Source organism: Zingiber officinale, chromosome 5B, assembly GCF_018446385.1.
Source record: "Zingiber officinale cultivar Zhangliang chromosome 5B, Zo_v1.1, whole genome shotgun sequence".
Taxonomy (NCBI): Eukaryota; Viridiplantae; Streptophyta; class Magnoliopsida; order Zingiberales; family Zingiberaceae; genus Zingiber; species Zingiber officinale.
Window position 1 is genome coordinate 116,152,512 of NC_055995.1, and position 118,218 is coordinate 116,270,729.

Here is a 118,218-nt window from a genome sequence, read left to right on the forward strand (position 1 = left end):
AGTTGAAATCATAATTAAGTCATAACCATTCTCTGACAACCTCAAACTTCCACAATCCAAAAGCCTGGCACCATGTGTTACAGGGTTAGTGCTCAGCTTATCCTTTGGGTTCTCTGCAACTGCAACAGAAAAAGAAAGGAAAATTTATTGCAGCCCCTCTGCTAATGTTATTTATAGCTCTCCTTCCCTGGTGCATTTTCATCTCATCAAGAACAAGGAGATGATGAATGTGAGGCTTCTAGGAGTGGTTTTGGTCCTGGTGTTGGTTACTGTAAATCTCAATGTAGAGGCAGAAGAATTAGGGTTTGTGGAGACAAGAGGGCTACATTTTGTTGCCAATGGCAGCATTTTCTTCGCCAATGGCTACAATGCCTACTGGCTGATGACCATGGCCTCAGACCCTTCCCAGAGGCCTAAGGTCTCCTCTGCCCTGAGTGATGCATCCAGCCATGGCCTCACAGTGGCCAGGACCTGGGCTTTCAATGATGGAGGGGGCAGCAATGCCTTGCAGACTTCACCTGGAGCCTACAATGAGCAAACCTTTCAGGTTCCGTCTTGTATATAATCCTTCTTCTCTAAGTATCAAAAATAAAAATTAAATTTTGAAGATTCCATGTATGAAGGGATTGGATTTTGTGGTGTCTGAGGCTAGAAAATTTGGGACCAGGATGATACTGAGCTTGGCGAACAACTACGACAACTTCGGAGGGAAGAAGCAGTATGTGGAGTGGGGGAGGTTGCAGGGCCAGATCATTGCGTCTGAGGATGAGTTCTTCACCAACCCAGTCGTCAAAGATTTCTACAAGAACCATGTCAAGGTAATTCAACTCCAAACATGGGTCAATGACAACGATCGATAATCTATTAGCTGAAACAATTTGCAGGCTGTGCTGACCAGAGTGAACACCATCACTGGAGTGGCATACAAAGATGATCCCACAATCTTTGCATGGGAGCTCATGAATGAACCCAGATGCCCCTCAGACTTATCAGGGAAGAACATACAGGTATTAAATCATATTCTGATAGAATGCAGTATAATTCATCAACCCTTGTAAAAAAAAAACTTGTTTTTGATTCACAAAATGTATTTAATTTATAGGAATGGATAGCAGAGATGGCTGCATACTTGAAATCTATAGATGAGAATCATTCGGTGGAAGCAGGTCTTGAGGGGTTTTATGGGAAGATATCATCAAACCAGAAGCAGGATAATCCAAGGTTTCAAGTGGGAACTGATTTCATTGCCAATAACCAGATTCCACAGATAGATTTTGCAACCATTCACTCGTATCCAGATCAATGGTAATGGTGATTGATGAACAAGGAAAAGATAAATTTTTCCTAAGTTAATTAATTAACTTTCTTATACTCACTGAGACAATTCGCCGAACAGGTTATCGACGCCGGACGAACAATCCCAGCTAGCGTTCCTCAACAACTGGCTGGACGCCCACATCGACGACGCCAGAAATGTGCTCCGGAAGCCACTTCTGGTGGCGGAGTTCGGGAAATCCACCAAAGACCCCGGTTTCAGCACCGACCAGAGGGACGCCGTCTTCCGAGCGGTCTACTCCAAGATCTACGCGTCGGCCAGAACTGGCGGCGCCACCGCGGGGAGCTTGTTCTGGCAGCTCATGGCGCAGGGGATGGAGTCGTACGGCGACGGGTACGAGATCGTGCTCGGGGAGTCCGCGCCGACCACGACGCGGCTGATCGCCGCGCAATCGCGCCAGCTCCGGCTCCTGAGCGGAGCCCCAGCCGGCAGGGGAGGAGTCCCGGAGAAGAGAAAGATCGGAGGGCGGAACTGATGCGGAAGATTTGGATTTCTCGAGTTTGGTGCGATGATTTTGTTTATCCAGGAGAAGAAGAAGAAACATTAATAAATTTGGAAATTTTGCATCGAACCACCCCAAGTTCGAAAATTTTCACCTATGCATTTTACTCTTTTTATTTATTTATTTTTTCCTCCATGACTATAGTACAACTATGATTTATGATAAAGGATGCCAGTCGCTAGACTCTCGCGACATTTTATTATCGTAGGCAAAAGCCATAAACAAATATGTATATATTTGCATTCGTGTAGTAGTTTTTCGAAAGAGGGTGACAAGGAATACTTCTATATAATTGTCCCATCTTTGATCGTAGCATTCTTCACCACGATCGTGATCCCCGATCGTATATAGAAGCCCTCCGAGGGCCTTTCAGCTTCTTGGACACCCTGTTAAAAAAAATCAAAGTGTTATCTAATTAGTTAACAACAAAGTATTTCGAGTTTAGTGCATACATCTTTGTTTGCAATAACCACATTCTTCCCGATCCTCGCATTCATGTCGATGATGCAGTTCCTAGGATCACAAAAGATCAGACCCATGTTCTATGCTTGTCGTGAAAATCTGAACCTTATCATCTCACCTGATCTTGGTGTTGCGTCCAATGCCTATGGGGACTCTATCGCTTGCGAGTAGACAAGCGATTTCGGATTCGGTTTCGTAGGTATCAGCACCCATCATCATCGTATCCTGGATATCAATTAGTTAGCACAAGTTATATTTTCGATTGAAACTTCATGTCCAAACCTTCAACTCTGAGCTATAATCTAGCCGCGAACGCACTCCGACTATCGAACGATCGACTCTACATTCGCGTAAGAAGCACCCATGTGAGATAATTGCATCCACAATCTGTGCATATCGGTTCCTTCTTTCAGTATACTGAAAATTGAGTAAAAAAGTGTAATGTGTTTTAGAGTGAAAACTTACCTTGCACTTTTCTATTTTCGTTGGGGGTAGAAATCGCGGCGATGTGTAGAAAGGCGTCATAGGATCGTAAAATTGAAACTTCGGAGGCTGCGTATGAGGCAAAACCATTTCGTAATCTTCTTTAGCAAAGAGACAAGCTAATGTTTCAGTCGGCTTTGCTCAGCTAATACCAACCTGTTCTGTCAATGCCAAATTTGCATCGAAGAAGGATTTGATCGTACCGATATCCTCCCAGTAGTCATTGAATATATATCCCTGCCATGTCATCCATCAATTAGCATCTCTTGCAAAACTTCGATAAAAGTCTCAAGAGTAGGGATTCACTATCACCTGAACATTGTGCTCCTTTACAGCAGAAGGAAGAATTTCTGAACCGAAGTCATTTGATTTCGGATAATTCCACCTAAAGAGAAGACCGAGCAATTAGACATCGAAGATACGACAAGACGTTGACAGAATTTGACCGCTTCTCTTACCTTAGAAGATTTAGTAGAACATCTCGTCGAAACACATACACTCCCATCGACGCAATGTATGGATATCGCATAGAATCTTGGTGAGACATTCGGAGAAAAGTTCCACCATTCTTCTACAATCCATGATTATTCCTGATAACTTCCTAACAAATTGCTTGAAAGAAATCCAACTAGATGGTAGATTATTACCATAGCTTCGAGGTCGGCATCTTTAGGTTTCTCACAAAATTGGGTGATTCGACCGGACTTGTCCATCCTCACTAGTCCGTAATCTGATGCTCGGCTTTTAGATTACAAATACCGCAACAGTGGTGATTAAAGACAGAAATTTGTACAAAAACACGGTTTACATCATTCCGACAAAGACGCATAACAAGATAAGGCTTATGCCATTTCATTTGAGTAAGAAGAAAAAAATCAACATCATCGCTAATAGGTAAGAAGCATAGTCTTATGGAAAACAATGACGACTTGAATTTTGTTGAAACAATGAAATATGACAAAGACCCGACGATGATGCCTCATCTCAACTTCTTGACAATGACAAAACGCAGAATCCTTGGTGGATCAATGCAATTTTAAGCAAAAATTTATTTTGTTCCAAACTGTTTGTCATGACAAGGAAATGTAGTGAAAAATCTCCAATATCGCATTGAATAAGACATGCATGCTACACTCTCAAACAGGAGAAATTCATATTGATTATAGAATATGAATATTGTGGCTATTATTGAACCACATGCGAGCGATTTCAGATACTTAGATAACAAATCAGCAAATAAAAGGTTGAATGACAATTATTTTGAAAAGTTATAATTTTGATCTATACTATAATACAAGAAACTAATATCATGTACCTTTGACCCACAGGCACACACGAGATCGTGATGTCAGCATCAGTATCAATATGTTTCTGCCAAATTCGATACGTAAATCATACGGGCAAAAAGAAGGAAAGATTGTTGTGGGAGTTCTGATATATACCTGAACAAGATCCATATAATCCATACGGTAAAGTTGGTCACCGGATAAAATTAGTATGTGTTCAATATTCTTGTTCTTGTTATCCTGAAAAAAGGGATATCAGAGTTAAGTATATGACAAATACAGTAATTTGAAAAATAAGAACTTTTTGCTCGATGTGTGCCCGCCTCAAAAACCCAAGTGAATTGCCTGACAGCATCTGCCGTGCCCTGAAACCAACCGGTTCCAATGTCTTCAGGGGTTTGTGTAGCTGCTAAAACCTGTTTATAATCTTTTGGTGAGTCAAAATAACTAGAAGATATCTAACAAAGTGTTAGACTGAGTGTACACGGCATCTAACAAACCTCAACGAATCCATCACCGAAGCTGATTCCATTCCCGAAGTTATATGTTCGAGAAATGTGTCGATTTAGTGAAGCTGAATTGAATTGTGTCATTATGAATATCTTGTTTATCCTGCTGTTGATGCAATTGCTCATCGGGATGTCAATAAGTCTATAGCATCCACCAACCGAAACCTGTAGAATAACATATCTATCAATATGTATGCTTTGATGATCTTAAGCACACGGAGCTACTTGACAAAAACAATCAATCAATTGTCGTAAACTAGAAATAAACAATACAAACATACAGCACCCCTGCAATTGTTGATGATCAGTTAGAACAGCAAATTATCACCGAAACACTCCTGAAACTTATCATCAAAGTAAGAACAGCAAATCGATCCTTACTGCAGGTGTGGCTCTTGTGCCAGTGAGAGGAAACAGCTGACTGCCAGTCCCACCCCCTAAGATTATAGAAGCAACACTCTTTGGATCTGCCAATCGGTTTCCGAACATCGGTCCATGGAAAACCTAAAGGTTTGTGACTGAATATTAGCAAACCCTAAAAGATCACAGTGAGCTGAGACTACTGTCAAATTCAAAGAAGAACAGAAACCACAAAAATTCTAAACCCAAAAAATGTTTAATCCCTACTTTAAACCCTCCATTTCAGCGCTCACCATGGTCTCCTGGTTGACATCTGAAGTGAGAACGGCGAATGCAACCCCTCCGGCGTTGAGCCGTAAGCCGGTCTTCTTCAGGGTTTGCGCCGCTTTGGGGGATTGTTTAGTTCTCGGACCCGCTCCAAACCCTTCGCCCCAAATCACGCTTTCCCCATTCCCGACACTTCGCCGCTTCACTCGGCCGAAACAAGCACTCGCCTTCAACCCCACGCCGCATGCATCCATTGCTGCTGCTGCTGCTCGAACAATAAAACGGCAAGAACGACTCCAAGTTGCGATTTTTAAACTTCGGGATGGGAGAAAAGGTGAACTAGAAAAAGAATCGCACCTTGTGAAGAAGACTGTGGATCGAGGGAACCGGGAAGTGGACGAACTGCTTCGAGAGGTTTGAACTTTCACAAAAGCCGTGAATATAGTTACGGCGTTCGGCATGTGACTCTGGTCACGTTATAATCACGGAATTGGCCGCCGTGGCTTCGTCTTCCTTTTTGTTTGTTTTGGGAATTCCCAAGAAATGAAAAAACTCCTAAAATTCATGCAAAAATTCGACCTTTGTGACGCATTTGGGAGAAAAATGCTTTTTTTTAATCCAAAAATTACTTTTTTTTGACAAAATACTTAATCTGCACAACTCTAATCCCCAAAAACCTTGTCTTTGCCTGGAACTTATGGAAATATAAGGATTATAAACACTCGTATAACTGATGATACTTCTTCTCAGTGGGCATTAAATATTTCTGTACTCCACCGCAACGATAAGATTATGGAGGATTTAAATATCTAAATAAAGATCCAAAAAAGAAAACTTTCGAAAAAGGACGTAATCCAGACGTCCGTAATCTGGCGTAAATCTTTCTCGATACGAGCGTATTTAGAATGTGTTTGTTAATGATATACTGGGGTTTGGGTCGGACAACTGGCGCCGGAGTAGAAGAGAGGTGACGGTGACGGTGACGGTGACGCTTCGCCGGAAGTGTACGGCGTCAGTTGCGTCCAGGAGATGCGAGGCGGTGGGGCAGGGGACCACGTGGCGGGACGGTGGTGGATGCGGTGTGATCTTGGCGGTCGTCGTGGCTCGCGGCGGGGAGTGCTGCGGGACGTTTCTTAGCCGTACACGTGGAGTGGACCCCATTTTAACTGAGCGAGGGAAATGAAATCACATGATCAGCACGCTCTGTAATTAGATAAAAATAAAATATTTGTATAATATTAACATAAAAAAGTAATATTACGGTTGAAAGCTTATTCACCCAGAAGTTTGGTTTGTCCCATTTTTATTTTTATTTTTTAAAAAATATGTGTTTTTTGTTTTTCAGAAAATAATTTTTTTGTATTTTTCATTTTTTTAGAAAACGCTCTCTCATTTTCTTAAAAATGAATGTGGAAAACGTAAACCAAACACGTTTTCTATTTTCTCATAAAATGAAAATAAAAAACAACATGAAAAATATAAATCAAACGCCCTCTTAATTTTTAACTTGATAAATATTTATTTGCTTTCGTAAATTTAAATAATTCATTGAATAAGTTTAAAAATATATTGGTTAAATTTCTTAGGTTTATAAATATAATTTGTGAATTATTCATGAACAATGTTAACAACTAAAATTTATGAATTATATACATTAATAAATTTTAATCAAACTTATTTCAAAATTACTAAATAATCAAATAAGTTTATGAGTATAACAATTGAAGAACTCGATAACATTTGAAATAATCAAACTCAAACTCAAACTCAGCTCAATAAACTCAAGTTCGTAAAAATTTAAACAATTGTTCAACAACTTAGTTCATTCTAAGTTCAACTTCACTAAGCTTGATTACCTTTCCAAAAAACTTGATCAACACAAGCTTGACTCAATTTACCTCGTTTAAAACCCTAACTAATTAAACAAAATAGTTAACCATAGACAAACTTATATTTTTATTTGGGAAATCAAAAGGGCAGTACCGGACATTCCTCCTAAAGAACATTAAAATAACGCCCGGATATATTTCTTATTTTGAAAAAAAATCTTATTCCACCATTATTGTAGCAATTATAGACAAAGACAAATCTAAGATAGGACTGTCCTAAGCACTTGCTCAGCCAAAAAAAAACTTCCATATGTGTTTAATAGTTTACAACTTGACACCAATGAGAATCTGTGTTCTATCTTTTTCTCTTTGTTCATAATATTTTGATGCTTATCCCACCCCTTTCACACCTAAAGTGATCGGCCCCTAATTATAAACTAGTTGTTGTAATGTGTTACAATGAAGTAGCTCAATATTTTCTTTACTAACTTTATCAAAATGGGTTAAACTTAATTAAAATATCTTCAATTTGGTTAAAATCACTTCAACACTATTATAAAATCTATTATATGACTGCTAAAATAGTGCAACAGCTATAGTCAGGACGGAGATAAGGTGGGGTGGCCGCCGCAAATTATTAGGCAAAAGCCAAAACAAGCAATTTTTTTTATTAGAATCATAAAAAGGACACTTAGTTTTTTTTTCATTTATTATCAAAACAGAATTTCATCCCACTTGCCACTTCAGTCTATTTTTACTTCGAAAAATACTTATTTTTGAAGATGCTATAAAAAAATTTTAAAAAAATTGAAATTAATAATATTATAAATGATCCATATTTAGAAAAATTAGCAGAAGTCATTGTAAATAATTTTTATTTTATTAAAGAAAAAATTAATGACCTATTTTGATCATTTTACCTCGGACCTCCTGAATGTTAAAGATCGGGATTGGATGGATCTAAAGAGTAACAAGAGGGATATTTTAAAAGAGTAATGATATGCACAAGGAAAAATTTCAAGGAAATATTTAAAAATAGACATATAAATTCATGACCCATCATTTTATTTTTTTGTAAGTCTCATCATTTTATGTGTTTATCATTAAATATTTCCTTAAAATTGTATATCATTTTTCATTTAAAAATATACTAAGTTATTGGAGTATTATGAAAATTAGGTATGCGGGATAAGAAATCCTGAAATTTGCATGTTCAATTCAGTATAAAAAAAGGCCGAATTTTAAGTAAATACAGAGTACGTAGCCAACCTTTCTTAATACATTAAGTCGTATCTAATTTCTATACAAACCCCTATTTCACACCCAGCATTAATCACGTACTCGTCCGAACTTTGTCATGCCACCAGAGCAAAATCTCACAGTAAAACAGACGGCTATCTGAAATCTTGAGAATCCCGACGCCGAGCACCTGAACTTTTTTTTCATGAAAATCCAAACTCTTTTCGTGAAATCTCCCTGTTGGCCAAGGCTTCGACTACGGCGGCGCCTCCATTCTCTTCCTAATTTAGCTCAAAGCTTCTTCTTTAGATCCTTACTCCATGGCTCGATTAAATTTAGAATACAAGAGAGTCAAAATGAATAGCATGAAAATAATGATATTCAAATTTAAACTTCAACAATACATATGGACCTATGGTATTCAAATTCGATTCAAAATTTATTCAAAATAAAATTCGAACTTGAATTTGATTTGAATGGTTCAAACTTAAAATTTTGATTCCAATTATTCCTACTTTAATTAACACCATAGTGCTACATTTCAAAAATTAACTTAACTATGATGTTAATAAAATTCAAATATTATTCAAACCGAACCAACTTGTTTCATTTGCACCCTTAGTTTTCACCATTCTATGCGACCGAACCGAAGCAACAACAAATTCTCCGCGTGCAACTGAATGATCGCCTATAGGGGCGCGCCAAAATTTGCAAGTATTCTGCAAATCTTTCTATTTCACACGCAACCCTTTTGAACGTACTGGTCTGAAGTACCATTCCAGTTTCCAGCAAGTGAAAATTCGAAGCTTTCTAAAATAACCAAAACCTCTCTAGCACGAACATCGATGACCCTCCTGTAGCAGTTCCTATTACCTCAGCGAATTCCTGTTCAGACTGATTTTTTTTCGTTCAAAATAATTCTATCATAAAACCGGTGGCATCTAAAATTTATTTACACTAAAGCAATTCATATATATATATATATATATATATATATAACTTTTATGTTTTTTTTTAATCTAGCTTGTAATATTTTAAACTGTCGAAGTGTCAGTTTCAATCCGTCGATAGCGACTCGGCACGAACTCACAACGGCCGTACAGACAGCTCCTTCCCTTCCCTTCCTCACTGCGACGGTCACTTTGGTTCCTTGCCGTGCTCTCTGCAGTTCAAATAAAAATAAATAAATACATAAATAAATATTAAAACAACTTTTTATGATTCCTAATTATTATTATTATTATATTATTATTTCATTTTTATAATTTGATATTTTAATAATTTTACTTTTGACCGTTCTATAAATTAAAGCCTCTGGCCGACGGAGACCCTCACTCCGCTCGCTTTCTTCGCTCCCAACGAAGCAATCTCCACCTTCTGCATTTCCTCTCGATTGATTCTGGGCCGTCCGATCGGTTTGCAGGGGAGAGTGGAAAATGGAAAGGGACGCGATCCAGGCCGAGAAGTTGGCCGCGATGCGGCGCTTCGGCCGACTCCGCCAGATCGGCACGCTGCTGCGCTGCCTCGAGGTCGCCGCCGTCGCCCTCTTCCTCGTCTCCTGGTCCTCCGCCCGCGCACCCGCCGCCGCCCGCCTCTCCGCCGACTTCCTCCGCCGCCTCGGCCCCATCCTCCTCAGTCCCCGCTGCGTCTTCCTACTCGGCAACGCCATCGTCATCCTCCTCTTCGCCGAATCCCGCCGCCCGTCCCCCTCCTCCTCCTCCTCCTCCTCCTCCTCCGATGTATACGGAGAGTTCCTCCAGATCCGCGGAGGCGGCGACGGCCATTTCACCTGCTCCCTCGCCCCGTCGCCGGAAGAAGTGATCTACGAGGACAAGGCGGTGTGCATCGAAACACCAGCGTGCGGGAGGAGCCGGTCGGCGAGAATGGCGCGGAGGCGAGAAGCAAATCCCGAGCAACGGCGTGCCGACACGAACTCAGAGCTCGCGGAGGAGGACGAGAAGGAGGTGGAGGCGGCCGAGGCGGAGGAGTTCCGGCGAGCGGTGGAGGCGTTCATCGCGAAGCAAACCAGATTCCTCCGCGAGGAATGTCAAAGCACGTGTTCCGCAGGAACACCAGAACACGCTGTGGTTCTTCAATAAATTCAAGAAAGGCAGAAATGCCTTATTTCTCATTTAAAAGAAGGATTATATTTCAATTTAATAATTCATTTAAAATAGTTAAATTCTAATCTTAAACAAATTCTCATTTTAAATATAAATGATAAATCTCGAACAAATAATATGCAAAATGATATATTTTAAGGTAAAATGTTGCAAATAATATAAGATCGAAATGATTATAGGCATTCAAATAATAAGAATTTATTTACATTTATTTGATATTTTAAAATAAATAAATTCAAACACCATTGAGAAACTTGAAAGGACAATGATGCCACTAAAAATGGTAAGAGTGTCCGTGAGACATGTATCCATCCATAGATGAATTCTAAATCTATTTTAAGACTATTTTTTACTCAATTTTCGCACATTCACTTGAAATCAGATGGAATTACGGTTTCATCCTTCGTCTCCAACTCTTATAGCAACCTTCGGTGAACTTCTAGAACCACCACAAGTAACTCGTGGCAGGGACTCGCTCCCGCGATTTGACTACAAGTTACAACCTAGATGGCGATCTCAAGCCGATCTTCAGTCCGATTGTGAATTGCAATCGTGAGCTCATGAACAAGTCATCACGAGCTTGGGACGTGGCTATGAATCACGACACTCGTAATTGGGTTCCGTTTCTGTGTCATGTCTAGTCTAGTGTATCTTGTTTGATATCCTCTCGAGTCTTGAATGTCAAACACGAAAATCAAAATCAAAAACAAAAATTGTAAAAATTGGGGAAACAAAAAACAAAAAAACTGTCTATCCCGTCCCTTGTCTCTTTCATCAAGCTTTTTGAACTCATTATTCCATTTTATCTTGTCAAGTACTTGACATACACCCTTCTAATCCCCCAGTTTACAAATAGATCGATAAATAATCACCATTGTTATCCATTTGGATTATTAATTGAGAATCTGATTCTCCCAGTCAGTGTCCACTACTTTAATTTCATAGACATACAACATATGTTCTCTTGGTACCCATCAAACTCATAAGAGACATCACTTATCCTTTTTTCATGAAACTTTTAACTGTGCTAATATCCTGCAGAAAGCGAAATAACAATATTTTATATATATATATATATATACACACACAGAGATCAAGAATCCTGTTCTCCTAGTCAGTGCCCACTAGCTTTAGCCTTTAGTGGGAAACATTCATGCATGCATCGATGTTCGAGGCGATGTTTGGGTTGAAAACAGAGGAGCATGCTTCAGGGTTTAGGGAAAGGAATCCTTGGGCTGCAGAGATCAGCTAGAGCGAGCGAGCGGTGGCCGCTAACTCATGGCAACCTTGCCGATCGAGGAGTTTTAGGCGACGACCACAACTCACGGCGCCGTGCCACTGTGAGTTTAATTTGTGGCCTCACTAGGAACTTGCAAACACAAGTTTTTGGATCGGATTGGTGGGGAAAGGCCAATAAATAAATTGAACGTTCGTGAATAAATTTAGTGTTTGATTTAATAAGAGTTTGTTTACGTTCGTTTAATATTGATCCGGTGATAAGAACAGGGGACCCCATTCGGTGAGGTCAACGCCACGTGGAAGTCAAAGTGGAAGGAGGCCCGTCCGGAGATGGGAGGTTCGAACGACCGACTGGCCGTTCGGTGGAGTCAACGTCCGAAGAGGGCTGGGTCTGACCGGCCGGCCGACCGGTGTCGGGCTGATGGTTAAAGGCGCCCTGTAGGAAGTCAGGGTTCCGGCGCTCAGTGGAAAAGATTGCGGGGCCGAGCGGACTGCACGCTCGGCCAAAGCCATAAGGTAACATACGGCTAATGGTCTCCATAAAGCACGTGATTAAGAATCTCCCAAGTAGACCACCGTATACATCTGGACGGCTGTCGCGGAAGTTGGCCGGCCGGACGCCAGATCTGGATTGAAGGGGAAGAGGACAAGGGACATCTTTGTCTGATAGCGAGTATGTTCCGCATGTAAGTCATACTCCAAATCTTATGACAGAAGATTCTGCTGTCCCATCGAGGACATGCCTGGACTGTAGCAGTATGGATCAGGTAAGCTCACTGACAAACCCTTACTGGGGTATGGCCCATGGACAACGTGTATACCTCGGTATGTGTACACTCGCTTTTTTGCTGCTCTATATAAAGGTCCTCACCCTTCGCCTGAGGTACATTTTTCTACGAGTCTCGGAGCCACTTTCTTTCTATTGAGCTTCGCCTGACTTGAGCGTCGGAGGGTCGCCGCCGGGAACCCCTTCCCGGCCCGACTTCTGTGCAGGTTCGCCGGAGCTTCGGGCCACCATCGAAGAGCCACGTCAGCGTCCTTTGGTTCGGCGATTCGGACAGGATCAATTTGGCGCCGTCTGTGGGAACGCTCCTGCATCCGATCGGAAACAATGGACGAGACTGGACGACAACATATGGTGACGCTTTCGAACGAGGAACTCGACGCTCTGATCGAGATAAGGGCCGCCAAGCTCGTAGAGCAAAAACAGAAAGCCACAGCCGAGCGGCCGGAGCAGCAAGCAACATCAGCGTCTGGTGGCCGAGCGGAAGCACCACCGGCCACCGTTGCATTTCATCGAGCCTTATTCCGCACCCCTGAAGCTGCAGCAGCTCAAAAGGACCGGGGATCTTCTTCGGATGAAATGCCTAGACGAGAAGACAGAAAAGGGAAAGCCCCCCGAGCGGACGCATCGTCCGAGCGGATCAATTGCCAATTTTCAGAGGCTATTCTACGAGATCCCCTGCCAAAGCACTACGTGCCTCCGACGATCGGCGACTATAATGGAACAACCGACCCGGATGATCATCTGGGTAAGTTCGATAACACAGCTACTCTCCATCAATACACAGATGGAGTAAAGTGCCGAGTTTTCCTCACCACTCTCTCGGGATCGGCTCAACGGTGGTTTCGGAGGTTGCCGGACGGATCCATTACAAGCTTCAAGGACTTCCGAACGGCCTTCCTCCACCATTTTGCAAGCAGCCGACGCTACCAGAAAACGAGCGTGAGCCTGTTCGCCATCAAGCAAGAAGCCCGTGAATCGCTCCGAGCTTACATCCAGCGGTTCAACCAAGTGGCGATGGACATTCCGACGGTCACCTCGGAAACCATGATGAATGCCTTCACACAAGGCCTAGTGGATGGGGATTTCTTCCGATCGCTCATCCGAAAGCCGCCCCAAGACTATGATCACATGCTACATCGGACGAACGAATACATCAACGTGGAAGAGGCACAAGCGGCTAGGAAAAAAGAAACTCCAACCGAGAGGGCTCCTCCGGCCGAGCGGAAACCACACGCCACACATCAGCCGCCCAGAGGACCAAGGGCCGAAGCAATCCGATCCCCCCACATCAGGTCCCATGTGCAAGAGGTAGCTGCCGCCCAGCCCAAGCCAAGGAAGAAATGGACCCCGATGTTCTGTTCCTTCCACCGGACGGATGCGCACAACACAAGGGATTGTCGAAGTCTTCCCTTCGTGGCTCATCCTGTGTCCCGGAATGCCGGACGACGGTCTCCCTCAGTCGACAGGCGACAGAGAACTCATGAAGCCGATCGGACGCGAGCCAATAGGCCACAGCAGCAACAGACACCCGATCGGCATCGTTCCCCAAGGCCGGAGAATCGCCGAAAGTCACGAGAACGATCTCGACCGTCCGCTCGAGAAGAAGAAAATAGAAGCAATACTTCCCGAGGCGAGATCAACATTATTGCTGGCGGGCCGACCGGAGGGGACTCCAACCGAGCAAGAAAAGCGAGCGCCCGGCAGCTCCAGATCCATGCGGTCGGCTGCAGCCAAGAGCGGGCGAGCGGGCCTGAAATCAGTTTTGGGCCCGGCGGTAATAGCAAATTATACAATCCACCGCGTTTTTATTGACACAGGGAGCTCTGTCAATATCATATTCAAGAAAGCCTTCGATCAACTACAAATTGATCGAGCCGAGCTGTTGCCCATGACAACCCCGCTCTACGGGTTTACGGGCAATGAAGTTCTGCCGGTAGGACAGATCCGACTGGTTATCTCTCTAGGAGAAGAGTCGCTCAGGAGGACGCGGACAGCAAATTTCGTGGTGGTGAACTCGCCCTCATCCTACAACGTAATTTTGGGACGACCGGCGCTTAGCGAGTTCCGAGCGGCCGTCTCCACCTTTCACCAGAAGATCAAGTTCCCCGTCGAGGACAAAGTGGGAGAAGTACGGGGGTTTCAACTAGCAGCTCGGCGATGTTACGTCAAGATGGTCCGAGCCGAAGCCAGTTCCGCTCGGAAGGCGCCCCGGATCGAGGTAAACACCATAACAGAAAAGCCTCCCACTTTAATTTATGAAGAAAAGGAAGAAGTGCAGATTCATCCCACTCGGTCGGAGGGCACAACCTTTATTGCGTCCGATATGGAGACCAACCAGAACGAGGAGGTGATCCAATGCCTCCAAAGAAACCATGATGTCTTCGTCTGGTCGACACATGAGCTGCCCGGAATTTCACCAAGTATAGCGCAGCATGAGCTCCACGTCCGACCGGACGCTCGGCCAGTGAAGCAGAGAAAAAGGGATTTCAGCGCTGAGCAGAACGCCATCATCCGGGCGGAAGTTGAGAAGCTCTTGGAAGCCGGCCATATACGCGAGGTCCAGTTCCCTAGCTGGTTGGCTAATGTGGTGCTGGTCTCCAAGCCGGGCGGCAAGTGGAGAGTCTGCATAGATTTTCGGGATCTAAACAAAGCTTGCCCGAAAGATTTTTATCCCCTGCCTCGGATTGATCAATTGGTGGACTCCACGGCCGGCTGCGAGTTGATATGCATGCTCGACGCCTATCAGGGGTATCATCAAGTGCCGCTCGCCCGGCAAGACCAAGAAAAAGTTAGCTTCGTGACGGCCGACGGCACATACTGCTATAATGTGATGCCGTTCGGGTTGAAGAATGTCGGGGCCACCTATCAACGCTTGATGAACAAAGTGTTCAAGGAGCAGATCGGGCGGAATCTGGAAGTGTATGTGGACGACATTCTCATCAAATCCGTCTGAGCGGCCGATCTCTTCAAAGACATGGAGGAAACCTTCCGAACGCTGCGCAAATATGGAGTCAACCTAAATCCCCAGAAGTGCCTGTTCGGAGCAAAAGGAGGGCGTTTCTTGGGGTACATAGTGACCGAGCGGGGTATTGAAGCAAATCCCAGTAAAGTAAAAGCCCTACAAGACATGCCGCCCCCAGGAAATCTGAGGGAGGTGCAGCGTCTGACCGGTCGGATAACGACATTGTCCAGATTTATCTCCAAAACCGCCGACCGAAGCCTACCATTCTTCAAGATCCTGCGCAAGGCTACTAAGTTATAGTGGGATGAAGAATGCGACCGAGCATTCGAAGGATTGAAGACATATCTTAATTCTCTGCCTGTACTTGCCAAGCCGATCGGGGGTGAGTCACTTTATATTTATCTGTCTTCAACTGAGCATGCTGTAGGCTCAGCACTTGTGAGGTCGAGCGGCGATGAGCAGCCGGTGTATTTTCTGAGCCACATTTTAAAAGATACTGAATCTCGTTACACCGGGCTCGAGAAGTTGGCCTTTGCTCTGGTTCTAGCCGCTCGGCGCCTTCGACCATATTTCTTGGCTCACACCATCATTGTCCGGACGAACAGTCCACTAGGAAGAGTACTGTTGAATCTAGAAGCGTCCGGACGGCTCATCAAATGGACTACAGAATTGAGCGAATTCGATATTCAATACCAACCCCGCTCGGCAATCAAGGCACAATCTTTGGCAGATTTTATCACCGAAGTGCAAAGGCCAGAGCCAGAAGCCATGTGGAAGATATTTGTGGACGGATCGTCCACTCGGCTCGGGAGCGGTATTGGTGTATTATTGCTATCTCCGCAAGAAGAAAAGATGCATTTATCCGTCCGGCTGAATTATAAAGCTACAAACAATGAGGCAGAGTATGAGGCCCTCATAGCTGGCTTGCAGGCAACACGACATGTGGGAGCCGGTCGGGTAACGCTTCATTCGGATTCGCAGTTGGCCGCTCAGCAGCTCTCTGGTGCCTTCGAGATCAATAGTGCTCGGCTCAAGCTCTACGCTGAAGCCTTCGAGAAGCTCAAAGACGATTTTAGAGAAGTTATTGTCCAGAAGATACCCAGAGCGGAAAATCAAGCAGCTGATGAGTTAGCCAAACTTGCGAGTTCAATAACGCCGGTCACAATTCAGCAGCCAATCGAAAAAGTACTGTTGGTGGCGCACGTCGACCGGATGGAAGGCCTCACATTTCCAAGCGACTGGCGGACACCCATCATAGAATTCCTCCGCTCGGGCGCCACGCCATCCGATGAGTATGAAGCCCAGCTGCTTGTTGGTGCAACCTTAGGTCAAGGTTGACCTGGTTGACCCGACTCGAGTTAACCTGACTCGAGTTGTATTTTGATGTTTGACAAGAACAGAAGAGTTGTATTTTGATGGGAGATTGTTGGTGCAACCTTAGGTCAAGGTTGACCTGGTTGACCTGACTCAAGTTGTATCTCTTCCTCACGAGACTGTGATTTGAGCTTTGCTGAGCTCTTTGTTTCTGAAGCTTCGTGTGAGCTTCCCCGGCTGGTCAGCTGCTGCTGTTCTTCCGTGAAGTTGCTGCTTCGTCAACGGAAACCAGTCGAAGGCAAGCAAGGTGTTTTACATTCATATTGTCTGTATTTCTTGCTGTATCTCTGTACTTCATTCTTGCTGTTGCAAGAGATATTGTGGTGAGGTTTCTCCACCCAGAAGGAGTTCTTATTAGCCGGTTTTCCGAGGACTCATCCACCGACGGATTGATAGGCTTCGTCCACCTTACGGACACGCCGAGGAGTAGGAGTTTATCTCCGAACCTCGTTACATCGACGAGTTTGAGGTTTGATCTTTCCGCTTTCGTTTCTATTCGTTTTATTTCCGCTGCGCTAACTCTAATTGTAGAAAGAAACGAGAATTTGGGGTCGGCTATTCACACCCCCCCTCTCTAGCCGCGTACAAAGGATCCCAACAAGTGGTATCAGAGCAAGGTTGCTCTTCGCCGGATTAACACCCGAGGGAGCACAAGCTAGAGATGGATCAACTCGGAGAAGACATCACCATTCCACCCTTCTACGATCGCGACGACTTCGCGTATTGGAAGGTAAGGATGAAGTATTTCCTTATGACTAACATTGAAAATTGGACTTGCGTACAATTAGGTTTCACTCTTCCGATGGATAAAGAAGGAAGATCTCTTGAGAAGAAGAAGTGGACGAAGGAGCAAATCCACCAATCCACAATCAACGACGAGGTAATGAAAATATTTGAATTCTCATTACCTAACGATATATTGTGTAAGATAGGTGGTTACAACAATGCCAAGGAATTGTGGAACAACTTGGCCAAGTTCCATGAGGGGAGCTTCACTTCAAGCCATGAAGAGGAGTTAAGTGAGCCAAGTAGCTCACATCATGGAGGCATGGATTTAGAAGTTGAGGGCCACTCAACATCTAAAGAAGAAGAGGAGGAGAGTTCTTCTTCAAGAATGGAGCAAGAGGAAGAAGTTTCTACCTCCAGAAGGGATGAAGAAGAAAGTCTTCATCCATCCTCAACCCTAAGTAACTCAAGCATTTCAATTTCAAATAAATTACATATAATGTGCTTTGAGTGTAGGGAGTATGGACATTACAAGAGTAAGTATCCAAAGAGGGTTAGGAAGACTCCACCGGCGCCAAAGATCAAGGAAGCCGGAGTCCCGATACGCAAGAGCAAGGAGCACGTGGTGTGCTTCCAATGCAAGCGAAGGGGACATTATCGGAGCCAATGTCCGAGAGGGAGGCAACCTCACAAGGACAAGAGACCGAGCACATCGATAGGGGGAGCTAAGGCAAACCCTAAGGTAATCTCTAAGGCACATTATTGCAATACTAGTAAGATGCATGCTAGTAGTTTGATTGCAATTGACAATAATGATAAGCATGATAATTATAGAAATCGATACACATGCTTAGGTGCCAAACATGTGAGCCTAGATAAGGATAACACTAGGAAAGCCAACCCTAGGATCAACTCATCTAAGGTTAAGGATAACCTAGGTAGAAATCCCAAATCATCTAGACATATGCCTAGGAATACCTCAAAGACAAATGACAAGTTAAAACTTGAGGTATTAGAGAAGGAAAATCAAGTCTTGAGGTCAAGACTTGATACTTTGTAAAGGCTCTTAAGAACTTGGAGAAGTCATCTCTAGGGTTTAAGGGTCAAAAACCAAAGTCCAAGGACAAGAAATGTTTGGGTCACAAATCTAAGTCCCAAATGGTCAAGCCCACTTATCACAATGTTCCATTCGATTATGGAACAAAATCTAGGGCTAGGAAGACCATCACCAAGGTCACAAGGGGAGTCACCCCTAGAGTTGATCTTGATGAGTCCCAAATGACCAAGGCTTTAAAGTCTAGGAGGGTCATTAGGAGGGTTGCTAGGGAAGTCATCCCGAGTGAATATTTAGTGAACCCAATGAGCTCCAATAGGTATTGGGTTCCTAGGAGCGTGATTCCATCACGCTAGATGGATTAGAGTGTGCCAACCTTATTTGGATAAATAGTTAATCTATTCATAGCAAAAGGTGGCATTTGAGGAATTTTCAAGGGGTAATCAAGCCTTGAAAATGAAATTAACAATTATTCCTAAGGTGATTAGAATGTGCCAATCAAATTTGAGGAGTTTTCTAGAGTCAATCTAGTTGGCACGTAGTGATCTAAACATCTTTGGTATATGATTTGAGGTCTATCACACTTAGGAATATAGAATTTATGGCAAAATGATCAAAATTATCAAAAATGACAACTAAGGCTAGAATTAGGTATTTTCTATACCTTTATGTGATATTTACCATATATTGTTTGCCATATGCCATGTCATGACATCATATTTATTTTATGGTCATTTGAAATGTCATGATAATGCTTAGGTTAGTTATATGTCATGCTTTATTTAAGTTTCATACTTTATGCCATGACATCATGACATTGGCACATGTTTTCATTTATGATATCATTTTATGCCATGTCATCATTTCTTGCATTTATAATCAATGAAATTGATCTAAGGATAAACAACACAATTTGATATGGAGATCAAGTTGTTGTTTTAGAAAATACATGAAAACTTAGCCTAAGATAACCTAAACCCATATCTCACATCAAAATTGACTTGGATGTGTTTGATACACCTTAGATGTGTGTGAGATATTAGGATGATGAGTTAGGATCAAGGTGCATAGTTCTTGTACCTAGATGAGCCTAATTCAAAAATTGGGGATCATAGGGAAAGCTTATGTACAAGTCATGTACATATAGCCCAAAGATTGTGGTCCCAAATTAAAGGGTTTAAAATCATTTCAAAATTGATTTGAAAAACCTTGATGAAGCTTTTCTAGTGATAGCATTCATCATTGAGCAAATTGATACAAAGTTGAGGTAAACTTGAACTATTTCAAAGTTTTTGAACTTTGTATCAAGATTTGAAAATGGAACTTATTTTCATAGAAAACTATTTTTCCATGATATTATATGTTATGAGGAATGTATCCTCAAAATTTCACAATTTTTAGAATTTTCTGTGATTTTCTAGAGGTTTCTGAATTTCGGGAGAAGAAAAATTCAGAAATCGGAAATCAGAGGTCGTGGACCGATCAGGAGGTTGCCTGATCGGTCCAGGTCTGTGTGGATCGGTCACTGGACCGATCCAGAAGGAGCCTGATCGTGCCAGTTTCGACTGTGCTGTCTGAAATTTCTGAAATTTCAGCAATGAAGTTGGTGTTTTGGATTTCTAAAGGTTTGAAACTCTCCAAGACATTGTTGATGCAATGGTCAAGGGGGAGTTGACCTTTAGGGGGAGTTTTACCTATTAGTCAAGGGGAAGTTGACTTTTAGGGGGAGTTTTTACTCCTAACAGACTTAGGTGATATGAGATTATCACTAAGTTATTTGTTGACTCTAGTGTCAAGGGGGAAATTAAGAGTTTCAATGAAAGGTATGAGACTTTCATTAGGAAGAAACTCTTGACCTTGATTCACTCCTTTTGATGTGTGTCAAAAAGGAGAATGGAGGATGTCTAGAGAATGTTCAAGAAAGAACATTGGAGTTAGTGGGAGAGTTTGTTGATCACGACGAGTGAAGTTGTGAACAACGATAACTTACTCTTCAGGGGGAGAGTTTGTTGATGTGTGCCAATAGGGGGAGAATGAAGGGTTTAAGTTAGGCCTTCATTATCTAAGAAGGAGGTTGCCTTCTTAGAAGGAGAATGTAAGGTTGTAACTTATGTTTCATTACCTCATGGCATGAGGAAAGTTGAGGCTATTGGATTAGCCTAACTTAAAGGTATTGTCAAACATCAAAAAGGGGGAGATTGTTGGTGCAACCTTAGGTCAAGGTTGACCTGGTTGACCCGACTCGAGTTGACCTGACTCGAGTTATATTTTGATGTTTGACAAGAACAGAAGAGTTGTATTTTGATGGGAGATTGTTGGTGCAACCTTAGGTCAAGGTTGACCTGGTTGACCCGACTCGAGTTGACCTGACTCGAGTTGTATTTTGATGTTTGACAAGAACAGAAGAGTTGTATTTTGATGGGAGATTGTTGGTGCAACCTTAGGTCAAGGTTGACCTGGTTGACCTGACTCAAGTTGTATCTTGATGTTTGACAAGAACAGAAACTTGGGAGGTTGTGGGTGCAACCCTTGGTCAAGGTTGACCTGGTTTACCCGAGGTGAGTTGACCTGACTCGGAAAAGTCCAAGCAGGGAGCTTGGCACGGGAAAAGTCCAAGCAGGAAGCTTAGCATAGGAAAAATCCAAGCAGGGAGACTTGGCACGGAGAAGTCCAAGTATGGGAACTTGGCAAGTGGAAGTCGGAGAGGGCTTGGTAGCTCGTTCTCCGGACTAGGTCAGAGAGGGCTCGGTAGCTCGTTCTCTGGACCGGATGGAAGTCGGAGAGAGCTCGGTAGCTGATTCTCCGAACTGTGGTCAGAGAGGGCTCGGTAGCTCGTTCTCTGGACCGGATGTGGAAAGTCCTGGTGAGTGAAGCCAGGCAGACGTAAAAGTCCTAGTAAGTGAAGCTAGGCAGTTTGGAAGTCCTGGTGAGTGAAGCCAGACAGATTGGAAATCCTGGTGAGCGAAGCCAGGTGAAAAATCCTAGTGAGTGAAGCTAGGTGAAAGTCCTGGTGAGTGAAGCCGGGCAAGGGAAAATCCAGATGGATCAAGGGTGATCGGACATCTGGTGTTGAGAAGGTCAAGTAGGTCAAGAGAGTGACCGGATACTTGACACGAAGAGAAAAGTCCAAGTGGGTCAAAGGGATTGACCGGACACTTGGTGGGGAGTCTTAGCAGGTCAAGGGAGTGACCGGATGCTAAGCATGATGTACCAACAGGTCAAGGTTGACCGGGTATTGGTTTGGACTTGGTTTGGGCAAAAATCGAGCTCTGGATCGATCAGTGGATCGATCCAGTGATACACTGGGTTATCTGATCGGTCTGGTGACCGATCAGTAACCAAACAGTATGCTACTGTATGTTATCTGATCGGTCACCAGACCGAGCGAACAGAAGGCAAAGAGAAAAGGAGGGTCCACATGCACCCTGATCGGTCCACAGACCGATCAGGAGACGATCAGAGAACTTGGGCGAGTTCTCTGTGAAGAGTGCTGATCGGTCTGGGGACCGATCAGCACAGGTCCTGATCGGTCCCCAAGACCGATCAGAGAGGATCTGGACCGATCAGGCTGAAGCCTGATCGGTCCACGCACTAGCCGTTGCGACACAACGGCTAGATTCTGTGTCTTCTTTGTCTTCTTCGCAGGTGCAGGTATAAGACCTAAAAAGTAGACGAAGGAGAAAATAACTCTCTTACTCACGAGACTGTGATTTGAGCTTTGCTGAGCTCTTTGTTTCTGAAGCTTCGTGTGAGCTTCCCCGGCTGGTCAGCTGCTGCTGTTCTCCCGTGAAGTTGCTGCTTCGTCAACGGAAACCAGTCGAAGGCAAGCAAGGTGTTTTACATTCATATTGTCTGTATTTCTTGCTGTATTTCTGTACTTCATTCTTGCTGTTGCAAGAGATATTGTGGTGAGGTTTCTCCACCCAGAAGGAGTTCTTATTAGCCGGTTTTCCGGGGACTCATCCACCGACGGATTGATAGGCTTCATCCACCTTACGGACACGCCGAGGAGTAGGAGTTTATCTCCGAACCTCGTTACATCGACGAGTTTGAGGTTTGATCTTTCCGCTTTCGTTTCTATTCGTTTTATTTCCGCTGCGCTAACTCTAATTGTAGAAAGAAACGAGAATTTGGGGTCGGCTATTCACACCCCCCCTTTCTAGCCGCGTACAAAGGATCCCAACACTGCTAAGGAGGAGAGCCGGTCGGTTCACACTCATCGGCGATCAGCTTTACAAAAAAGCTTTCTCACGCCCGCTATTGAAATGTGTGAACTCGGAAGACGCGGCGTACATCCTCCAAGAAGTTCATCAAGGATCATGCGGAGGACATCCGGGCGGACGATCGCTGGCTAAGAAGATCCTGCTGGCCGGATACTTTTGGCCAACACTGCAAGTGGATGCCGCTCGGACAGTAGCGACGTGCCTTTCATGCCAGAGGTATCACAAATTCTCTCACCGACCGGCGGAAGAAATGAAGACATCTACAGTGTCTTGTCCATTCGACCAATGGGGAATGGATATCGTGGGACCTTTCCCCATGGCGACCGGGCAGCGAAAGTTCTTGATTGTCGCAGTCGACTACTTCTCTAAGTGGGTGGAAGCCGAGCCGCTGGCCAAGATCACCGAGCAGATGGTCAAGAAGTTTATATGACGACACATCATCTGCCGGTTCGGCATCTCTCGTCGACTTGTGTCCGACAATGGGCGGCAATTCACAGGGAAGTTACTTGAAGATTGGTGCAAGAGCTATGGAATTGAGCAACACTTCACGTCCGTGGCCTATCCCCAAAGAAACGGTCAAGCCGAAGTAGCCAATCGGGAAATTCTTCGAATTCTGCGCGCTCGGCTCGACCACTTGGGAGGAAGCTGGGTGGACGAAGTGTCGGGCGTCCTATGGGCTCTCCGAACGACTCCAAAAGAAGGAACGGGCGTTACGCCGTTCCATCTGGTGTACGGCGGCGAAGCGGTGATTCCTGTCGAAGTCGGCGTCGAGTCCGCCTGGATCCAGCATTACGATGATGATAACGCCGAGCGGAGGAACATGGAGCTGGATTTGGTTGATGAGGAGCGAGCCACGGCGTCCATCCGGCTGCTGGCGTACCGTCAATGAATGAAGCAAAACTACAACCGGCGCACCATTCCCAGATCATTCCAGGTCGGCGATCTTGTCTGGAAGAAAGTCAAGCCGGTCGGCGACGTCGGCAAGCTGGAGGCACCGTGGGCGGGCCCCTTCAAGGTTATTGAAAAGCTCCGCTCAGGAGCCTATTATTTGAAGGATGAAGACGGGCGGCAGCTGGATCGACCGTGGAGTGCGAATCATCTCCAGCCTTATCGAGCGGGGTGAAAGGTGCACGAATGTAAATCATTTTTGTATATGTTAGTCGCCCATGTCCTTGTAATGCAGGAAGCAAAATTAATTCAAAGGATGGCCTATGGGTCCATCGAGCGGTAGCCTCAAAATTAGCCTTGAAGACCGTCGAGCTCCGACGTTAAATATCGAGAGACGAGCCGGCGTCTATAAACGTCCGAGCGGAAGACCGTCGAGCTCCGACGTTAAATATCAAGAGACGAGCCGGCGTCTATAAACGTCCGAACGGAAGATCGTCGAGCTCCGACGCGAAAAATCGAGACGAGCCGGCGTCTATAAACGCTCGAGCGGAAGACCGCCGAGCTCGACGTTAAACATCGAGAGACGAGCCGGCGTCTATAAACGCTCCGAGCGGAAGACCGTCGAGCTCCGACGTTAAATATCGAGAGCGAGCCGGCGTCTATAAACGCTCCGAGCGGAAGACCGTCGAGCTCCGACGTTAAATATCGAGACGAGCCGGCGTCTATGAACGTCCGAGCGGAAGACCGCCGAGCTCGGAGCGTTAAATATCGAGAGACGAGCGTCATGAACGTCCGAAGGAAGACCGCCGAGCTCGACGCGTTAAATATCGAGACGAGCGGCGTTTATAAACGCTCCGAGCGGAAGACCGCCGAGCTCCGGTGTTAAATATCGAGACGAGCCGTTTATAAACGCTCCGAGCGGAAGACTGCCGAGCCTCGGCGTTAAACATCGAGACGAGCCGGCGTCTATAAACGCCCGAAGCGGAAGACCGCCGAGCTCGACGTTAAATATCGAGACGAGCGGCGTCTATAAACGTCCGAGCGGAAGACCGTCGAGCTCCGACGTTAAATATCGAGAGACGAGCCGGCGTCTATAAACGTCCGAGCGGAAGACCGTCGAGCTCCGACGTTAAATATCGAGAGACGAGCCGGCGTCTATAAACGTCCGAGCGGAAGACCGTCGAGCTCCGACGTTAAATATCAAGAGACGAGCCGACGTCTATAAACTTCCGAGCGGAAGAGGGTAATAAGGACTGTAAGCGTCCAAAGATATCTGCTATCAAAGCTTCAATATTGTTCGACCGCCTCAACGTTCCGCTCGACCCTGTACCCAAAGGTACATCGGCATCTAGCGAACGACCTCTGCTATCTCGGCGGAACGTTACCTATTTAGCCGAGCGGAAAGGTTACGCAAAATACTTTGTAAAAATCCCTTTCGAATACTAGAGGTATGATAAAAGGCGAGCGGACAGCACACAGGCAAACTTCCATTCAAGACATTATATCAAAGAAACAGCAAACAAAAGGAGATTACATTAAGAAAAATAAGGCCAAGCAGCCAAATTACAAAAAGGGGTAGTTTATAACCGAGCGACTATATTACATTTAAACTTCTACTCTAAATAATCGTAGAGGTCCTTAGGTATGTTGTCAAGAAGCGCCACCTGATCGGCTGTTGGAATGACCGCGGACTCGGGAAGATGCCCCTTCGACTTCAAGTAGGTAGTGGTGGCGGCCATGGCTAGATCAAAAGCGGTATACATCCGCTCACAAACTTTCTCCGAGAATTCGGGCGAGCGGATGTAGCCCTTTCTTAAAGCTGCGACCCGACTCGGCTCAGCCTCTTGGTACTCTTTGAAGGCCGATTGAGCTGCAGCAAGAGATTCTTGCAAAGTGGTCAGCTCGTCCTTATGCTTGCTGGCGTCGGTCGAGCGGCTCACTTTCTCTTGGTCGAGCTGCTCCCTCAACTCCTTGACCTTCAGTTCCAGGCCCCGAGCCTCAACATTCTTTTTCTCCAGATCGGAGATGGCCGTGTTTTTCCAAGTGGTGGCCAAGGTTATCTTTGTGTCGAGCGACTTGACTTGCCGCTCGAGCTCGGCCAGATGGTGAGCCTGGTCGATTGTCTTCTTCTGCTCGGCCGCTAGCAAATCCTGAGCTTTCTTAAGCTCCTCCTGCAGCTCGGAATATGACGGGCCGTGAGAGCCGGATGGACCGCCTGCCGCCTTCAGTTGCCTCAGCTCCTCGTCCACCATAGCCAGGCGGTTGGAACAGCTATCTCTTCCACCCATCGCTGATGCAAAAAGGCGAAATTGTTAAAGGCCGAGCGGAAAAATGCAAGTGAAGCTTCAGAAAAACAAACTTACCCCCGTGGACTCCTGCATGTGGCTGTTGGCCAAGTTCCGGAGGGGGATCATTGCAATGCGCGCCGGAGCGTCGGCCCACATCTCGGCCAAAGGCCCTTTCAAGGTGATGGTGTGCTCGGGCGCGGTTGGCCGGTCGGCTTCTGGCAGCAATTCTTCAATCGGGAGATGAAGGGTGACCCGTACCGGGATCAGAAGCCGGCGCAGAAAACTGCGAATGGATAGTTGAGCGCTTGACTGAGTGACGAGCGGGCGGACGGGTGCTGACCGGAATAGCCTCAATGGGGGCTTCCGGCTCGTCCCATTCAGAAGGCGTCCGGTCGGACGAAATGACTTCGACCTCCGGCGCTTTACCTCGAGCGGCGGCAGTTGCCCGCTCGGACGGTTGGACCGCTGATGTAGCTGAGCGCAGGGGAGTCTCCACTCGGCGCCTCTTTTGTAGAGGCTGCTCCTCCTCTCGAGCGGAACCTTCCTCGGGTGCGGTTTGTTCTCCAGGGGGGGTGGCTCCGCTGACCACGTTTGGCTGAGAAGCTTGAGCGGCCGACTCAGCCTGAGTCCCGCTCTCCCCCTCATGAGATCCGACCGGCTGGATACCCAGCGCCTCCATCTCCTTTGCTGCCGTGGCCTCGAGCGCCCCCGCCTTCTTTTTCAAGATGCCAGCCATCACTGACTCCATGACGATGTTTGCTGCAAAGGAAAAATGAGGAAATCAGTTAGCAATCAAAGTGAATGTACAAGTAAAATTCTTACCGAAGCCGGTCGGAAGAGGAGTCCGAATGGGACTCAAGCCGAAGATGTACATCACTCCCTCGTGAAGAAGTTTATTGATGTCAAGGCACAGACCGGCTAGCATATTTGCAGCATGAAGGTACTCCGGTCGGGTCTTAAATTTCTTCAGATCGGGAGTGGGGGGCAAGCCGACTTGCCACTTTGTTGGGAAGGTGGCCTGATCGGGCATACGGATGTAGAAAAAATAATCCTTCCAATGTTTATTGGAAGAAGGAAGTTTGTTGAAGAAGACCAAACCGGGCCGAGCCTGGAACATGAAGGTGCCCGGCTCGGCTTGCTTGGGGTAGTAGAAATAAAAGAAGACCTCCGGTCGGAGGGGGATGTTGTGAATCTTGAACAAAACAACAACACCGCAGAGGAGACGGAAGGTATTGGGTACAAGGCTGCCGAGCGGTACACCGAAAAAATTACAAACATCTATGATGAAAGGATGTACAGGGAACCGCAGACCGGCGGTAAACTGGTCTCGGAAGACACAAATACCTCCGCGCGGCGGCCTGTGCGGCCGAGCGGAAGGACCGGCTAAAAGAAGTTCAAAGTCTTCGGGGATTTCGAAATTGTCTGTCAGAATATCAAAATCGCGCTGGTCGAATCGGGACTGCATGGTGGTGTACCATGGGCCGAGCGACTGGTCTTCGGGATTTGAAGAGCTAGCCATGGGCCGATCGGAAGCAATCAAAAGGCAAAAAGGCAGGAGAAAAATAACAGCAGACGAAAGGAGGTTTCAAAGATCGAAACTGAGAAAGAAATGCGGAGGAAACACCGGAAAGGAGGGAGGAAAGATATAAAACCTTACAGCGGGGAAAGGGATCAAGGAAAAAGGCACCGGAGAGCGTCGGAGAGCAGAAACAGGATCGCCGGAGCTCCAAAGCACTGGAGGCAGTGGTCGAGATCGCGGAAGCAAATGAGGGAGAGAAGGAAACGAAGGCTTTATAGGGCGGAGGCTGGCCGGCCTCCACCGTTGGATCCAGGTCACGGGAATCAAAGCGCGCATCTTGCCGTCCATTTCGAATCGCTTCGATCACATCAAAACACCATGCCGCCGCCGCCGTAAGCTGATGGCAGTGCGACACGTGGCATTCTACCATTCGGAGCATTTAATGAAAGCATGCTCAACCTTAATGTCGAAGATTGGCGCAGAACACGAGGAGATCCAGTGAATGCCATTGTTGATTTGTTTAAGGCCATCTCTGCGGTCGGCCGATCGGAGGATACTAGCACGGAGGAGCCGCCCGGCTAGATTCGCAGTCCAGTCAGTCGGACAATTCGCCTCCTTCGACTAGACTTGAAGGGGAGGCAAGTGATCCAGTGGTAAGAACAGGGGACCCCGTTCGGTGAGGTCAACGCCACGTGGAAGTCAAAGTGGAAGGAGGCCCGTCCGGAGATGGGAGGTTCGAACGGCCGACCGGCCGTTCGGTGGAGTCAACGTCCGGAGAGGGCTGGGTCTGACCGGCCGGCCGATCGGTGTCGGGCTGATGGTTAAAGGCGCCCTGTAGGAAGTCAGGGTTCTGACGCTCAGTGGAAAAGATTGCGGGGCCGAGCGGACTGCACGCTCGGCCAAAGTCATAAGGTAATATACTGCTAATGGTCTCCACAAAGCACGTGATTAAGAATCTCCCAAGTAGACCACCGTATACATCCGGACGGCTGTCGCGGAAGTTGGCCGGCCGGACGCCAGATCTGGATTGAAGGGGAAGAGGACAAGGGACATCTTTATCTGATAGCGAGTATGTTCCGCATGTAAGTCATACTCCAAATCTTATGACAGAAGATTCCGCTGTCCCATCGAGGACATGCCTGAACTGTAGCAGTATGGGTCAGGTAAGCTCACTGACAAGCCCTTACTGGGGTATGGGCCATGGACACGTGTATACCTCGGTATGTGTACACTTGCTTTTCTGTTGCTCTATATAAAGGCCCTCACCCTTCGCCTGAGGTACATTTTTCTACGAGTCTCGGAGCTACTTTCTTTCTATTGAGCTTCGCCTGACTTGAGTGTCGGAGGGTCGCCGCCGGGAACCCCTTCCCGGCCCGACTTCTGTGCAGGTTCGCCGGAACTTCGGAGGCCTACGCCATCGACTAGGAGCGCGCCACGTGCCCAGCGTCCTTTGGTTCGGCGATTCGGACAGGATCAAATACATACAAGATCGATTAAATAAATAACTCGTTAAATTAAACAAACAAACTTGAATATATATGTGTTCGGCTTGTTAAGGTTCATGAACAATATTCGTGAATAATATTCGTGAATCATATTCGTTAATAAAACTCTTATCAATATGTTAAATAAATAAATAAAACTTTTAAAATAAACAAACAAATTTAAATTATCAAGCTCAATAACCAATTAAATAAGTAAAAGTTTTAAACAGTCAAATAAGTTTGAATTGAGAGTTTGATAACATTTAAACAAATCAAGCTCAAGTCAAGTTTGAATTGAAAATTTAATAACATCTAAACGAATCAAGCTTAAGTCAAACTCAAACTCATCAAAAATAAACTAAGTCAAAACAATCATTTCAAAAGTTTGATTTATTTTAAATTCGGTTTGACTTGTCTTGATTATCTTATTAAACAAATTAGAACACCCTAAAGCTTGTCTCGGCTTGACTTGTTTACAGCCCTAGGTAGGGAGTTTATTTGTTTTTTGTATTATTCTTTTAGTGAGTTTCTTTTAATAATTAATTAATTATTTTTTTTTTATCATTGATGAAATGGCGATTTCCAAAACAGCATAAGTGATTATGCATTTTTTTCCAAATCATGTAGGTATTTTGCAATTGTCCAAATCGCGCAGTCTAGTGTGGGTTCAGTTCTCATTTTACTGTTTCTAAAAATCACGTGTGTGGTCGCGTGATTGTCCGAAGAAGGGTTGTTGTTTAAGCGACAATTTGAGGTATCTCACCCAACCAATCGCTCATTTTCCTCTAAGAAAACTTGACACGACCTCGCTTCCACTTCAGCTGCGAAATTGGAAACCCTAGTTTCCATTGGCGACGACAACTTAAAAGCCTACTTTTATTTCACCAGCCCACCTCCATTTTGTATTCACCGGCGATTGCGTGATCTCCCTCTAGGACAAGACTCTCATCCCTTTAACGGGTATTTATTTTTTTGGAAGAATCAAGTTTGAGTGAGAATTAACCATAAGTCTACAGAATTATTAATATTTGAAATGTCAAATAATCCATGATCTTCTCAAGTAAAATTATTTTGATTATATGTTTTCAAAAATTTTAAGTATTTTAGTTTAACTTGGTTTCATAAAAGATATCTGGTTGAATTAACTTAAATAACATGATATAGGTAGGTCATCCTACTTAGTTTACAAATATATTATCTTAGTACCGTTATTTTACAAATGATTTGATTTGTACTATCAATTTATATTTAGTTTGTATTTAAGTTTGTTAATTATATCCGAATGAATTAACTTATTCGTATAATAATTTTGACTTTTGTGTTATACTTTTTCTCATTGAAGAATTGTCTAAATATTTTAACCTAGTTGATAAAAAATCATATATTATTTATAATACTTATTTGTATATTACGGAAATACAAATATCTATATTAACAACTGCAAATATTTTCTATGAATTAAATCCTTAACTAATCAGGTGAACCTATTCATTATAATAGTTATAATTTTATAACTACTTTATATATGAGCAATAAAATCCTAGTTATAGACCCCACGGGTCATCCGAGTTGGTATGTGGTGGGATATTTGCCACATGAGATCGCGGGGTCGAAACTCAGGGTAGTCGAGGTGTAAATCCCCGATCTCTGTGCAACTCACCCCACCTGTCACATACTTGCTCAGGATGCTGTGATTTATCTTCCTCGTGATGACCTTGGGTCGGGTGCGACGGGGGCACTGGGGGCGAGCGATTTCACCTTTTGTCACATATGAAATCCTAGTTACAATGTGAACTTATCTTATTAAAGATGTAATGTGTGTGATAAGATAAAATATCAAATAATACACTAGAAGATAACATATAAATTATGTTTTCGGTCCTATAACTTGTATTTTTTCTAATTTTAATTTTGTTATGAGTCAATTTATGATCTTAGTTGAGTAACTTATAATATTTTTTAATTTCAATTATTTTTCTTTAAAACTAAAATTTTTCATAAAAAATGTCTAATTGGTGGTTAGAAAATACTTAATTGGTAGTCAGAATATTGAATTGTAAATTGAATTTGAGAATTTTATTTTTTTTATGACCTATGTGATTTTTTTACAACTAAATATTCTGATCGCTAATTAGGCATTTTCATATTTTCAAATGAAATTTTTTAATTTTAGAGAGAAAAAAAAACTAAAATTAAAAAATATTATAAGTTATTAGATTAAGAAGGTAAATTGACTCATAATAAAATTTAAATTGAAAAAACTATAAGGTAAATTGACTCATAATGAAAATTAAATTGAAAAAACTATAAGTTATAAGATCGAAAATATAATTTTCCTAGAAGATAACTATATCATTTTATTGGGCGATGGGTGGATCTTTTGGTGAAAAAAAAAAATAAAAAAAATAAAAACAGCCATCCTGATGATTCCCATAAAATAGGGCGATCCTTTAAGTTTTTACCCATATATAAAATTAATTTTAAATTGTGTTACATAAATTAAAGTTTTTTTATATATAAAATAGTCATAAATTCATATTTGTGTTAAATTTAAAAATCTAGAAAAATTTAAGACGATATTTTGACATATTTATTCGGTTATCGCGAGCAAACCCATAGCGAGCTACAAGACAATGAGATCGACCCCTTGCTCGCTTCCTCTCCCGCCGGCATCGCTCGCTCATCCACGAACCTTCTCATCCCTCTTAATCTCCTCCTCTTCCAGATCCACTAGCCTCAGCATCTTCGTCGACAATCACAGACGGCAACTCGTCGGAGACGACGACGGCACCGGCATCTCGCACCACCTCCGGAATCTTCTTCTTCGGACCGTCGCCGGAGCCCTTTCCTTGTCCCTGGTAGTCTCGCCTGCCTTCGGTCTCACGGACCCCTCCCCCGCCCTCTGCCGCGAGGAAGACCGCGTGGTGGACCATGCGGAAGTGAGGCCGGAGTCCGTCACGAACGAGGGGCTCGTGGAGGAGGCGTGGGAGGTCGTCAATGAGAGCTTCCTTCCAGATGCCGGAGGCCGGACTTGGTCCCAAGAGAATTGGATGGTATCGGATTTGCTTTTGCTTGTGTTAAAGTTTACTCGATAGTAAAACAATACTGAATTTCAATGAACCAATCCAAAATCCAACACACTAGCATCATCGTGATTTAACAATGGTTTTTACGTATCGCCGTCCGCAATTTTTTTTTTCTGAAAAAAAAAAGAAAAGGAGCCAGATACCGAGTATCTGAACGTCAGTTCCCTATGTGCATATTTGATTGGGAATCATCGAGAAATATTTTTTTTGTTGGAAGTCCAAAAGTTTAACGTAGCCAAACTCCAAATAGTTGGAACAAATACAATTTGATGATGATGATGATGATGATGAATCGCTAACATACGATTTTTATGAGTTTATGTTAGAGGCTCCCCCCTTTTTCCTTTCTAACAAGCTCTTTATCTCCTGGGTTTGATGGATCTCTTGATTTTTGTATTGTCAAGCGAGCAACTCTGTTTCTGTTGCAGTTTGACACTAGCCAACATCTAAGATGGTGAGTCTTGGGACTGACTAGAGTTGATCAAAATATCCAACATATACTACTCCATCTGGAAAATGGAACCCAAATGACCCAATCCAACAACAGGCATTTTGTTGGTTTGGGTTTTTGTAAAATGTATATAAAACCTGAAAAACTTGAACTTTGCCCAATTTAAGATATACAATATATATCTAATGTCATATGTCATATATCATATACCATGCACTTGCGCACACACATACACACTCAATATACTATGAAAACCCAAAATCTGAACTGAACCACACACGTTTTTTAATACTTCTTTTTTTTTGCATTTTGAATTTTTGAGTTTGAATTCTTTTAGCTGACTAAATTCAACCATTAGAATCAAGTTTTCTTAAATTTGACCTGTGCCCACTATCCACCTGTCAGCACCATGACTTGGTTGCTTGATTAAGTAGATGACCTGGTTTGAGCTCGGTGACGTTTGTTAATTAAGTACTAGATTACTTACATTGCTTGCATTTTAAATCAGAGCAATCATTTCACTCACCCTTATTTTCTTAACTTATTTCTTGGTTAGCAAAAGAAGCAGGACTTCCTTAGTAGCAGAATACAAACAAGATCTAGAGCTCATGATATCATCAAGAAAATGTTGGCTACCTTGGGTGACCCGTACACTCGGTTTCTCTCTCCAACAGAAGTAAGTTTCCCTTGTGATTCAATGTGATATTTAAGATTTCATCATCATTCCATGTGATATTTGAGTAATTAAGAAAAATTCCTTTGGTGACTGATCGCTAATTTATCATAAATAAATTATGATCCTAAGAAAGATTGAATGCCTAGATCATTAACCTCTTAGTTATCAAGATTGAAACAAATATTGAGAGCTAGTCAAGTGAATCTAATCTGTTGTGTTCCCTTGAATTATTAATTATCTCTCCTATCAGATGTATGGAGATCAAACTTGGCGTTGACTATGTAAGTTTCTACTTTAGTGTCAATCACAAACTTGCTAACTTTACTGTTCTTGATCAATGGAAGGATACTTGTTTTTTTGTCACTTTTTAATCCTTTTTCATTAACTGAAAAGAAGCTTTCCATGTAAATTTACTCATACATTCTCTATTTTATTTCTCTTCAATTCTTCTATTATCATTATCTGAATTATATTTCATGCCTTTTCTTTAGTCTTGCTAAATTATTTTCAAATGGAATATTATGTGATTGGAGTGAATTATCTGATCTCTTGTATCAATTTTTATTCCACTTCCTTTTAGCTAACTCATGACAATATTTTATTGCTGCGTATAATGACAAGGTTTGTAATTTTCATGTTTGTTGGCATGGTGCTCTTGTCCTCATCGAAAGTTCTCAAAGATGGCAAAGTACGATGTTACTGGGATTGGAATAAATCTGAGGGAAGTCCCTGATGATAACAGCAATGTGAAACTGAAAGTGTTGGGAATTATACTAGATGGCCCTGCTTATTCTGCTGGAGTGAGACAGGTGATAATTAAATTCTATTTATGCATTTTAAATAAAATATTTCTGACATCTTGATCCTGCTACATACATTTTTAAGGATCTTTACTTTTGTATAAAATGCCATGCCAAGAGGGGCTGAGTGTTGAAATTACCTATATTATTGATAACAACAGGAGCATACCCTGGAAAAGGAACTACAAAGTTTCTGTGGTTAAACATGATTCACTTTCAATCATTGTCATTTTATCATTATCATTTTATCAACTTGATATGACTCTACCCAATGTGGTTTACATCTTGCCTATATCTTTTTAGTGTGTTTCATATATATATATAGAGCTTCTTCCTCCAGTTCCACATAGATCTGTTGGAATTGATACTGTGCCCATATTCAGAGAATACTGTGTGTAGGCATTTAATCATATATTAAAGTGTTTGTCATATTATCTGTGATGCTCAACCGTATGATCCTAATTTTATTTTATTTTATTTTTATTTCTTGCCTATGCCTCCACTGAATTATTGTTACTTATCTCACAAGAATTCTTATACTTTCCAATGATTTTCTTCACCTTTCAAATCGTCAAGTTATTTCAATTTGGAGGTAATAGCGTCCATTTCCAATTGTTCAGTATTTCTAGCACATTAATTCCTTTTTTTCCTCTAAAGGGGGACGAGCTATTGTCAGTTAATGGCGTAGATGTTAGAGGGAAATCAGCATTCGATGTTTCCTCCCTGCTACAAGGTCCACAGGAAACATTTGTTGTGATTAAGGTTAGGTGCAAATGTGCACATATCTTTTTAGTTTGTTTCTTGCAGTACCTAGTTTTGAGCATATAATTTATCAACTCATGTTTTCTTGCTATACTTGTAGGTTAAACATGGAAATTGTGGCCCCATACAGTCTATGAAAATTGAGAGGCAACTTGTAGCCCATTCTCCTATTTTCTATCGGCTGGAAAAATTGGAAGCTGGAGACATCTCAGTTGGATACATACGCATAAAAGAATTCAATGCCCTGGCAAAGAAAGATTTGGTGATAGGTGTGCTAAATTTAATCTTTTGATAAATTTCAGAAGTCAAAAATATGCGAAGTCAATTCCTTTTCAAATTTAGTTTCTCTTCTGGCTGAGTTGAGAACTCATGCATCCATTCTAGGCTTTGCCCCTGAGTCAATTGTATTCGTCTAGCTTTACCCAGTTATATCAGCAAGTTAGAGTTGTCATTTGTCTGTTTTTTTTCTGATTGTGGTAATCAAGATTGTGATTCGAAAATCTTAAGATGTTGCAACCCAAACTATTCTTATCCCAAGTTGAATATGAGTCAGGCTAGGAACTTACGAACCTACATTCTGTTCTATGCTTCCTTGCTGTTATTTTATGGGATATTTATCTCGACAAAGCTTTATTGGATGGAATATATTTACATCCACTCAAGACAATTTAAAGTGAACACTGTTTTGAAAGTTTTTTTTTGTGTACATCATTTCAAAATTTTTTCAATTATATGGGACTATTTATATCTCTAACTAGAAGATTGCTTTCTAACTTTTGCCAATCTCATCAATCTTATATTTATCATTAATCTTATAGAATTATATTACATTGTTCATATTTTGTTAATAAATAACTTTAATGGTGCTTCATGTTACTAGATAAAGGTTATACTGTGGTAAATTATTAATGTAAATATAGTTTTAAAAGTATTGTAATTAATTGTAGGATCCTAGAGTGCATGCCCTAAATGTATTGACCCCTCCTCGTTGCTAGTTAGGATCTCATCTTGACAATCTTGCTCCTGATATGCAGCACTAAAACGACTCAAAGATGCTGGTGCATCATATTTCATTTTGGACCTTAAGGATAATCTTGGTGGTCTAGTGCAGGTATGGCTGCTCTTTACTCTTTTATTGATTAATTGATTTATGCAGCTAAAATGATTTATTTAGCAAGTCAATCTTATCTAGACTGTTTATATTTTATTTTAATTTTTTGGTTTTTTACTTTATGGAATCATTTCCCATCTTTTTGGACCATCCTCTTGATTGATTTCTCAGAAGATTTTAAACGTGTTGACAGTAGCTAATTTGATTATTGATATGCCCGATTCTTGTTTTACCCAATAGCTTAGAAATATTATGTGATGATCAGGAATAAAATATGAAATCAGTTTTCAACTGTGAATTTACTAGCATTTTCTGTTACATTGAACTTTTTTGTCCACACACAAAAAAGTTCTTGAAGAAATGAATAACTGATGGAGGATCAGACTATCAATTGAGTTAGTCTATCTTGAGTTCTTGACTGTTTCTAATAATTTGAATATCTTGTTTCTTTTTACGTGATGATTTCATTTGTGGTTTTTTTACAAGATATACATATAGGATTGTGAAAAATAAATAACATGGTATTGTTTTGCCCCTCTTGAGAAAGATTCTCTTCTGTAATCTCTTCTAATCTGATGCTACAAATCTTTACCTATTATATAGTTATTTAAATATTAAAATTGATTGATTAACTACTTACCTCAAAAGCTTAAGCTGTTAAGAAATGGATGAATTTATTTATTTATACTATTAGGAAATGGATATTTTTTTTATATTGTTAACACTCTTGCTGCATGTGTGATTGGCTCGCACCTCCCACACACCAACACATGCATTGATGAGATTCATTTTGGCACATGTAGGATTTGACCCCCTAACCTCTTGCTTGGATATCATGTTGGGTGGAAACAATTCTCATGGAACCCTAGGTAGCCCTCCCCCCATACCTATACAGATAATAAGGATATGAAACATTACAAATAGACCCCCCTGCATTATAAATCTTATAAATGAGCCCAAATAACCCATAAAAGTAATAGTGACTATTTTCCATTGTACTATAACTGTCAATTCCCAGAACTAGAAGAATCCATTGTTTATGTTGTTTGAATAAGCTAAAAAAGAACACTGATCTAACATTGTTAATTCTTATGGGTCGTAATTTTATTTACAGTCAATTTGATCCATTCTCCTTGTTCGAGATTAATAGGATAGTTGTTTTTTTTTGTAGCAATTTGCAATGAAATGTTTTGGCTGACTAAACTTTGGTTGAGAAAACAGTATTGGATACATGGCTACGGTTAATAGTATATCAGGTTCAAAGTCAGGAGGTTGAAATTTCAGAAAACCAAGTTCATTGAAGTAAGGGGGCAAAACAAATGTAGCCTCTCTTAGCAACATATTGAAGATGAGATGTCATCATTGTTTCACATATAGCCAACTGGCAATTGATGAGTAAAGCATTGCTGAAGTCAAAGCGGTTGAAGAGAAATGGTTAACAAAAACTGAAAAGGAAGTAGGCTTAATTATGCAATCTAAAGAAAATATGATTTGTATTTCTGGATACTGGACAACTGTTTTAACTGATGGTTATTTATCTTATTTAAGATTACATGGCTTCCTTGTTTTTGAGAGCAAATAGGTAATTTGATGATACTAATGTCATCGACAGATATGGTCTATGGAAGTTCAATTTGAAGTTTTTAATGGCATTATAGTGTCTTATCAGTACTCTAATTCTGAAGTTCGATCATAACCATATAGTTTTCTCTTTTTCCCCTTTATTCCTGTACCAGTGGTAACATGTCGGAGATTGCTTGTCAAGCTGGAACCTTTCAGTTAGTTGTTTTGCTGAAAATTTGCACATGACTTTGGATCAGCATATTTTCCTTCAAAGTATATTCAACTAATTTGTCCGTACCTAATGCAGCAGTTGTTTTCTAGGCTGGAATTGAGGTTGCTAAGCTGTTCTTAAATAAAGGAGAAATGGTATGTGATCAAAATTTTGATTTGTTGAAATATTTTCCTAACTGTAGTATCTCCATCAATGAAATTGAAAACTCAATCTAATTATATTTGTCTCTTTTATGCCCTTTTAATGGATTTCTGTTGATCTTATATACACTTTCTTCTCTTTTCATGATATTAGAGACCATGACAATATCAAAATTCTTAGTGTTTGTGCCTCCTGTATCAAAATTCTTTGTATCTATTTGCTTCTTTCTTATGATTCTCAGATTCTAGTTCTGGATTATTGCTTCTCAGGGTTGCATTACCTAACATGAATTCATCTTACAGTAATGTTTTTCCTTTTCTAGTGAGGGAAACACATGAATGGTCCCTGAAATTTTATCCAATTTACACTCGAAGACTAGGCTTTAGCCTGGCTTGGAGCATCTAAATATGTTGGAGTGTTTTTTTGTTATTATTATTATTTTTATTTTTAAATAGAAGGTTTTCAATATGATTTTCAAAGCAAGAGAAAGAATTGAGCTTCTTTCATGGAACTTTAGTCCCACATCTACCTTATGGAGAGAGTTTAGGAGATTTGAGTGCAATACTGCAATGTACCCATAAAGTTAGTGTCTTGGAAAAAGTGAAGTTAGTGGAGGTTGTGCCCATGGCGGAGTCATGAATAACAAACTTGAGCAGTGTGGTGCAGAGAAGAAGAAATATTTTGGTGCTTGGGGTAGTTCATGTTGGAACTTTAGTCCCATATCTAGCTTTTGGAGGGACTCTAGGATATTTAAATACAACTTGTCTTAGAAAAGGTGTGGGTCATGTGGAATGCACATGAGTAGTGTACCATATCCAATCATGCAGACAAAATGGCTATAGGTGTTGACGGCACACAAGCAGACATGGATAACGTGGCTTACATGACACATGGAGTACTCTATTAGCACACTTCATACATTCACATTGTCACAATTCGTATTAAGGTGTATATTTAATTTGTTTTCATATAGAAAGTCATGTTCAAGCTGAGATGCAATGTACAACAACCAGTTCTCCAGTAGGAAGAAAGCGCCAATGAGTCACTTTCAGCATAAGTGGTGCAACTTTGTGATTCAATAGGACCAAATGAACCAGTGCCTTGAATTGGTAGAATTCAGATCATCAAAGCAAACTAAGGGTTAATATCAAGTCTGATTGGGTAAAGCTCAAGAGACCGCCCAACCTAGGGTTATGGAGTTGTCTATATCAAGGTTAGAGTGGGCTAACAAACTCACTCGAGTTCAACTGGAATTGCAGCAAGCAACAAGCCTCCCTTCTCCCACTAGTAGCAACAATCTTTGTTCTCCTTGCAGAAGAAGTTTCAGCATCTAGATTTGCACACTCTAGCTGGTGGATTCCTGCAACATCATTTCGAAGAGAGATCACTGACTCTTCCTGGACAATGCAAATTGCAAACTAGTGGTCAATCTCACCAGACCCTGATTGTACACCATTGGCATGAGCAAACTAAGCCTTAAAGGAAGTGATTACACACTTGGTCATTCGACCCACTGGCAACCAATATCCATCCAACAAAATGTTCCTTAGCCGGCTTGGGCCCGAGGTGGTCTAAACCATGGTTAGAACCACAGAATCCTTTGCAATCTACTAGCATACCTATACCTGAGAGATCTAGGTCAGCATTTTCTAAGCCTATTGAGCTTTGGATCCAACAACCAAAAGTCATTTCCAGGTATCTGTTATGTAAAATGCATTCAATGAATAAAGAAAACAATTAAATAAGATATAAAAATAAGTTCATATGTTCATGAATCAAGATCCATATTCTAGGAAGAAACCATCAGATTATACAGAGGTGTTTATGGAGAATTATCTCAGCTTATCTTAGGACTAGCTTTTGCCAACACTACATAGCCAGTCATGGAAGTGAAGATAGACTAAATACCTTGAATGACGGCTTTACTTGCAATTAGAAAAAGAATTTATTTGAAGTAACTGCAAGTTAGAGAGGTCAAGCTAGATAAAGTTAATGGTTTGTATATGTTCCAATGGACACAAACATAGCCAAGCCATGATAAATGCTCATTAATAGGTTCACAAGGATCTGGAGGGGTGGACTGTTTTTAAATATTTTGAAAAAGAGTAGTCAGTACAAGCTGATGGTGCAAAGAAACAAGTTTTTTTTCATTTGCTCTGTTTTCATTATTTTTTTTGCAAGAAAAACTTTCAATTTGGGCTACATTATAGGTTACCACCATCAGTTGGGGCTGCTACGTGTTGATTCTCATATATGTCAGCACATTACATACTGTACCATACTACGTTTGAACATAGATTTGGCAAGGGATTCAGATTTTAAACCTCAATTTGATCTTAAGTTAGTTTCTTTCCATCTTGTATTGTGAGATTCATTTGAAATCAACTTGGAATTACCATGATATGTTGGTCTCTGATCTTGACTGTCATTGACTTGGATCATTTTAGGTCATGTACTCAAAACACTTATATGCAGGCTGCCACTGCTTAACAAAAAAAAAAAGACAACCCGGTGCACGAAGCTCCCACCATGCGGGGTATCGGGGGAAGGATCTATTGTATGCAGCCTTATCCTGATTTTTTGCAAGAGGTTGTTTCCAGAATTCGAACCCGTGACCTTTTGGTCACATGACAACAACTTTACCGTTGCGCCAAGGCTCCCCTTCCAGGCTGCCACTGCTTGAATTTATTAAATTCAAGTACATTCTTGGACAATTAACTGATGCATTGTAGTCATCTCATCCCCATGATTTTTTAGGGTTTTATAAATTTAACTTTAGTCTAATTTTTCCTTATGTGATTGTTTTTCATACATAACATTACTCTTCCTCGAGAAACAACATTATATCTTGACCATCCATCAATTTGCATCCTAACCTGCATACTATCCTCTTAACCTTTTGTTAAGTGGTTCAAATCACCTTAGCTACACTATTTTGATATATATATATATATTATTGATATGCATTTCGAGATGAATTAGCATTTGTTCGACGTTTCCTTTTAAATTTGTCAGGTCATCCATACAGTCGGCAGGGATCCTGAAATCCAGAAGAGTATTGTTGCAGAAAACACACCCTTTATTGCTAGTCCTCTCATCGTAAGCAACCTTTGCATCTTCTTATTCTTCATTAAGCAACTGTCTGTAGGTCTGTAATTTGTGCATATGATACTAACATCTCAAGCTAATTATGAAGTATTTCTTCACAGATTAACTTTTCTGACAGTGTGTGAAAATATATTTTTATTTTTACAATTAGGTTGGTTATACCTATGGGTCATTCTGCTGCACTATTCTTTGGCCTTCATCTACATGCACTTCAAACTTCTGAGAAATATATTTTGCTATGTAGGTTGCAAATAAATTATTTTTTTTATATAAGAACCATCATTGCGAAATTTCAAATACTTACTGATTTGTTAACTCAGTGCTAATGTAGAATAAACAAAACCTTCTAGAAGGCATTTCCCAGTATGCAGATCAAAACCTACTACTATACCCATCTATCAACATGGAGAACTTTATAGACACTGTTGTGCTTGTGCTTCCACATCCCATCCATGTTTGTTCTGTTTGAACTGATAGTCTGTTTTGTATTTTTCTGGTTATTCATCTTGGGGAGGTAAGAATACTTCTTTAGATGGTTCAAGCAGTAAGATGCCTCTAACTAATGTATCTGGTAAACTCAAGCCTACGGTCTTATATCTTATTCATTGGCTGCGCAAAAGTTCCCTTCAGTAAAATATTGGAGCCTCCTAGATAGCTAACATATAGTTTCGTACAGAATTGTGAAGTTGTATTTGATCGCAAAATAGCTTCAGAACTTACAAAATTGTGTTTTCTTCCTGATGACATATAATACCTGCTGATCTTAGTTCAAAGTTTGGGTATTTTTGACACACACACACACACACATGCTGATCTTAGTCCAAAGTTTGGGTATTTTCTACATGCGCGCGCACGCACACACACACTTAGTTGTTGTTGTTGTTATCAGACACATTCTTTGATTTGAGGTATTTGTTGGTATATGCTTCATTGCTGTGATATCTGAGGTAACCAAGATAGTCAAATTCATGATCCAAATTTGTTTAGTATGAAATTATCATCAAAACATGTTGCCTGAGTAATTCTGACTGAATGATTGTGGGATCGCAACATCAATTCACTGGCCTTGCTTGCTCGGACAGGTCACCCTCGGTTGTATTTGCTCCAAGGCCTTATTGTCATGAAAGGACTCGATAGATTGCTTGCTGAAGGATAAAAACAAAAGAATAAGAACCAAAAAAGTTCATTCCAGACTTGGGAGATAAAACTGTCACGAAAATTGGGAGGATCATTTTCTCTTCTTTGTTTTAACTTGGTGAGGGCAGAAGATGCTATCCCTGATGGAGTAGCAGAGGACCCAGCCAGAACGCAGTGCTGCCTTCTCACAAAGCAGCAGTGGCGTTTCCTCCTGAGGTTGTGCTGAGGTATCTTTGGGTGGGGGAGTGAGGACTACTATAAGCTATTCCGCTTGTCCAAGGAGGAAGTTTGGTTCACTCTAGACTGTCCCACTATATTGTCTGACATCTCATTGTTCTCACAGCACAACTTGAGGGGGATTCTTTTGTTTCATTTTTTTTTGTTCTGAAAAAGATATCGAGAAAGCAGGATGCTCACTCAGATTGCCCTATTTTAAGAAATTGTAAAGAGTTAATAGAGACTGAACTTAGAAACCAGGATACATGGTTCAGAAATAGACAGAGGTAGCAAGATAATATTTTTTTTTTTCAGAGGAAATCAAAGATACAAATTCAGGATTGCTAGAGTTCGGTCATAGCCATTATAGGCATGTAATGGTAGGTGGAATCTTCTGTTGAATTGGGCCCACTTGTGTTTGAACTTGTGGATAGATCTTGGTTAGTGTTAAATTGAATGAGCCATTTGGTTGCCTGATGGTTATTTTGGCAGAACACTATGTTTAAACTTGATATTTAAGAGCTATAATTGAATATAGAATTAAAGTGTTTTTATTAAACCTAAACTCCAAGGTTCTTACTATCTGATCCTAGCATCTCGGTTCCTCTACCCTCTTCTAATAGTATGTAGGAAAGCAAGTTGATCGTCTTGGAGGCAACAGTACAATATTGTTGTGCCTTGTCGTATTCTTGTTCCTAGAACATTCTACTACATCATTCTTGTCCAGTCATACTTTCATTCGTTTTAAACTTCATACTGTGATCATTGAATGGCTAATGTTCTGCTTCTACTCATGCAGGTCCTGGTTAATCACAGAACTGCAAGTGCAAGTGAAATTGTAATAAGTTCAAATTTCCTTTCCTCTGCATATGTGCTCGAAGTCTGTAATCGTGTGATTATTAATTTCAGGTCACTACAGCGCTTCATGACAACTGCAAAGCTGTTCTTGTGGGAGAAAAGACTTTTGGCAAGGTTTGGACATGAGCTCTTTGTCTAATTGCTTCCATTCTCTTGTTCAAACAAAGTCAAACAAAAAGGAACTATAATTGTTAGTCAATTTACATATAAGAAAATTTTGGTTTGGTTTGGTTTGGTTTGATTTGAATTCTCAAACAAGTTAGGCTATATTACTTGCTGACCGAGCTGAACAAAAGTTCAAATGTTCTTAAGTTAGCCTTTTAAACTAACTTCTAATTCTTTTTTTATATTAATTTAGAAATTATATCTCCCATTCAAAGTAATTATCATATTTACTTGATCCAACCAAATGAAATTAACTGAAGAAAGGAACCTTCAGAATTTGATTTCTTTCAAAAAGTTTCACAACTAGACACTATAATCTATGTTTGTTAAACCAATTGGACACCTTTGTATGACTGCCTATTTTCCATTTTATGCTTTGCAACTTCACCTAGTTGTGTAATTAACCAATTAGTTTTGCAGGGATTAATTCAATCTGTTTATGAGCTTCATGATGGATCTGGTGTGGTTGTCACCGTAGGAAAGTACGTCACACCCAAGCACAAGGACATCAATGGAAATGGAGTAGAACCTGATTTCCAGCGCCTTCCAGGTAAAGAGCTCATTGCTCAGTGAATAATAAACAAGGCAATCGAAGGATTGATAGAATTTTCCAAAGCAGCTTTAAATGAGGTGATCAGTTATCTTTCACAGTGCCATATCGAAGGCAAAAGTTGAAATAGCAGGTATACAATTCTATCCTTCCTTCTAGGTAAAGACTTTGTTGCTTATTGAATATTAAACAAGAACACATCCAATGTTTAATAGATTTTCAAATGCAGTTTTAGGAAAGGTGGCTAATTATCTTTCAAAGTTAAGGGCCATCAACACAACATCATTCGACTTATTTCATGTGATCTAAAATGTATCAGTAGATAACCATGGCTTTGCAGTTTGCTCTTCCTCTTTCCGACACTGATGCTACTATCAAATTTTCTCCGGTAAGTGATCTGCTCCTCATATATAAAGAACAATCTGATGAACTAATTTGAACTGTATGACTTCTTTAGGAATTCAATGAACAGCCATTTTTCTGCACCATTTCAATCTCTACCTTTTGCACATTGATTCTTCTACAACTTATGAACTATTTTAATTTATCCCTTTGGCAGGTGGATTATCTCTGGTGATAGCAATGTAATGTTCAAGTCCAAATGTCCAACGAAAAAAATTATATTTCAATTTTAATCTCCCTATTAATAAGCCTCCCATGTTTCTAAAGGCTTGACTTTGATAGTTAAATTGTTTTGTCTCAGTCACAAATCTCCTAGTAAGATTGCCCAACTTATCATTGATAGACTCCTCTTCCTCATGTTTAAGGAGTGCTTATATTCGCTCCTCCCCACCCTACCCGAACAACTCAAATCACTTTGATTCCTGCTGAGGTTGAGTACTTCAATTGGATGGTAAATTGACAAAACTTTTCACTTGCTCAAGATTGATCTTCCTCTGATTATAGCATTGCATTGTTTCTAGTTTCTACCACTAAGAACTTAACTTGCATATTTTGAATAAATGCTTCACTTCTCACATTTACAGGTGAGAGAATCGTCCCGATGGTTCTTACTTCATTTCTAGTGAAGCAATTAGTGAAATTTTCTCAACATCGATATCACCCATCTTCGATAGAATGCTAAATAATTTGTAATCTAGAATCAATTTACAAGGGCACCTTGTGATACAAGCCATGCGTCTTTCTCAGTGAACAAAGTCAAGTTATTTTTTAAACATCAGCTTTACCAATTAGTTGATTCAAAGCACTAAATTTTACCAATTTTGCCCCGGGCTTCGTGTGTGGTGGTAAGAAGTAGGATGCATTTTCAAGCAATTAGGGTTTAGTTCCCACTGGTGATGCTGGTCGCCACATTAAGAGTCATCATATTTCTTGGGTTTACTTGGTGGACATACTTGATTAAAAAAAAAAATCCAATCAGTCACCAGGAATTTTATGAACAATGACATCAATCAATCACCAAGAAATGCTAAAATTTCATTTCAATGCAGTTAGTGACACTAGAAGATACTTGGAAATGCTAATACATTCTTGAATTGCTCCTTGTGTGAGCATTTGCAATCCCATTTCCTTTAATTCCTCTGTCATCTGCTTCTGATTTAAGGGAAACCCTTCAAATATCTTCTAGGACATTCTCATTCATAACCCAATCAGTTCTACGTCTGTAGAGCAATGGAGCGAGTGATGGTCTTCATTAGTACTTTCTATATGCGTAGAATCTGCACGTATGTCAAATTTAGTATTGCAGTCATTAAACTTTTTGAGGAACTGGGTCAATATGATAGACGATGATTGATCGATCTTTCAGATTGAAATCGAGGTTGAAGATCATGATGTTCTTTCTGTCTTCCGGACAAATAAATTCATTAATTTCGTTGTGTGCTGCTAATCCCTGTCAATCAAAACATATTATATTATTATCAATCAACTAGAGCATGCATAAATTAAGAATTAAGGTCAGCAATCTTGTCTCACGTTTGGGGTTTTGCTAGAACTCAGCACGAGCCAAGCGGCTCGATGTGGAAAAGCAGGGCCGCAAAGATAGATCAATGCAGCTGGAGGATCTGCCGGCGGCTTTAGATTAAAAAGGAACGACGCATTCCAGACCTTGGGCGCTTCAATATGCAGCTCAGTGACGACGTCGACGAGGAGTAATTCGAGCTTTGGACCATGGACGTCGATGGCGTCCATGCTGAGGTCTGAGGATCATGCAGAACAGGAGGAGATGCTTGATGGAGGGGGAGTGCGTGGATGCTTAGTCTGCCCATGTCGTGCTCGTGCCCATAGCACAAGACGAATTGCATGCAGAGTCTCGAGGAAGAGACAGGAGGCGAGGAGGTTGGACAGGAAATCATGGCGAAGGAAGCAAAATTTCATGCAAGAGGGGGCAGCGATCGAAGTATTCCGACACCCGGATGCTCACTCAGGAAAGACTCCCCTGCGACTGGAGACCGAAAAAGCCGCAATTCCTGCAACTAAGTTTGAACGGTCCCTTGCCAAGGTTTCTAGGGTGAGGTCTTGCACGCCGGCCTGCACGAGCAGCTGCTCGAGGCGGTTGGGTAAATCGTTGACGTCGCCGAAGACGACGCGTCATTGGCGGATCGAGGCATGGGGGAAGGTGAAATCTTGGTGGACGTCGACGCCGTTGGAGGGGCTACGGACGTCGAGGTGGAAGGTGTCGAGTCTGGGGATGGCAGAATTTGATAGGTTTTGAAAATGCTATAATAATAAATCGTATTTTTAAATCACTCGAAATAACTTTTTGAGCATTTTTAAACACAAATAAAATAAATAGTATTAAAAATAATAGGCCAAAAATAAAGAAGGCGACATTTTTTTTCTAAATCACGGGCGCTGTTTTAATTTTTTTTTATCAAAGACCTTCCACTCCGTTGTTATCTCCCGCAGTCGGTATGTATAGCAATGGTAAAATCGTAGATGTTACCATATAAATATAAGTGAAAGTAAAATTCATATTATAATAATTATAATTTTGTAATTGATATAACGTGAATGTTAAGTGAGTTTATGAAATTTATATTGTAGTAATTATGGAACTGTAATTGTTATCGTATTATTTTTTATCAACGTTGAACAAATTAATTATACATTATAATCATTATAAAATTATAATTGTTATAAAATTATAGTTGTTATAATGCATTCAATTAATTTGAGGGGGTGTTTGGTTCTTTGTTAGGAATAGGAATTGGAATGAGAATCATTGTATAGTGGAATGGTAATGGGTATGAGCATGGATATCACTCTTAAAAGTAATGTTTGGTTAGTTGCATATTTTCTATCGGAATAAATCAAAATTTCCTTTTTTACCCTTAAAGAAAAATAAGAGAAAAAATTAGATGTGAGAGAAAGATAAATGTGAGAGAAAAATATGATGAAAGAGAATGATGAGAGAGAAAGGATGATGAGAGAGAAAGTGTGATGAGAAAGAATGAAGAGAGAGAAAGTGTGATGTGAAAGAATGAAGAGAGAGAAAGTGTGATGAGAGAAAATGAGAAAAGAGAGTGTGATAGAAGAGAGCATGATGAGAGAAGATGAGAGAGAAAATATGATGTGAGAGAAAGTACGATGGGAGAGGATGAAGAGAGAGAAAATGTAATGAGAAAAAATGAGGAGAGAGAGTGTGATGAGAGAAATTGAGGAAAGAGAAAGTATGGTGAGAGATAAAGTATGATGAGCGAGAAAGTGTGATGAAAAAAAGAGAACATTGAGTGTGATGGAAGAGATTGAGGAGAGATAAAGTATGATGAGGGAGAAAGTATGATGAGGAAAAAAAAGAGAGAGTGTGACAAGAGAGATTGAGGAGAGAGAAAGTGTGATGAGAGCGAAAGTGTAATGAGAAAAAAAAAAGAGAAAATGGAGTGTGATGAGAGAGATTGAGGAGAGAGAAAGTATGATGAGAGAGAATGTATGATGAGAAAAAAAGAAGGAAGAGAGTACGATGGAAGAGATTGAGGAGAGAGAAAGTATGATGAGAAAGAAAGTATAATGAAAAAAAAGGAAAGAGAGTGTGATAGGAGAGAGAAAGTGTGTGATAAAATGATGAGAGAGAAAATATGATGAGAGAGAACAAGGAGAGAGAAGTGATATGAAAGAAAAAAATAAATAAATATATTTTGATATTTGATATTAAGGGAGAAAATTTTAGTTTTAGCTCAAGGGTATTTTTGGAATAAGGAAATATTTTGATTGATGAAAATAGGGTAATGACTGATTGAATGTGAGGTACATGAGAATGAGTTATTACCCAATTTCAAGGATTCATTCCCTTATTTGCATTCCTATTTCTATAATCTAAACATTAACAATGATAATTAATGATTCTCATTCTCACTCCCCACTCTTATTCCCCTAAACCAAACGCCTCCTGAGATTTAGATGAACAATTAATAGTAGTTAAGAGTAATTAAAACTGGTTGATATACAACTAACTATAGGATGAAATATTGTTTTGATTAAAAAATTAAAATGGTCGTCCATTTGAAAAAAAAAAGGCCTTATTATAACAAATTATTATATAGTTCCTTTATTGGTTTACCTCGTGGGGTCCGTTCCGTTTTCTGTACAAAGGGTTTTGGGCTCCACTGTCTAGATCGGCGAAACTCTGCGGAGTCGAGCACAGATCTTCGTCCAGGCTCCTCGCTCTCCTAATGCTGTAATGGAAGCGTCGGATGGGATCGAGGACACGGCACCAGGAAGGGACGAGGGCGAGATACTAGGAAGGGACACGGTAATGGAGCACGAGGCGCCGGAGCTCACGAAGATAACCTTGGGTACTCTTTTGATCTCACCTCGTACTGTTCTTCTTTCATAATCCCGGAAGAAAGGAGAAAAATGAGCCATAAGATGCCTCCCTCGAACCAAAATCACGATATCCTAGCATCTTGGGGTTTTCCCTGGTCGAGGCTCAGCGAAAATACGGATTGGAGGATTTAGCTTCGTTTGTTATTTCTGCTCGTCTAACCCCTAGAATATCGGTCTACTAACCTCTGATCCTTGGATTGGAAACAGATCGAGTAAAGGAAGCATAACAGTTCTTAGGATGATTGCTGATTTAGTGTTTTACTCGCTGAATCGGCTGAAACTGGAATACATAAATTTCAGCGCCAAAATATTATGCTTAAGAGCTTATTTGTTTGTGTGAACGGAATTTTTTGTATGATAAGGGTGTTGATTTTAAGAGCAATGCGATAATGTACAATTTTTATTTTTATTTTTTGCAGTTGGATTTGATCTGAATAGGTTTCAGGAACTGGTTGGAGATGTGCCAAATGACTTTGAAGCTTGGACGTCACTTGTAGCACATGTTGAGAAAGCTCACCCTGTAAGTGGATTTCTCATCTGCTTGTACAAATTTGTCTTCTTGTTTGCTTTTCCTGTTGTGCTTTATGAAATTCTATTAACACCTATATCCATTCTATATTATATGTTTTCTAGTGTTTGAATAACATGAATCCTACAGGGAATTGGTTGCTATCATCTTATGGAAAGCTAAGATGTTAACTTCATTTGAAAACATATGATCGCAACAAGTAATGACTATGTATTAAAACGTCAAGTCGTGCTAGTCTGTATGGTTGGAAATTTACCATCCATCCCACCGATCAACACGGGAGATGACTTTGATATCGACACTGAAGTTCTCCTTGATTTCTAGAGAAGTGATGGTCATACGTGGTAGAGCTAGAGAGACAAAAGGGGGAGAGAGACTAGGAGGGAGACTAATGCTCTGTTTACCTGAAGGAGTGGACGATGGATGGATGAAATAAACCTAGGGGCATGGGAAGAAAATGGAAAGGGAAAGAAATCTCTTCCTTTGCATGCTTGTTTACCTTGATTGAGGAAGGTGGGTACATGCGGTGTAATTTTTGTAACTGAAAAAGGGTATATGCATCATTTTTTTTTTTTGGATATATAGTGTAATTTTGTGAGTTAAAAAGGATATATGTGTCATATTTTTTTATATATAGTGTAATTTTGTGAATGAAAAGGGGTACATGCGTCATTTTTTTTTTCATCCGTTGCTTTTTGCCCAATTTTGAGGTGATCAATTTTAGCTCTAAAACCATCCGCTAATGGATTGTGTTTCTCTTCCCTCTTAAAATTTTAATGAAGTAAACGATGGAAATTTTTTTACCATGGAAACTTTTCCTTAGTTTTGCTTTCCACTCTCCCAAGTAAACATAGCATAAAGGAGAGAGAAGGGCTCTTGGAGGAAAGCAACAAAGGGGATTTGGGCTTGCTGTTGAATGACGCGTGTTGTTGGGCTGTTCAATGGGTGAGGTAGAGGAATTGGGAAGAGCTGGAGGAGTGAGGAGAGTATGTGGAGACAGAGAGAAGAAATATAAATAATTCAAATCCTCTTAAAAATCCAATTACCTAAACAAACAAGACTATCCTATATATAAACTTGGTTGATTCAATCCTAAATGAGCTAAAATAAGTCTAGATTCAGGATGATTTGAACTTCTAATCACCATGTCTACTTGTTAAGTTTCACTCAACTCTAAATCGACTTTCATTTGACCATAAAATCTAAATATTGGTTCACTTCAACTTAATTAGTCATGACAAGAATTCGTTTTTGTGTTCTGACTTCTGTGACACTAGGAGAGATTGGGAGAGCAAGCGAAGGAAAAATTAAACTTTAGTGAGATCATGTCGAGCTTCTTCTCCTCTACATGTCTTCTCTTAGCTTTGGTTGGGGCGTGGAGGAGCAGATCAGTTCAACATGACACTTTGATTGAATAAAATATTATTTGATTAAGTTGAGAAAATAATTTTTTTTTTCTTTCACTATTTTAATTTGTTTTATTGGAAAATCATTTAAAATACATGATGACTGCGATAGGTATGCACTATTTGATCATATTAAAGTTTTTTATTAAAAAAAATCTATCCATTTAGTTTAATTTGAAGGAATATTTTTTTTTTCAAATTTAAATTTGATTTTATTGAAAAAAATTTGAATCCAAAATTTTCAAATTTGATCCCGTCAAGTCGAGTTAGAGTGTGTCTGAATCAAGCTTCATTGCTTTCATTTTTTTATATAAATAAATAAAATTTAGCTACAAAATTCAAATTCTAATTTAAACTCCAAATAAAATATTTTATGTATCCAAAGTCTAAAAATATTTTATGTCAGAGTGAGTCTGAGTCTGACTTCAAGGTTTTTTTCCATATATAACAAGTGCCTTGTGATTTTCTACCCTTTTATCCTAAGAAAATATTGAATTATATATTGTGCTCTTTAATGACATTTTCATGCAATGGATTGCAGAATGACATTGAACGAATCTGCTTGATTTATGATGCCTTCTTGTCTGAGTATCCTTTATGTTATGGTTACTGGAATAAGTACGCAAATCACAAGGCACAACTCTGCACTTTGCGTGAGGTCGAGGAAACCTATGAAAGGGCTGTCCTAGCAGTGCCATATTCTGTTGATATATGGGTCAAATACTGTAGCTTTGGTGTCTTAACATATGAGGATCCTATGGACATTCGGAGGTACAAGTTTTTATTGATGCAACATTCTGTTGCTGTTGATTGATACCAAATTGGACAAAATTTTGGGAATTTCTTATCAAACATTAGTTTTTTATATGACAAGAACAGTCGCCAAATTACTTTGAAAAAGACAACGTTATTTTGCTAAAAGATCCTTCGATTATGCATGTTTGTATTTGAGTAGGAGGCAAATAATTTAGCTTGCATTACTTTTTTGAAATTAATGTCTTCAAATTCATATGCTAGGAATGGTTGTATATAATCTTTGAAGCTTAATTTGTCAATCATTTTGTAAAATTCTGTAAATCATATTTAAATTTCCTAAATTATTGGTCAATGTGAATTCAATATTGATGTCCGTCTACTAGTTCTTTTACAAAAGAAGGTTTGATAGTGAACTTCATAGATGTAAAACATAAGTTCCTAATTTTGGTCAATATGATGTTTTCTTCTTGATTTCTGTTTTGCATGGCCTGATCAAGTGCTGACTTATTTAGATATTAATAATACAACCATGCATGGAGTGCAATGGAGGTACACGATCCATATAGTTAACCTCAAATAACTAGGACAAGCACGACGTAACAATGATTTGACCAATGACTTCCAAGAATCACATTAATATTATTCAAGGGTTGGTTGACTAATTTTAATTGAGTCTATTCTGATGGATAATAGATAATCTTTGTTTATGTTAACAATTGAGAGAGATAAAATTGTACTGAAGTAATCAAAAGGAGTCAGATTACACCGTAAATAGGATTCTCATATAAGACCAAGTTACTAAATACCTCATGTGAGACCATGCTTTTGCTGACATTGGTGACTATCTTTAAATGATATTTTGGCTGACTTGATGTAATTGTCAAAACAATTGATGTAGTTTCTGATCTGTTTTAAAAACATCAGTAATATTTGGTTTCTTTAGTGGTCAAAATTTTGGAAGTTTTGAAATATACAATTATAGAGTTAATAAGTTGTAAGTTTATGTTTTGAACTACACAACACAACAGAATTATTTACACTTTGTAGTGGTAGAAAAAAGTTATTTGGGAATTGGTTATCTGTTTACCAAATTTGTAGTTTTGGAAGTTTTGAAATATACAGTTATAGAGTTAATAAGTTGTAAGTTTGTGTTTTGAACTACACAACACAATAGAATTATTTACACTTTGTAGCTCTAGAAAAAAGTTATTTGGGAATTGGTTATCTGTTTACCAAATTTGTAGTGTTTGGAGATTGAGCCATGCTTGGGTCTTTAAAAGGGACCCCAAGCTTTTGTTGTTGAAATATCTTTAAATTAATGAATTTTGAGTTCTGAAATTTATTCTCTCTGTGAGATTGTTGGTTTTGGTGCTGCATGAATTGGTTTAGGGCTGAATTCTTGATTCAGTACTTCATACTTTCATTTTGTGCTTTCTCTTGGCCTCACTTTTCTTGCAACAAATTCCTTTGACTTATCACAACCTGTGACTTGTGCTAACTGTCTTCCTTCTCAAGTGTCAGCCAACAACCCAGCACACCAAAAATATTCTCTAATTCATATGTAGTTATCATCCCACAACCTCTGCAATGTCTTCTGCCCATGGACACCTCCTTTAAGCTGGCCCTTAGCTCACTGGTGACCTGTGCAGGTATGGTTCACTGCAGAACCTGCAGAACTAGCAACAAGACAGACTGTATTTTTGTCTACATTGTCAAATTGGTTTCACTGTACAGGTCTGGATATCCGTGTCTCATTGAAAACATCAACCCAAGCATCTTCCTTGTGACAATCTCCTGTCAAAATCCTATCCAGCAGCAGTTGTGCCTTGGAGCCCTAGTTTGCTTGCTGAGCCCTAGTTTGCTTGCTGTAAGAGACTACCTTACCTCTCTCTAGAGGAGGTGTGTGCCTTAAAACCCTGTTCTGGTTGATTTCTCTGCCAGATAGTTACTGGTGACCATTACTAGCATGCCATGTGCCACCTCTGTGCTGCATCTCAATCAGAACAGGACAGCTCATCTGTATTGGGTGATTAAGCCTTGTCTGAATAATCTTTAGAACTTCATAGAACAAGAGTAGCTTCACTTTGAGTCAATCTTCACGCAACTCATCGTCATCTGGTGTTGATGATGGCCGTTGCATTGTCTTTTCTTTTTGACTCATAATCACTTAACTAAGCTCATATAACCTCAAAAGGAATAGCCTAAATAGTCTTTTCTGTTTGTGAGAGACAAGGTTGAATTTCAGAAATCGATATATTGGAGCTATTCTGTCTGCACAATTTGCTATGAAGACCATTGTTTGGGAGGTCTATGAGGTGTGAATAGGATTTGGTTTGTATTCCAGGTCCAGATAACTCTCATCTCAATTGCATGAAGAAGGTGCTAAGCAAGTGGTATTATCTAAAATACCTGATTCATCTTATTTGTCCCTTCTCCTTTAAAGGGAGAATACAATAGAACATGAGCTTATTATTACATTGTGTGAGAAAGGTGTATCCTATGTGTGTGTGGTTTCATTTATTCAGCCTAGGTTCATTTTAGAATATAAAATACTACAACATGTTAGGGTGTCTGAGTGTTAGTTTTTGTGATTGAGTTTGAATATTCCAGGTTTGAACATCTGTGAGTGAGTCATTTGGAAAAGTGGTCCTATATCTCAATTTAGCATTAAATGTTATTGCTTGGGGAAATTTAGCTAATTTTTATTGATATAACAGTTCTCCGTTTTATATGCTTATAAATTAAAGTGTTTCCAAATTCTTTTATTCAACAATACTTATGATCCCCTCTTACCAGATTATATGAGCGAGGCTTATCATTTGTTAAGAAAGATTACTTCTGCCATCAGTTGTGGGACAAGTATATTGAATATGAATATTCCATTCAGCAATGGAGTCAGCTAGCTCATCTTCACATTAGAACTCTGGTATTTCCGACAAAGAAATTACAGAGCTATTATGAAAGGTACATATTTTATCCTGCATGACCTTCATCTTTCAAGTTTTGTGAAGTTGCAAGTTGCTGCTGCTACAGCTTATGATTTTCTCATTGGAAAATCAATTTCTTTGTTACTAAAACTGGCTATCCCTATTTCTTCTTTATCACCAGTAGTGTAAAGTCCCAATCTTATAAATGTGATGTCCAGTAATTCAGACACTTTGTTTTGATACCTTCTTTGTTAATTAATGCATTGAGTAGATTATTGTAGACATGGCAATTAGCAGTCATATTAAAATAACTTAATTGCACTGGGTGGAAAATTTTCAGATTTAAGAAGTTGGTTGATATATGGTCTCAAAAGATGGGTTGCCAGCAGGACCTTGAATTGCCAAGAGAAAGCATTCCGTTGAGTCAAGGAATGACAGATATTAAGGATAATGAATATTTAGAAATTTCCAAACTGATCAAAGAATTTATGGATCAGAAAGGCGATCATTCAAAGATGGCATTTAGAAAATACTTATCCCTTGGGGATCAACTTTACAACAGATCAAGACAGATAGATGAAAAGATCTGTTGCTTTGAAGCACACATCAGGAGGAGATATTTCCATCTGAAGCCACTGGATGCTTGTCAAATAGACAACTGGCACCAGTATCTTGACTTTGCTGAGATGCAAGGAGATTTTGATTGGGTATGAATTTGTTTTTTTATGCTAATTAAATAGAACTTGCTATGCTATGATCCAAATCACTTTTTATTTTGACAGACAGTAAAACTTTACGAGAGATGTTTAATTGCTTGTGCCAGCTATTCAGAGTTTTGGGTTCGGTATGTTGAGTTTGTGGATGCAAATGGTGGCCGTGAGATTGCAAATGATGCACTTGGGCGAGCATTGACTATCTTTCTTAAGGTATCAAACTAGTGATTAGTTCAACCACTCAGACTACTTTTTTTTTCTGGAGTGTCAGATACATAATTCATCACTCCAAAGAAATTATTTTTTTCCTTTTTCTCCATTGTCGTAGTCGAAAGGGAGTCTTGGTGCAATGGTTAGGTTGTTTCCATGTGACCTTGTGGTTATGGGTTTAAATCACCGAAATAGTCTCTTGCAATGTAGGATAAGGCTATGTACAATGACCCAATGTGATATGATCTTTCTTGGAACCCCGCATTGGCGGGAACTTTGTACATCAAGCTGTCATTTTTTCTCCATTGTGGTAGTCAAATTGAACTATAGTGTTATAACTGCTCCTAGGAGTCAATGTTTTGTTATTTTATTTGTATATATCATATTAACTATATTTTAAAAGTTCTATCTCTTATCATGAAATATGATTTTTTTGTCTGAAATGGTTATAAAAATATGTAGTTATGAGCATTTGGGTGTGCCACCTTTCTACAATTATTCATCAATTATTTTTTCCTCTTTTTATGCCAATATTTGCAACCCTGTTTGTTTCCAACTTCTTCTACACGCTGTGGCTCACCATGTTGTTTAAATAATATTTTCATGTTTCATAAAACTTTGATTTCTCAAATTTTGGTATTGATCTATTAGATATCTAAGGTGGGAGTTTTAAACTGGAATGACTGTGATAGGGTCCAAGTTATAAACTTTGGTAGCTGAATGAACTATTCTCTTGGCTATCCTTTGTTGCATTTAATGAATGTCCAAGGCAGAATCCTCGTGAACTATTCTCTCGACTATCCTTTGTTGCCTTTAATGTAACGTCCAGGCCCGAGCGGGCCCCACCCGAACCAAACCGGGCACGCCACCAGAATTGTCCATCGAGTTGACGACTAGCTCCACAGACGGAGGTCCTTTCAGCGTGCTTTTGTCCTCACTCGCACGCACCTGTAAAACATCCCAGGAGGTCACCCATCCTCAAATTTCTCTAAGTCAAACACGCTTAATTTTGGAGTTCTTAAGTTTGGGCTTCCGAAAAGGAAGGTGCGCCTTGGTGATATGGATAGTACCATCTGACCTTTTAAGTCATACTTAACCAGAATCTTAGAACCGGGGTTTTATAATCACCCCCACTTAAAGACACAACATCCTTGTTGTGTAACCATAAATCACACCACAAACAAATCTCAGAATCTCCCTCACTAGGTGGTGCCCTGGGTGCTCTTGTCACAGGTGCACTCACGGTCGCAACTTGGCTCTGATACCATCTGTAATGTCCAGGCCTGGGCGGGCCCCACCCGAACCGAACTGGGCACGTCACCAGAATTGCCCATCGGGTTGACGACTAGCTCCACAGACCACCGGAGGTCCTTTCAGCGTGCTTTTGTCCTCACTTGCACGCACCCTGGAAAAAACATCCCAGGAGGTTACCCATCCTCATATTTCTCCAAGTCAAGTATGAGTTCTTAAGTTTGGGCTTCCGAAAAGGAAGGTGCACCTTGGTGATATGAATAGTACCATCTAACCTTTTAAGCCATACTTAACCAGAATCTCAGAACCGGGGTATTACATTTAATGAATGCCCAAGGCTTGAGATCTCCTTTGGATGCTGGACTGTGGTGGCTGATCTTAATGAAATTGTTCCTATGCTGATTGGCATTAACATTTTTCAGTAAGTGTTGGTGTCTGTCAACATTGATCAAGAGGAATAAAAAGAGGGGACAAAGGAAGAAGGGGAGGCAGAGGAGGAATGGTTTTGCTTCTGGCTGCCATGGCTAGTGCACCTTATGTCTCTGTTCCCCAAAGAAGCAGTTATCCTTACCTTCCTACCCAATAAGGTCACATGCTGAACCTTCATCAATACTCTGCCATTTGGATCAGTGCCAATGCTTATCCTCTGATATAGTTTCATGGACGCCTCTTCATTTATTAAGATCATCATGTTTCAATGAGGTTTCAGCGTGGGCTCATGCATGAAGGCATTTGATAAAACAAAGATTTAGAACTATGCTAACATTCTTCAACAACCTTTTGGATAAGAAGCTTCATTGAGTGACGGTTAATTCTAAGATAACTAGTATTCATACAGTTTCGGTTGTCTTATTTGCCAGTTTGATTTGAAATGCCACCATTAGAGTTGGCAAAAGGCGACTGCACTTACCCCTAGTGCCCCCGTCAATTCGCCCCAAGTCCAACACGGAGGAGGTAAATCACGGGTGACTACTAGCCCTTGGAATAGTGACTAGTGCATGATGAAGGCATTTACTTCGGTTATGCCGAGATTCGAACCCCAGACCTCAAGTTGGCAACACCTCATGCACTAACCACAAACCGTCCCAAGGGGACGAAATCCTACCATTAGAGCAATTATGACAAGTGTACATTCTTTGAATTTGTGTGGAGAGTGCTATGTTTTGTTCCTCTTTCCTTGTGGATGTGTTAATCTTTTGTTTCATTAAAATATTTCTGTGTTGCTGCCAGTAGAGAGTTCCAGCATTCCACATCTACAGTGCCATGTTCAAGGAGAAAATTGGTGATTTTTCTGCTGCACGTATTCTAGTTAAGCAGGGTCTGGATTTGGGTTCTAACTTCATTGGTACTGTTAAAAAGCTGGCAAACATGGAAAAGCGTCTGGTATGTTAAAACTCCATTAGTATAATGCCTCAAAAGATAGAACCATCATGAACTAGTATGTTCCATTTTATGCAGGGAAACACTGAGGTAGCTTACCAGACATATGAAAAAGCAATTGAGTTGGCTAAAGAAAACAAGAATTTGGATATTATTCCAATTCTGTACTATAATTTTGCTCAATTTACATTTGTGGTGAGTCTGCTGGAACTCTGTTGTCATGTGTTCCACATATTTACTGCCTTCCTATTTATTTATTTTTATCTTGGTTAGGTTCGTTATTTTAGAGGATCTATCAATAAACAATTCTATTCTTATGTCAAAAAAAAACTATCCCCTTCTATATCAAATGATTCCAAAATGCTATAACTGTATTAGGTGTTGGATCTACAAGAAATGAGCTAACTAGACTTGAATATGTTTACACATGACCAATAAATGCAGTAATTGGATGAGGCCATTTCATTAATGTTTAAGTGGAGACATAGGGAATTTGAAAAAAAATAATCTTTACTAGATACACTAAAAAATATTTTAAATGTTTTTGACTTAATCAGGATATTGGCGTGGTTGGTCCTCAATGCAATAGAAGTTGAGTTGTTGATCCCAATTAGTTGGATTGGCACAAATTTTAGTTGCCTTACAGTTGACATTTGTGCCAACACTAGATTTAGTCATAGGCCATTCAATATGCATCTGAGTCTGCATTGAACTTGTGGAAGATCAGAAGATGGTTTCTTGGAAAAATGAATTTTGTATATGATTTTTATTGACTTAGAAAAAAATTATGATGGAGTCTCTAAACAACTATCATGATCACTTTTAGAGAAGAAAAAATTTATAATGTTAATGTAGTAAGTATTAAAGGATATGTAGGATAATATAATGTTGTGTTAGAGCTACACGAAGTGACACAAATAGTTTTCTATAATTGTCGGTTTACACCAGTCAGCTCCTTTGCTTATTTTAATAACATGGTTGGAAAAATAGTTCATGTCATATTTATGGTTTGGGATTATGGTAAAATGAAATTTTAATATATAATGATATACTATTAACAACTTCATTATTAATTGAATGCCAACATAGTTTAAGCTAATAATATGATGTTATTAGTAACTATAATATTAATAATTTGATTATGAAATTATGTTTTAGTCCTCTTCCATTGATAGCCTAATATTTTTTATTTAATATTATATTATACCCATCTTGTTTATAAATAATTATTAATAATAACCTTACCATTTATAACATGTTAAGTTTTATTGAATAACTTCCTCTTATTGATAAGATGTTTTAACAAATAATATCAATTATTAATAGCGCCATAATAATTTATTAAATTATATCATATTAAACTCATCTTATTAACATACAATTATTAATGCATATTTAGATTCCTATTAATAGCATGCTTCATAATTAATAAAATCCTTAACTTATTAAAATATGACTATTATTATATAATTTTTAAACAAAATAATATCGTGTCAATTTAGTATATCATATACTATTAAGTTCAAGATGTTAAATATAATTATTACACAAATTAAATTTCTATTTAATACAAAGCTGCAGATTATTAATGGAGAATACCAGATTATTTAATTAATAATTAAAAGATGACATTATTATCAAATATTTCACTATTATACTTTCGTAAAAGTATACAATTATTTAATTAATTATATATCTTCTGAATAATAGAATTAGATTAATAATCAACAACATTATCATAATTCATAAGATTTTGATTCTATATTTAATTTATATGAATGTCATCAAACCCTATTTAGTTAAGAGCTTACCTTTAGTTATATATTAATGATTGTATATTGATAAGTTATGTACATTAACCCTTTCCTTGGAGTTCTCTTTACATATCTAAAGTTGTGACGCACAACATTCAAAGTGTTGTTGTGTGAGTATGTGCATAAATTGACTCATAATACTCACTGCATAAGTAATATCAGGGTAAGAGAAAGGTAAATGAGCTTATCAACTAGTCATATATTCCCTTGTCACCTGAAGGGTCGTTTTTATTCTCCCTCCACTTTCAGTTTCCCATGAAACTGTTTCCTAGCATCTTTATCCATTTCCATAGTACCGCCTATCATCTTTTCTGAAGACTGATCCTAAAATACATAATGAGAGTCATTTTGTTAACTGAAATTTATTGTAGCAAAGAAACCCGATTTCTACTATCTGAAAATGTTCATTCATAAGAGTATTTTATAGTATTTGTGTGCTATGGAAGCTTTCAGGTTATAGGTGGAGAAAATCCAGTTGTTTATTATTTAAGTTCAAGTTAGTACTTTTTCCCATCTCGTTCAACTGTATTGGCACTTGCTTGGCCATCTTTCTACCTCTTTTTTTTTTGGCTTTCGATTTGCTTGTTTACCATATATTTCTAGCAGATCTCCCCTGTTTGATGGGATTTCTTATAGCGGTCACACCATTACTCTGATGGAATCTCTGCATAAATATAACAAGTGCATAACCTGATTGGGGATGCACTAGCACCGAGCACGAGCCGTCTTTCTGCTCTTCTCTCTTTGGACTTCAGCATTTCATCAGGATCAATATTAAGTTCTGGAACGAAGTCAAAAGACTTTCTTTCTCTAGAATCTTGCTATATTTCAGATCAGCAATAGGACACTCCCACTTTGGATCATAAAAAATATCCATTTCTGGTCGTAACTCTGTCAGGGCATTGTAGTACTTGGTAGCTGCTAAGAGTGTCCTGCCAAGTTGAGTGGATAGCATACTGAATCTCAAAACACTGAGCTGTGTTTCAAGATTGAGTCGGAGTAGATATATTGGACGAGCACCCAATTTCTTTAAGCAGATTTGTATGAGATGTAGGTGTTTCCAATATTTGACTCCACTGAGTTCAATAGATGGAGGTCGCCAAGTTCCAGCGCGATAGCCATACTTTGCCTTTGATTACGAGAAGAACAAATTGAAACCATTCTTGAAAGTTTTTTTGTGTTGGTAATCTCAAGCCCGGATAAAAGAGGAGGGTTGCGTTAGGTTGCCAACCAACGTCAAAGTATGGCAAATATTCAATGAATGAATCCATTAAACTATTGTGTTAATGCTAGGTTGTTCCTCGGAAGGAACGCGTTGCAGGGTCCGACTGTAACGTCTCGGCAAGGACCGCTATATCTCCAAAACTCGGGTGTAGTGATAAATATGCAAGAGTTCGCCTTACAGGGTCCAACTGTAACGTCTCAGCAAGGACCGCTACATCTCCATGAGAACTTGGGTGTAGTGTTAAATAGGCAAAAGTTCTCACACCATAGGTTAGATAAGAACAAATATAATAGGAAAACTAATAATCTAAGATTTGGAACATGGAATATAAGAACTCTCACTGGTAAATCAATGGAGGTAGTAGATATGATGATTAGGAGAAAAATTAGTATTTTGTGTGTACAAGAGACAAAATGGATAGGCGAAAAGGCAAAGATGATAGAGAACTCGGGTTTTAAGTTATGGTACACTGGAAAGAGTAAAGCAAGAAATGGAGTGAATATCATTGTAGATAATTTGTTAAAGGATAAAGTTGTAGGAGTAGTTAGAAAAGGGGATAGAATTATAGCCCTTAAGATAATAGTGGCAAAAGAAACTATGAACATAATTAGCGTATATGCACCACAAGTAGGATTAGATGAAGCTACCAAATCAAGGTTTTGGGAGGACTTAGATGAAATATTACAAAATATTCCACCAAATGAAATGATTTTAATAGGAGGTGATCTAAATGGGCATGTCGGAGTGAAAAATGAGGAATATGAGAGAGTACATGGGAGTTATGAGTTTGGAACGAGGAATGAGGAAGGGAAAACTATATTAGATTTTGCAATAGCATATGACCTTATATTAGCTAATACGTTTTTTTAAGAAAAGAGAAGAACACTTAATCACATTCAAAAGTGGGAATAATAAATCGCAAATTAACTTTCTTATGATTAGGAAGAAGGATAGAAAGATTTGTAAAGATTGCAAAGTCATCCCTGGAGAAAGCTTAACTACCCAACATAGGGTAGTAGTGTTGGATATACGCCTCAAACATAGTATCAATAGAAAGAAAATATATACAATTTCTAGAATTAAGTGGTGGAAGTTAAAGGATGGAAAACAAAATATATTTGAGGAGAAGGTAGAAGTACAAGCATTAGGTGAAATATACGATGACTCTAATACAACATGGGATAAGATGGTATCAAAGTTGAAAATAGTAGCTAAGAGTGTACTCGGTGAGTCAAAGGGACATGCACCACTAAGTAAAGAATCTTGGTGGTGGAATGAGAAAGTACAAGAGAAAGTGAAGGAAAAACGAATAGCTTATAAGGAATTATATATTTGTAAGAACGAGGAAAACTTAAAAAAATATACAATAGCCAAGAAAGAAGCTAAAAAAGTAGTGAGTGAAGCAAAAAATGAAACTTTTGAACGGTTATATCGAAAATTGGATACAAAAGAAGGGGAAAGAGACATTTATAGAATAGCTAAAGTGAGAGAAAGGAAAACAAGAGATCTTAGCCAAATAAAATGTATTAAAGATGAATGTAATAGGGTATTAGTAAATGATGAAGAAATAAAAGAGCGGTGGAAGAGGTATTTTCATCAACTTTTTAATGAAGGTTTAGGTGACCAACTTAACTTAGGTAATTTAATTAGGTCAAATGAGCATAGAAATTTTAGTTTTTATCGTAGAATTCAAACATCAGAAGTAAAACAAACTTTAAATGAGATGCACAATGGAAAAGCCGTTGGACCAGATGATATTCCGATAGAGGTATGGAAGTGCTTAGGGAAACAAGGTATTGAATGACTTACAAAATTATTTAACATGATATTGAAAACGAAAAGAATGTCTGATCAATGGAGGATAAGTACTCTAGTTCCCTTATATAAGAACAAGGGAGACATACAAAATTGTGCAAACTATAGGGGTATTAAACTAATGAGTCATACTATGAAACTTTGGGAAAAAGTAATAGAAAAAAGATTAAGGAAGGAGACCACAGTGACAGAAAATCAATTTGGGTTCATGCCTGGAAGGTCGACAATAGAAGCTATACATCTCCTTAGACAATTAATTGAAAAATATCGGGAGCAAAAACAAGATCTACACATGGTATTCATTGACTTAGAAAAAGCTTATGATAGAGTCCCAAGAGAAATTATATGAAGAATTTTAGAAAAGAGAGGTGTTAGCGTAACATATATTGAACTAATTAAAAATATGTATGAGGATGTAACGACCAGAGTAAAGACTTCAGGCGGAGTAACTGAAGCATTTCCAATAAAGATAGGGTTACATCAAGGATCAGCCCTAAGTCCCTATCTTTTTACACTAATTATGGACGAACTCACTGCGCACATTCAAGACACAGTACCGTGGTGCATGTTGTTTGCAGATGATATTATTTTGGTAGATGAGACACGTGAAGGAGTAAATGCTAAGCTAGAATCTTGGAGGGAAACACTAGAAGGGAAATGTTTTAAGCTTAGTAGATTAAAAACAGAATATATGGAATTTAAGTTTAGCAATATTAGAAATAATGAAACAATTGTTAAGATAGAAGAGGACGAGTTGCCCGGAACTGAGAGATTTAAATATTTAGGATCATTTTTACAAAATGATGGAGGGATTGAGAGAGACGTTTTACATAGAATACAAGCAGGATGGGTGAAATGGAGGGGAGCGTCGGGTGTTTTATGTGACCGTAAAGTACCTCTTAAACTTAAAGGTAAGTTCTATAAAACCGCTGTTAGACCTGCTATGTTATATGAAGCTGAATGTTGGGCTATGACTCAAGCACATGAGCATAAGATGAGAGTTGCAGAGATGAGGATGTTAAGGTGGATGTGTGGACATACGAAGATGGATAAAATAAGGAATGAGAGCATTAGAGAGAAAGTCGGAGTTGCATCTATTGAAGACAAACTCCGAGAGACACGTTTAAGATGGTACGGACATGTACTTAGACGATCAATAAATGCTCCAGTTAGGCGATGTGAAATTATGATAAACATGCATATCAAACGAGGAAGAGGAAGACAAAAAAAACTTGGTTAGCAACAATAAAACAAGATAAAATTTATTTAAATATAGATGATGATATAATAGGAGATAGAGCTCAATGGCGTAAAAGGATTCACACAACCGACCCCATCTAGTGGGAAAAGGCTTGGTTGTTGTTGTTGTTGTTGTAATCTCAAAAAATGAATATTAAAGGATAAAGAAGGTGGAGAGTTGGGTATGAGACAGCTGATGGTGTGACAGAGGTAGTAGTATAATTTGCCATTGTTTCTATTCATCCCAGAGCTTGAGTTTTTAATAACATGAAAGATGAATTGGAATATTATAATGAACAATTTTAAAATTCCATTTTTTAATGGGTACAAAATACAAATACATGTTTTATTCTGCTACATCAAAAATTAGATTCTATGTTAAAAAATAGAATGAATCTCTAAACAAGTGGGAAATCTCACAATTATGGGAGACTAAAGCAGGTAAAAGGAAATTTCTAAAGAAAATCAAATTATAACCCCACTAATTTGGTATCCAGTGCCTTTCCAACTTTATGAAATAGTAGTTTTAGATTTTTTTTTTGGATTTGACCAAATGGAGATGTCATCAATAGAATAAAAAATGAATGGATGAAATGGAAAAGAACTTGTGAGCCTTGAGTGATCATGAGAATTTTTTTATAAGATTGCGAACAATCTTTTGTAATTTATGAATTGAAAAGTTGGGTATTAGTAAGCAACACCAACAAAGAGATGTGATTGTTAAGATGGATGTGTGGTGTTGTTAGAAAAGACAAAATAAAAAATATATATATATCACAAAACAATTAGATGTAGATCTAATAGATTATAAAATAAGAGAAAGTAGGTGGAGATAATATGAAAATATGAAGAAAAGAATCAATTGAAATGGAAGATGTAGGAGGTAGAAGATATCAAACAAACTTTTATTCATGCAAGTAAAAATGAGTTTTATCAATTTGAATATGGTTGGTGAAATGCCTTTGCATTGAGCTTGATTGAAGGTTAAGATTCATATAGTCAACTGGTTGATGACGACAACAATTTTCGTTTATATACTACTTTGTATTAGTTGTCTTTTCATGTATGTACTATTTTGCTTCAGTTTCATTTATCAATAAATGTTTTCAAGAATAATTGTTGTTCTTAATAGAATTTTCTTTTCATGAGCTGCTTACCTAAGAAGCACAATGAAGAAAATCAAAAATTTTCTGTATAATCAGTCGTCTTAATAATTGAGATTAGTGACCTTAATGTATTTCTTTGTCCATGTTTTCTTCAGGCAAGTGGTAGCATTGATGCTGCTAGAGGAGTTTTCATCAAGGGTTTTCAGCAAGCACCGTGTAGAGCAATACTAGAGGTTCTATTTTTTTTTAAAAAAAAATTGAATTAATTGGATTATATTCTATGAACCTGCAATTATTATATATAGTGCCTGATTGCGTGCTGACTACCCTAACTCCAAAATAGCATTAACCTCTGTGTCCCACCTGGATGTTTTGGCTATGTTCATGATGTTTTTGATGCTTGACATCATACATTTTTTCTTCCATGGAGTGTATTTCTTCCTGTTTCTGTGTACCTTCTGTTTCGTAAACTGCTACTCACTTGTTTTTTGTTGGATATTCCCATATTTGAGCACTATGCCTCAAGTTTCTAATGGTTTGCTTTACATTTGCTTTATCCAGTGGCCTATGTTCTATACAATTCAACACTAGTATAATGCTAATTTTGTTTTGCTGTTGCATCTGCGTTTAGATACTTATTTTGTTGCTTTGACAAGTGTGATTGTCAATTCTTCAGAAAGGGAAGATAATTCCAAAGCTGAAGTGGTTAAGGACCCACTGTATACTTTTACATTCTGACACATGCAAATGGGATTGGGACTGGTTCAAGTAGTCTGACTTAAATTAATTAGAAGTACAAATTTTAAATTATTCACACAGGCAAGATTTGGCCACAAGATATCCTGATTGAACTCTAATATCTGTTGGAACAACTATATAGGGATTTTATTTGGTTACTACTTGTCCTAAAAATTCAAGTTGTTAACCAGAGGCTGATCTCCATCTATATTGTAATGAAATTGTACTCAACGTAGCTCATTGTTGAAAAAGAACCCAGTAAGCAAACCACAGAGTTTGGAGTGTGGAATTCGATTTTTTATTCTTGTATTTTTTTTTTCTGATTGATAAAAGTTTCTCTATTTGATGTTTACTTCTTCCTAATTTATGTGTATGTAATATCTCTTTAAATCTGATTTATTTTACAGGGACTGATAAACTTTACAACCATTCATGGCAGTGCTTCTGAGATACCTATTATTGATGTGATAATTATGAATGCATTAGAACCAGGTTCAAGTGTATTTCAAGCTTTGAGTGATCAAGATCGTGAAGACATTTCTAATTTATTTGTAGAGGTTAGATGTCCTCTTTTACCTTGTAGAGTTCATTGATTAAAAGGAAAGGTTGACCTATAGTTTTCTGTTGATTGATATCTTCCTCAATGTTCCTTCCGTATTCCTTTTTTTATGAGTATGCAATAAATAAGTAAATTACTGCTGGACATGATAGATGTCTAATTTTGTGCCAAAATTTGCTCAGGCCATTCCTACTGTTTTTTTGGTAGCAATCACATATCTTAATTTAATGGGGGAAAATATATTTCAGATGGTAGTGGTTAAGAAGCAACTGATTCCATGATTAGCTTGAACTTATTGTACTGGAGTTGGTCATGTTGGAGAACACATGCTTGGAAAGGGCTTAAGTGCAAGATTCAAATCTGCACTGACAATGCAAATGTCACAGCCCAGTGTCTAAATGACCCAAGCTGATTTGCTTCTCCTAACCAAACTCTTCTATGCTTGTTTGCTTGCCATTGCCAGTTGTAATCTAATTTCTGTACCTCCACGAGACTCTCCCTTTGTTTCTTGCATCTCACAAGCCCAATGGATATTCATCCTCCTCTTTGCTCTAACATACATTGTGAGATCTCATCTCACAACAGTTTTTGCACCTTGCTCACCTCCAATATCATGTTTCTCTGTCCTGCGCTCCAACATATTAGGGGTTCTAGAAATGAGAGATTAGGGTTCTATGTAAGGATTTTTTCCTCTTTCTTCCTCTTATTCTCTTTTTCCTCATTTTGATTTCCTTCTAAGAAGGTGACATGTTAGGCTTGTTAGACTCTTATTTCATACACGCACCCATGTGGAGTTGACACAGGTACGGGTGGGAGAAATGTTGAGTTTGATTGACAGAGGTGAGATCTTGTGAGGAGCCTATTGTGGCAGGGAAGTGGCCATTTGCAGGCAGGGACGAATGAACATTACTAGTGGAGGAGGGCTCCTCCACATCAGTTGGTCTTCTGAAGTAAAGGCTCAGGCAGTGAGGTGGCTCCAACTGCAGTGCCGCCATTGTCATTGGCAGGAAGGGCTTTTGCAGAGGATGTTGTAGAGCCATAAATATGGAGGTGTCAATTTGCTCCGTTTGTCTACAATCCAGCAGTGGAAATGTGGGTAGGGGAAGGGATCTTGAGAAAATAAGAAGAAAAATAGAGGGGGTCTTCAGTGAGCATTGAGGCATAGGAGTGCGGAGAGCAAGTAGGTGGCAGTGATGGTTTACGAGATGTCATGTATGATTAGTTGCAACATTTGGTGTAGAGAGTCTGAGGGATGGCCAAGTTCGTGAAGAGGGAATGAGAGCACACTAGAAAGTATCAAACATCGAATTAGAAAATTCATATCTGATTCCACTTGATGCAACACCAATATGAACAAAAAATCACTAGGAAAAAAAAGTCAAACCTAAGAAAATTCAAATTTTATTAATCAAAAGATGAAATAACAAGGAGTTGAGGTCTTTTTAAAGGGCTAAACAATTTCCAAATGCTGTTTATAACACAGTAAAATTAACTTATTTCTAAAAGAACTTTATCAAGCTTGGAAATAAATACTATACACTAAATAACATATTTCTAAAACAATAATTAAAACTGTCTAGTTTGCTTTGATTTGGAAAAAAAACACTACAACTATTAAAATTCATAAAATTTAAAACTTCCTACTGTAAGACTTCCGTATTTAAAAACTTCCTAATTAATTTGCATCAAATAGTTGGTTCTTGTTTGATGCACAGATGGACACACTTCTATGCACGATCCACAAATATAACGAAGAATATAATGGACATTTTGTTAATGGTTAGCTTATCCATACAACTTACCTTATGTACTGCTGATTACTTATGATTGCTACCAGCAGTTTGTAGACCTTTATGGGGATATTCATGATGCCAGAAAAGCATGGGATCGGCATAGAAAACTCTTCCCACATATCATGGATCTGTCAGCAAACCATGCATCCTCGGAGAATAGCACTATGAACAAGAGCATGAATGCAGGTAATGGACCAGGTATGGATCTTATTTGTAATGGTTGCATTGTTAAGAGCAACCTTGCTCGAGATAGGCAGCAAACTACCAATTTGGCAGTACAATCTAGTTATGATATCCTTGAAGAAGTGGATGCAATTGGCAAGCTGAATTTAGAGATAAATAGAACTGGTACACAGGAAATCCAATTAACTGATGCTAAAATAATGGAGCAGTCAGTGAAACAGAGTGGATCACACGATGTGGCTAATGAGCAAGTTCATGAAACTCATGAAACTAATCCACAATGCTCTAAGATTGAAGATAATCGTGAACCTAATTTTGATGACCTCAGGCGGCTACCGTCACTTGATAATCTTTCACTAAAATCTCCAGATGTTAACAATCTGCCAGTGATCTCAACAACTCTGATTGACTCGGAGCTTGCTGAAGAGGTAATTACAGTAGTTAGCAGCAGCAAAGGACAAGATGGTGAGGATGCAGTTGAGGCATCTGAAGTCCATGTACCTGTGACACTAGACGGAAAATCAAGCTCATCTTCTCAGCCAGATCAGTATAATGAATCCTATTCATTTCAAGCTACTGGATCTCCTGCCATAGAGGCACAACTGAAATTTCATCAGCAATTCAATCCTCAATCACAGTCCAACTTGAAACATGAATTACCACCTAATACCATTGCATCTCCACAAATTGCTAGTGGTGGAGGAAGCTGGGAACAAAACAACAAAAGGAAGCAGAATCCTGAAGATTCCACATCACCTGATGGGCATATCCAAATCCAAGTATCAGAGCATCAGAATGGTCAGGTTCAAGAAGAGGCACAGTACCCTTTGGGTGGAAATAGCTCACAGCTTCCTCCTGATCAATTTCATCCATATCAATCTCAGGCCACACAAGCTCCACAGGCTAGCCAAAGCCAAGTTCTATATCAGATGGCTGCTGCTCAAGCTTACCAAACTGCCAATCTTGCTTGGACTGGACAAACCATGCAGCATCAGGGATTGGTATATGTGCAGTCCCAACCTATCTCTCAACCTGCTTCTCAAACCCAGACCTATGCTTATCAGCAACTAAACCAGAACAGTGAACAGTATGGATATACCCAAAGCGGCCAAGTATTTAATCCTCAAATCTGGCAATATTATCAGCAACAGATGTGCTACCTGCAGCAGCAGCAACAGCAATGGCAACAGCAACAGCAATCACAGCAGCAGAACCAGCTGACCCCTAATTCCTCAGATCTGTTATCGCAGGTTGAACAGGTACAACAACAGCAAGAAAAGAAGTCTCAGCAGACGCCAACACGGAGCCAACAGCTGGTTATTCAACTACAAAGGAAACCAAACCAAAAAACTAGCCAACAAGTGCATGAACATGCTTCTTCACCTGAACAAAAACATAACCAACCACAGCAGCAGCAGCAACAAGCATTGCAACTTCAGCAACAAGATGAACAGGCTAATCAGACTCAGCATCAGCAACAAGCATCGCAACTTCAGCAACAAAATGGACAGGCTAATCAGACTCAGCATCAGCAACAAGGATCCCACCTTCAGCAACAAAATGAACAGGCTAATCAGACTCAGCAGCAACAACTTCTCTATCTCCAGCAGCAACAGCAACAGCAACAGCAACAAATATATATGCAGCAGCAGCAGCTCTACTTGCAGCAACTCTATCAACAACAGTTATTCCAGCAGCAACAGCAACAAGTACCACAGCAGCTACAGCAGTATCAACTATTCCAGCTGCAGCAGCAACTATTCCAGCTGCAGCAACAACAGCAGCCGACAATTGGTACATCAGAAGTTCAAGTTCAGCCCACTGGTTACTTGCAGGTAGGTGATTTTTTTAAGAGAGTTATTCATGGACCTATCGTAATTATTGTTGGACCATCTCATCAACAAATGCCAGTTTACTTCATATCTAATATTTTTGTGGTTCATTGTATATAGTTTATAAAGGCGATATTTATCACATCTAATGTTGCCATCATGGAGTTAAATAATATACATAATAACTTGTGCACCTCAAGACTTAACCTACTAATATATAGGGTCAAGAATATAGGTCTCCAGTTACTGGACTCTAGTTATGCATATGTAGTAGCTAACAATTGTTGTTTGTTTTCTGCATGTTTTTCTAGTTAATGTTATATCGGCATTTAATTTTAACAAACCTTGTGTGAGTATCATAGGAAAAATCTATCTCAAACTGATGTGGAGTCTGTTGGATGCAAACGTATTAAATATATCATAGTTTGACTTGAATAGCCTAAATGTCTGCCCAAGTTCTAAAACCATAACCAAGCAAAACCAAGTCATTTAGGCTCATGTATATTAATCCTAATTGAAAAACAGCTAAAAACCAAATGGGGCCGCAAACTGGATTTTGTCCCTAATATGGCTTATACCTATGAGATTTAAATGAGTAGAATTCAGTATATTAACGGTTTGCACTGTAGCAAGGCATGCTTCTTTTCCCCTAACATGTGCAGTGTGGCTGAATTTGAAAGTGCGCTTCATGGTTATATTGATTTTTGTGAACAAATTATTTATTTGCCTATAAATTCTCAGACTTGATGTGGTTGTCGCTTATTATGGTTTCCCCACTTAATGAGAAATTGGGACATTGCTGGTAGTATTGTTAGGGAATAGCTGTCGGGAGACTTTACCAAATTTGAACAGCTGAATATGAAATCTTCTCATTTAACAATATGTGCTATGAGTATGTATGTAACCCAAAATTTCAGCATTGACATTCTACATCTTGTATTTCGAGTGTTTGATTATGCAATTTTTTTTTTTTAGGGTGAAGAGTCTAAATCTCAGAAAGTTGAGCAATCTCAGAAAGTCGAGCAACCTGAGCATTCTCATTCCTCCACCCCCCAGAGGACTCCCACGCACTAAAATCAAATCTCCATTCGAGGTTTTGTGGTTTGGAGCCTAAATACGAATTTGCCATAACATCAGCTTAGAAGAGTAGCACATATTTCACTCGTCATAACATCAGCTTATCATCCGCAAAGTCACCTACGTGTTTTTTTTTGTTTTTGTTTTGCCAACTAGGAGTGTCTACACAAAAGTCTTAAATGAATTAAACAATGCAGTAGATATCTACACCAAGTCGATCATCAAGGCTTTGCAAATGCTCAATTAAGAGTGTAACATGTCTATAATCTTTGCAAGCACTATGTTGTAGTTTCACCTCATTATATGAACAATGCTACTGGGAAACTAGAGTATTAATTATTCTCGTCTCCGTTTTTTCAATCACTTGCTTTCGTATCTGATGGCTAGTCCTGTCTTTTTTGCTGTATTAATAAATCTGATGCTTGTTAAATCTTTTAAGGTGAAAATTAAAAGAACACCTCTTATTTTTCATCTTAAAAGTATCTATATACATAGGGTTATAAATGAGACAGATATGTAGAGTCAAAATTTGTGTTTGATAAGGTAAGGGAGTTTAAAATGAATTAAACTATTGAAATCGTAGTTGTTCAAGGTAGTTTTGTTTCGTTTTTTGCGAGTTTAAGTTTAGTTTCTTTAGATATTGCCGTGAATGTAATATTATAACCTTATTTGTCCATTTTAAATTTTATTAATGAATATGATTTATCATGAATATTTATTCATAAATATAATAAAAAATAGTTTATTAATAAATTACTTATTGTATTTATTTATTTATTTAATCTTATATATATGCTAAATGAACATTTTACTTGGCTAATATTTAGCTGATTTACAACTTCTTGCTAGCTGTTGATAAAATCTAGTGAGAGGACCCTGTGATCTTTCACATAAATTTCAATAAAATCTAGTGAGGGGAGAATGTTTCCTTCTTGTTCATCTCAGTGAAGCCCGACGACGAAGACGACGACGCCGCCGCCGCTGCCCTCCTCAAATTCCAATATGGATCTCCACCTCTTCTTCCTTCCCATGGTCGCCATGGGCCACTTGATCCCCATGCTCCACTTGGCCCGCCTCTTCGCCGGCCGCCGCGGCGTCCGCGCCACCGTCGTCGCCCCTTCGACCGCCATTTCTCTCATCCAGCCCACCCTCCACCACCCCATCCAGCTCCTCCCACTCGGGGAACTCGCTCTCATCACCCACCCTCAGAACAACTCCATCACGCCCGAAATGGCCGCCGAGATCGACCGCCTCGAGGTGCCGTTCCTGCAACTCCTCCGCGACCACTCCGCCGACTGCATCGTCGCCGATTTGCTCTACCCCTGGGCTTCCTCCGTGGCCGAGGAGCTGGGCATACCGAGTGTTCTCTTCTCCGGCATCGGCTGCTTCTCCAGTGTCATCCTGAAGACCCTCGGCCAACTGGCCATTCCCGACCACGACGACCGGCGGCCCTTCCTGCTCCCCGGCCTTCCGGACGAGATCCACCTCGCGCGGCCGCAGCTCCCGGATTTCGTAACACACCCGAGCGACTTCGTTAAACGTGCATTAGCCAACGGCGAGAAGAGATACGGAATGATCGTCAACACCTTCGACGATCTCGAGCGGGACTACATCGCACATGCCAAGAAATCCGACGGCGGCAGGATTTGGTGCGTCGGTCCCTTGTCCCTCTCGCAACCCAAGGAAGCATCTTTCAACTTCTCCGACGAGCTCATGCAATGGCTAGATTCCAAGAAACACACCAATTCGGTGCTCTATCTCTGTTTCGGCACCCTCGGCCTACTCGTCGCCGCCCAGCTCCGGGAAATCGCCCTCGGCCTGCAAGCCTCCGGTGTCGAATTCGTCTGGGTGGTGCGCGACGCCGGCGACTCGGCGGAGTGGCTGCCGGAGGGGTTCGACGTGGGGGTGATCGGGGCGGGGAAAGGAATGATCGTGAAAGATTGGGTTCCGCAGCCTTCGATCCTGAACCATCCGGCGGTGGGCGGATTCGTGACGCACTGCGGGTGGAACTCGTGCGTCGAAGCGGTGGCCGCCGGCGTGCCGATGGTGACGTGGCCGCTGCACTCGGAGCAGTTCTTCAACGAGCTGCTGGTGGTGGATCTGCTAGGGATCGGGGTGCCGGCGGGCGCGACCGTGTGCAGCATCAGAGCCGAAGAGAGGAACTTGGTGTCGGCAGAATCGATAAGGAATGCCGTGGCGGAGGTGATGGGGAGCGGCGACGAGGCGGCGGCGAGGAGGAAGAGGGCGGCGCGCCTGCGAGAGGCTTCGGCCAAGGCGACGGAGGAAGGCGGAACGTCTAATTCGGACATGGACCATCTGCTCAACGACTTGATTAACCTGAAAGTCAATAGATTAATCGCCCATTAATTGTGCAATTAGTGTGTGGTGCACATTTATCCGTGAATAAATATCTCTATGAGGTCCTGTAGAAAAGTTGGATCATATCCACTGCATTGTCTGAGACAAAGGTCAAATCATATGAGTGTGCATGCATTACAAAGTTTATTTCTCTGATTGAAATTCAAAATTATCAGATTATATAATAGTAATTTTATCGCCAAAACTGCCCTTTTAATTATTAAAATAATATACGTGCAAGAATATTTAAAAGAAAAAGAGATCCTTTATATGACTATTGTAAAGAGTAAAATACAACAACTAAATTTTATTAAACTCTATTATCAACAATATCATTATTTCTATTTAAATAAATTTTATTTTTATTACTAATTAAATCTTCTTTGATCTTTCCTTCTTCATTTTGATAGATATTTTTATTATAATTTTATGGTACATAATTAAATTATTTATTAATCGTCTAAATACATATCCGTGTTATTTCAAACGTATCTTCCGGAGTTTTTCCTTAACAAATGTAATTCCGATTTTTTTTTTTGAATATTTTTATTTTTATTCTATCTTGTATGTCCTCATATTCATCTTAAAATCCTCATCTTATAACTTATTATTCAATTTCATATAACATAACATATCTAATCTTTTTTTTTTATAAAACCTTCCTATAAGTATTTTATAAAAAATAATCTTAAATACTTAAAACTATCAATTATACACAACTCTTCATCTCAAATCTTAATAATTATTTTATTACATCTAATATTATTAAATTTAAATTCTATATAATTTATTTTCAAATTATTAAATCTAAAACATTTCACTTATGACATTTCTACTTATGACATTTCTACTAAGATTCAAATATAAAATTTACTCATTCATACGTCTCATCTATCAAAATAATATTTTACAAACAACATATATCATAGTATCATATCTTGGTTGTAACTAGTGAATTTATTTATGATTAGTATAAAAAAATAGACTTAAAAATTGATCTTTGATATAATCCTATCTTTATGAAAAACACTTCGATTAATCCATCTAAAGTCTTCATTTTTATCATTACATCTATTATAATTAAACTTCCAAGGCATTGTCGAATCGATCACCACATGATAGATTTTTAAAATTAAGCAAGGGTCAAAAGCCAGCTAAAATATCCTCTCATGTGATGACTTATTTCGATTTCTTGATTTACTCCTTCCCAATAGAATGAATCAGTCGTGGGAGGACCGGGAAATGGATTTCACCTTTTACATAAAATAGACACAATTAAACTCAATTAAATTCAAACTTATTTACTAGAGATTTTCTGTTAGAAGCTAAAAGAATCAGAATTACCCAAAAATAATAATAATAAGTTCAATTAAGAACGAGTTGTAGTATTAATACAGAACATTGGGTATAACAGGATGGTCTTACAAGAAAAATCAATCTACACTTTATCAGCCTCAAATTTTCTTCCAAAGAAAAAAACCAGAACGAATTGTCGACTAATGGAGTTGAAATGCTCCTCCAAAAGAATGATCCTCATGTAGACTACAACTCGATCATTGATCTGAATCACCAACGAGGAACATATGCTCGGGTTCGATGAACCAAAATCCATAAGCACTGTCACCTTAATGAGCATGTGGTTGCTAGTCAAGAGTGCAAGCTTGTTTCTCATATTAAGAGAGTTACAAGGATGAAACTTGTCTTCTTTCCGCATATTCTCGACCAGAGGCAACACTTCCTTCAGATGATTGAGGCCACAATGGCGACAAAGCTACCACATTGCCAATGATAATAAGAGTTGGGGATACTAACTCTGCTAGTTTAACCTCATCAGAAAGATTGTTCAGCATGGCAAATACCTGCATCACCGTAATTAGTTCTTAACAAATCTATAGATGATCGTATAATGCCAACAACTACAGTAGATGATCGATCCATTGGCTTACTGTCCGTTGCTGAGGTGTTGTGCCTCTTTCAACTGCAACAGCTGGAGTGTTTGTGGGTAAACCATGATAAATCAATTTGTGAGCAAGGGCCGGTAGGGTCGACAAGCCCATGTATACGACCAAAGTTGATTCAGGGTCAACAGCATTTTCGGCAACATACAAAGGATCTGTTCCTCCATTCCTTGAGTGGCCTGTCAAAAATCTAACACTGCAGATAAACAACAAATGCCAAGTTAATTCGTTGCTAGGAAATTTTTGATGGGTTAAACAATATATGGAAGGATATGATGAGAAAGACATGTTAATGATGAATTTTTTTCGAATAAGTGTAGAATATATTTTTAAGAATTATTGCTTTGTACTTTGACATGAACTTACAGAAGAATAGGCCAAAGTAAGCGAAATAGTTAAGAACCCAGAAATTTACTGCAAGGAAATTAAAAATCAAGTGCGCCACTTAAATTAATCAAGGTCGTAGTGATCGAGAGTACAATTTGATAACTACATGTCGGTCGTTCCGTGTAAATATTATTCCAATGTAGTCCGCATTTCAATCTTTCATAACTGACAACTTATGCAATCAAACAATAAGAAACTTTGCATCAACTAAACAATGTTAGATTTTGTTTGGAAAATCATAGTCAAAAGGTGCAAAGTTTCCGCATAAGTTGTGCAAATCCCAAAAGAAGCACAAAAAAGAAAATATAGAATCGGAAGATCAGATAGTAGAGAAGTAAACTAACAATGCTAAGAAACCTCCTGTTGCATGTATTTATTTAGATGAATCATTCAGGGGACATCAACAGTTACCTGTTTGCAATGCCTCTGTGAGTGAGTGGAATTCCAAGTTCTGCTGCTATCCCAGAAGCAGATGTAATTCCTAGGAAAGAAAAATTCTGATTGATATAATTAACAATATTCACAACCATAAGGATCACTTGAGTTGCCATACCTGGAATAACCTTGACATGAATTCCTTGTTTTTGTAAGAAATCCATCTCTTCTCCTCCTCTCCCAAATACCTAAAGAGTAACAAGCAACGATCAACAATCATTGGAGCAAAAGGTGAAGCCATGTCACTGTAGCATCCCCTTTGGGGCAGCCCCACACTCTCTGTAAGGGGTAAATCACGAACCAAAATAATTAAGCCAAAGTTAATTTTAGTTTCTAACTATGTTCACTTGAGTAATTTTGATTCAATGATTTTCTATTTTCAACTTCTCAGTAACTAGATTTAACTATGCTTGATTTTTCACTATTGTAGTTTCAAAGTATATCGATCAATATATTGTACTACATGACAAATATAAAGGTAAAGCCTTCAAGTCTCATCAACATTGAAACGAGCATTCATATAAGAGAGCTCAGGTAACATCTGCACATTCTTGAAACATGTCATCTTACTATTCTTCAAAAACAAATTTGGATTTACCTTCTAAATTCAAGTTCATCTAGTAGTTCTCAATAAGGACAAGGCCAGGAGTTCAATGAAATAGCAGATGAAGGTGCTAAAGATGAATGTACTACTTAATATGTGTGTGAATCAAATGAAAGTATGATAAATTTTTTCCTTTGGATATGCAGATGCTTTTGAAAGTACAAATATTTGTTTCCCAATCCTCTCCATAATAATTGATTCCGGAAATGTGAAATAGAACTCACCAAAGGGTCTCCTCCTTTCAGCCTCACCACATTGGCGCCTGCCTCAGCAAAGCTTAGAAGCAGCTCATGAATCTCCTCCTACAGTGACAAATAAAGGATCGATGTAAATAACATGAAAACAAAAAGTTCGGAGTATCTAAAAATTACTCTCTTTTTTTGTTTCAGGAATTGTAGAGGAAGCAAGGGAAAGTTGAAAAGTGAATCTTTAATTTAAGAAAACAGCGAGCAACCTGCGTTCTACTGTGATAACCAGCAGTCTTCCCCACGTAGAGTAATCTGGCATCGCCCCTGACCAAGCTCAGCACATCATTGGACACCAGCCGATCGTAAAGTATCAGATCAGCATTCTCGATCGATCGCACCGCCTTCAGCGTCAGCAGCTCCGGATCCCCTGGCCCGGTTCCGACCAGCGAGACGCTTCCGGGCCCCTCACTCCCTCCGCCGGATTTCCTGGCCTCCCTGAGCGCCCCGAGAAGCTTCCTGAGCTCAGGCAACTGGAGGGCGATCTCGTTCGCCCGATCATCGACGGAGTGGCTCGGGGCGGACAAAGTCGAGTCGGCGGCGGCGGCGTAGACCCAGCCATCTCGCTGGTACCGCGCCGCGGATTGCGCCTCGGTGAAGGGAGACGGAGCGGCCGCGGCCGCGGATAGGAGGCGGCCAGAGGCGCGAATGGCGGAGAGGGTGAAACGAGGAAGTGGAGTGGAGAATGGGAGGGGGGTAGAAGGGGAGGGAGGGCGGGGAGTTAGTGAGGAGGAGGGGGAGGGTGATAGAGCCATAACGATGGGTTGGAATTGGCGGCGGTCGGGCGAGAGTTTTAATCCATGGCGGGCGGTGGCGGCTGCTTCTGCTGCTGCTCTTTTGGGAAAGGCGAAAGGCCAAAGAAGAAAATGGCCGATGGCTTTTCAGCTTTGAGGATGGCAACACCCCCAACCCGGGCAGGTTCAATGAACCGAAACCGAAACCGAAACCGAAACCGGCAGGAGAACAAATTCTACTCGTCTTTGTATAGTGAATTATTTAATTATTGTAAGTTATAAGATTATTACCTTTGGTAGTCCTAGTTTTTTTTTTTAACAATTATAATTGATGCAGTGCATATTTTGTGGGGTCGATAGAATGATATGGTTACGAATCAAGGCCACAAGAGAGTCAGAAGTTAAGCTGACCTGGAGGATAGGAAGGTCAGAAGTCAAGCCTTTGTGGCCAGTCAACAGTCAAGCTGACGTGGAGGTCAGGAAGGTCAAAAGTCGAGCTTACGTGATCAGAATCAAAGTCTCAGTCGACAGGATAGTCAGAGGATAGGATTACAAATCGGACAAGGGTCAGTCTTGATAGCGATCAGGAACTAAACTAATGGGCTAGACACAGTTGAAGACTGAGCCTGCAAGCCGGGTAAAGGTAAAGAAAGGAGGGTCTATCGTAAAACAGACCCAACATGCAGGTCGTGACATACCAGCCCTGGATGATAGTGGACGAAGGCAGGTCATGATACAGACCTGGTGTACAGGTTGGCAGGGTGGGAAACAGATTAGGCGTGCAGGTCGGAACGTTCAAGCCATGGATAATGTTAGCAGGGCAGGATACAGACCTGGCGTACAGGTCGGCAGGTCGAGAAACAGATTAGGCGTATAGGTCGAAACGTTCAAGCCATGGATAACATCAGCAGGTCAGGATACAGACCTGACATACAGGTTGCAGGTCGGGACACAGACCTGGCGTACAGGTCGGCAGGTCAGGATACAGACCTAGCGTACAGGTCGGCAGGTCAGGATATAGACCTGGTAGGTCGGGAAACAGATTAGGCGTACAGGTCGGAACGTTCAAGTCATGGATATCATCAGCAGGTCATGATACAGACCTGGCGTACAGGTTGCAGGTCGGGACACAGACCTAGCCTACAGGTCGGCAGATCAGGATACAGACCTGGCGTACAGGTATGCAGATCAGGATACAGACCTGGCGTACAGGTCGGCAGGTCGGGAAACAGATTAGGCATACAGGTCAGAACGTTCAAGCCATGAATAACATAAAATAGAAGCAGGTCAGGATACAGGCATGGCGTATAGGTCGCAGGTTGGGAAGCAGGTCGGGGTACAGATCGCAGAATACAGACTCGTCGTCCAGACACTACAGGACAAACAAGCTAAGGAATCGTAACCACTTGTCAGAGAACGTCAGCGAATAATCAAGGTGTCAGGGAATATGCTAATAGACGGAGCTCAATACGCCTTCGGTGTTGCCGGCAACCTATCAAGAGGAGCCACGTGTCAATCACCATCACACAAAGTCTGACAGCCGACATTCCCTGACACCCGTCAGACCCAGAAACTTCTGTTGCAGTATAAAAAGGGATGCCTTGTCCCTTATGCAGGTACGCTCACTCGTCATTTTCTCACTAGTCTTTACTGTTTGTCCGTTTTTCTGTGCTTTCTGGAGAAAAAGTACCTGACTTGAGCGTCGGAGGGCCTGATCCGGGGACTTTTCCCTGGTTTTTGGTCTCTAACGACTCGTGGGATCGTCTGAGTGTGCGCAGAGCAACAGCGTCATCGTCCTGATCATTTTTTGTCCGTCGACCGCCCGTGCGAACCTTTCCAAGGGGGGGTACCCGGTAGATCCAACGCCTCCACGACTCTCCGTCAACTTTCCGCACAACAAGGCCCGCCTTCATCCGACTCAGCTTCCGGACGGGATCAATAATTATTCTTTTTTTACTTCACTTATGATAACATCCATAATTTTTTTGGGGTATTGTGAAATGGGAATGAGTATGAATATGGATATCACTCTTAAAAGTAATGTTTGGTTAGTTAAATATTTTCTATCAGAATAAATTAAAATTTTCTTTTTTACCCTTAAAAGAAAATAAGAGAAAAAATTAGATATGAGAGAACATTGAATGTGAGAGAAAAATATGATGAGAGAGAAAGTATGATGAAAAAGAATAAAGAGAGAAAAAGTCCGATGAGAGAAAATGAGGAAAGAGAGTGTGATGGAAGAGAGCATGATGATAGAAGATGAGAGAGGATGAAGAAAGAGAAAGTGTAATGAGAAAAAATGAGGAGAGAGAGTGTGATGGAGAGATTAAGGAGAGAGAATGTATGATGAGAGAGAAAGCGTGATAAGAAAAAATAGGAAAGCGAATGTGATGGGAGAGATTGAGAAGAGAGAAAATATGATGAAAGAGAAAGCATGATGAGAGAGAAAGTGTGTTGAGAAAAACAGGGAGGAGTGTGATAGGAGAGATTGAGGAGAGAGAAAGTATGATGCGATAGAAAGTTTGATGAGAGAGAAAATGTGATGAGAAAAAAGAGAAAAGAGATTTAGATGTTAGAAATTGAGAAGAGAGGAAGTATGATGAGAGAGAAAATATAATGAGAAAAAAAAAAGTGGGAAGAGAGTATGATGGAAGAGATTAAGGAGAGAGACAATGTGATGAGAGAGAAAGAGGAAAGAAAGTGTGATGCGAGAGATTAAGGAGAGAGAAAGTGGATGAAAATATTGGTGGCAAAAGGCGAATACGCTCGCCCCCAGCGCTCCCGCCAACCCGTCCCAGTGCCAACACAGAGGAGATAAATCACGGACGGTTACTAGCCTTTGGAATAGTGACTAGCACATAAGGGAGGCATTTACCTCGGTTTTGCCGAGATTTGAACCCTAGACCTCATTGGTGGCAACACCTCATGTGCTGGCCACTAGACCCATCCGAGGGGACGAAAGTGGGTGAAAATATGATGAGAGAGAATAAGGAGAGAGAATGTGATATGAAAGAAAAATTAAATAAATATATTTTGATATTTGATATTAATGGGGAAAATTTTTAGTTTTGGGTGAAGGGTATTTTTGGAATAAGGGAATATTTTGATTGTTGAAAATAGAGTAATGACTCATTGAAGGGGGAGACATGAAAATGAGTCATTGCCCAATTATAAGGATTCATTCCCTTATTTATATTTACATTTCTATAATTCAAACATCAACAATGATAATAATTATTATTTTTATTTTCTCATTTTTATTCTCCTAAATTAAACGCCCCCTTAATCCATTAAATAGTTCCAAGGTAATGGAGTCATAAATTTAAAGTGGGATCATTTTAAATTTGAATCGGTCAAATTAAAATAAGATCAAGTTTTAAAATCCATCCATTTAACTTTGGGGCAATGATGTAGCAGCATACTTTATAATTTTTTCCAATTTTCTAAATATCTATGGATCCAGTTTTAATTTTAGTTAATTAATAGAAGAATTTTCTATAATAAATAGTTGAACTAAGAACGTTAAATTAATGATAAGTCAATCGCAATCACGTTTTCCTTTCCTCCTTGCATCTCAACAATAGCCATCGGAGCTAGCCGAGGCCATCGACAAAGAGTTCTACCATACTTTCACGGTCTTTCACCCTTAAAAATAAATTAATAAGCCAACTCAACAATTATTTTTAACCTTAACTAGAACCAGCTCCAGCTCGACTACAGCCGGTTCCAATTCATGCCCATATAACTGGGTCAATCAGTTATCGGGTTCGTGACCCGATTATAGATTTAGGTTCGACGAGGTCAAATTCAGCCCGTGGTCAGGTCTGGTTTGAACTCGAGCTACGGTCGAGTCTACATTTAACCAATCATCAAATGAATTTCATTCAATACTGTTTTATTTTTTTTTAACTAATATCATGTATCTAATCCTTTGGATCGACTAATTTTAAAAATAATAATTTGTCTCATAAAATTTTTTTATTAGATATCAAAATAAATTTGAAAGTACCTGTACCGTGGGATCCGTCTTCCTAACCTTTTAAATTTATCATATCACTAGAAAAAAATATCCTATAATATATCAGCTAGAAATATTGAACCTTAAATATTAGGAGATTACATAAGCGCCCTACCATATTGAAGTTTCACCTAAGGACAATTCAACTATTGTAACAGCTACAATATAATAAAATACAACCATTTCATTATAATCACAATTATTACACAAAATATTATTAAATCAAAATATTTTTTATCTATTTAATTTAAAATATTTAAATTTTATTAAAATCATTTAACTTCATTAAAATTACATTGAAATTTTATAACTTTATTTAAATTAATAAAAAAATATTTTGATATAATAATATATTATTTGATTAGAATGAGCTCTACAAGTTAAAATGAATAATAATACTAAAAGTAAAAATACTTTTTAATAAAACATATAATGTGACAATTTTTACAAAATGAATATTTTTTAATTTTTATCCTATTAAAATGATATATAGGAAATCTAAAATTTTAAACAAATGCTAAAATATGATATAATTTTTAAATAGATTGTGTCAAGGTGCTAAATAATTATAAGATCAATAGTTTGTTTTTCAAAAAAAAATCTTTATTGTCATTTAATTAAATTTTAATTATAATAATACATATTTTTTTAATATATATTATAAAAGGCGTTTAAAGTATTTTTAAAAAGAGAAGACGTAGAAAGCCTTTAGTAGAAAAATACTCAAGTTTAGAAGTGGTAATTGCCCAATAAAAAATGTAATAAAATTATTGTAAAATCTAAAATATATATACTTTAAAAGCGTTTGCTAAATATAAACCTTCCACCAAATTTTTAATAAACACTAGTGTGATCGTGCACACGCGTTGCGTGTGTAATATAATAATATATAAATTATTTGGGTCTTTGAAAATCCGAATTGTTTGGATTTTCTAGTGTCACCTTCAGAACCAAGAATTAATCATTTGGGTAAGATTCGTCAGACCCATGGTGACGTTAGAGAATCCCAACAATAAACTATTGTAATGGCCTTCCCTATGCAAAAAATTATTTTAATTTAATATTATACTTATCTTAGTAAAAGAAACTAAGAAAAGTATAGTTTTTAACATCATCGGCTTAAAATATTTATAGAAGATTCTTTGATTATAGTGTTATCAATTCTAAGATGTGGGACTAAAGAGAACTATATTTTCGCTTGTGGAATTACTAATAAACCTTGTAATTATTTTTAGTGTGAATAGAAAAAAGGACAGTAACGTAAATTCATTTTAGGCTTCACCAAAGTTAGTTAGTAAAGGGGGGAGATTTTTAATAAAATAGTAAGATTACATATTAAAGTAGAGGTACGTTTGCCCAAAGTTGTATTCGATTTATAGTTTTAAATAATGGAATGTTTTAGAATGAAAAACACAAGGTAATATAAAAAACATTGATCAATATAAACAAAATATTTAACTGAACTAAATAAGATTGAATATGAAGAAAATGAAAGGATAAGATTCATGCAAAATCTTTAAGAAAAATAATTGTGAAGTTGGTGATGAAGCCACAACAACAAAAACTTTTAAAGAAATGAATCAATGATATCTTGATCATGCATCACAGAGTTGGGCAAAACTGACGCCCCTTTTGTACCGGATTGTCAAAGAATATCCACTGCTATAACTAAATTGTCGTAGAGTTACAACTGATAGTAACACCATAGAAAAAAAAATTAAACTAAAATTATTCAAAGCTTTCAAAAAAATTAAATAATATTTTTTAAATTTAAAACCAAGACGTTGAGAATTTCACCACGTAACTAATTATAGATTGTTGAATAAATTTTAATTTAATATATTATATGTCTTATAGTTCAATCCGAAAAAAAAATTATAACCTCAAAAAATTTACCGTAATTATTATAATATGAATATTAAATCTTAATCTTTGAGAGATTATAATTTTTAAATAAAATTGAATCACACAACTGTATAATAAATCAAATAAAAAATCATTCAATGATCTATAATAATAATTATTAGATAAACCCCATAACAATTCAATTTGAAGCCCAAAAAATATTATTTAACTCTGAATAATTTTAATCATTTTAGTCTTGAAAAAAAATTATATTGCAACAGCTACGACTTCTTAAGATAGTAAAACTATGACTTCATAAACGGCTACAACGCGCCCAATTTAGGCGGGAGATACAAATAGAATAATAATGAGACCAATACTGAAAACAGTTGTCATTTTACAAGAGGATGAGATGCTTTTTTATTAAAAAAAATCAAGGACACCCCTTTGATGATTCAGTAAAAACAAAGACGTTCAGGCCCGGGGGGCCGTTAGGGTGACTGGCCCAGGGGACCGTTAGGGTGACGGTTCCACCTTTTTTTGCAATAAAAACAAAGACGTCTTTCTGACTTTTGCCCCGAGTTTGATTCTGACCTAAACACCTGGTAGATTTCTATTCTATCTTCTAATTGTATCACCATAAAACATAATATTGCTTGACCAATTTTGTTTCACAAAAAAAAAGGAGGATAACCGATACAACAAGAGGAGAAATGGTGAAGGATAAATGAAGGAAAACAAATCAAACTACAGAAACAATGCCATCTTGCAAGTCCTCAACATTCAACATTAGATACTTACAACCACCTCAAAGTGTCTATGAAATGTTTCAAATTCAATATACATGAGCATTTCACTAAAGAAAATCAACAAGGTCCTAATTAGCAACATTTTCCTAAATCAACTCAATGTATGAAGTTGGGAGGAAGAATTGATAATTAGAAGCACCAAAGAAATTGTAAAGTAGGTCGAGGTATACAAGTTAGGCATAACAACAATGATCCCTGACAAAATTATGGCAAACAAGCATTCAACCAAGTATTACAGTCACTTTAAAACAACAAAGCCAGTTCTAAGTGCCTGATCAAACAGAATTAATAAGCAAACAGTTCTATTAGACAAAAACTTGAAACCAGATGAATAAGAAAGTTCTTAAGGATAAAGATATCATTTTGAATTTGACAGTGGGAAAATATTTTGATTGCACTTACACTACCATTTAAGCAGCAAAAGCACCAGTATTATTGTCCTCCTCTGCAGCACCAACTGCAACATTGGCCTCTGCTTCTGCTGCTGCATCCATAGCACTGGCTGTAGCATCTTCTTCCACCTGCGGCTGCACCTGCTCCTCCTCTGGCAGAGGCTCTTCGACATATTCATTCTCAAATGCATCTACTGGCACCTCATAGATTCGCACCTGTGGCTTAACTGGGTCCTTGACAAGAACATATTTCCCTTCATTGAGCTTCATGCAAAGGTCAACAATTGACTTGACAATCCCCCACATGTTGGAAGTATTAAGATTGATTTGAGTAGCGAAATCCCTAGGCTTGTACCCGATCACACTCAAAATAACATGGTTGAAGTGGTCTCGAGAATGGACTCTAGAGACATATCCCAGCTTCATCAGATCAGCACCGGAAAGAAGTGCTTGAGCAGTCCATTTGGCAAGCTTGTTGGCATTGTTCTTGAGTTCGGTTGCAAGAACTGCTCCTCTTTGAGTCTCAAGTTTCTGCCTCCAGTCTATGCCGGTGTACTTTGGATCAAACTCGTTGAGGGCGTTCAGTGTCATGAAAGCTCGTTGCCCCTTGACATCTGTGACGCTGTGCACCTCGCAGCGGGCAATGAGTTGAGTATCCTCGTCGAGCTTCCAGCGGCGGTACCGGTATGCAACAGATGCAACTTCTTCACCTTCAGAGGCGAAAGGGTTGGGCTCGTCGAAAGTAACCTTGTTGCCATCGCGCACAAGGACCTGCTGTGAGAAGTTTTGGTTGATGTAAGTAGCCTCAAAGGAGAGGGAGTGGGCAGAGTTGATGTCCTCCTTAGCATCAGGGAGGAGCTCCTGCGAAGTCTCGTTGACAGAGAGAAGGTCGAGTTGGGAACCATCACGCTTGTCGAAGAAGAGTTTGTTGCCAACCCGCTGAATGACAATGTCCCACGAGTAGACAGACCGTGGAGCGCACATGAGAGCGGAGAGGATGACGTCCGTGGCGAAAACAGTAGCCTTGTCGTCGGCAGCGAGGCGGCGGATTACTGGGTCGTCAGTGGTGGTGACCTTGAAGAAATTGCGAGACTTGAACCGCTCGAGGCGGCGCTCGTTCTTGGGGTTGATGCGATCAAAGGAGCGATCATAGAACTCCAGGCCGCCACAAACAAGGAGGTCCTCAGGCGGGTCAGGGACGGAAAAGGAGAGCTTTGAGAAGGTGGAGAAAGGAATCTGGTCGAGCATGGTCCACTCCGGTTGGATGTCGACGGACGACTTGAGCAGGGGAGAGTCGCGTCGATTGGCACCGCCGCCAAAACCACCGCCGGCAAAATGCGAACGGTGGTGCAGATTGTAGAAACGGTCGCGGCGGGCGCGCTCCTTCTCGGCCTCACGCTTCCGGGCCTCGACCTCCTCGTCGCGACGCTGCGGTAGCTGCGGCCGCTGCTGGAAGCGCCAGCGGGGGCCAAACTTGGGGCGAGGCGGGGGCTTGCCGTCGACCAGGCGGAACGTGGAGTCATCACCGGCACCGGCCGATTGGCCAGAGAACTCGTCGAGAGCGAAGTCAAAGACAGCGTCGCGGCCGCCTCCAGCCCCCGAACGAGCGGCATTGGCGCCGAAATTAGGGTTTCGAGTCCAGTCGGCCACGCGCCCTAGCTTCTCAGAGCGGGAAAAGGGGGCGAAAGGGATGTTGGCCGGCTGAGTGGAGCCGCCGTCGTTCCTGGAGAGGAGGAGCGGGGCGGAGGCTGTATCAGGAGGGCCCCAGCCGTCGGGGTTGAAGGGGACGACGCCGACGTCGAAGCCCATCGTCGATCTGCTGCACAGCGCTAGGGTTTGGAAGGGGATCAAGGCGGCGGCGGCTGCGATAAAGGAGCAAAGGATCCATCAAATCTAGGGTTTCGGTTTTTAAGGAAACGGGCGTAAATCTATTCCGGATTTTACTAAATCAGTCGGATCTTTAACCCAAATCCAATCCTTTAAATCAACTAAACCTTCCTCAACAAATTTTATATTTATCTATAAAACTAATAAACTTTCCGTGCAAATAAATAAATTTATAATTATCTCTTTAACCATGTATTGTCAAATTTGTATGGGATTTGAGAATGTCGGGGTTACACTAGTTGTTATCTAAATACTTATGATTTGATTGTAAGGATTTTTCCTTTCTATATGACTCATGTCTAATGATAAAGATATTTCTTTGGATGGATCTAGTGATTAGCGTATGAAGTGTTGTCATAATGAGGTCTGAGATTCGAATCTCGATAAAGTTAAGGTAAATATCTTCCTTATGTGTTAGTCACTATTCCAAATGTTAGTAGTCGTCCGTGATTTATCTCCTCCGTGTTGACCTTGGGACGGATTGACGAGGGCACTGGGGGCGAATGTATTCACCTTTTACCACGATTTCTAATAATAAAGATGTTATATGTGGTAAGAAAATGATCCGTTCCTTCTAACACCTTAGTCTTCTTATATAATTCCATTGGATCCATAATTTATTAATTTTATGGATTTAACATGAATTCCTAATCATAATTTATGCCAGTGAGAAAATCTCATTTTATTCCATATATTTTTAGAATTCTTTTTTACTTTGGCATTAAATCAAGGTGATTAAATAAACAAATCCATTATATATATATAAACGGTGGAGTGGACAAACAATTCGAATTAAGAGCTAACAGGAGAACATGCATTTGAATGAAAGGGTAAAAAAGTTACTGAAAATAATAGAAAATAAAGATATACAATCTCAATCAAGTGATCCTATAGTCGATCCTCAATGTAAATCAATAGTTTTTGGAACAAGAAGTAGGAGAGGAAGTGACAGAAGTCATTATAATTATTGGGATACTCCAATTGATAGTTCATTATGGCTGGATGGTAATTGATTGGATTCGGATCAAGTTTTATATCTTTTATATCTATATTCATTGGATATTAGATATTCATCCTCATATCTATTGGGTATTGAATATCTATCATCATAACTCATTAAATAACCGAATATCTTTTATACTAATAATTTCTCTTCTTTCTATTCAACTATTCTCATTCAACAAAAGTATATTAAAATTAATATCATATATATATATATAATCGGGTATGCAGGTCGAATATAGAATATCGATAGTCATACTCTTCTCTATTTGGGTCGGATATTGGATTCTCTATCAGGTCCAGAGTAAATTGTCATCCCTACCTGCAACTGAGAAGAATTTAAAAAAAATAAATTAAATTAAAAACTTAAATTAGTTCATTGGCAGGCCTACATTATCCGCATTCTAAACTTAAAATTTTCAACTATATATATTAGTCTGTACACCCAATGGTGCATATCTCACCATATCTTGTGAGCACCATGTGTATTTTATTTTTTCTTTATGTTTTTTAGAGCTTAGATTTAGAATTTAGAATTTAATTTTTATGATTTAGGGGTTGAATTATAGCACTAAAACTATAAAAAAAACTAAAAAAATTACTCATAGTGCTCATAAGATGTGCACCATTGGATACATAGGATAACAATCCTCTTTATATATACACATGAAGATGTTATCCTAGGTACCAGCCATGGGTGGCAATCGTGAGCGATGCTCACAACTAGAGAAACACTAATTTGTTTAAGCTCCCGGTTATATAAATAAGATGTTGTCATTAGGGTTTAGGGGTTAGGTTAAAGTATTAAGTAAAAAAAAAAAAATTGGGTCCTCACTGGGTGTGTAGGATATCAAAAATATTAAAGTGTGTTTGGTTAAGTTATCACACATAATCTTGATTATGTGATTATCAAATAATTGTATAACTTTGGTTACGAGGAATTAAACATAATATGATGTTATTGTTTTAATTTAGGTGATGCAATAAAATTTTATTTGTTTGGAGGTTTTAGTACATAACTAGTGTGATATTTTATCATATTATCCATGGTTTAATAATAATAATATTATTATTATTAATAGTGATATATATAAATAAATAAAATGGGATAACATTTTATTTATTTTTATTATTTTAGATTTTTTAAGATAATTTTATTGAATTTTAGATTAAATTTATTTAATTTATTCCAACTATAGCTAGAGTTGCTTGGTTTAATTTACTAAGGTTTTAATTAAAATAACAAAGTTAACCCTCTCCTGCTGCCCCTTGCTGCTACCTCTAGCAGTCATGCCTTTGCGTTCCGTTATCGCGCGCACATGAAGATTCGGCAATGACCTCTGCCATCGCCTGCTGGCACCTCCGGCACCGCCCAGCTTGACGACCGTGCCACAGCTCGCTGCGATCGTCATGCATTTGCGCTCCGTTACCGCACGCGCATGAAGATTCAGCAATGACCCTCCGACACCGCATGCTGCCACCTCTGACACTACCTTGCTACCACCTCCATCACCGTCTCGCTACCACCTCGGGCACCGCCACGCTGCTGATCTGACACCACCCAGCTCGACGACCACACCTTGGCTCGCTCCGATCATGCTCCCTTCAGAGGTTAATTTCAGATTTTTTTTTGCTTAACCTCCGGAATCGAAAAAAAACCAAGGCATACGGAGGTTTTCCAATTCTGAGTAAGATGTCCAAATTGATGACGTTTGATGACATGTAGGAATCGAAAAAAAACTTCAGAATCCAAAGAAAACTTGAACCAAACATGATTATCATGGATAACTATAGACAAATAACAAAGGTTATTCGCGATAACCCTGAACCAAACACGCTTTAGTATTAAGTATAAACAAATTTAAATCATAAAAATTGTTTAGGTATGCACGGGTGATGAAGTGTGTGTATATATATAATACTGTGATAAAGATGAGCCCCTTAAAAAGTAGGTCAAAACAGTGAAGACCGGAGGTCGGATGGACTACAAGACTGTGGAGTGCGGATCGGGCAAAGTTGCCTGAGTGGGTCATGAGAGCCAGCCAGACGTGAAGGGTTGATCAGACTGTCGCTTGGACAGTCCTCTGCACTTGCAACTGAGGTTAAGAGTCAAATACTAAGTTATCCGGTTCCCTGCGTCCTATCGGACACAATACATCTCCTTGGCAACAGTAAGTCCGAGTGAAAAACAAGCCGATAACTTCATTCAGTACGACCGAGTTGATGATGTCCTGGTCGAGTGGCTCTCGGTCGGCCTATAGCAGGACTCACATACACATCTTATCGTATTATTTTGGAAGTTTGTGCCGGCGACAACAGAGAATGTCCTATAAGTAAATTGTACTTTAGAAACTTCTACTCTGTCACATCAGAAATTTACGTGCTCGCTTAAGGAAAAATATCAAAGACACTTTTCAACTTGTCTTTTCCTAGCAAGCTTTGAAAAACGTACACATACTTTGGAATGCATGCACAGACGCTATAATGACACTATAAAAGGGGATCTTCATGTACAGGTGGAAGTATTTGATGCTTCATTATTCGACACGCTCTCTGCTACTATTCTTTCCTCCTGAAGAGAAGAGTGACTTGAGCGTCGGAGGACTAATGCCGGAGACTCCTTCCCTGGCCCCGCACTAACGCTCTTAGTTTTATAGGACAGCATGAAATCTTCTTCTAGTCAACACTAGAGTCACATTCCTAGCTAACCGTCTTCTCAGCTTTCAGACAGGATCAATATATATATGCGGACCAAACTTCTACACCTGTGCTGCAGACTTGAGTGAGTCAAGATGCCCGGAAGTAATCTAAGCACCCCGAGTGAGTCAGAGTCAAAGTAGCCGGATCACTTCCGGGTGCCCCAACTCTCAGGTTCGCAGTGCAGATCCACACGATTCTATTTATATATATATATATATATATATAATTTTTTGATCAACCCATGAACAGACTCTTCTAACCCTTAAACCATCTTGAATTGAATTGAGTTAGAAATTTTCCAACCCGTTCCACGCCACCATACAATAGGTTTTTGACAAGTTCACCCATCTAATAACCCTAAGCAACTCACATATCATCTCAACACATTTTTATTTCTTTAAAAAACTGTTATTTTTCATATTGTTATAGCTACTGCAACCTAAAGACTCCCTCTAATAATACTATATTATAAAATTACAGTTTATAATTGTTATATATTTTATTTCTGATAATATTATGCTACAGTTGTTATGAATAGTAATTATGACCCATAGATAATTTATTTTTAATCAATATTATATTTATAATTTCATAGCTGGTACAGCTCAGCCATCAACATTATTTATTTATAGTCAATATTAATTAGTATATGAAATGAGAAGCTATTTAAATAATAAATAAAACTTATTTCCACGGTCCTTGGAGTTTTTTTTTAATTTTAAAATGAATTATTTTTCATATCTTATAGAAGTTATTTATGATTTATTTTTTCTATGTTAATCTTTTTACCGCATGGTTCTCTTGATTAGTATTTTTTGTTTTATTTAGAAAACAAATTGTGCAAAAGAGAGAGACGAGAGATTGCTAACGTTTCAAGATCCGCAAACGTCTTGGACTCCTTTGCCATCGCCACGCTGTTCTCGTGAATTTCCAACCATAGATTCTCTCGACATCCACCGTTCATAGAGCGCAGGATCCACGCCACGCCACGCCTCGTCTGCCTCCTCGCCGAATCAAAACGATAAGAAGGATCCCGGTTCACAGAAAAGCTCAAGTGGATCTCATGAATCCACCTCAACTGCAATGAAGTGCCGTCGTTCGCTTGGAGAGCAAAACCCCTTTGACCTCCCCGTTTTCCCCTCAATCTTTATTGCAAGCATCGGTTATCTCGCCTCGAGGAAGTCTCGCTGCAGCCAAAGTTGCCATCTTTGCGCTCGGATTCGGAGAAATTTTGAATTTTGTTGGGCTCATTGAATGATGCTGTCATTGACCTTCCCGAGCGTGGATCTTAGTCAGGTCGGCTGCTTGAGACGGCTGCGCGCTCGACCACTGTGGAGGTCGAGATCGGCACGCAGCCTGGGTGCTCGATGCATAGTCTCAACGACCCAAGATGGTATCTTTATGCGTTAGCTCGGTTGATTTCGATGCTAATTGATGCTGGTTAGAGTTTTTTCTTGATCTTGTGATCGTGGTTGAGCTTGTTGTAGATGTTCGGAGTGGCGGCGTGAAGCCTGCGGTGGCTAGCAGTGGCTCTATCCAAGTTTCTTCTTTGCTAGAAGTGGTTTCTGGTGACATAAAGAGGCTAAATGAGAACCTAAAAGCAGTGAGTATTGCGAATTTCACATTCTTTTCTCTCTCTCTCTCTCTCTCTTTTTTTTTTAAAAAAAATCCTGCAATTGCGATTTGCCTCCTGTTAAAGAAATATTGGAATTTTTGACTGGTAGCGGTGCAATCGTTTTCAGGAACAGCAAATGTTTGCCGATTTTTTATGAGCAACTCTTTTGAACGGCTTCCAATGTAAATAAATTGAAAATTAACGTGTGATCCATATGTTAACCTAGTTTGTTGATTGCAAGCAAAAGATTTGCGATAGAAGAATTAATTTGTATTTGTTATTCTTGAAATTCTGCCTCTTGAAAATAGATACTTTTAACTAAGTAACTTAGATCGTTTATGCAATTTTGGTCTATTCTCTTTTTTTTTTAAGGAAAAAAAATAAGAAGGATGAATCTACTGTTGCCTTATCCTTTTAGCTCAAATATGCATTATATTGCTTTTGAAAGACTAAATGCATTATCTGCACCAGGATCTCGTCATCAAGCCATCTGCCTCACTGACCATCAATGGACCGACCTTCATTCTTCTATTAGAAAATAAGCATAGACAATATGTTCTTTGTTTATTTGCTGGAGAACAAGACTGATTGATAACACTGTGGCTTTTAGTCTTGTTCAACGTGGATATGTGCAACCTAAGAGGTTTTAGCTGGACTTTCTAGCATAAACGTCGTCATAAGCCATTTATTTTCTTGAGTGTGAATTTGCAAATTTGATATCGTCAGCTGATCGTCCAACATTAGCTTCTATAAATGTTGTTTGATTTGTAATTGAGTCTTAAGTAAGTTAGGATACATCTGCTCAATGCAAATATATATACTCGGCTCCCTAAGACGTGTAAGAATCAGTTTGGATGTTGAAGAAATTAGTTAGCGGTTTCTGTCTAAAATTCACTAGCAACTTTGCTAGTTGTCATATAAGTCAGAATGATTGATGAACATAACTTTCAATACCTTTTCTTCATTCCTGTTGGGTTCAACCAGTGTTTTCAATACTTTTTCCTCTCTTTCGTCCACTTTTTGATGGAACTAAAAGTGGAGAAACAAGCCCAAATTGCTCCCTTCTTCCCTCTTACTTTTTGTTCTCCTATTAAAGTAGATTAGGTAATTGATTGCATTCCCTTTTCCTTTCCATTTACTTTAGCTCTCTTCCCCTCAAGTAGACATATTTCTCTTTTTGCTCTTGATCACGAGGTGTTTCCACACCACATTCTATGTGAGACTATTCCCGTTTAGAACGAGAGAGATAAGGTTAAATCCCTGCCAATGTCAACAACGATGTTATACAGATTCAAACTCCACACATTTGTAGAAAGGGCTCCAAATCTAAGTTGCTTACCACTGGACCAAGTAATTGTTGGTAAGTAGACATGCTCAAATCTTTTGGAATTAGTGGTTATTGAATTTAAAATCTTAAAATTGGTATCATATTTCAGGTTATGAGTTTGAATCTTGGCTCATCTTTTCATTATTTTCCCCTTGCCCTTATTTGCTCAAACATCATGGCCCTGCACATATAAATCTTATAGAATTTTGGCTTGCAGTTGTTCGTAATGTCATCCTATTCTAGTTTAGCCCAATTTCACTATTGTGTGTGTGTGAACCTTAAACTTTAGCCTTTTCGTAGCTCATTGGTGCAGAAAATCCAGTTCTAGTATCTGCAGCGGAACAAATATTTGGTGCTGGGGGAAAGAGGCTTCGACCGGCTCTGGTCTTCCTAGTTTCAAGGGCGACTGCTCAAATATCTGGCTTGAAGTAAGCTGTTTCATTTATCGTATGGTCAAACTGTTTGTTGATAGAGAAAGTGACACTATGGAAAACTCACTAAATTTAAACAGGGAACTTACTATCCAACATCAACGTTTGGCAGAGATAATAGAGATGATTCATACTGCAAGTCTAATACACGACGATGTCATAGACGACAGCGGGATTCGAAGAGGTATATATCCTGTGTGGCAACATTTCTGACAATTACACAAAAGATTTGTTTTTGATTGACATCACCAAAATATCAACTTAAACCGGCAATTGTTTTGCATCATATTTCATTATGAGTCTCGAGTCTCTGATTTCTAGGAAGTGAATACATTCAGGGAAAGAAACGGTTCATCAAATTTATGGGACCCGAGTGGCTGTCCTGGCAGGAGATTTCATGTTTGCGCAATCTTCGTGGTACCTTGCAAATCTCGAAAACATTGAAGTAATAAAGCTCATTAGTCAGGTTTGTTTGTTACTTTTCTTGTTTCATAATTGTAACATCGTAAATGTTATCATTTTTTTTTGGTAAAACTTTTGCATTGCAATAGGTTATCAAGGACTTTGCGAGCGGTGAAATAAAACAAGCATCGAGCCTCTTCAACTGCGATGCAACTCTTGAAGACTATCTACTCAAGAGCTACTACAAGACCGCCTCTCTAGTTGCAGCAAGCTCCAAGTCTGCTTCGATATTCAGCCATGTTGACACAAGTATAGGTGAACGAATGTATGAATTCGGGAAGAACCTCGGTCTCTCATTTCAGGTAGTCGATGACATTTTGGATTTCACCCAATCAACGGAACAGTTAGGAAAACCGGCTTGCAGTGACTTATCAAAGGGGATTTTAACCGCCCCGGTTATTTTTGCCCTAGAAAAGGAGCCTACTCTAAGAGAAATCATTGACTCTGAGTTCAGTGAAGATGGTTCATTCGACACCGCAATCGAGTTGATTCATCAAAGCGGTGGGCTCAGTAGGGCGCATGAGCTAGCAAAACAGAAAGCTGAAATCGCAATAAAAAACCTGGAGTGCCTTCCCGAGAGCGAGTTCAGAAACTCCCTCGAGGGGATTGTAAAATATAACCTCGAACGGATTGACTGAAACTTGAACTGTTAATGATCATAGTTGAAGATGAGCAGACAGCCCCAATTACTGCAACGAAAACATACTTGCTACAACAGCTCTGGGAGATAAATTGCTTGCTGAATCGAGATGGAATGACCTTATCGTTCGAGAATATAGAAGATTATACATGGCTGCATATATTTAGCCTCAAATGTATAAATAGATAGTGAATTTCAAATTGTAGTAGGTTCTTAGTTTTACCGGCGATTGAGCCAGTCAAGCAAATCAATCACCTCCGAGCTTTGAGACAATGGCTAAAGTTCAACCTAGAGAATGCAAAGAAAGAAAACAAACAAACAAAGATCACAGTTGTGCTTCATTACTTAAATTCAAGGCACAGGCACAAGCCCAACGAAACTTGGCATTTCTGATTGAACGGGTCGAGAACGCAATTCAGTTTGCCATCAAACATTTATTTCGAAAACCCCCAAACATATATGGCCTAGTTGATAAGCTCAACATATATGGTCCATGTGTTGTCTCCTTGTTTTCATCATCCAAAGCTTCTCTGCCTTCTCCAATCATAAAGTGAAACTGAAAGAGACCACTTCCCTCCTCTTCAGGGAAGAAACAAACGCCATTGCTCCATTGCCCTGCAAACTTGGGCTGAACATTTGTGTCTCAATCTCTCCGACTCTCTCATTCAATTGAACTTTAGCCACCTTTCTTTGTCAATTAGTTTCCCTCTCGCATTCGCCATTTGTCTTCTCTTTACATGCTATTAGGATTGTAAGTGAACTAAACGTTCACGAGTAAAGTTGATATATATTTACTTAATATACATAAGGTTAATTAAATGAATAAATTTGATATATATATTAATGTTCATGAATAGAGAATCAAGAATTTTACAGTTAAGACAAAGTGGCGAATTACAGGAGATTTTTCCTCTAATTGGTAGCGGGCCTGAGACCATCATGAGCATCTCCCGATTTACTCTGATAGTTGGTGGAAATTTTTATGGGATTGGACTGATCATCCCTATAATTAATCAGTTCAAAAAACGTAATACCTGATGTTAACAGAGGATACAAACAAAATTTATACTTTATGTTCATTAATAAAACTTTTATTAAACTAATAAATAGACAAATAAACTTATAATATCAAATCACTAACCAACCAAATAAATATAAAATATAAAAGTTTCAAACAAGCTCAAACTTGAATAACCATTTCAACACTCAATTATCTTATCAAATAAGCTTAAACAACATAAAGTTGGACTCGATTTAGCTCATTTATAACCCTCTATCTCCCATAACATCTACCTAAATTGAGATGTAAGGTTCATTGAACTTTATCGATATAGGAGATCTAGATGGGATATAAATAAATATAAGTGTAAATTATTGGTGTAATACTATGACTCCATGATATTGATGTGTATTATTGGAATTGGAAAGTGGACAAGTATGCATTCTTACTTTTCTTTGCTGTTCTTGAGAAGGACCTTTGTGGTTGAGCATGAAGTGCCCCCCCTTCCACTAATTAAGACAACATTTGGTGGGTCACACAATGCGCTATTTGTTGGATTCTTGTCCTACTTGTAAGGTAATCTATACAAATCATCACTTCATTGCCCTTGCATGATTAACTAAGTCCTCAATTTTTTTTTCTTTTCTATTATACATGTGCGACAAAGTACCGAGTTACTTCAACAACGATGTATAAATATTCTTAGAGTTTGACTCACAATTTCTACTGTTTAGTTGTTAGTCTTGTGATGCCCGACAAACTAGAATTGACGCTTGAAATTAATAAAGATACCATATATGTTTCACCTAACATCTGCCCCACGTAGAATAATGGGATCAGAATTAGAATTTCAAGTGGAATAAATATTTTAAAAATTGACATAAGTTGTAATAGTACAAACTAAAAGAGAAAATTATCTACCACTAGAATTAATTGGATTGGACACCTACATTTTATATATTCGCGCACACACACACAGCCATTATGAGAAGGTATAATATTCAACGAGTTTGGCTGTCTTATGGAATTTGGCATGCTGCAAATGTGGAAGTTAGGCTGATTTGTTTAGACATGGAGATTAAATTGTTCATGAGTAGGTGAGGCATGAGTTCCCCATGGGGGAAGAGAGTTGAACTATGAAGAAGTTAATGCCTGCACAAAAGGCAACTTGGCACTAAGTGTGGTATTATATGATGAATATTTTAGAGGTCAATTTCTTAATTTATATAAGTTGTTCTTCAAATTTATCTCCTGATATATGAACTAAGGAGAAGATAGTCTACAATTGAACGCAGGTTAACCTAATCTCATCCTCCACCTTTGCCTTGGTCCCTAGCCAAAAGCCATGGAGGGCTCGACTAAAAAATTTTCTTCTAGTAGGAAAAGGACGGCTAATGAAATTAGCAATGATGCTTGATCGAGTGGCGACCTTTGCCATAAAACATGAGGTGGGCGAAGATGAATCGTGACAACGCAGTGGAATACAAAATGTGACGGCCGGCAGAGTGTAGTATGACCACAAGGGAGTGTGTCGTTGTCGATTCGGGGCAGTACTTAATTCCACTCATCATCATCTACACAATATAATATAAACAATAATAACAACTATATATATATATATAGTTTTTTGACCTATCTATAAAATGTAATTCTATATATCCACTTAAACAAGTACATAATTAACTTAGTAAAAAAAACTCTATACTTTATTTTTTTAAAAAAAATAAAAAAGACATTTACAGACAGAGTCTAAGCACATTATCAAAGATAAATTCATTCAAATATATTAATTAATGAGACTATATATATATACACACACGATTTCCCTGTTTTTTTTTCTCGTTCTAGAAGTTTATATTTCAAATAACAGACTGCGCTGAGAGTGACACAATGAGCTGTAGAAATACTGGCTTTTCATTAATTATATATATATATATATATATATATATATATATATATATATATATATATATATATATATATATATATATATATATATATATATATATATATATATATTAATAGGGCAAAGATAGAAAAAAGTTTTTTAAAAATTATTATTAAAAAATCTTATTCAAAACTATTTTAATTATATCATTTTTATTTAAATTACTTCAATAATATTTTAACTAATTTAATTTTAATCAAATTAATCAGATTCAAAAATATTTAGATTTTCACTGATTCACTGGTGTATATTTAGAGGTTGAACTCTAAAATATTCATCAGATTCAAACTCTCATTTCTTTAAGTAGTTTGGATCCATATTAAAATAATTTTAACAGCAAGATATCTGAGCAAAAATGACAAGACATTTCAAATTATACAAATTATCAAAAAGGTATTTCTTTAAATAATAAAAAATCAAAAATCAAAAATCAAAAGATGTCTCATCGTATATTTTATATAGAATATTCGTTATTACCGGGAATACCTTTTATTCTAGTATTATTGTATCAGCTGATAGAGATGACAATTTCCTTCATGAGTTCAAAGTTTTATAGAAAAATTTGAAATGAAGATGGGGATCTTCAATTTATTCGAGGATGGGACAAGTTCAGGAATTTTTTTAAGGATGGGACGGGTTCGGAATGAATATGGGGATATTGTCCCCATCCCCGAATCCGTTCCGCAAATGATAATAATAATAATATTAGTATTATTAATATAATATTATTATTTTTAAAAATATTAATAATACTATTGATAATAATATTAATATTAAAAAATTTTAAAATCTTACTATTTTATTAAAAATCTCCCCCCTTTACTAACTAATTTTGGTGAAGCCTAAAATACATTTACGTTAATGTCCTTTTTTCTATTTACACTAAAAATAATTTCAAGGTTTATTAATAATTCTACAAGCGAAACAATCAGTGATCTAGAGTTCGAGACTCAGCTACAGCGTATTATTATGAATTTTTCTTATTATTAATTTTCTCTGGTTGTTTTATATAAAAAAAATATAGTTCTCTTTAGTCTCATATCTTAGAATTGACAACATTATGATCAAAGAAGCTTCTATAAATATTTTAGGCCGATGATATTAAAAAATATACTTTTCTTAGTTTTTTTTTACTAAGACAAGTATAATATTAAATTAAAATAATTTTTTACATAGGAAAATCCGTAACAGAAGTTTGTTGCTGGGATTCTCTAGCGTCACTATTATATGGGTCTTACGAATTTTACCCAAATAATTAATTCTTGATTTATAAGGGTGACACTAGAAAATTCAAACAATTCGGATTTTCAAAAACTCAAATAATTTATATATTATTATATTACACACGCAACGCGTGTGCACGATCACACTAGTATTAATAATAAAATTATTATTAATACTGAAATTAATATTAATAGTAATAGTAAAATAATAATAATATAAAATTAATTTGAGAATGAAAGCGGGGAGGGAGATTTGATCCTCGATGATTCAGGTTCGGGGACTCCCTGAACCTGAAAAAATGGGGATGAGGGCGGGGATGGGAACGAGGAGGAAATTCAAGGGCGGGGATAGGGATGACAAACTCATCCCCGCCCCGCCCCATTGTCATTACTAGCTATTGAGTAGTTATTGGAAAGTTATTGGTAAAATCGTGTTCGGGTCAAGATTGATCTGTTTGACTAAGCTTCAGTGAATTCGAATTTAAGTTTCAATGTTTGCATAATTTGTGGGACAATACTTTTTGGATAATAAGTGAGAGCGAAGTCAAGTAGGTCATGTAATACCGGATACTTAACTGTGTAAGGTCCAAGTGGGTCAAGGAGGACCGTATGTTGGCAAAGAAAAATTTTAATTACGGTTAGGCAAAAGGTTGGCAAAGGAAAGTCCTAATTATAGTTATGCAAGGGAAATTCCAAGTGGGTCAAGGAGGATCATACATTGACAAGAGAAAAACCCTAACTACGGTTAGGTAAGAGGAAAATCCAAGTGAATCAAGGAGGACCACGCTTAGTGATCGAAAGTCCAACGAGAAGTTGACACGAGATGAAAAGTCCAAGTGGATCAATGGGTGACCAAACACTTGGTGAAGAAGCCCCAATAGGTAATGGTTGAGTAAGGGAATCCTAGACTTGGGTTAAATAGGTTAGGATTGGACAATCGATTGGGTAATCGATTAGGCTAAAGACAATCGATCAGATGATCGATTGGGAGCATTTATTCGTGAAACAGAGGGTGTCTGGATCGATTGGGTAATCGATCAAGAGCTACGTCAATCGATCAGGTGATCAATTGGGTGCATTTCTTTACGACGAATAGTAGGTTTATGAATTAATCAGGTGATCGATTGAAACCATATTAATTAATTAAGTAATCAATTGGGAGAAAAAGTTTGCGACAAGTAATGACCTCTAAATCGATCAGGTGATCGATTGTGAGAAGTTCATGAGCAAACAATGAGCCTTGTAATCGATTGGGCGATCGATTAAAAAGCCTCGTAATCAATTGAGTAGTCAATTGAGAGAAGCAGAAAAGAGATGTTGCGACATTTGGATGGTTGGATTTGATCGGATCTGACGTGACAATCGATTGGGAGCCCTAATTCGTGGGAAATAAAGGCGTTCGCAGAGATCCAAATTGACATCTTCTCCGCACTTCATCGCCAGTTTTTTAAGCTTCTTGGAGGCAAGTGTTGTTGTACTTTCCAAGTATCAAAAGGCAATCCATAATAATAAAAGATCAAGAGCAAAGATCATTCATTGTTATATTTATTTCCTTGTTCTTGTTGTATTTCTTGTATTTTCTTGTACGAGACTTCTACTCCACCTCCTATAAGTGAGAAGAGTAGACTCTTGGATTAGTTACATCAAGGAGGTGGATACCAAGTAAAATCATGGGTGTTAGCATTGTTTCAAGTGTTCTGCTATAAATCATCATGAACGGAGTGATTGGAGCTAATCACCCCTTTTAGCTCCCGAAGTGTCCTAATAAGTGGTATCAGAACAAAGTCACTTTTCATTCAATTAATCACCGAGAGAACAACGAGCTAGAGGAAAAGTTGAGGCTTGAAGCCCTAATTTCAACAAGTTGAAGACTTATTTTCAAAGAGCTCAAGTTCAAAAATAGTGTCAAGATGGATTTAGATATGATATATGAGTACCTCCACCATTCAAAATTGGAAGCTTCGACCTTTTAAATTCAAGAGTTGAAAATTTCTTCATGATGGAGATAGAGAATGATTTGATCTAATGGAGGAATTTCAAGCTTCAATGAATAGTAGAGGGAAGCTTCTCAAGAAAAGTAAATGGACCAAGAAGCAATTAAGAAAATCTGAGACAAATAATAAGGTAACCAAAACTTTGGTTAATTTATTGTCTAACAATATTTTGTGCAAAATAGGAGATTACAAGAGTGCAAATGAATTATGAAGTAAATTGACAAAGCTCCATGAAATTCCATTCTGAACGGAATGTAACAAGAAAAGAAAAGAGGGAAACTCTTTGTTTCAAATACAAGAGGATTCGGAGATTGAGAGATGTTTAACATCCGAGAAAGGAATTGAAAAAGCATTTTGGTGCAATTTTCTTAGGTCAAGGTTGATCAGTTTGACTAAGTTTGAGTTGGCTCAAGCTTGAGTCTTGATATTTGACAATATATGAAGATTGCAGATGCAATTATCCATTTGAGGAGAAAAGTCTAGTTCGATGTGAAGAAGAGTCAAGTAGGTCAAAGTTAACCAGATACTTGACTGGGAAGTCCTAACTGGAGGTTAGGCAAGGGCAAGACCAATGGGAAAGTTGATAGAAGAATAAAATCCAAGTGAGTCAATGTTGACCGGACATTTAATGTGAAAGTCCTAGTAAGTGAAGCTAGGAAGTGAAGAAGTCCTGGTGAGTGAAGCAGGTGAAAAGCCCTAATGAGTGAAGCTAGGCAGTGAGAAAGTCCTGGTGAGTGAAGCCAGGCAGTTGAAAATTCAGGTGGGTCAAAAGTTGACCTGACACCTGATGATTAGAAGTTCAAGTGGATCAAGGATGACCAGACACTTGGCATGAGATGGTAAGTCTAAGAGATCAAAGGATTGAACGGACACTTAGTATGAGGAGAAAAGTCCAAGTGGGTTAAATGATTGACCAAACACTTGGCACGAGGAAAAAAGTTCAAGTGAGTCAAAGGATTGATTGGACACTTGGCACTAGGAGAAAAGTCCAAGTGGATCAAAGGATTGACTGGACACTTGGTGAAAGAGTCTCAACAGGTCATGGTTGATCAAATGTTGGGTGAAGAGAATGCTAGACTTAGGTTTGAAAGTTAGAGTTTGCTAATCGATTAGGTTACAATTAAGCTGTTGGCTTAATCGCTTAAGGCTCGGAATTGCAAGAAACGGAAAGGAGCTGAATCACTTACCTAATCGATTAAGCGATTCAACATGGATTAATCGATTAAGCTCCATTCTGTGAGGAAATAGAATGTTTGATAAGTGATTAAGTAGGGAGACTTAATCTCTTATAGAGTTTCTTGCAATCAAAAAGAAAGGTTCTTAATCGATTCGGCTAATCGATTAAGAACCCTTAAGCGATTAGAGAAGTCGCTTAAGGATGAAAACTACCTGTTATTAGCCCGATAAAAAGGTTTGGCGTGAACTGTTCATTAGATCTCTTCTTCCACTTTCTTCATCGAGCTCATTCTCACTATCAGTTCTTGAAGTTTTTTTGAAGGCAAGTGCTGCTGCACTTCCAAGATCAAGATGCATTCTCAAACAAGAAGAAGCTAACTAAAGTTTTATTTGTGTAAATCTTGTAAGATTTCTATTGTATTTGCTTCTCTTTTATTCTTGTTGTATTGAGAGCTTGTACGAGGCTTCTCTGCCTCCAGAGTGTTTCTGAGAAGGAGTGTTTTGTTTGTGGATGTGTGAGAGAGGATCGAATCCTTAGATTAGTCATCTCGTTTGAGGGAATACTAAGTAAATCCATCTTATTAGCATTAGAGGAGCTTGCTTCGAGTTTTCCACTGCAACAACATCTACGAAGCGAGCAACCGAGCAAGACGAGCTATTCACCTCCTCTACCTTTCGAAGTATCAGAGCGAGATCGCTCTTCACCCGACTCATTGCCAGAAGGGCAATGAACTAGAGGAAGAAGAATAAGTTGAAGCCCTAAAGTCAACAAAGTCAAAGACTTCATCACAAGGGAGCTCAACTTCAAGATAGATTTCCGAGATAAACTGGGATTTGATACAAGGATGCCTCCACCATTCACAATGACAAGCTTCGATCTTTGAAAATCAAGGATAAAAAATTTATTCATGATGGAGATAGAGCAATGGTTTGCTCTAATAGAAGCTTTGAAGCTCCAAAGAATTCAAAAGGCAAAACCATCAAGAAGAGCAACTGGAGTGAGGAGCAAATTCGAAGATGTGAGGCCAATAACAAAGTGATCAAATTGTTGGTCAATTTATTGTCAAACAATATATTGAGCAAGATTGGAGACTATGAAGATGCAGAGTTTTAGAGTAAATTGGCAAAGATCCATGAAGACCCCTCTACTACAAATAAAGAAGAATCCAAAGAGGGAGAATAATTGGATCAAGCAAGAGAGGACTCCGAGGTTGAGAGGTGCTCAACATCGGAAGAAGAAGAAATTCAAGAAGATCCATCCTCAAGAGAGCACAAGGACAAAGGCCTTTAGTGTACTCCTTATTTGAAGTGCATGAGGATTCGGAGGTTGAGAGATGCTCAACATCCGAGGATGAAGATGAAGAAGCATCCACCTCAAGGATTGAGGAGGAGTATGGATCATCAATACCGGGTCAAGAAGAAGCCTCTATATCCGAATCAAAAGAATCAAGTGTCATCCCTACAAGAAAAGGTATAACAATTTTAAATGTTAATAATAAAAGTCATATCATTACTTTGAGTGTAGGGAAAATGGATACTACAAGAGCAAGTATCCAAAAGTGACCAAGAAAAAAGGTCAAGTGACACCCAAGGCCAAGGAGGTTCGTCCCTCGGTACCCAAGGGCAAGGAGCACATTGTGTGTTTCTTGTGTAATCATGAGGGCATTATCATAGCCAATGTCCAAAATGGAAGAGATTAACCAAGCTTAAAGGAGAAAGCACAAGTCAAGAGAAAGCTCTCAAAGCAAACACAAGGTATCTTTTATTGATGCAATTTCTTTAAATCATGATAAAAAGCATACTAAGTCTAATCTCTATCATTTTAATACTATTTATCATGAAAATAGAAAGTATGATAGAGTTAAGGAAAAATATGTAGCGTATCATGCCAAAACTATCCTACCTAAGGTTAGGAAGATAGATAATGACTTAGGCAATAACTCTAAAGATTCTAGATATATGCTTAAGAAAAAAAAAACTCAAGGATTTAAGGAAAAATCTAAATTTGTGGATTTATGGAAGGAAAATCAAGTTTTGAGATCAAGATTTAAAAAATTGGAGAGGATCCTAGAAAAATTGACAATTAGTATCAACTGGTCAAAAGCGTCAAACCTAGGTCAAAATAGGCAAGAGTCGTCCAATTGCCATAGAAGTTTGGAATACAAACCTAAAACCAAGAAGGATGTGACTTCATATCATAGGATTTCATAGAGCTATTAATTTTTAAAACCTTAATTAACTTTCAAAATATAATTAATTTTCAAGCTTTAATTAAATTTTAAAACTTAAATTAATTTTCAAAGCATAATTAATTTCAAAACTTAAATTAATTTTCAAAATTTAAAATAATTTTCAAAACCCTAATTAAAAAAACTTAAATCATTTAATTATTCTTTAAAACTTAAAGCCTTAAGTTCAATCTAAACTATTCTTGTCCGAATTTAATTAGTTCAATTTATCAAAAGAAATTTTACTTAATTTGAAATTAATTACCTTATAATTAATTTAATTTAATTTAATTAACTTGATTTAATCAAAAATAATTTAAACTTAATCCAAATTCAACTTAAATTTAAATCAATTAACAAACTTAAAGTTTACTCAATTCAATTCCTCTCATTAATACAATAAACTCGAAATCATATTAATTCTACATTATATAAACTATGCATCTCTCACAACATATAAGACATATTTAAAAATCTAAAATACGTGACATACTAGGAAAATTAATATTTTTTAAACAAAAAGTACTTTATTTTTACATACTTGGACTATGGCTATACTCATGCTATGGATATTTACCTAATGTTTAATTTTTAATTTTCTTTAATATTATTTTTAAAAAATTTTAAGAGAAGTATTAATTAAGGGAGAGGAATTTCAAATAATTGATTTTTTTAAATGTGTTTGAAAAATACTCTTAAATTATTTTGGGTTTTACAAAGAATAATACTTATTTTTTATATATGTCAAAGGAGAGAAAAAATAAAGTAAGTTAAATATTTTTAAAAGTTAAAGTATTTTTCAAAAGCAAAGTTCACAAGTTAGATACTTTCAAAAGTATTGGTTAAAAGTTAAGTAAAATTTTTAAAATTAAGTATTATTTTTAGGGGGAGTTTTTCTTCAAAAGCTAATTACTTTTCAAGGGGAGCTTAAAACTAAAATATTAATTTTGAAATTTTAGTTTAGAAACTTTAACTTTGAAAAGTATGAACATTTTCTAAATTATGTTTCCATACTTAGAAATTTCTTACCGTGAAAAAGTTTTTTTTTAATTCTTACTTTGAAAAAGCATTCTTTTTAAAATTTTATTTGTGAAAATTTTTGTTTACTCTTAAACTTGTTAAAATGTTATTTGATTAACTAACTTTGAACTAGTTAAATTATGTTGCAATAATAGAAAAAGAAGAAAGATTGTTAGTGCAAGAAACATCAGATAATCGATCATAAGTTTTAATAATGATAAAGAGTTCAAAGTTAAGGTGTATTATTGATTTGATAAGTTTGACTAAGTGTGCAAGAAAGTCCTAAGTGATCTTAGGCAAGATGAAAATCCTAGTTGAGGATAGGTAAAGAAGTCCTAGTGGACATTAGGTAGGTTGAAAGTTCTAGTTGCGGTTAGGCAAGGAAGTCCTGGTCCATGGGATTGAGCGAAGTTTTGGCAGGTCGAGGACGTCGGGTAAAAATCCTAGGGTTGAGGACACTAGGTGGAAGTCCTAGAGGTCGTGAACACCAAATGGAACACTAGAAGGGTCGGGGTTCTGACGTCTAGTGGAAAGTCCTGAAGTCTCGGGTGCTGAGCAAAAGTTCAAAGGTCTAGAGGATCGGTTTGACAAAAGGTAAACTCTCCTAAAATGAGTAGGTAAGGACGCGTTCCCTATTGAGGGAACAGTAGGTGTCAGTCCAACCCAGAGTTTCAATAAAACTCAAAGTCATGACCGGGTTGTCTGGAGGCTGTCAAATATGACTTTACATTGCATATTATTGTTTGTTTCTAACTCCTTGGTGCAGGTGATTAAAAGCTAGAAAAGAGGGCATCCAAGCACCTAAACCTGCCCGGACCTCCGGGCGCGCAAAGTGGCTCTAGGCGTCCGGGTCAATGGCTGAAAGGGAAGCCATCGGTTGGCCAGCCTACATCACAACAGGCACCTGGACAATCCAGGAACCCGAACAATCCAAGCACTCAGACTGGTCTAGGCACTTGGACCGGGCAAAATTCATCTTCAAGCTGCGGTGTCACGCTTTAGTTGGTCGATCTACATCAGCGGTTCGGGCACCTAAAGATGGATAAAACTTGTTAGATGAAGTTTTAATGAGATCATGCCACATCAGCCCTGTGGGGGCACCGGGAAAGAGTCCAGGTGCCTGCATGGAGCTATAAAAGGAGGGTTCGACTAGCACCTTGAACATATCAATTTGAACAACTTTCTCTCCTACGCACTACTCCAGAAACGACTCTACGACGTTGAAACATTTCTCCACAACCAAAAGTTTGCAACTTCAATTCTTTAAGTTGTCAGTATAATTTCGTTTACAGCATTTAAATTATTATAGTTCTCGTACTTAAATTTTGTAATCTCATTCAAACTATTAGTGAATTGATTATCGAAAGCACTTAACGAGTGTGAGCCTTGGAATAGGAGTCGTCACAGGCTTTGAATCAAGTAAAAGAAAAGTGTTGGCGATTTCTTTTCTTTACTTTGCTTTTCGCTGCATTTACTTGATTGTATTTCCGAAAAATGTGAAAAAAAATCACGAGTACTATTCATCTCCCCTAGTACTTTTGATCCAACAACTAAGGCTTCTAAGAAGCCTAGGAAGGTCATTAGAGAGGTATCAAAAGAAGTTATTTTTAATGAGTACCTAGAATACCCAAGGAGTATCAATAGGTTTTGGATTTCTAAGAGTGTATTCTCTACATCCTAGATGAGTTTAGAGTGTGTCAACTATTATTGGAAGGGTTAAGTTACCCAACCATGGTGAAGTTGGCACTTTGGGATATTTTCATGGCATTGTTACACCTTGAAATTGGAAAGTTGATTTTTAATCTTAAAAGAGTAAAATATACCAAAATTTGAAGATTTGGGCTTAATTAAATTGACACAAATAGGATAGAAGTCAAAGAAATGTCAAGTTGAGATTTTGACATTTTCTTGGGAGAAAAGAGCAAACTTATATTATTTTAAATTTAGCGATTAGTTAGTGATACTTAGATAAATAATCTAGGTATTCTCTTTATGCTAAAATTGTCATGTTTGTGTATCTATCATATGTCATGACATCATTACTTTTGCATTCATATTCTTATGAAAATATCATATGTCATGTTATACATATATTATTTAAATATTATAAATTTATTTTTGAAAATATGCATTTGATATATGTCATAATCATTCTCATGCATAAACTTTAATTTCTTGTAATTAAGGACAATGACATCAATTGACATCCTAGGTTGGATGATCAAAGTTTAAATGCCTAACTAGAAATGCATGAGCCCTTAGTTAAGAAAAACTTAAGTCACATCTTACTAAAACTATAAGGTTTGACTTGTATGTGCTTTTGAGACATATTATATACAAGTGGGATATTAGGAAGATGATTAAAACTCAAGATATTGATCTAGTGTATCTATTTGTGTTTTAGATCCATCAAAATAATAGATTATGTGGAGTCTAATCATGGGGAAAGCAAATGCATAGGTCATGTGCATTTTTCCCAAAGATCGTGGTTTGAAATTTAGTTTTGAAAACTATTTTAAAATCATTTTGGAAAACCATGGTAAAGTCTATATTTTGATAAGAATCACCATTGATTAGTTGGACACAAAGTAGAGTGAAACATTAAAGTTTTCAATGATTTTTAATTTTATGTCAATCTTTGAAATTAAGATTATTTTCATAGAAAACTATTTTTCCATGATAGTATATGATATAAATAATGTCTACATAAAATTTTACAATTTTTAGAAAATCATAAAATTATTTAGGGAGTTCTGAATTTCAAATTGAAATTGAAATCGAAAAAATTTAAAAATGCTAATCGACCAGGCAATCAATTCACCCATGAGTGAATCGATTGGTCAATTTATTAAAAGGAATTTCTGCGAGTACAAAGGCTTGCGGAATTGATCAAGTGATCGATTAAATGTCATAATCAATTGGTCAATTGATTAAGATGCATTTCTATAAACACAGAGGCTCACAGAATTAATCAACTGATCGATTGAGGTGACGTTAATCGATTGAAACCCAACTTCAATCGATTAAGACATGCCAGAATCGATTAGTAACTTAAACCAATTGATTAGGAAAGTTATTTTTGGTTTGAACGATCTCATTTCAATCCATTAAGTCAAGTTTAGTCGTGTTAACCATCCCTAACACTAAGAAATGCATTGATAAGTATTTAAGGGTATTTTTTTCTTGATAAAAATAAGAAAGAAATAGTTAAAAGAGACTAATTTGAAGTTTAGGAGGAGATTTGGATTTAAAGTTGAATTTTCAACTTCAAAACTTTAATTTGGATTTCCTAAAGGTTTAGAAACTCCAAATCATTGTTTGTGCAAGGATACAAGTTTGGTGCATATTTTGAGGGGAGGTCTTCCTTAAAGACATGATTTAATTTTTTGGGGGGGATAAGGAGACAATGGAAGGTTGGGAACCTTCATTATTATGAATGCTCAAGGATGAACATTAGATACAATGGAAGATTAGAAATCTTCATTGTGATACATAAATGCTCAAGGATTGCATAAGATCAATGCTCAAGGATGAGCATACGATAAATGTTCAAGGGTCAGTATACGATCTATTCTCAAGGGTGAGCATAAGACACAATGAAAGGTATGGAACTTTCATTAGATTCATTTTGAACAAATTAACTCTTAGGGAAAGTTTTTGATATATGTCAAAGGGGGAGAAAAAAGTAGGATTTAAGTTAGAAACTTTCATTCATGCTTAGGCATGGGATGAAGTTGGGCTAATGGGTTAGCCTAACTTAAATATATTGTAAAAAATCAAAAAAGGGAAGATTATTGGGAAATTATTGGTGCAATCATCCTCGGATCAAGGTTGACATGTTTAACTAAGCTCGAGTGGGTTCGAGTTTGAGTTTTGACGTTTGGACAATGTGGGATAATACCTTTTGGACAATGTGTGAGAGAGAAGTCAAGTAGATCATGGAGGATTGGATACTTGACTAGGTAAAGTCCTAAATGCGGTTAGGCAAGGTAAAGGAGGACCACATGTTGGCAAAGAAAAGTCCTAACTATGGTTAGGCAAAAGGAAGTCTAAGTGGATCAAGGAGGATCGTACGTCGGCAAGGGAAGTCCTAACTACGGTTAGGCAAGGAAAAAATTCAAGTGGATCAAGGAGTACCGCACGTTGGCAAAGGAAAGTCCTAACTATTGTTAGTTAAGGAAAAGTCCAAGTAGGTTTGTAAGTGTTGGGGTTGCAAGGTTGCAAACATAGTCCCATATTGGAAACACATGGGAAAGATCATGGGTTTATAAGAGAACAGATATCTCCATTGGAATGAGGCCTTTTGGGGGGAGCCCAAGAGCAAAATCATGAGGGCTTAGGCCCAAAGTGACAATATCATGCAATTGTGGAGATATCTAAATTCTTTTCGATCCTACAAGTGGTATCAGAGCCCGGACTGCCAGAAGGTTTAACCGCCGACTGTGCACAAGAGCTATGGTCTGATTGAACCATGTGAGTACAATATTGACCTCGAAAAAAAAAGTGGGGGCTCTTATGTTTGGATCAAGAGGACCAGACACCAGGCAGGAAGTCCTAGTAGGTCGGGTGGACCGAGGGGCAGGAAGTCCTAGTTGTGGCTAGGCAAGGAAGTCCTAGTAGGTCAGGTAGACCGAGGGGCAGGAAGTCCTAGTAGGTCGGGTAGACCGAGGGGCAGGAAGACCTGGTGGGTCGAGGATCGGACGTGGGAAGCCCATGGTCCTTTGTTTGAGGGGGGGATTGTTGGTGTTGCAAGGTTGCAAACATAGTCCTATATTGGAAACACATGGGAAAGATCATGAGTTTATAAGAGAACAGATATCTCCATTGGAATGAGGCCTTTTGGGGGGAGCCCAAGAGCAAAATCATGAGGGCTTAGGCCCAAAGTGGACAATATCATGCAATTGTTGAGATATCTAAATTCTTTTCGATCCTACAGTAAGTACCCCGTGTTAATTTTGATGTGATCAACCAAGTCAAGTTGGATCCTGCTGTGATTTGATCCTTGTGTCTAAATGTGTAGGAGCTTAAGAGCACAAGAAGTCAAGCAAAAGATGCAGCTAGTGAGAAGGATGGCACGGGAGAGAGTCGACGGGCTCAGTGTGTCCGAGGGATGAGGAACTGTGAAAAAATATGCTGACAGATGAGAAGGAAGAGCGCAGCAGTTCCGAGGGACGAGGAGCCAGAGTGGAAGGTTGCTCGAGAAGGCCAGAAAATGGGTTCGAGTGAGCCCTATTCCGGATGGCTGAAATCATCCGGAGCAGAGCTAGAGCGAAAGACCCGGACAGGAAGTCAACTCTGAGTTGACCCTGGTCCAGGCGCCCGAAGCTATTCCGAGCACAGACTTTGTCCGGGTGCTTGGATCACCCGGGGCAGCCAAGGAGCCCCAGGTGTGAGCTCGCTGTCGCGAGCCAGTTCAGCTTAGTCCCGGTGCTCAGACCAAAAAACTTATCGAAACACATGTTATCACGATCCAGTGTGACACGGATAAAATTCTATCCATCTCCAGGTGCCTGGAACTCTTCCAGGCGCCCGATCAGGGCTATAAATACAGTCATGATCTCAAAAGCTAAAAACAACACTTGTAATCAATTCTTTTCCTATTTAGCTTTGTAGTTCAGTGCTTCAACTGCTGTAAGAGGCTTCTTTGTCCGAAGGAGACTTTAGTGAGCTTTCAACATCTTGGATTAACAATCTCCTGATTGCAAATCAAGTAAACCTCGGTGTCTCTTTCTCTCTTTAATTAGTTATTTAAATTCTGTTTATACAAGTGTTAGTTTTAATCAAGTTATAAAGATCAAGAAGGATGTTCATTTTTTTATCCAGGGCAATTCACCCCCTCTTGCCGGTCTCCAAGGGACTGACAATTGGTATCAGAGTCAGGACGCTTCAGAAGGACTAACTGCTAACTGAAGCACAAGAGATGGCCGGACTAAGTATCTGCCCACCGAAGTTCGAGGGGGAGTTCGCAATTTGGAAAAGAAGGTTGGAGGTATTCTTTAAAATGGATTTTGATTTATTACTGGTATTAAAATATGATTTTGTTACTCCAAAAGACAAAGAAGAATATCAATTGACCAAGAAGGAGCAAGTAGATTTCGTAGCAAATGAACAAGTCAAATTCCATCTACTAAGCGTGTTACCTCCGCAAGAAGTCAACAGAATCGACGCCTATGAATCAGCAAAGGAGATTTGAGATAAATTCTTGGAGCTACATGAGGGTATGTTCAAAGCCAAACTCACTAGACGGTATCTGTTTCAGAACCAGATCAACAACCTTTGGATAGAAAAAGGCAAAATCGTCGCACACCTTCACTCAAAGATCAAGAAACTCATCACCAGACTTACAAATCTTGGAGAAAAGGTAACCAACCAAGATTTACTAAGGTACGCACTTAACGCATTTCCTAGGAATCCTGAATAGTCAACCTTAGTAGATGCTTATTACATCTCTAAGGATCTAAAAGTAAATACATTAGAAAAACTATTTTTTACACTTGAAGTGCATAAAATTAGATGTGAAGATCTGAAGGAACCCAAGTATAACATTGCCTTAAGGGTAAAAATGGACGAATCAGAACCTGAAACGACTCTCGATAATGATGAAACAGTCTTTATGGTAAGAAACTTCAAAAAAAATTATTAAAACTAATAAGTTTAATCAAGTGTAGGGTAATAGAAGGAAAATAAAGATAACATGCTACCACTATAATGAAGAAGGGTACGTCAAGTACAACTATCCAAAACTCAAGAACAAGAACAAAAACAAGGAAAAAGATAAAAAGGTGACTCAGGCGACCTAGAAAGGTACAAGAACCTAAAGGCACCATGGGACGAAACTTCATCAGAATCAGAAATCGAAGACTATGCTGAACTTGCACTGATGACAAGTCAGGAAGAAGGTGATGAAGCAAGCTCATTAGAAATGAGCATTGAGAGTATCGATGAAGGGGGAGCAACGTTAGAGGAAAGTAGCCCTACAAGGGGAGTGTATGAGATCGACAAGGTAAGTCAGGTACGATCTCTACCTCCGAATAAATTATTTAAATTTATAAAAATATTATCAAAAAGTTCTTGAAAATTAGAAATAGAGAATAAAAAATTACATTTTATCGATTAGAGGATTTCGACAAACTAAAAATAGAAAATGAAAATTTAAAAGAACAAATGTAAAATTTAACAAATTCTGCATGCTCAACTTTTATTCCTTCAAATTTTAGAAATAATTCAGGACTAAATTAGTATTTTAGATATTAAAAAGGCCAAGTTATAAAGTTGTCACCAAAATATATCCCTAAAATTTTTTTAATTAATCCAGTAGGAAAGAATCTATTTTGGGTTCCAAAATCATGCTTGGATTAAATTTTTATGCATGTCTTACATTTGAATTGATTGAATATTTTTTTTCTTGCTTAGAATTGACTAAATAAATTTTTTTTGCATAATTTCTATTAAAATTTATCTTTCTGTGAAATATTATCATTTTTCTCTATCTATGAAATTTTTTTCTAAAATTTTTTAACCGTTGGTAAATTTTCTATGAATTATTTATCCAAATATAATTTTTAATATTAAAAATTCTTGAAAATTTATTTTTTGAAATTTATTTTCTCTACAAAGGTACTTGCTATAATACATACTTAGAAAAATTTTCAAACTTAAAAACTATTTTTAAGATTTTTTTTTTTTGAAAATTCAACTTGTATAGAAGAAAATTTATTGCTGCTTAAATCAAATTCATAATTTCATGAAGATTTTATTACAACCTTAGTTATGTCTGATTTACCACTATAAAAAATTTTGGATTAAAATTATTTTAAAATTTTTTTTAAAAAAATATGATTTATAAGTTATAAAAATCTAGATTTTCGAAATTTAAACTTTAATGATTTCTTTTTCTTTTTATGTCAATCACCCTATTTTTATCCCTTAGACTCAATTTTACATCTTTTTTCAAGTTATTTTCATAGAATACTCCATTTTTAATGTGATCAAAGGGGGAGAACTAGAGGTTAAATCTAGGGGAGGGTATATTTTTAATTTTTACATATTTTTCTTAAATGAAAAATATGTACTTGCTAGTTTCCTATTATTTGTTTTTGGTTAACTCTAACTTAACTTGGGTTGCTCATATCAAAAAGGAAGAGATTGTAAGTACCTCATGGTAATTTTGATATGATCAACCAAGTCAAGTTAGGTCTTATTGTGGTTTGATCCTTGTGTCTAAGTGTGCAGGAGCTTAAGAGCACAGGAAGTCGAGCAAAAAATGCAGCTAGCGAGAATGACGACACGGGAGAGTCGATGGGCTCGATGCATCTGAGGGATGAGGCGCTGTGGAAAAGCACTCTAGTGGACGGGAAGGAAGCGCGCGGTGGTTCCGAGGGATGAGAAGTCAAAGCGAAATGTTGCTCAAGAAGGTCAGAAAATGGATTCGGGTGAGCCCTATTCTGGATGGTCAAAATCTCCTAATGCGAAGCTGGAGCGGAAGACCCGGACAAGAAGTCAACTTCAAGTTGACCCTGGTCCGAGCGCTCTGATCACCCGGGGCAGCCAAGGCGCCCTGGGTGTGAGCCCTCAATCACGAGCCGATTCATCCCAGACCAGAAAACTTATCGAAACACATGCTATCACAATCCGGTACAACACGGATAAAATTCTATCCACGTCCTGTACCTGGAATCCTTCCAAGAGCCCTGATCATGGCTATAAATACAACCTTGATCTCAAAAGCTAAAAACAACACTTGTAATCAATTCTTTTCATGTTTTCCTGTTTAATTGTTGTAATTAGTGAGCTTTCAATGGGTTGAATTAGCAATCTCCTGATTGTAAACCAATTAAGCTTTAGTGCCTCTTTCTTTCTTTAATCAGTTGTTTAAATTATGTTTATGTAAGTGTTAGTTTTAATAAAGCTGTAAAGATCGAGAAGGGTGTTCATTTTTTATGCAGGATAATTCATCCCCTCTTATCGGCCTCCAGGGGATCAACAAGATCAAGGAGAATCACATGTTGGCAAGAGGAAAGTTGTAACTACAGTTAGGCAAGACGAAAATCCAAGTGGGTCAAGGAGGACCACACTTGGTAATTAGAAGTCCAACGGAAAGTTGGCACGAGATGAAAAGTCCAAGTGTGTCAATGGATAATCAAACACTTGGTGAAGAAGCCCCAACAGGTCATGGTTGACTGGAGGTTGGGCAAGAGAATCTTAGACTTGGGTTAAGCAAGTTAGGATTGGGCAATCAATTGTGCCAAAGTCAATCGATCCGGTGATCGATTGGGAGCATTTATTCATGAAACAAAGGGTGTCTGGATCGATTGGGTAATCGATCAAGAGCTGAGTCAATCGATCAGGTGATCAATTAGGCACATTTATTTGCGACGAATAGTAGGTTTATGAATTGATCAAGTGATCGATTAAAGCCATGTTAATCGATTAAGTGATCAATTGGGAGAAAAAGTTCACGATAAATAGTGGCTTCTAAATCGATCAGGTAATCGATTAGGAGAAGTTTACGAGTGAACAATGAGCTTCGTAATCAAATGGGTGATCAATTAAGAAGCCTCGTAATCGATTGAGTAATCAATTAGGAGAAGCAGAAAAGAGTCGTTGCGAGGTTTGGACGGCTAGATTTGATCAGATTTTACATGACAATCGATTGGGGATAAGGTCAATCGATTGGGAGCCCTAATCCGTGGGATATTAAGGTATTCGCAGATATTCAAATCGAAATCTTCTTCTCCGTACTTCATCTCCTGAAGCTTTTTGGAAACAAATGTTGTTGCACTTTCCAAGTATCAAGAGGTAATCCACAACAATAAGAGATCAGGAGCAAAGACCATTCATTGTTGTATTTATTTTCTTGTTCTTGTTGCACTTCTTATTGTATTTCTCATATTTGCTTGTACTAGGCTTTTCACCTCCTAGAATGAGATTTTCATAGTGTACTGTGAGTAAGGAGAGTAGACCCTTGTATTAGTCACATCAAGTAGGTGGATACCAAGTAAAATCAAGGGTGTTGTCATTGCTTCAAATTTTCCATTGTAAATCATCATTAACGAAGCGATTGGAACTAATCCCCCCTCTCTAACTCTCAGAGTGTCCTAACAGTTGCCACAACATGTAGAGACTACTATGAAGTTGTTACAACATGTTTAAGGGTTAGTTTCATTAAAGTGAAATAAACTTTTTTTTTCACATTATAGCCACTCATTAGTTGCTATACAATGGTAGCCAAATCATAAATCATAAATATTAAAATTTGAATCTTAAATCCTAAACTTTAAATACTATTATATTAAAATGTTCTTTACCAATTTAGTCAAATTATTTAAATTTAATCCAAATCACTTTAAAATGATTATAAAAGCTACTTCTATAATTATTTTAGGTATTACACATTATAGCAATTACAAAATAGTTTCTACACATTAGAGTAGTTATAATCGTAGCTGCTATAATAACTCTTAAAATAAAGAATAACATTGTAACAACTTATTAATAATTTTTGCACATTATAGTAACTATTCAATAACTCTATATGTTGTAATAGCTACCATTAGCTATTATCGTATCATTGGAATAAGAGATATTTTTAAGATAAAATATATATTGTAACGTTCTTTTAACTTTTTTTTTTTTAAAAAAATGAGACGTCCTCATCAATTTTTTCCTAAGATATTTTGATAATAATAAATTATGATCAATTTGTTTTAATTTATGCCCAATTATAAATGTAATAGGTTTATTCAATTCTTCGATCGATTAATTTTAAGATGACTGAATTGATTCTATAAAAATTATTTAATACTTATCAAGATAAATTTAAAAGTGCATGTAACGGACTAGCACATGTGATCTAGTATGATTAGATTTATTAATTCATTATCGAAAAATATCTTATAATATATGGTAGTTGAGCATATCAGATTTATCATCCCAATTATATGGACGGTTTGACGATGCACCGTAGCAATGCACCGTGGCACGGAGCATGTTCACGTGTTTGATAATAGATGGAAAGACCATCAACCGTCCAAATCATTACAGCCTCTGCCCAAGTGTCGGCTGCCTATTTCCTCACGTGCTAATTATAAAGAATCCACGCTCGGATCAATTATTCAAATTCCACCTCTAATTTTTACAAATATTCTACAATATCTAAAAACCACCCTACTGTCTTAACAAACAATTTTCGTATCTAAAATAGTTTTTTTCCCTATTTTTTAAATGATGATTAAAGTTTATTACTGACATAAACACCATGAAAAATTAAATTATGTTGTATGTGGTCCAAGCTACTCTTGGAATTTAATCATGCTCGATGATTCAGGGTTTTGTAGTTAATCAGAAGCATTCATAGGGAAAGAGATGTTGATGGTTGACGCATGGTTTTGGCATTTGCGGGTGAGTAGATAAGCAACCACTGGTGGTTGATAGGGCAAACTTAGGGCAAGCACCGCACCGGTCAACCAACCGTCACCCTTTTCTTAAATGAAAGAAGGTTGGAGGATGGATGCAAGGTCATTTTCTCTCGGATTGCGATGACCTTATTTTAGCCCCCTTCAAATTAGATTTGTGTTAGAAAGTACTAATTCAAGTCCTAATAGAGGAATCGACTTGGCGGGGGAGCAATGGCAGTGACATGTAGATGGATGTCGAGGCATGGGAGACGACTATGACAAATTAAGAGAAAAATATAAAAATCAAAGAAGGATTGATCGAAAGCCGCACACATTAAAAACATTTCTAAAAATGATAAATATTTCAATAAATTCTTATTTTGTTTTCTTAGTCCTCTTGTTAGATTGCTTTTAATAATCTTGCACAAGTAGTTGGGGTAGTTGGAAATGTACAAGGATTAGAAATATCTCAAACTCAAATACCTTCTTCATTTTCATTTTTTAGGTATCTTAAATAAAATTATGTTTGAAAAAATGGAAATTTTCTAGATTTAGAATTTTTTGTATTTGTAAATATAATTTTTAAAAAATAATATTAATAATTTAAAAAATAATAAATACAATATATTTATTAGAGGTGAATAATATGATAAATACTGACTTTATTTTATTTTTAAAAATTATAAATTAAAAATAATTATCAAAAATTCTTTTTAAAGACTCTTGAATTAAAAAAAACATCAAAATATTCTTTGATATGTTTAAATTTTTTACCATTTTCAACCCTAAATTATTAACCAATTACTTTTATATATATATATATATATATATATATATATATATATATATATATTTCTCCAATAGACTGAAGGATTTATAAGGTCGACTATAGATTGAGGAGAATCAATGAGATTGAAAATCTAGAGGCATAAGAACATTAAAAATTACGCGAGTAAAATGTAATCTTAAGCCTTCTGTTTTTCAGTAGGATCATGATGTGTTTAGTTAAGTAGGGGCAAACTATCTAGTGACTTAATTTGAAGAGAATTATTGATCCTAAGTTAATTAATTCGAACTCGATCAATCCACTAAACATATTTTCAATGACTTAAAACTCGATTTTAAATCTTGATTAAAAGAATAAAAATTATTAACGTGAATAAAAAAATAAATAAAAGTTAATGTATACAAAAAATAATTTAATTAATTAATTTTAGAAAAAGAAAATTAGAGGAATATATTTTATAATA

The 118,218-nt window shown here is 38.5% G+C and overlaps 9 protein-coding genes across 23 annotated transcripts; 6 read left to right on the forward strand and 3 right to left on the reverse strand.

The window, feature by feature from the left end:
• The first annotated feature begins 88 nt into the window (after positions 1–88).
• Positions 89–1,943, forward strand: LOC121985461 (mannan endo-1,4-beta-mannosidase 1-like). 2 transcript variants are annotated; one of them, XM_042538929.1, is made up of 5 exons: positions 89–547; positions 624–818; positions 885–1,007; positions 1,103–1,305; positions 1,397–1,943. In XM_042538929.1, exons 1-5 carry the CDS (start codon positions 221–223, stop codon positions 1,809–1,811), a joined length of 1,263 nt encoding a protein of 420 aa, XP_042394863.1. In that variant the 5' UTR covers positions 89–220; the 3' UTR covers positions 1,812–1,943. The 2 variants fall into 2 exon arrangements, with proteins under 2 accessions (XP_042394863.1, XP_042394864.1); XM_042538930.1 differs by having other exon boundaries at positions 426–547; positions 668–818.
• A 47-nt stretch (positions 1,944–1,990) lies between these two features.
• LOC121985460 (glucose-1-phosphate adenylyltransferase large subunit 1-like) lies at positions 1,991–6,114 on the reverse strand. 5 transcript variants are annotated; one of them, XM_042538925.1, is made up of 17 exons: positions 5,835–6,114; positions 5,563–5,760; positions 5,232–5,470; positions 4,960–5,082; positions 4,570–4,743; positions 4,393–4,485; positions 4,226–4,309; positions 4,099–4,154; positions 3,431–3,524; positions 3,242–3,354; positions 3,096–3,168; positions 2,940–3,020; positions 2,766–2,852; positions 2,583–2,687; positions 2,419–2,525; positions 2,291–2,351; positions 1,991–2,224 (listed from the first exon to the last, which is right to left on the reverse strand). In XM_042538925.1, exons 3-17 carry the CDS (start codon positions 5,457–5,459, stop codon positions 2,123–2,125), a joined length of 1,581 nt encoding a protein of 526 aa, XP_042394859.1. In that variant the 5' UTR covers positions 5,460–5,470; positions 5,563–5,760; positions 5,835–6,114; the 3' UTR covers positions 1,991–2,122. The 5 variants fall into 5 exon arrangements, with proteins under 5 accessions (XP_042394859.1, XP_042394858.1, XP_042394860.1 ...); XM_042538924.1 differs by having other exon boundaries at positions 5,563–6,114; XM_042538927.1 differs by having other exon boundaries at positions 2,000–2,224; positions 5,232–5,467; positions 5,563–6,114.
• Positions 6,115–9,597: 3,483 nt separating this feature from the next.
• LOC121985462 lies at positions 9,598–10,402 on the forward strand. Its single transcript, XM_042538931.1, has one exon. It carries the CDS (start codon positions 9,710–9,712, stop codon positions 10,370–10,372), a length of 663 nt encoding a protein of 220 aa, XP_042394865.1. The 5' UTR covers positions 9,598–9,709; the 3' UTR covers positions 10,373–10,402.
• A 21,132-nt stretch (positions 10,403–31,534) lies between these two features.
• Positions 31,535–44,971, forward strand: LOC121985463 (carboxyl-terminal-processing peptidase 1, chloroplastic-like). 8 transcript variants are annotated; one of them, XM_042538934.1, is made up of 16 exons: positions 31,535–31,993; positions 33,034–33,153; positions 33,825–33,962; positions 34,611–34,715; positions 34,816–34,984; positions 35,750–35,826; positions 37,711–37,755; positions 40,778–40,861; positions 43,023–43,061; positions 43,133–43,195; positions 43,667–43,796; positions 43,866–43,929; positions 44,026–44,184; positions 44,356–44,380; positions 44,500–44,649; positions 44,783–44,971. In XM_042538934.1, the coding sequence occupies exons 1-12, from the start codon at positions 31,574–31,576 to the stop codon at positions 43,919–43,921; spliced, it is 1,446 nt and encodes a 481-aa protein (XP_042394868.1). In that variant the 5' UTR covers positions 31,535–31,573; the 3' UTR covers positions 43,922–43,929; positions 44,026–44,184; positions 44,356–44,380; positions 44,500–44,649; positions 44,783–44,971. The 8 variants fall into 8 exon arrangements, with proteins under 8 accessions (XP_042394868.1, XP_042394869.1, XP_042394867.1 ...); XM_042538935.1 differs by having other exon boundaries at positions 44,012–44,184; positions 44,356–44,649; XM_042538933.1 differs by having other exon boundaries at positions 44,356–44,649.
• A 3,378-nt stretch (positions 44,972–48,349) lies between these two features.
• Positions 48,350–71,497, forward strand: LOC121985464. 2 transcript variants are annotated; one of them, XM_042538941.1, is made up of 12 exons: positions 48,350–48,550; positions 49,001–49,101; positions 51,058–51,287; positions 54,069–54,236; positions 54,540–54,906; positions 54,982–55,125; positions 57,607–57,756; positions 57,832–57,948; positions 65,108–65,185; positions 66,098–66,247; positions 68,087–70,060; positions 71,033–71,497. In XM_042538941.1, the coding sequence occupies exons 1-12, from the start codon at positions 48,436–48,438 to the stop codon at positions 71,129–71,131; spliced, it is 3,693 nt and encodes a 1,230-aa protein (XP_042394875.1). In that variant the 5' UTR covers positions 48,350–48,435; the 3' UTR covers positions 71,132–71,497. The 2 variants fall into 2 exon arrangements, with proteins under 2 accessions (XP_042394875.1, XP_042394876.1); XM_042538942.1 differs by having other exon boundaries at positions 68,090–70,060.
• Positions 71,498–72,136: 639 nt separating this feature from the next.
• LOC121986956 (UDP-glucose flavonoid 3-O-glucosyltransferase 7-like) lies at positions 72,137–73,501 on the forward strand. The gene has a single exon (XM_042540877.1). It carries the CDS (start codon positions 72,137–72,139, stop codon positions 73,499–73,501), a length of 1,365 nt encoding a protein of 454 aa, XP_042396811.1.
• Positions 73,502–74,843: 1,342 nt separating this feature from the next.
• Positions 74,844–77,951, reverse strand: LOC121985466 (S-adenosyl-L-methionine-dependent uroporphyrinogen III methyltransferase, chloroplastic-like). Of its 2 annotated transcripts, XM_042538944.1 has the most exons (6): positions 77,331–77,904; positions 77,101–77,178; positions 76,391–76,460; positions 76,249–76,318; positions 75,439–75,646; positions 74,844–75,351 (listed from the first exon to the last, which is right to left on the reverse strand). In XM_042538944.1, the coding sequence occupies exons 1-6, from the start codon at positions 77,874–77,876 to the stop codon at positions 75,175–75,177; spliced, it is 1,149 nt and encodes a 382-aa protein (XP_042394878.1). In that variant the 5' UTR covers positions 77,877–77,904; the 3' UTR covers positions 74,844–75,174. The 2 variants fall into 2 exon arrangements, with proteins under 2 accessions (XP_042394878.1, XP_042394877.1); XM_042538943.1 differs by having other exon boundaries at positions 76,249–76,460; positions 77,331–77,951.
• Positions 77,952–84,723: 6,772 nt separating this feature from the next.
• Positions 84,724–86,807, reverse strand: LOC121985467 (eukaryotic translation initiation factor 3 subunit D-like). The gene has a single exon (XM_042538945.1). It carries the CDS (start codon positions 86,726–86,728, stop codon positions 84,938–84,940), a length of 1,791 nt encoding a protein of 596 aa, XP_042394879.1. The 5' UTR covers positions 86,729–86,807; the 3' UTR covers positions 84,724–84,937.
• A 4,638-nt stretch (positions 86,808–91,445) lies between these two features.
• Positions 91,446–95,324, forward strand: LOC121985468 (probable solanesyl-diphosphate synthase 3, chloroplastic). The gene is made up of 6 exons (XM_042538947.1): positions 91,446–91,901; positions 91,996–92,111; positions 93,751–93,878; positions 93,962–94,065; positions 94,220–94,347; positions 94,433–95,324. The coding sequence occupies exons 1-6, from the start codon at positions 91,763–91,765 to the stop codon at positions 94,979–94,981; spliced, it is 1,164 nt and encodes a 387-aa protein (XP_042394881.1). The 5' UTR covers positions 91,446–91,762; the 3' UTR covers positions 94,982–95,324.
• Positions 95,325–118,218: the final 22,894 nt, after the last annotated feature.

Excerpts from the sequence above, each read along its gene's own strand:
- LOC121985466 (XM_042538943.1), bottom strand. The coding sequence starts at position 77,876 with ATGGCTCTATCACCCTCCCCCTCCTCCTCACTAACTCCCCGCCCTCCC. Across the intron at positions 77,179-77,330 it reads GTTATCACAGTAGAACGCAG|GAGGAGATTCATGAGCTGCT; the intron begins GTTGCTCGCTGT and ends TTGTCACTGTAG. Across the intron at positions 75,647-76,248 it reads CACAGAGGCATTGCAAACAG|TGTTAGATTTTTGACAGGCC; the intron begins GTAACTGTTGAT and ends GTTTATCTGCAG.
- LOC121985461 (XM_042538929.1), top strand. The coding sequence starts at position 221 with ATGATGAATGTGAGGCTTCTAGGAGTGGTTTTGGTCCTGGTGTTGGTT. Across the intron at positions 548-623 it reads ACAATGAGCAAACCTTTCAG|GGATTGGATTTTGTGGTGTC; the intron begins GTTCCGTCTTGT and ends CCATGTATGAAG. Across the intron at positions 1,008-1,102 it reads TATCAGGGAAGAACATACAG|GAATGGATAGCAGAGATGGC; the intron begins GTATTAAATCAT and ends TTTAATTTATAG.
- LOC121986956 (XM_042540877.1), top strand. The coding sequence starts at position 72,137 with ATGGATCTCCACCTCTTCTTCCTTCCCATGGTCGCCATGGGCCACTTG.
- LOC121985460 (XM_042538926.1), bottom strand. The coding sequence starts at position 5,666 with ATGCCGAACGCCGTAACTATATTCACGGCTTTTGTGAAAGTTCAAACC. Across the intron at positions 4,744-4,959 it reads GCACAAGAGCCACACCTGCA|GTTTCGGTTGGTGGATGCTA; the intron begins GTAAGGATCGAT and ends GTTATTCTACAG. Across the intron at positions 2,688-2,765 it reads CGAAAATAGAAAAGTGCAAG|ATTGTGGATGCAATTATCTC; the intron begins GTAAGTTTTCAC and ends CGATATGCACAG.
- LOC121985463 (XM_042538935.1), top strand. The coding sequence starts at position 31,574 with ATGAGATCGACCCCTTGCTCGCTTCCTCTCCCGCCGGCATCGCTCGCT. Across the intron at positions 33,154-33,824 it reads GGTTTCTCTCTCCAACAGAA|TTCTCAAAGATGGCAAAGTA; the intron begins GTAAGTTTCCCT and ends CCTCATCGAAAG. Across the intron at positions 40,862-43,022 it reads TTATTGCTAGTCCTCTCATC|GTCCTGGTTAATCACAGAAC; the intron begins GTAAGCAACCTT and ends CTACTCATGCAG.
- LOC121985464 (XM_042538941.1), top strand. The coding sequence starts at position 48,436 with ATGGAAGCGTCGGATGGGATCGAGGACACGGCACCAGGAAGGGACGAG. Across the intron at positions 54,237-54,539 it reads TTACAGAGCTATTATGAAAG|ATTTAAGAAGTTGGTTGATA; the intron begins GTACATATTTTA and ends GAAAATTTTCAG. Across the intron at positions 55,126-57,606 it reads CATTGACTATCTTTCTTAAG|AGAGTTCCAGCATTCCACAT; the intron begins GTATCAAACTAG and ends TGCTGCCAGTAG.
- LOC121985467 (XM_042538945.1), bottom strand. The coding sequence starts at position 86,728 with ATGGGCTTCGACGTCGGCGTCGTCCCCTTCAACCCCGACGGCTGGGGC.
- LOC121985462 (XM_042538931.1), top strand. The coding sequence starts at position 9,710 with ATGGAAAGGGACGCGATCCAGGCCGAGAAGTTGGCCGCGATGCGGCGC.
- LOC121985468 (XM_042538947.1), top strand. The coding sequence starts at position 91,763 with ATGATGCTGTCATTGACCTTCCCGAGCGTGGATCTTAGTCAGGTCGGC. Across the intron at positions 91,902-91,995 it reads AGTCTCAACGACCCAAGATG|ATGTTCGGAGTGGCGGCGTG; the intron begins GTATCTTTATGC and ends AGCTTGTTGTAG. Across the intron at positions 93,879-93,961 it reads GCTCAAATATCTGGCTTGAA|GGAACTTACTATCCAACATC; the intron begins GTAAGCTGTTTC and ends AAATTTAAACAG.